Below are 139,470 nucleotides of genomic sequence, written 5' to 3' on the forward strand. Positions count from 1 at the left end.
TTGAGGTTAAATATTAAATTCTATCGATTTTGCATGTTTCAACCTCAGTTCCGCTTTAATCTTGAATGCACAATTAGCCAATCTCAGAGCGATATCTGATATTTGATATCCATTGAAAAATTATTGCTCTCACTTTCTTACCTTCAACTTGGAATGTGAGTTCGTGAAAATATTCTGAGATTCGCTAGAAAGATTCCTCCGCCAGTATTGCGCGTATTCAGCACGAAAATACGCAAATTGATGAAAGTGCTTATTAAATTACCTCCACATTTGTTGCATTCCACTTTTAGATTGAGATAATGCAGCTGAAAATCTCAGCTTCTTTAGTCTAACGATGGGAGTAATTTAGCAGACGAGAAGTGTGTTTTGGGCGTCATAAAAACACAAACGAGAGTGCATTGTAATGTTGGGGAATTATCCGGCAAAACTGTGCTGTTTGCATCTAGATTTGCCTCCTTGACTGCAAATAATTGTATTTAATTTCTCAGCCAAGTTTAGCACTGTTGTGCAAATATGTGGTCTTCGCCGGATCTTGCCGCCAAAAAATAATGAAATTACGTGATCTCGTGGCACTTATTCTTACACTCTATTTGCCTCATTATATCTCACAAGCGCGTAGGCTTATTCGGAGCACACTAAAATAACCAACGAGATAAGGTGATAAGGCAATGAATCTTTAAAAAGGCGATGGAGCATAAAAATTCCTTACTATTTTGCCTGTTGAGCATCTTCCGAGATCACATTTTCCGCACATTAGTGAGGTTGTTTTCATTGCAAAGTGAGGATGGAAGTAAAATGATCCACTATCATTAAACTGACAAAGTATATTGATGTTCAGCAAGCGCAGAGAGTGTGAGTAATTTTCCTTGGCTCTCCGATAATAGGATATTTAAATAAATTGTAACAAAGTCAAACATCAGTCTACGTCCGGCTGATTTGTCGCCTTCTGTTAATTAAATATTATCACTTGGAGATGCGTAAGAGAGCATCTTTTGCTGCAAATGATGAAATTGCTGGTGACGCTGAACCATTGAGATTAATTGGGAGGAATATAAGCTTCTCTCCAGTGCCACAGACTCAGTCTATCGTTCGATCGGATCGCGAAGAACACTCCCGCCAGACGCGCACGTGATTCAGAATAACATTACATTCCTTCCCATTCCCAACAATTCCGCGCCGAATGCTGGAGGGCAGCCAGTGAGGGAAAAATTCGTTAGAGTGCCAGTTTCGAGCGTGAGCGGCAGAAGGCAACTTTCTGGTGTGACTTTGTGCCAAAAGTGAACTTTTTTCCTCTCTGTGCATATTTATAACTTTTTAATTGAAATGCGTAGAATACCAGAATAACCCGGGAAATTAGACGTGAACAAATTAATTTGCACTAACTTCCTCAAGTACTTTTTAGCCCCTTCATCTTGCGCAAACTTTTGCCCTTTCGCACAATGTTTTTCCGGAGAAAAGGTAATTTCCCAGCATTTGATACTTTAGAGAGAAAAAAATTCTGTAAATATTTTATTTGTCAGCGCCTTAGTGAAATTCTGTTTCATCGTTATCGACTTTTTGAAAATACGCGCAGCGTGATGTTGTGAGCCTCTTCGCATGTGAATTCTGTCACAAAAGAGAGACAGCAATAAGAGATGAGCGCATTATTGACGATTTTACGCTTCAGTGGAAATGTTGACGAGAGTGTCAAAAAATAGAGAGTTATAAATTAATTGACTTTATTAAATTTGCAGTGAAATTCCAGTGGATTCATTAAATTTATACCACGAATATTTTTTTGCGTTAATACAACATAACGCTGAGGGATGTTTAATGTTATTTTTCTCTTTGACATTCACGACATTTAAAATTGTGTTTGCCGAACTTCATTGTATTTTTAATTAATTTCATAAATTCAATAAACATTACAATAACGTAATGTCGTTATAATGAGACATTTTTGCTTGAATTTTAACCAACACGCATTTTATAAAAATTATGAGTTGGTAATTGACATTAATATCGCGTATACATGATTGTAAACATAACTACATGATTACATAATTACTTCATTTGCAAATATTTATATCAAGTTATACTTTTATATTGCCAGCTCTTTTGTTATGCAAACAATTATTGCAGAAGAACTGATAATTAAATACTCGCTATCTGCAAAGTGAGTTATCGTTTGTCTTGTCTTATTGCTCTTTGTCTTTTCTATCTGGGAAGCACAAAATCTTTATTTATTCTTAAGTGTGAATCAACTGAGCTCTCAGTGCATTAGCAAAGAAAGTGCCAATTAAGAATTGAAATTAACGCTTCACTGCATCGTGCAATTGGAGATTTTTCCGCTATTGCGCGCACATTTGCAGCGCTGTTCAGAAGAAAGTCAGTGGCGTGTAATCAATGAACTCCGCCACTACGTAAACGCACTTCCCTGCGATTGTCTTGGGTTTTTGACAGATTCCGCCGTCCAGAAGTGACCCAGTGGCGTCAACCTCTAATTGTCGGGCGCGCGCTGAACAATTTACTGTGTTAATTGGTGCTCAGATTTAAAAATTGGAGTGTTATGCAACTTTATTAACTCTTAATGTCTCCGCCTTAGTCGCAATCTCACCACCAGAGGCAGGAAATCGCGTCGCGAATCCGTCTGGCCAGCAAATCCCATCCATTGACCTGAACATGAGCGGACAGCCCAGAGACGAGGAGGCGCAGAAGGTGAATCTCTTTCATCAGCGCGAACCAGAAAATGAAGAGTTTGATGACGACAAGCCAAAGATGTGAGTATCTTGCGCGCAATTGTGATCAGGGAATGCCACTGAAGGTGACTCTTCGCCAGATGGAACAAAACAGTGAAGCACTGGCCAGTAATCTCGCAGCCTCTGAGTCTGCTGGTGATCTTCCTGCTCATGTGGGGTGTGGGCTACTCCGTTGTGCCGCAGTACACATCTCCGGACAGTCCCTTCATGCGGATGGTCTTCCTGTTCATCGGCGGACAAACGTGCGGCATCCTGGTGAGCTTCGTCGGACTTCCGGACATGCTGGGCATGATTGGCTGGGGCGTCTTCTACAGAAACATCGGTCTCGGCACATTTGTCGGTCTCCAAGGCCTCGAGGCGATTCTGAGGTATTATAATGTGACTGTTTACAAAGTGTCACACTCGCCTTAACTTCCTTTTAATCCTTTTCAGAGAATTGGCTCTGGTTAACATAATGCTGCTGGCAGGATTAGGACTGGATCTGGATGCTCTGCGGAAGCTCTTTGGCATGGTGATGAAAATCACTCTCATCCCGACAGCCGCAGAGACGGTCATCGTGGCTGTCCTGGCTGTATTCCTCTTCCAAATGCCCTGGCTCTGGGGCTTCCTTCTCGGGTGAGAGTCATTTTGCTCATTAACTCTGAGTTCTAGAATGCATTTTGTTGTGACACTTGTTTTTAGACTTCAGAATTTTCCTCTTACTTTGATTGTACATCAAATGTGTAAGTGGAAGTAGATCTTTGTTTATGATTTAACTCATTCTTGAAGTTTTCCTTCAAAATCACATTGACAGAATTTTTCTGTCGAAGGTTTTTCTGTGAAATCATTGTATTTTGCAATGTGTACACAGAATTTTTGTAATATTGACACTTCACACCTCAAGTTCCACTCGATTTTCGCACCATATTTTCCTCTTAATTATCACCAAAAAGTGCCATAAATGTTTACTCATTAAAAGAGATAATATGGATGTCAGAAATTCGCACCAGAAAATATTGCTTTACCGTCGTGCAAGGGTTAACTTTACGATATCATTCAAAGTTCCCGACATATATATTACACAATATGATCCAGACAGGGAGATTTGGGGAGATTTCACACTTCGGGCAGCAAAATATCACTGACACGATAATTGTTTTAGGCTTGTGGTCACCGCGGTGTCCCCGAACGTCGTCATCAGCATCCTTCTGCAGCTAAAAGAGCAGCGGCTGGGACTCAATAAAGGCATTCACACCCTCATAATTGCTATGACCAGCTGCAACGATGTCATCGCCATCTTCTGCTTCGGTGTTGTGCTCGGTGTCATATTCTCCAGTGGCAATCTCACTGACCAACTCTTGCAGGGGCCAATTGGCATTGTCCTGGGCCTTGTGGCGGGCTTTGGAATGGGCGTTTTCCTCACCCTCATGCCATCCAATAAATCCGTAAGAGCACAACTTAATTAACTCCATCCAGCCTCATTTCCCATACATCTACCCCGGTGATTGTGCACTCAGAGAAAATGCTAACCGCAGCCCAATTTGATAGTGGAAGTTGAAATGGCCATTTAACTAATCCACTGGCGAATGGGTGCATGAATTTAAATTGCAAAACGCTTTTACCTCCGTCCTGGAGCCATTCCGCACGTCCGGGCAATTTCCTTGGCATTTTCTTTGAGTGCTAGAGAGCATCAGGGCGGACGTCCAAGTTCACAAATTGAATTGCGTTCTCTGCAATCAACATCTCACGTTCCAACCCTTGTAGACGTACTCCACCGGGCTCAGGGTGGCCACAATAGTGCTGGCCGGAGTGCTGGGCGTCGTGGGCAGTAAGGCCATCGGCTATCCGTCAGCCGGCGCCCTCTCGTGCATCGTGGTGTCTTTCGTGGCGGGCACGGGCTGGCGAAAGAAGCACGCAAGGGAGGCGGTAAGGAAATCACCATCACTCCATCCAATAATTAGCCCAATTCCCAAATGATGCTTCACATGAAACTCTCTAGGCCGACGTCACGACTTACTTGGATTTAATGTGGAAGTTCATGAAGCCAATCTCCTTCTCCATGATCGGCAAAGAGGTGGCATTCAATCTCCTTGAGGGCGAAACTGTGCTCTACGGCTTCGTTGTCCTCATCGTTGGCGTTCTTGTGAGTGACCTCAATTCTTCAAGCGTGAAAATTTATGCCCTCTCACTTTAACCACTTCTTTTGCTCTTCAGGTTCGTGTGGTCTTTGCCTATGCATCACTGTTGGGCGGTAAACTGAACTGGAAGGAAAAAGCCTATGTTACGATCTCGTCATGTCCCAAGGCGACTGTTCAGGTGAATATCTGCAATGTTGTCATATCCATCAGGAGAGCAATTAAGACGATTAGAGTAATTGATTCCGAATTGATTGCTGGTTTATCGATAGTCTCTCGAGACTGAAATTGCATACTCGCAGTTATCAGGCTGATTGCCATCAACACTGGATGAAAGTCAGTCGGTTTATTGCTCAGTTTAACGTTTCAGTTTGCACGTCAGCCACGAAGCAAGGGGTAAATAATGCGCAAAAATTGAGAAATAGTGCTTCAAAGTTGGTATGATGATTCTTTAGGCCATTGATGATGCTTAAACGTCTGCAGTTAAACTCATTCGTGCAGATTATTTGCGCCTTGCTTGAAATCCAATCTCTGGAAAATATGATTCTGGCCTATTGCCCACAGTTTACGATGAGAGTCCATAATAATGCTTGCAATGTTCCGATTTAGGCCGCTCTCGGACCTGTTGCACTCGATTTAGCACGCAAAATGGATTCTTCTGGCGAAACGCTGGCGTTCGCCAATCAAGTCCTCATCGTATCAGTGCTGGCCATCACGGCCACGGCGCCCTTAGGGGCGCTCCTCATGACCAAATTGGCACCGTCATGGCTGAAGAGAAGCCCGCCGGCCACAATGGACGCCAACGGAGCAACAGCGGACCGCTTCTAGCCCCAAATGGATTTCCCCATGTGGGTCAGTCTTTCACATGTGATTATTCATTGCTTCTCCCACTGTTTCTGCCCGTTGACTTCCTGCAAGTCACCCGGAGGGACGCCTTTTTGGGGCCAGAGGCGGAATCATCCATTTTATACCTCATTTCATCGATTATGGAGCTTATCTGGGCATCTTCCATGGCTAAATTGGAAGCGTACAGAAAAAATTTCATCCTCGCCATAAAGCAAATAGCTATAAGAGAGATGGTATAGAAGTGATAAGAGTTGGAAAACCCTATGAATCTTACTTAGTTTTGTACTTAAGAGAAATATATTGTTCAATTTGTGACTTAATTTAGGAAAATAAATGTTCTCACGGCAATTTTACACGAAGTTGTGCAAATTCTTCACCACTGTTTACACTTTATTGTCTGGAGTTGGTGTTTATGAGAGAATTATGGCACTACCCAATAAAACACAGGGAAGAAGGTGGCCTTAATTAAATTCCAAGAAGGAAATAAATGTGAATCGGTGGGGATATTCACCGCACACGATATTCCATCTGCCAAGAAGTTTGCTCCGCAAGAACACCAGCGCTTTGGTAAATATTTGACACACAAAAGAGCGGAAGACAAGCGTTGGTAGAACTTTAATTCTACTATGATAATGTTTGTTCAGCCTCTTTAAAACGCGTCTGGCGACATTGTCGCGATCGACGGAAAATTCGAATTAACACGCGAGTCATCAATCATTTGGCGTTGTGGACTTTTCTCTGTAATCAAGTTAAATGCTCTCCCATCTTTCTGCATGTCTGCACCAGAAGTAGTGCAATGTCGAAATATCGCTCGAAAGTTTCAAGCGATTAAGCATCGCCAGAGTTTTCTCTCATCGCAGCTTTACTCCAGAGAGGGATTTTACAATCACGATATAGAGGCGAATTTGTCACTCGCAATCCCACCGAAAAATCCATCAAGTGTCTAAAGCTGGTGCGAAAGCTCCGGCAAAGAGAAGTAATGATGAGATTCCACACGTAAAATCGTTTCGCTGAACTTTCTATCCTCACGAAATCACTCCAAATTTGTTTACACTCTCTGTTTCAGACGAGGCAAGACTCTAATCACGATGTATCTGGGATAAAAGTTGCGTGTTTGCATTTTTCGCTTCCTTCCCTGCCCGGAGAAAAGTGTGGGAAATGGAAGGCGGGTGCAAAATATTGAGTACGAGCAACTTTCAACTCACGAAGGTGAGGAAAATGAGGGCTTATGGATTCTTCTGTGCCATTATCGCTTCTCCCTCTTGACAGGAAATTCACACACCACACGATATCACTGCCAACCATAAATGCCCTTCTATTTTGCCACTGTATTAGCTGCGAGATTCTCAAGTTGCCCAACAAGAGACATTTGACAAGCATAATGCTCTCAATTGATTTTTTTTTGCTGTCCCGCTTTTCCCACAGGCGGAAAAAAGAGGGGCGTCAGAGCGGAGATTTGGGGGTGATTGAGAAAATTGGGGAAAATCCATGGAGATTTTCAGTAGAACGTCCTTTGATATCCATGGCTCATTTTATCATTTTAATTAAGGTCGTCGCACCATCGCCAGTCGCTTCGCATCCGCCAACAGGTGTCTACACGTCGTAATTCAATCTCACCCTCCGCCCAAGGAGTTCAGGTGAGTCTCCCTCGATACCATCGGAAACTTTCTCTTTTACATCATCCAATCACCCCCGAGAGACTCCGCCTCGTCGTGCTTCCGATGGGAAAGAATTCGATTGAAGAGAAAAGTTCATCTGCACACAAGAAATAGCTTCAAAATTTTCCATTGTTTTTCCTCCGCAACAAGAGGATAATAAGAGATGGTATTTAAATTACCCCTACTCGCTAATCAGTGGCGTATCATTGGAAAATCGTGTATGTTTGATAAATGTCGCAAAAACAATTTCAATAATAAGATTTTCAATTCAACAATAATTGCCATTTGTTGATTTTCTCAAGAGAATTTGAATCAAAGACTTTTCAAATTAAAATGCAGTTTTTTCCGTAGTCTCAAGCGTTCCTGTGCTAAAGCTCTTTTCCTCAATTCTCGCACTCAATTTGTAACTTTCTTTGTTACGCCACTGGCAAGAGCTCGTGTTTTACAAAAAGCTAGAAAAAGTTCTGAAATATTTCCAACTTCCGTTGTGTCAGCGCTGTCATGTTAATTTAAGAGAGCTCGAGACTTTCGAGAGCCTGAACTCAAAGCTTTGAGCACCATTGAAAGTTGATACTGTGCGACAGTTTCATGTGTTGATCTTTGTTTAAAGTTGAGCAGAAATTGTAATCAATATGCGTTCAAAACACTGTATAAACTTTCCACACTAAAAACAAATCATCAACACTACATAAATACACATAAATCCTATAATGGGAAGCACTTTGTGCAAAGTTTTCCTCATGTGAGAACAGTGGGAAAACTGAGTGAGAGGCGCAACTTAATGCGGAAGCCCCTGAGATATGTATTGCTGCAATCGTGAGTGACAAAGAAAACTTCTCAACCTCGAGGCTGTGCGTGGAAGGAGGAATTTTAAGTACAATTTATGAACATTCTTCTTCCATCCATTCTTCCCCTTCTGCCTCGTCTTCGGGAAAGCGGCCCATTTTTTTCTGCACTCTCACATCTGTTTACACAAAAGAAGTGTGCGCCAATGGTCGGGAGGGTGAAAAGGCGACTCGAGGACTTTTTTCCGTGGCGCAAGAAAAAAGCTAATTTCAAGCACTCTGGCGAGGAGCTTTTCACTGAAGCAGAACTGAATTCAATACCGAAAAATTCATCTATTGTGACTCTCTCTTGGCCTGAATTCCGAAGAGGCGCGCACTCGAGTGGGAAAAAGCAGACAGATGTTGTGAGAAAACTCGGAATTTTCCCAATGCGGACAAGACATTGCTCTTTGCCATACAAAACTTTCACAGCACCGCCACTTGAGATTTCCCACACAACTTTCACTGGCGAAAGACGCCTCCTTTATTTGACTTGAGTGAAAACTTTTCAGTTGCCAAATAACATAAAAATCTCCTCTAAATACCCCAAAACTATATTCTCAGTCTATTTCCTGTCGATGCTGATCAAGCAGCAAAAAGACGGGCTTTTTTGCTAACGAATGACATGGCAAGTGAAGAGGAAGCAAGTTCGCAAGGGCGTAAAAAGAGACGCATTGTGAGTTCAAAGGCTAAAAGTGGAAATATGCAAATTTAATTTGTGCCTGAATAATAACAGAAATAACACAGTGATTTGATTGTCGCAAGCTGTACAAGCAGAAAAGGACGACAAAGAAGTTGTTTTGCATCTGAATTCATATCAAAATCCTCCCATCGCGTGGGAAATTCAATTTGTTGACAGTGGAAATGTGGAGAAATGCTGCTAAAATGGGAAATAAGGAGTCAACTAAAGCTCTTGACACATATTTTTGGTGTTAACGTAACATCAAAGCCACATATCATAGTTTCATGCCAGAAAACTCCATATATATAATTTCAATATCTATCTAAAAGGTTTACTTGTAATATGACAAGCTTTATTCACCATGTTTCAGCCGATAAACCCCATTGAGGAGCTCTCAGAATCTTGCCACAATGGGGATTATTGGGAGAAAGTGTGTGACTTTGCGTGGTAATTCGGTAATCAGCAGCACAACACATGCTTTTTCACCCTGCGCGCCATTCACGTCCCCTTGAATATCAATCGCAAATGCCACCCTTTTCGGGTGGGCAAGATAAAGTCCTCCCTCGGGAGGGTCGCACCATGAATTACACTCTCTAGATGGTGTCGAATGAACAATTTCCAGGACAAATTCGATAACCGCACTCTGACCATTTTCCGTACGTGAGGATAAATTTGGTGTTTAGGCGAAAGTTTTAGAGAGAGAACTGATGGATTTCTTACTCGACTCACTTCTGTTATTGGTCAGAAAGCTCAGAACTGCGAAATTGAGAAATGAGAAGCGGTGAAACACAAATTCAGGTCTTATTAGAGCCTATCTTTTATTCGTTTTAATTAGAAACGAGTTCTAATGTACTCTAAATTTTATCTCACTTTAATTCGGTTTCGTATTTTGGTTTATTTTGGTTGTATTTATTCTTGGTTCTAATTCAACAGTCAATTTTAATGTAAATCTGTACCAATTGCCATCTAAACTTGCCAAGATTCATTCACTCCACATTCCGAGGTTTTTCCAGTAATCCCAACTTTGCTGAAAGTTGCCACAGCTTATCGATGTCCCTTTGTATCTTAATGTCCGGGGTTCGACCACCGGGGAAAGTTCAAGGCAAAGCTCCTTTGCAGTTCATGTTACACTGATCATCACAATGCTCCACGTCTCTTTGAACTGCTCCACAGGATTTCTGTAATTAATTCACCACTGGGAAATCATCCCAGGCACACAATCTCTCCCCGGAGGAGGGAAATAAATTAAAAGTTTCACTATGAAGACAAAATACACCAGCAATTTAAATCGTCGCTTGAAAATCTCCACAGAGAAGCTGTAAAAGCATAAAAGTTTATGCTCGTGTTTAGCATATAATATGATCGGTTGTGGGAATTTTTTTTCAATAACACACCTCTTTAAGCTCTGGCTCAAGTTCACGTGAGAGAATTGCACGAGAGTGTGCGTGAGAGGCAGATTCTCATTAGTGGCTGTTTTTCCCTGACTTGTCTTCCTTCCTGAGCGCCGTCGCGACGCAGGAGACGAAGATGAATGAAGCTCCATCGCCAGAGGCGCATTTAGGCTCACACACACACACAGTTCACCTCAGCCGAGATGGCAGGAAAGCCAGAAGAGCTTTGGATGGGGTTTTTGGGTAAATTGATGAGTGAAAATTCCACCAAAAGAGGCATAACTACCGATAATTACTGAGCCATCTTTCTCCATTCCCACCCACAAAATAATGAATAACACGAGCAATTTATGTCTCTTCTCATCGTCTCATAAATCACGAGCGAGAATTACCATTAATTAATCGACTAAAACTGCTCCTCAGCCCGAAAGCTGGGGCAGTTTTGGGGTGGCGAAAGAGAACACAAGATATGTAACAGACCAAGTGTCAAGAATATTGACTTCATTGGCCACTTTCCATATCGTTGCGGAACTTTTTGGGGGCGGAGAACTTTCCCATCGATTACAATTTCCTCCCTTTTGACCGCCCTTCCTGCCTTCCGCCGGAGCCAAAAGGTAAAGACACATTCGCTCGAGCCCCAATGCTTTAACACACCAGAGAAATTTATACACTGCTCTAGTTTTTCACCCCGATTTTCTGCCCATTTGCCAAAGTGTCTGCTGCTTAAAATTCAGCGGCGAATTTATTTTTAGACACATAAATGCTCACTTCAAAATCGTCAAAACTCTATTGAAACCATTGAAACTTGTGATGATCGTCAAACTTTATTTCAATTGAGAACATTTTCCAAATAGCATCGTGCAACTTTGCCTCGCATAATTCTCAGTGTGCGAAAGAAAGTGAAAAGAATCTCAATTTCCCACTCAGAGTGCTCGATAAACTTTCGGAAATCTCCTTTTGGAAGTTAAGTGAAACTGTCATTTTCCTTTCATCTCCACGTCAAAACTAAAGAAATTTATCGTCCTTCTGGAATTGAAGCTCCTTTTTTCTCTCTTTCTCTTCTGCCACACTTTGATCGAGTCGGAATTTAACCCGCAAATTGACTTTATCGAATGGAAAAACTCGCCCTTCATTTTTGGCCAATACTTGCGCGTCGAGCAGGAAAATATATGTGTGCGAACACATTGAAAACTTCGCCCTAATTACCAACCATTAGCGATAAAGCTTAACTCATTCTCGCAAGGGAGGCAATAAATTGGCCCCAAAGTGGGAAATAAATGTGTTTTTCACACAAAAGCTTTCGCCTCTTAGGAAAGTTTGCCGAGGAAAAAGTTCACATTTGTGGTCAAACAGAAAGTTTTCAATCTGCCATAAAGCCTCACGCAATGTTCGAACTGCAATTTCTCTCAATAATAACGCCATCATTCTGTCCACTCAATCAATCGCACTCAATCAATGCGAAATTTCTCAACGAGGTCTCAAATATGCATAGAAAAACACATAACACTTATTTGTTTTCTGTTTTTTTATCATCTCTTTACATATCTATAGTTATTTTTATATATAATTAAAGTACATTTATTAATTCAATATCTTTCAGCATCATGAAAAAATATATACGTTATATTATTTCAATCAATATAGAAAAAGTCCTTGTAATTTTTCTTCTTTTACTTCTTAAATCTTTTTATCGTTTTCAATCATTTACTTCTGTTTTTTTTTCTTTATTCAATCTTTATGCAACATATTTAATGCAATTTTCATTTACTCAATATTCTTCTCAATTTTTTTTATTATACTTCTCTTTATAATTTCTCCTCTCTTTCTCTCGATAAAATTATCCGAGCCCATAACAGTCTTGTATTTTATTTAATCAGTTTTGAATTTCAAGTTTTTTTTTCATCATAAATTCAAAGGGTTGTAAAGCATCTTTTCACTATGATTTAAAGATGTATAAAGGATTTCTCAAATACGGCAAATTTTTTATTCTCAATTTGCTTTGACACAACATTCCAGAAAGGTTAAACAGTTTGTTTTCCTCTTCACTAAAACCCAGTGGGAAATTTCAGATTGATAAAAGGGACTAAAAATCTAATTCATGGTTCTTAAATGTTATACAAAACTTGCTACGACTCAATATTTCACTGAACTGTATTAGAAAAGTGAAGAAATATCAATGAAAAACGTCCAAAATAAAACTTCTCTGACGCGAAATACGTTGCAAAACTTCCATTAAAAGTTCTTCAAGAGATATTTAATGCACAACAAGTGAAAAGTTCAGCGGGAGAAAACATAATTCACTCACTGAATCAAGTCAAGCAGTGAGGATGATTAAATGAAGAGCGAGAATGCATATAGAAAAATTTAAATAAATATTTAGTTGTACAATGATAGTTAAAAATAGAGGATAAAATCACTGCGCGATTCTTTTCTGCACGTTTCAATAATTCATGAGCTTAAATTCTTTTCACATCTTAGTTTTCTCCCGCTCTTTTTTTTTAGCGAAATCTCTACGATTTTCTCTTTTTTTTACTTGTCAATTTATTCCCAGCAGTAAACTCCATATAAAACTATGTTAACACAAGAAAATTATCAATTATTATTTAACATAAATATTTTATTGTGATTCATTTCTTTAGTTTATCCAATTGTAATCAAGACAAATGTTAAATAAATGTCGAATCGATATGAAAAAAAAAAATACAAAATCATCTGAGTGAAGTTGCTAAATAAGAAAAAAAAACATTGAAATATCTCTTCATTCTTTTCAATTATACGTATTATTACAATTAAAAGTTCTTATACGATAATTTTCTTTTTTTCATTATTGATCTCAATTTTTTGTTAATGGGTTAATATTATTAAATATTACTTCATTACGTTTCTCTCTCTCTTTTCTTCCATTAGCCATCAAAATCGTATTCTATCGTATTAACTTGTCAGAAATTTAAACAGGTGAATTCTCATCGCTTTACTTCAAAAGAATACTCAAATTATGGTTATATTTTATGGTACAAAAAAAAGGAAAAAAAAACAGAAAAATTCATTATTGGTATGAAAATCTTTGAATTGCAAACTCTTTTTTTTGTAGTTTTTTTTCTATTTTTATGATTTTCTTTTGCCATCATAAAAAAAACTCAGTTGAAAACAATCAAAATGTTCCTTGATTTTTCAATAATATGTAGCAAAAAACATAAATTTTTCATGAGGCTTCTTCAAAATCGCACTCTTTTCTTCTTTTTTTTGTCTAAAATTCTTCTCTAATCATTTGTTCAATTCATCTCATTTTTTTTCTCTATACTTCAATTTACCGCAAAAATTCAAATATACTCTCTCTTCGCTTGAGATGCTCATTATAATAAACCTCCCTTTTCTTAGTGCTTCTTTCCAAATTTCACTTAAATCATTGTCACATCTCTCGCGACTCCCTTCGTCAATAACTCACCTCTGCTTCTTTTTAGTTAGTTTCAATGAAAATTGATTTACACTGCGGTGACGTCAGTGGTTTCAATTCTATTTAAATCGTTTTTGTTATTGCGCTCCTGCGACTTCATAATCTCAACACGCAACTCCACCTCCTCCATCTGATCCTCGTTCTGCACGCGCACCTTCAGGTCGGCCAGCGAGTTCAGAAGATCGTTGGTGGCCTGCTCCAGATCAGTGGCCGGCTTGTGGAAATACAAGAAGCATCGTCCGCCTGAAAGTGCACGGAAAACAGCGTAAGAACCGCACAATTTCAGCAATCCTCAAGCAATTCTACTCACTCTTCCAGGAGATGAAGTGCGGATTGCAGCCACGTTGTCGGATCTCCGCCTTGATGTCCTTCACGCGAACGTTCTTGGAGATGTTTGTAACTTTGATACAAATGTTATTGCTATGATCTGTACCACGACGACGATCACCAGGCGGCTTCTCTGATGGATTCTCCTGGCCATTCTGATTGTCTCTCTCGCTCTGCCAGAAAGATAGATAATGAGAATCAGCGTCTAACCGAAAGGAGCCACAATTAAAATGGACAAACTATTCTTATTTTTAAACCAAATGTCTAGCAAAAGGTCGTATTTCAACTCTGCACAAAACATAGTTAAAATTTCTATTTGATTGTCACTTAACAAAGAAATGTTAAGATTTTGACTTGCATTTTGGCTCATAAATTATAATATATTATATTAAAATCACGATTTCAAAAAAAAAAAAACATTATCACAATGATCACTGGAATTGCTTTGCGAACTTACGCGACGTCGAGGGAATTTCCTGCGTGGGCGTCGGGTTCGTTGGTTTTCCTGCAAGTCAATGGATAACTTTTCAAAAATCCTTTGCATAAACTATGATAGTTTCTTCCGTTAGTTACTCACGTTATTTTCACCATTGTTCTCCGCGCGAGGCTTGCGCTGGCGCTTCATGAAGCGCTTATTTCGATTCTGACGCGGCTTGCGATTTGACTCCACATCCGTGTCCTCGGCCTTCAACTCGATCGCCTTGTTGGCTCTGCAGAGGGCGAAAAAAAGCGTGGATCAGTGCTTAGACAAGGATCAATAGCTGGCGACAGACTTACGCCTCTTCCTTCTCCTTGAGCACCTTGAGCACGGGCACGATGCCGAGGCGACGCTGCGAGAGCAGCGGCCACTCGATGCCCTGCGGACGCGGAAGGCGCTTCGCCACGCGGATCACCTCCGTGGGCGTCACGATCATATCCACAGGTACGTCGTAGCTTTTGAAGAGATCAGCCGGTAAGCTGTCGGAGACCTGCAAGTGGAATTCATAGGCGTTGCAAAAATCTCGCGAACGCGAGAGAGCAAAAAGGCAGATAGCGAACCTGAGCGTCGTGGACCGTTGTCACGATCAGGGTGTCATTGGTGATAACTCCGCAGTGCACGAGAAGAGCAAAGTCCAGATCCACGTAGCCATTTCCCTTGCCAATTCGGCGACCTTCTCTGTCCACCGCCACGGAGCCGATAACAATCATGTCCAGCTTCAGGTCCGTGTCGTGATCTTTGCGCAGAGTGAAATGCAACGGAGAAAAAATGGTGATAAGCAATGCTTATGCTATGTTTATGAGTCTGACTGGTATTTCTGCGGCCAATCAACTTGACTAGGAGTTAAAATTACACTTGATTTTATAGATTCACGGAAGATTCAATAATAAATAGTCAGTAATAAAAGCCCTTTGAAAAATGTAAATTTAGCATTTAGATTCCACTTCTTTTTGTTTGATTAACAAATCACTTTATCTAATACAAAAGAGTAAAAAGACAATACGCAAAGAAATCAGTGAATCGAGTGAATCATACATGAATCCTAGACGAATCCTTCAAATCTCCTCCGAATTGTTTTCCAATTATGCAATATTCAACTCCAATTCGACCATCAATGTGACTCTGTACAGTGATTAGCAGACAAAAGTCTGTGTGCTCTCGAGAATAAATTAAGAACGGGTCTATGAATCATATTCCTTTTTTAGACGCGCTTTTCTCATGCTTTTCATTGAACCTTCAAAGCCGCCTCGAAATCCTCCCATGCATTATTCTGTGCCCGTCTCAAGATACTCACTGATCTCCTCGCCCTTCTCGCGCAGCACCTGCGGACGAATGAGCTGCTTCTGCACGGCCAGATCGGCATCGGCCGGAGCCTCGAGCTTGGCCAGGAGGGCCGTGGAGTCGCGCACTGGGGAGACGAACAGGGGCTTCCCGGCGCCCAGAGCCAGCAGCTTGATGGGCTCCTGCGGCTTGTCCGTGTTGATCTTGATTCTTTCTGCACGCGCACAACCAAAAGAGAGAGTTTTTCAGTGAAATATGGCCCCAGAGCCACTCCCTGAAACCCCAGGGAGCTCCGTTGGCATCCACTTACGGGCATTCTTGAACTCCTGCGTGTCCGCAAGAAGGGCGGCGGCCTTCTCGGCCCCCACGAAGTTCGTGATGCGATTGTAGACGTAGTTGGTATGAGTTGCGGCTTTCTGCTCGAGGAGCTTCTTCCATACTTGGACACGGATTGACCTCTTCGTGATCTCCTCACCTGCAACAACACCCACACATCGTCATGAGCGCCTGCCGTACCGGCGCTCGGGCGCGCCCCGGGGCGCACATGGTGGCCCCACGCGGGTGAAAAGAGGCGAAATGTGGTGAAAACAAAAACACGCCTCGTGTTTCGAGTCGACACTCGACTGGAGGGCATTTTTTCACACCCACTTTTCGCCCCATCGCACCGCACAGCGCCCCCAAAATTCACCACCCGCGCACACCCCACACCCTCAGTCGTCACTTACTCTTCGGCACATCCCCATTTTCCTTGGAAGGCTCCATATTTTCCAGATTTTCTGCTCTGCTGCGAAAAATGACAGCCACTGATTTTGACCAAGCTGCAGGAAACTGCTGCAATGCAAGATGGCGCCAACCGAACACAAAAGTGGCCAGAGGGCGTGCACGGCGGCGAGGAGTCCGCGCGGAAATGTCACTGCGTCACGCAAAAGCTCGTCAACCGGAAGTGGTCAGGGCTGCCCAGAAGGATGCCCTCTTCCTGGAGGACATCACCGGGCGGATCGGGGAACTCCTGGAGACACTGCCCATCGGCCGACGACAAAGATTTCCCGAGAATTTGGCGAAATACATCGCTGCGGGTGTTTATTATGGACTGAGCACAATATCTCGCCTTCAGACGCTCGGCGAAGAGTACACAGGGATGATCCAGGTGGACAGCCAATGCCGAGACTTGCCGCGGAAGAATGTGCAGATGCTCACGTACTTGTTGGACGTGGGCGGAGAGGATTTGATGAGGTGCTTGCTGCAGAAGATTGAAACGCAAGTCATGCACGAAGAGAGTGTGCTTCCTGAAGCCCGAGAGAAGATTCAAGTGGTGCTGAAGCACTTGAGAGATTCCCTGCCACACTGGAAGACCGCCCACAGAGCATGGTTCTACATTTTCGCCGGGAAGTATCATATTTCAAAGAGACTGACTGGGATAAATTACCTTCTGGTCAGATACTGGATAAACTCGACTCTGTCCATGAATGCCTACAGATTCCTAGGAATCATTACACTCCTCCAGTTGGGAATAGTCTCACTGCGAGCGATGAAAAACATGAAAGAGGACTTGTCCCGAATTCGTCCGGAGGATTATCAAAAACCAAAAGTTTTCGACCAAAATCTCATGCAGACGCTGAAGATGTGCGTTCTTTGTCTGGAGCCGCGGAAGAACACATCTGCCACGCCTTGCGGTCATCTCTTCTGCTGGAACTGCATCATGGACTCGCTGGAGCAGAAGAGCGTGTGTCCAGTGTGTCGGGAAGCGCTGAAGAAGAGTTCAATTGTACCTCTGATGAACTATTCCTAATTTTATGATAAATACGGCAGACTTTAATTTCTATTCAGAAGTCAATAAAGCGTTAAATATCGGGAATACTGTGGGCGTTTCTCTGGAATTAGCGAATCGCTTGAGACATGTGAAGCGGCGTGAGCATCAATTCGAGTTGAGCATCTTTGAAATTAGCACCTGAAAATCATGTATTCAATCAGAAAAGGCCTTTAGGAACACTTGGAAGCGTGCTTACCTCGAAGATTAGCTTCTTGAAGGTCACTCCCAGAAAGATTGCACTTCTCCAGATCAGCGCCAGCGAGGATTGCTGCCCGGAGATTGCAATTTTTCATGTTAGCGTTCTTCAGATTCGCCACTCGGAGGTTGACTCCGGCCATGTTGCTGCCCTCTAGACAGGCGCCCTTGAGGTTCACGCCCTCCAGGTTGCTCCTGCTGCCCGTGGGGTCCTCAAAGTTGCACTCCTGCAGATTGGCGCCCTCCATGTTGGCGCAGAGCGCCTTCAGCGAGATCATCTGAGCGTAGGAGATGTCAGCGTGCGAGAGATCACATCTCTCCAGGCAGCAATTCGTCAGGTTGGCGTACGACAGGTTGCACCGCGACAGACATGCATACTTAAAGTTTACCTTCCTCAAGTCAAGACGCCGCAGATCAGCTCCTGACAAATTGATGCCCTGGAATCGCAACTCTGAGAGATTGCATGTCTGAATTATTGCCGTGACGACATCCCGTCGAGTCAGTGGAGCGTCTGTGGCTGTGTGATGCCGCCTCACAGTATCTTCGAGTTGGGGAATTAAACTCTCAACGCCGAAGAAGCGCGCCTCTTCCAGAATTCCCTGAGGATTTACGTTTGTGTCATAAATCAACTGTCCGCTCCGCAAGTAGTTCACGATGGGCTCAAAATACTGCGGACTCCTGTCAATAAGATAGGCGCCCTGGTCATCCGTGTCACTAGGGTCCATCGTGCCATCCGTAGAGAACATCCTAGCCAACATTCCTGGTTCTTTAGTCAGCGTCGAGAGGCTCGTCATGAAAATCTTTCCGCCCACATTCAATTTTATCCATTTCGGCAGTCTCTTCACCACCACCTCCACTTCCCGCATTTGCACACTATCATTAGAGACCTCTTCAATATCCTGGGACATTCTTATCACGGGGAATATCAAGGGAAACAGGGATTGTTTACGCTTCCGGGATGACAGTCGAATTTGTTCTTATTAGCATGCTAGCATGCTAGTGGAATGTCATCGCGCCGGAAAAATGAGGTTGGGTTGTGTGGCCAGGAGAGAATTCTGATCAAATGGTATTTCTGGTGATGAAACACAAGTGAATAAGCAGTCAATCAATTGCCCAAGATGAGCAGAAACCTCCTGTTGAGTGTTCATTCAACATACCGAAGAAACCTTGCGCTCAACAATCAATTAAGGCTCGTCTCGACAACAAGGATTCCCAATCCCGGCAGAAATGACCAGAAGAGCCGCAAGAACGACAGGAGTAGCTCAGCGACGAGCTGGACGATATGCGGCATTGCCATAGGAATTATCTCCAGTGTTATAGGTGTCAATGCCTACCTGAAGAAGAGAGATGACGCAAGCATTTTCCCGAGAGTCCTGGCTGCCACCATGACGACTCCTGCTCAGCGGCGGAAGGACTTCAACATAATCGCAGACGTGGTGGAAGTGGCTGCGCCGGCTGTGGTGTACATCGAGATTAACACTATAAAGAAGCACGACTTCTTCAATCATCCCCTAACAGTATCCAACGGATCAGGCTTCATTGTCGAGGAGGATGGCCTGATCCTTACAAATGCGCACGTGGTGGTGCGCCAGCCCAACACCAGAATCAATGTGAAGCTGGCGGACGGGCGGAATTTCACGGGAGTTGTCGAGGATGTGGATTCCATGACGGATTTGGCGACAGTGAGAATTTCGTGCAAAAATCTGCCCACAATAAAACTCGGAGAGTCATCAGTGCTCCGATCCGGAGAGTGGGTAGTCGCCCTGGGGAGTCCTCTAGCTCTTAGCAACACCGTGACAGCGGGAATTGTGAGTTCCACGCAGAGAACTTCCAAAGAACTGGGAATTCTCGGTAAGGATACGCAGTATAATCCAATGAATTTGTCTAATTTTGAGCATTTTTTTTTCCAGGGAAGGAGTTGAAGTACATCCAGACAGATGCTGCCATCACCTTCGGCAACTCTGGAGGTCCACTAGTGAACCTGGACGGTGAGGCGATAGGGATCAACTCGATGAAGATCGCCGAAGCTGCTGGAATCAGTTTCGCGATTCCCATTGATTATGCCAAGGAGTTCCTCAAGCGCAGCAAGGAGAGAATCAGTCGCGGCGGTCTGAAGCAACAGACGCCTCATCGACGGTTTTTGGGCATCACGCACATCACCATCACGCCGGATATCCTGCACGAGTTGAAACATCACAGACATCCAATGGCCAATCAGCTCGATGGCGGCGTTCTGGTGTGGAAAGTCATCCCAGGCTCGCCAGCGGACATCGCGGGCGTCAGCCACGGAGACATCGTGATCGGGATTAACGGGAAACCAGTGAAGAGCACTGCAGACATCCTGGAAGTCTGCCAATCGCTCACTGAGACCGGCAATATCAGGCTGTTGATCTACAGAGGCGCGCTTAAGCTTGAAGTCAGCATTCAGCCTGAGTATCTGGAGTAGCAACAGAGTTGTGAGTGAAACGAGTGATTTTATCAATACAATAAAGTCCGATTTTATTATGAATTCATCAATCAACATTAAGCATTCGTCACACGCACAGAATTTTCATCAAAATGCGACAATTCCGAAGAGGAGAAGATCAAACAGCTTTAAGTAGATGTCCTAAACAATTCCCTGTAGCATTCAGATCTCACTAAATTTCCACCTTACAATTTAGCATCACTTTATGGCTCTCTTGTTAAGTAATATCATTGAACATATTGCAGACTTTGGGAGTCACTTTGATGAGAATTCTTCCGTGTGACCACTCAAGACACTCTGCACGCACTCTCACTACAATTTCCCCGTCAGTCACTCGATCTTCCGCCCATTCACCGCCGCTGAGTTGTGGTGCGTGTGAAAGAGCTCATAGTTCTTCGCGTAGTCTCGCGGCAGACTGAACTGAATGGCGTCCGCCGCCATGTAAGAGGCTCCCAAAGCCATGGTCCGCGTTAAGCGCTTGAGCGCGAGTCCGTAGTTCACCGATGTGGTGTTCATCTCCTTGACGAAGCCCATCTTCAGCAGATCCCAGCTCTGCCACACGGATCCCACGCACACAATGCTCAGCTCGCCGCTGCGCACGAGATCCTCGCTCACGCGCGGCAGCAGGGCGATGATGTGCTTGGCCAGCAGGCGTCCGGCCTCCGTGAAGAGCTGCTGGCTCAGACGATCACCCTCGTTGGCCGCCTTGGCCAGTTTCGAGCACAGGCCGGCGATCAGAGGCTTGTCATAGTGTTTCGCGTAGAAGAAGTTCAGCAGATCATGCCGCGTCTCGACGCTGAAGTGCTCCTTTATCAGCCGCCACACGACATTCGTGGGATGTGGCGATCTGACGAAGTTATCCTCATCGTCGAAGACAGTCTTCATGGCTCTGTAGGAGATTCCCCAGGCTGCAAAAGGCAGAATATCAATTTAATAGGTTGCTTTTAATTTGGTCAGAATGAAATTAAAGCAAAGACTAAAGAAGCCTCACCGCTGCCCTCGTCGCCCATCATGTGTCCCCAGCCGCCGCAGTTGAACTCAGAGCCGTCGGGGTTCTTCAGCAGGGCGTTCGAGCCGGTGCCGGAGATGAGAACCACGCCGCCCAGCGGAGAAACCGTGGCGATGCTGCCCACCGTGTCATTGGTGATAACGAAGCTCTCAGCCAAATTGGGATCTGCGCTGCGCAGCTCGCTCTCCAGCGCCTCCTTGGAGTCCTCGCCACCGCCGCTCAGACTCAGGCCCAGACACTTGAGCCGCAGCGTCTGCGGCAGGCCGGCGGCCGCCTTGGCGCGCGTCGCCATGTCGATGATGCGCCGCACCACTTCCGGAATGCCCACTTGCCAGTGATTGGTGCCCAGGCCCGCGATCGTGGTGACGACGTCGCCCTGCTCATCGCAGATCACCAGCTTGGAGTGTGTCGCTCCCCTGGAAATTAACCAGAGTGGAAAATGACTTCCTGTCTTATCAGCTCAGCTTGTGAATTTACGAGCGTCGGGGGTGAGTTTGCCGAGCGATTTGCTCGTAATTGATGTCAAGGAAAGCCCAATGAGACGCAATTTCGCTCCGCGGAAATGCAGAATCGGCCAATAATTGCTCAAGAAATTTACTGCAGAAGTCTCTCGCGCTCAGCAAATATGATTGAGGTCAAGGAGAGCAGAAGAAAGGGCGCGAAAGAATAAGATTCTATTAATAAAACATGAAGAGATTCAATCGACTGAGAATCTCCAAGAAGTTTTACAAATTATCTTCCAATTGAGAATCTGAACTTTGGTCATTTATTGTACAACTTTTGCATCACGCTCTGAACCAAATAGAATTCAGCGATAGTGCGTTGCAAAGATCATTCGCAACGAAACTATGGCTCTAAAAATTGCGACATGATTCACAAGAGTGTGCGTGAAAATACGCCTTCTGATAAGGCGACGTTTAATCTTTATTGTGTTGTTAAATTTATTGGATGTCTTGTGGCATTTTCTATTGAGTATTCTTGTGCTTTTTGGATTCGATTGTAGAGAATATCTTTATAAATCCTCATGTACGATTCGAAGATTAAGGAAATCAGCAAGTTTTTGTCGTGGAATTCGCTGTTTTTGCATAAAAAACACGAAACAGGAAGTCTGTGAAAATTTGTAGTTAAAGCAGTTTAAATCATCACAGAACTCGTAAAATTTAGCAAAAACATTAATTTATGTTTATATAATCAATCATACTGAACTCTTCGTTTGATGCAACTAGTTGCATGGAAACTATTCTATCTCTCTTTTTATCACCATTCAATTTGCTGACCTTCAGTAAAAAGTAGTTTGCAAAGCCATATTGAACGGAATTCCTCCGATTGAATCTTACGTTCTGGGAGTTTAGGATAAGAAATCTCAAGACTAATCAATGATAACTCGAATTTTTCAATCGCGCTGGCAAATGCACTGAATGGCCCTATTGGAGGCGCACGAGGCTCAGCAATTAATTGGGTATATTGGAGAGTCTAGTGTGTCTCCGGAATATTTGGAGCGCGAAGAATTCACCGTGATCACAATCGGCGGTTCAATGACCAATCGACACATGTTCTCTTGGCCACCGCTGGCCAATTAATGAGCAAGAGCGATTGGTCCACAAACCCACTTTCGTCTGCGCGACCACTGGGCCGCTCTATCCCTGCCTTTCCGGAAGAAGCGTGCAGGACACTCACCCCTCGACTCCGCCAATGTACGTCGACGTCATGGTGTGAAAGTCTTCCCTGGACAGTTCCTCTTGCTGGCTTTCTCCTCACACGTCAGACCACTTTTCACTCTCTCTGCTCACAGATGTGCACCACGAATCACCCTCGCGAGACACGTTGGCACTCCCAGAATTCCACTGGCGACTCCTCGTCCTCAAGATCACAGGTGTTCCTCTCCAATTGCGCTGTATTTGCCGCACCGCGAGCGCACGTTCGACCGCTGAGGCGAGATCCAAGTGACTGGAGGAATGTGACGAGAAACCGCGCCACTCGGGCCACTTCCCGAGCACTGGCTTCGGCTCTCGCGGCACTTTCACTGCGTCTTCCGCGCGAAATTCACTCTCCAGACACTCCCACGAACCGCCCTCGCACTCCTGGGCCTCCCGGAAGGCTCGCCCAAAAGGTCATGACACTGGCTGTTGTGACGCTCGCTCTTTGGCTGTGGTCAAGTTCTCTGTCGCCCCGAAACTCACTGACCCTGATTTTGTAGCGAGAAATCAGCGAAAATCCATAAAAACAGGCAAAATCACGAGAGAGTTTTTGCCTTGCTTTTTGCAAACAATAACAAACCCACTTCGTAGAACTGCGCCGATAAATTTCAAGCTACTCAAGCAAACCTTTCTCTAAATACCGCTGTTAAACACTCTTATCACCACTTTAGAGTGTTATCAGCGGAAAATTTCAGGTAATCTTTCCCTATCTTATCGCAAAAAACATCTCAAATCACGTGTAAATAAAAAAATTTTGGCATGCTTTTAAGCCATCATGCCAGCAGTGATCTGTGATTTGCTTTCATGGCATTTGCTCGGTTTCCCGCGCTTTTGCATGCCAGTCCACTCACCAATTCATATTATCCGACGTTTATTTATCTCGAGTGTGTGTGACAAAAAATGGCAAAGAATTTAATTAAATGCTAAATTAGGCTCTAGGGATGATGAGGATGGGCTGGGTAGCCTCAGAAGGATGAGAAGGAGTTTCTGGGTGGAGACTGGGAATAGAGGGTGTCCGTCGGAAGCCGACCCACGTGACTGAGAGGCGCGGCGTACGAGTCAAATCCCCTGAAGATGCTGCTCTCCGTGTCCCTGGCCTCGAGGACTTTCAGCGGGCTGGCCTGTGAGCTGTAATCAGACGAGGTGTCCAGGTGATTAAACAACCCTGCATACATATTCCTACCGAAATTGTACCCAGAATGCTGCAGTTCGTGCTGCTGCGACACAGTCGGGAAGCGCTGGGCGCGCGGAGACACTTCCTGGAATTGTGAGAATTGCGGCCTGATGTAGACATAGCCGCTTCTATGATTGTCGTAGAGTCCTCGCGCTACAGCGTCGTAGTACTGCTTCCGCTCATTGGGATCGTTGAAGTAGTAGCCCTGGGCAGGGATGATCTGAATGTCCGTCACTCTCTGATTGGCCACTTTCGAGTCGAAGCGGTTGCTAAAGCTGGTGGCCTGAGGAGTTTGGTAGAAGGGCGCCGGAGTGGAGAATCCAGTGTGCAGAGGCAGCGCATTAGGATTCAGTCTGGACGTGAACTGAACTCGCTGAGGGAAGAAAGCACTTCCTTCCTTTGCGGAGTCCTGATCTCGGGCGCTTGGCAGAAGACCCAATTTCTTGAGCTCCCTCTCTTTGATCTCCACTGGATCCAGAGGCAGAGAGAAGTACATCGATGGAGGATTTGCGTTATTCAGAGGCTTCTGCGTCTTCTGAGTGGTCTCATCATCGCCGAAGCGGATATCCAGGAGAGGAGCTTCTGTGGTGCGAGCGGTAGTCGTGGGCGGAGTGGTGACAACCACTCTTGGGGGCGTTGTTACCTGGAGATCATAGGGAGTTTTAGAGGGTATTGTCGTCGTCTTCGTCTTAATATGCGCCTTGGTAAATCCGTTTGGCACCGTGGGCGTCGTAAAGGCTGGACTATGTTGTGAAACGTACAGAAATTGTCTCATGCGATTCCTCAAATATCTGGCATAGTCTTTGCTGTCTCGCGACGAGATCGTCGTGGTCTTTGGGGTGGTTGTAGTTTTGGTGGTCGTTGTAGTCTTGGTGGTCGTTGTAGTCTTTGGAGTCGTTATGGTCTTTGTGGTCATGGGAAAAGTCGACTTGGTCTGAATCTTGGGTATTTCCGGCGTTTGCGTGGTGTTGATGTTCCTGAAAAACCCACCCATTTGAGCCAGCATCACCTCAAAGTCCACCAGCTCGTCATTCACCTCTTTGGCCTGCACTTCGTCGTGAGATCGAGTTATGGGAGCAATTATTGTTGTGGTGTGAACTGGATATTCCTCTTTCGGCGGCAGCAATTCCAGAATGAGTTGCGGAATGTCATTCTTCGATGGCAATCCCACTTGGTCAATGGAATTTCCAGTGAATTCCGTGCTCGTCTCTTCGGGAATGAGTGTTGACTCTGTGAAATCTTCAGTGGGATCAGTCCTCGAGGCTTCAGGGGACACGGAAGTGATTGAGATTTCCTCGAGATCCTCAATTTTCTCAGTGGTTGTGAGGACTTTTTCAGAGTCCTCAAGCTTATTACTGTTATTGTCTTCAAAAGGAGGAAGTAAATCTGTGGCTGGAATCTCAACTTGAGGGATTTCTTGAGGAGTTGTTGATGGAATTGCTTCAGTTTGCTCAGTAGTTGTGGTCAGAACTTCCTCAAGATTCTTAATTATCTTCCCTGTTATGTTCTTTTCGAAAGGAGGAATCAAATCTCTGACTGGAGTCTGAACGTCTGGGATTTCTGGGGGAATTGTTGAAAGAATTTCTTCAATATTCTCAGTTGTGGTCAAGATTTCCTCGGATTTCTCATCTTCGAAGGGCGGAAGTAAATCTGTGACCGGAATTTCAACTTGAGGGATTTCCTTTGGAATTATTGATGAAGATTCCTGAATTTTCTCAGTAGTTATGCTCAAGACTTCCTCAAGATTTTTAGAATTCTTATCTTCAAAAGGCGGAAGTAAATCTCTAGCTAAAGATTGAAGTTCTGGAATTTTTGGAGAAATTGTAGTGAGGATTTCCTCAATATTCTCAGTAGTTGTGTTCGGAACTTTCCCAAAATCCTTAACTTTCTTCTCTTCGAATGGAGGAAGCAAATCATTGGCTGGAATTTCAAATTCAGGCAATTCCGGGGCAAAAGTTGAAGCTATTTCTTCCGCCAATTCAGTGGTTCCTTCCAGAAATTCATCAGACTCCTCAGATAATCTACTCTCGAGTGGCGGAATTGTAGATGCAGCATCTTCAGTCATCTCAGTAGTCACTTCCAGTACTTCATCCTCATGTGGAGGGAGTAAATCTGTGGCAGGTTCTGAAATATTAATCCTCTTTCTTTCCAAATCTTCCGTGGTCGTTTCATATTCGATTGTCGTTTCCTCGAACGGAGGCAGTGAATCCTTTGCTGACCCAATTTCAGTGGTCGTTTCGTCAGGTACAAAGATATTGAAGGAAGTAGTTTGGTCGGGAATCTGGGTTGTCACACCCAGGACAGAATCTTCAAAGGGTGGAAGCAAATCCCTGGCAAGTTCTGGAACCTGCTGGGAGCTTCCATTGGCTTCAGATTCGAGTCGAGGAGGGAGGAGATCAAGGAATGGAACTCTGAGGACAAATGTTCCGTTTAGTGGGGATAGATTGTCAGTCCTGGCGTATTTCTCTTGACTACTCACGTCCCTGTTTCTCACAGTGTGTCCCTCGAGAGATTCCTCGAGATTGTCTTCGGGCGACAGTCCAAAGTCGGTCAAGTCAAGTGTCTGCACAACACTTGGGACGATTAGTCAGATGGACAGTGCTTGAAAAAATCTCAAAACTTACCAAATTGCCGGGAAAAGAGGGGGACACTTTCGTACTTCCTGCGTTCGCGGGCGTGAAGACTTGAGGAGTGACCCGCTGAGGAGTGTAGGTGTGCTGAGCAGGCGGAATGTAGGTGTTCTGAGGGCGCGGAGGTAAGTAGATGGAGTTTGACTGAATGGCAGAACCGGAGAATTTGCCATTGGGAGTGTGACTTCCGAATCCAATGAGATTTCCAGTTCCCGAGAAGACAGCGTTCAACTTTCCTTGCAGATGAGAGCTCACTTTCGAGTGGCCTGGAAGATTACAAGAGGAACAAAGAAGTGAAGGACGCAATGTAAAATAGAAGAAAGGATTTCTTACCTGCACCGCTGAAGTCTGCTCCTTGGAATGTGTTTGAGGCGCCAGATTGCTGGAAATCGAGATTGTGGCTGATAATATTGGACTTGGAGAGATCAAATCCTGATCCTGGTTCCGTTGACAGCTCCCCGAGATTTGAGACGTAGATTTTCTGATGAGCTTTGGAGGAAGCGTCGAAGTTCGTGGCTGACGAGGAAGAGTCCCCGAAGGCTTGGCCGAAGGATGATCCTCCGGCGTGAGAGGAAAGACTGGCGCCAAAGTTGCTGGTTCCTGTTGATCCTCCGCCGGCATTGAAGACAGCGGATCCACTCTGGCTGACTGAGGGCTGCGCCTGACCGAAGCCCTGCGCCATCACGAAGTTCTGCATGTACTTGACCATGGTCATCATGTGATCGTGACTCTCAATCCGCTTGCCCAGCTGCTCGTTCTTGGCATAGAAGGCAGGACTCTCGGCGCAGTTGACGTTGTAGTGCCAGTCGCAGACGAAGTGCCGCTGGTTGAAAAGTGTGCCATTGGGACAGAGGAAGGCGAAGCCACGGCCAGTCAAGTCCGTGTTGGCGCACACTCGGAACACCTGACACCTCGTCTCCGTGTCTGCGTAGTAGCCTGCAAAGCGTCCGCGGTAGAGCAAAAAGGCGCGGGTGAGAGATGAAAGAATTACTTGCGGATGTTGCGACAAAAATAGATTCTGCATTAGCATAAAGAGCATAATTCGATGAATTATGTCCAAAGTCAGCAAACCAGTTTCTCTGGCGCAACGACTTTCAAACTGTCTCGCGCGAGAATCTTTTTTTTTCAGACTCTTCATTAGGCTTCTAAAGTTTCTGCGGTAACCTTTCCAATAGCACAACATTAATTGAAGGACTGAGGAATTTATTATATCGCCAAGTAATTTGTCATGAGGCATGAAAATTGCCGGCATCTTTCATTTATCTCAATCATGGTCATCATCTGTGATCCCAGGTAAGTTTGAAAAGCACAAAAAAAAAACATTTGAAATTTGGTGCTTTTATTACCTCGCCAGAAGTCATAACCTTCGAAAGCCCCTATAAAATCACCAATTAAAAAGAGTTAATTTGTGAATTCCTGGCCAGCAATGAAGTCCTCCTTGTGATAAGTTCACAAAAGTCTCTTCCTCTCTCTAGACTCGCGACATGTGAATTAATTTTATCTCAGAAAAGTAAAAGGCAGTTTGTTTCCCTGATCGTGGCAAAATATGCCAAATATTTCACACGCAAAAACAGGTCCATCATCTTCTGCCAATTTTCCGTCGCTCGCCAATTCCTCATCCAATCTCGCGTCCGACAAAGAAATGCCACACAGAAAATTCTTGTTGACAAAGCAAAGTCCAAATAAAGTGGAATTTAATTAAATTACGCGACACTTTTGAGAAACAATAACGCGCGATCCGTTAAGATTATGCGGGGCAGCGGGGAGGAGAGACGCCGTTTCTGGCAATCTTGTTCCGGGATGGGTGAATAAATCTTCTGGCACTCACCGTCGTGCCGGCCTGCGCATGTGAAACTCGTCTGTGGTGGAAAGCTGTAGATCGGATAGTCCACGTTCGGCTCGCCGCGGATGGCATTCCTGAGAAGGCTGCACGGATCCAAAAAGGTCAAAAGACTCCTCGGCACTCTCTTTGGCACAAGCAACTCACCTGATGTCGTCAGAGAAGTGATTGTTGACACCGTTGAAGGCGAGGTGGCTCACATCCCCCCATGATGCTGGTATCGTGGCCAGGAAGAGCAGGAGAAACCCTGGAAAGCGGATGCAAAAAGTCACAAGACGAAAACATTTGCGGAGGCAATTAGTGTGGAAATTATCAAGTCTAGCGTAGAAATTCTTAAACAAGTTTTTTGTCTCGGGATGGCATTACATTTAATTAAAAATGATTAATGGACTTGCTGATAAGGAAACACCATGAGTTTTGGAACTTCATTTGAGAAAGCTCATAATCACAGTGGAGGCGCTTGAAGATCCTTATATTGAATGAAATCGTGCATCTTGTGTACTTGAAGCCAAGGATGAGATGATTTTACTTAGAAAGAGCTTCAAAATTGCATTTTCTTTGCATTCAACATTTTCAAAACTAATTTTAAGAAAAACAGTCAGAAATAGTTTATTCTACTAATTTGTAATATTCTTCATAACAGAAATTAAAATATTGTGACAATTTGTCAACAGGAGTGGAATAAAAAAGCGAATATTGTAAATATTTAAACTCATACATAATATCTGACCATCAAATCTTCCTTTGTTTGCAGCTTAAATTGTTTATTTTTTATGCAGAATAATAAATAAGTAAAACAACTTTAGGCGACTCTCTGAATGATGAATCAGTTCTCTTCTAATTCTTCACGACTTCTTCAGGATCTGAATCTTAAAAAGTGGGTTAAAGCCAAGATTGGCAAACCGTTTGCATTTATTACTAGGAAAGTACAATCACGTCACGTGAAAACCATGGAAGACTAATCTGAAAATTTCCTCTTGCTAAATTTAACCACTCTTGGGGACCATAAAAGAATCAATCTTAATGATTCTAATATAATTTGCACTTTACAAATCTCCTGAGATACACTAAAGTCCACGCATCTACCGTTAGAACCATAGATATATTCCTGGCAATTAATTTTAACCCATTTAGAACCATCGTCTTGATTTAATTTCTCATCGCAAAAAACCCCGTGCCGTTTTATTACAACGCGAATTCCCGTCCGGCATTTATTGATGATGACGCCAAAATATCCGTTGAAGCTTTACCGCTCATTTGCTGGAGTTTGTCTCGTTAATTATCACCTCTTGGATTGACATTACAGAGAATAATGAATGTGTTATTTGTAAGACAAATGGGTAGAAAGAGTCTCTTTCTTGTCTCCTCATTGATGAAATCTCCGCGCGTTTGCAGAACGAATCTTCCTCCTCCGCATCATTGTGATGATCATTGTGGTGATGATGAAAAAAAGAGCCATTCGTCTTTAACCCTGACCTGACGCAATGTCGGAAGTGACTATCTCTCAATTGAGGAAAAGTGAGTCTTTACGATCGACTGTCACTCAAATACCTGTGTTGTGAGCCACGAGCAAAGCTGTTCACCTTTAATGTGTGACTTTTTTCAGCTTCTTCTCTCACGCATTTTTTGTCTGTGCACAGAAGTCAATAAAACAAATCTTTTGAAACCGTCGCGAACTTTTTTGCCTATGTGTGCACGATGTTGAGCAAAAGAGGTGATCTTCACTCTTTGTGCACTTAATGTGTGTCTCATCGCGATGGTGAAATACATTTTTATCCATTTCCACTCTTCAACAATCTAATGCATTCACACTGTATCATCAATCTCATCCATGACTTAATTTTCATCGATATTTTGCAAACGTGGCGCAAGAGCTTGTCTCAATTTGTCCATAAGTTTGGCCGAAGACGTGCCGCAAAAGACCACTTTTTGCATAAACAATTTGAGAGACGTAAGCAGTTTCCTCCGACTAAATTTATCGCCATTTATGCCCATTATGCCTTTCGGGAATCCATCCGGTTCTCTTTCTCCCCTTCTCGGCGGAGCGCGTGCAAGAATCTGCAGTCATCATTTCTCATCATCCCGAGGAAAGGTTAATGAATTTCGCCACGAAGTTACACGTGGGGAATACAAAATGATCGCGGGAGTTTCCCGCTTCCTCCTCCGAAGCGTCCTCTCAAATATTTGCCACAAGATCGTCTGTCTTTCGCATGAATCACACACCCTCAGAGATGAATGAAGAATGAACACATTCTGGAGTCAAGAACTTCTGTTCAGCACTTTGAGTCCTCCGCAAACAATTTATCAAGAAATTCTTAATAAATCACCGCTTTTTATGTCCACGAAAATCCCGTGTGGTTTTTTTTTGGGATGAGAAAGTGAGTAAATATTTTTTGGCTGAACATGAACTCGAGACTCTGATGCGACAATATTTGGAAACTGAGAAGAGCATTAGAAAGCACGTGGATTTTTGCAAAGACTTTCTTCACTGATTGCCTGAAATTTGTACACTTTGGTGGAAAATTATTAAATTGCTTCACCCATAAAACATGAATATTACTGATAATTGCCCAATAAAACTCCTCTTATTCCCATATCAAAATTCCAATGCTAGATCTTACATGCGAGATAGCGATCCAAATGTGGAAACAATGAATAAAATTATGGATGGAATGTTTCTTTTTTGTCTTATGAGAGTGAAGAAAACCCATGTTTTCCATATGCACAAAATATAGTGTCTTTATAAATTCAAATAATGTCCATTAACAGTCCGTGTTTATTCATGATCCTAAACATGAGTGTAGATTTATTTTTACCCGCCAAATTTTGAGAGGCCATAAAGCTGACATCCTACAAGAGAATTACACGCACTCTGCGAAAGCGATTAATGAATTAGTTAGACAATGAATTAATGCCTGTCAGAAGTGAGCCTTTTGATTTGAGCGATCATCCCAAAACGCCGAGTCAAAGGTGACCAACATGAGTGGCGTGGTACGTAATAAATTGAAAGGATGGATCGTGCCAAAAGTGGAATTTTAATCTTCATCTAACTGATGTTCTGATCTCACCGAACTGACCAATTGTCTTGCGTATTTATTGGTTATTTTATTGATTATGTCCGCGCGCAACAGTCAATTCATCAAATCGCCTCAATAGAATCCGCGCACCATTCGCGGTGGACAAATCTGTCTAATTTAGCCGGACAACGCACGCGGCATGTCTTGAAATGCCGCAAAATATGGGCACAAGATATAAAATTCAGAAACCCGGAATTCTCAGTGTAGATGTCCGTGTGAATTAATTATTGTGATTAGAACATTGATGTCATCTTCTCTTTCATCATATTCGGGACAAGAAAGAGAGAAAATTAATTGTGGACAGTTAATCTGCAGCACAAAAGGTGAATAAACTAACATAGGGAAGGCCGGGGCACATTAATCATTTAGTCATTGTAATTTTATTCAAATTGTTCAACATTGACTATTTCAATTTTACTCTTCTCTCGACATTTGAATCAAAACGTGTCCCATAATTTTCCAGAACTTTTATTTTAAGACAAATTTGATCTCATTTTCCGATTTTGTGGAGAATTTCTATGTTTCAGAACCCCACACTCTCCTAAGTAAATTGGCAACACGGAAAAGCAGAATTGAGCGAATGATCATTTTAGCACATCAATAATCATCTGTGATGCTCTCTGATGGCGCTATTTGACTTTGAAAACTGTTGAGACGAAGACAGCTTAAAAATTCATCTGTGCTGAGGTGTCGTGACTTCTTTTTGACACTCAAACTTTCTATTTCGATTCGATTTTCCATTTTATAACATCTTTTATGGTCATCCTCATGCCCATTTCAGACATCATCGTTTTATCGCGACTTGATATTTAATTTACACACGCAGCGGAGACACAACGAATTATAAATTCAGTTTTTGTGAAGGTCGTCGCTTGAGATGATCACAAAATTTCCTTTCGATTGCATCGCACAGAAAAAAGTGACAAATTCCTTTGCGCAATACCCACATTCTTCACGCGGTGGCACACATCCACAGCATCGCGATCTTTGCCGGATCATCTCAGCGGCCTGAGATCTTCATCAGCGATCACTCGGCGATTGTGGGTGTTTCCGTGTTGTGTGCACCTTTTGCGGGTGGGATTTATACTCAACAATGGCATTCAATATACCTTTCCACCCGCGATTTGGACCATCGCGATCGCCGCGCAGAGTTCGTGGATTTCTTCCTCCCCGCGAGAGAAATATGTTAAATTTATGCAAACTTGAAGAGCAATAAAATTCATGAAATCACCATCTTTCTCTCTCGAGCATGTGACAATTGGACGCATCTTCAAGTTCAATAGCGTTGGAGGGAAAACCTGCCCGTCTCTCTGGTCATTTGTCACAAATCAATTTCACTTTTCGTCTTTTTATCGCGTCCGCGTCTGCTTTTATCATCTTCACCTTCACTCTCAATCAGAGTTGGACTTTTATTGTGATTCCCTATTGTAGATAAGAGATTTTTCATTCTTCATGATTGATGCTCTGGAGCTTCAGCTCTGGCGATCTTCATAATATGTAAAATATCGCAGCAATAATTGGTCTCTTAAACAACAAATTAATCTCAGTCGTGAGGCGAGTGTGGAAATGTAATTAATTGCTAAGTGGATTAGGTATAAACACGTAAAACCTACACAACAAAGCGTGTGATGCAAGAAGAAGAAGTGGCGCTTCTTGAGTCAACATTCTTTCTCACATTTCACTTTCATTCTGATAAATAGAGGCATCAATGGATGCGAAGAAGACCCAGCAAGTGGTCTGCAAGTTCCGTATTTGATTGCTCTCTCTCCAACACTCAATTTTACCCATTTTACCTTGAAATGTTCGATTGTTTTTCTTGCCTCTCTCTTCAAAAAGTAATATTGATCACTCAACAAACAAACACTCATGACAATACTCACCGAATAAAGAGATTATCCACATTTTTGGATGATATACAATTCACTATGTGTTGTCCTTTAGGCACAAGACGATTGAAAAGCCTGAAGAGTCACGAGAAGATAGAAAATCAATTTGCAATATGTGAGATTATTATGTATGATTGCTGATCGCGTAAATTCATCGGAGAGATTCAAACATATGAATTACAACATATTTCATGAACGACACTCTTCTGTATTCGAGTGATCGCGAGTGCTTCAATGACGACAAATATTTGTTTATGAGTAAAATAACCACTGGCCAGTAGCTGAAGACAATATCCGATATAAAATATTTATAAAAGTGTCTTGAAGGCTAAGTAGAAAATTCCTCAAATGCGGCCTAATCAACAAGATGACCAGAAATTCGACAATTGATGAGCAAAGTGAGTGAAATTTGAGCTTTCACGCTATATTTCTGGGGCACACATTGCACGAGAAGATCGCTAATTCAACTCTCAATTATCACACTTTGGACAAAAAATGGACTTCGGAAAGAGATACAAACTTTGCGAGGAGCAACACAAGACGCTGATGGTATTCAGTGATCTTCACCCGATCAGGTGGCGTTTGAGACTGATCACTGTGCTGCGATCGCGCATGTTGTTTATTTTTCGGCCACCTCTCTTGACGCCAGAGTGGACAGGAGGCGATATCTCGGATCTTCTGCCCAGTCACACATTCACCTGGGCTGAGGTGCGCTCTTGAAAACCCGCTCGACTCCCTGGACAGTCCGCAGTGTGACTAATGGGCGATCAGTCGGCGAAAAACCCGACAATGTGGTAAATATTTCAAATTTCAAGTGCTATGACGACACTTCATTACCATTGCACTTTTTAGTGGCAAACACAGTGCGATATGTTTCACTCCGTGTGTTTCCCAATGACCTGCCAAGCGATCGTCACTCATCATCATGTAATTGCACGTGAGCAGAGTGATCTTGCACTGTGCGTGATTGAGGGTCAACGATTCCATCTCCAATTATGTCTCCGCATCCATTAAAGCAGCAAATTTTCGCTCGTGTGAAAACTATGAAGAAAAACGCGCTAATTCTCGCACATTCCGCAATCAGTCTTTTTGGCGAGGATTGAAAGTCACTGAGGCTCGGGAAATCATCTTCGATTCTAATTGAACAGATCCGTGATTTATTGTGACGAAGGCAGGAAGAAAAGGCTTTGACCTCCGCTCGCGTAGACAACGATTCTCTACATTCTGCGCTCCATGGAGAATTAATTCGAGGCGTAGAGAATGGAAGAAGTGTGTTGAAATTTGGCCAAAGAGGGGATCAAAAGTGGTCCAAAGTCAGAGACACTTTTGTCTATGCCAATTGCATAAGCATTGCAAACTCTTCTTTGCATTCGTGAGGAAATGTAAATTATAATTTTATTGCATGCTAAAGTTTTGGTGCTCTTGAATTTTCGCCGGGATGAATAAAAAATCTTTTAAGTTAGAAAACCGCATTCTTGAAATAGGTTTCCAAAGAAGAAGTCTTGAGGATTCTCAACTGATGGGTTAATGTTAATGTTCGTCATTTCGGCCGAATATTTCTTCTATCCCATCACCAAGAGAGAAAAGACAATATAATTAAGAAAAAAGAAATAACGAAAATTTTTATGAATAAATTTGAATATTTCGTCGCGTGAAGTGACATTAGATTCGAGTTGCTCGAATGGCAAAATTGAGATTTTATGCTGGACGCGCGGTTCTTACTCGACGACTCACGGAATTATCATCGGCAATTAAACAAAATAGGTGTGCTTATCATCATGTCTGCTTTATTGGGGACAATTTATGGGATTTTAATTGACTGTCATGGATCATCTCGACGCAAGACGACGCCTCGTAAAGTGTTCTTCAGACGAAATCCGCTGGGAAAGAAAATCACAAGCATTGGGTGGAAAATGGTTCATTGTGCGCCAGCAAAGATGATGATTGGTGAGCAATAAATTTGTAAAACAAAATAATTACGGACAATTTTCAACATCTTCGAATCGTGGAGGCGTTTTCATTTCTTGGGCAATTCCGATAAATGTGTTAAATGCACGAGATTAATGTAGGATGATCTGCAATGTATCGCAAGAAATTGATCTTCCGAGAAGTGACCCAGAAGTGAATAAAAAATTCTAGGTTTCCCCGACCAGATAGTTCCGATCGCGCACATTTGCGGGAAAAGTCAAGGAAAGTGAGTGAACGAGAACCTCCAAATCACTTCTCACCGCCAAATATCATCTTACAGTCGCTCTAATTGGCATATTACATCTATCATTTCCACCTCTCATGTGATATCACAGGTAATAACTGAGATTGATGCTAATTTCTCGGTGTTTTTCTGGTTTTCTCTCCTGAAAATATGACTAATGAGGCTGCGTTTGATTGAAGAATTTGTCTCATTGCGAGACTCTCACCTCGAAAAGTGGCAAATAATTGGACAGTAAATCTTATTGACCTGCATCGATGTTGCTTCCAATAAAAGATTCTTCATAAAATTTGTCAAATGAATTGCATTTCAGCGATTTCTGCACACTTTTGACGAATAAATTCTATCATTTTATTGGCAATTAACCGTAAAGATACTTTTCCCGCCAATTGCACTCATTGCGCCAAAATGTAGGCAAAATTGCTCTTGACATGTTTCCGAGCACACGGACTTTAGGGTGTTTCTAATAGATTTCTCATCGACACGCCATTTAATCGTAGAGTTTATTGGAAATTGTCAATGTGAACAGTTTTCCTAACATTTTGCAATATTATAGTGAAATAAACGGGTGAATAATGCTTCCGGTGAGTGGCCAAAGTGTCTGTGCACATTTCTGTGATTCGGGGATTGACGGGATTGTTGGTATTTTGCAGCGCACAAAGGTTTTCGTGGGCAGTGTGCCCCAGGGTACCAAGCCAGAGGATTTGCGTCGCTTGTTTGAGAAATTCGGGGTCGTCACTGAGTGTGACATCATGAACAGGTGCGGCTTCGTGCACATGCAATCTCAGGAGATGGCAGACAGTGCCATTCAGGCGCTGAACAACACCACATTCCGCGGCGCGACCATAACTGTTGAGCGTGGGCGGATGAAGGAGCGCGGCGCTGGGGGTGCGGGAGGAGCCAAGAAGGGGCCCGGCGGCGGAATGATGGGCCAGAGGAACAACATGGGCGGCATGCAGCGCGGTCCGCCGATGGGCGCCCGCGGTCCGATGGGCGGAATGGGCCCTGGAGGCCCTAGAGGGCCCATGGGAGGCCCTATGCGGGGTCCTCCTGGTCCGGGAATGAACAAGGGCGGCCCTGGTGGCGGTGGTGTCAGGAACAACATGAGAGGTGAGTTGTCTAGGAATAAGTCAGGGATGATAAATTGTCCAATTTGTTGTCAGAATATCTTCTGTAAGATCAAAAATCAGGCCAAGAAGGCTTCTGGATTTTCCGCTGGCTGCTCTTTTCGAATTTCCAACAAATATTCTCTAAAAATTACTGTCAAATTCCTGATTTCTGTGTACCTTGAGCAGTGCTAATGAGGGTTTGAAAAGGTAATCAGTAAACTCACGTGTCACTCCAGGGCCCATGGGCGGCGGCGGCGCCATGGGAGGCGGTCAGAACGGTCCAATGCGGCGGGACAACAACCGTGGCAACAACAGGCCGAATCCGTACCAGCGCGATCGGCCAGACTTTGGCATGCGCGGCAAGGGCGGCGGGATGCGCAATGGAATGGAGCCCTTTCCGCCGTTCGACGACATGCTGCCGCCTATGGAGATGGCGCGCGGCGGCATGATGGACAGAGGTAGTCTTGTGAGGAGTCTCCTGACCAAAATGCACTCACTTCATGAGCTTTCCACTCAAGGCATGATGGATCGCGGCTCCATGGGCGGCGCCGGTGGGCCGGATCGCTTCAATGACGACGGATTCGGGTTCAGCAACGAGGATCGCCGCGGATTCGCCCTGCCCGAGCGTCAGATGTACGATCAGGACGGCCCGATGTTCGACGACCGTCGCGATGGGCCGCCGTTCGACGACATGCGAAGAGGCCCGCCGCCGATGCGCGGCCGGGGCGGCGGTGAGTTCGCCGGAGCCGGCGATTTCCTGGGACGTCCATCCGGAATGGGCGGCGGCGAGATGTTCACCCGACGCGGCCCTCAAATGTGAGTTTTATTAATGTTTGAGAGCTATATTGGTTCTTAATTGGCAAATTTTGTCGCTACACCTGAAGAACTGTGCATTGAGGTGTGTTTTTCTGCACTTTCAGGCGCGGCGGCGGAGGTCCGCGTGGCGGAGGAGGCGGGTTTGACATGGGAGACGGCTACAACCAGGCTTTCCCGCCACTCGGAGGCGGAGGTGGCATGAATCGGTGAGTAGAGTGAGTTTTTGCAGCCCTTTTCCAGCCACATTATTCCCCATACGCACGTTCTGATCGCGCTGATTGGCGATTGTGAGTGCTTTCACGACTCACGGAAGCGTTTTTTGATCACCTTGATGATGAATAGTGAAAAAGGATAATTTGCGGATGTTTAAACACTTTGTCATGTGATGTCCCGAAGCGAGTTTAACCGATCATGATCTATATATTCTCCATAATGAATATTTCTATTGTAGCAATGGGCCGCCTCGTAGATGGTAAAGAACATTCGCCCTCACGTTTCCCCAGAAAAACAAACACGTTACGAGGGGAATTTTTGTGAAATTCTCCTCACGGCACGATGGAAAAGATATCAGGAATGATTTTTACAAAGAAATAGTTTTGCACAACCATCAAATATTGGCAATTGATCAAGAAGTTAGAGAGAGAGATTAGCTTTTCTTTAAATCTTCCAATTGTTCTTGCAGAAAAGAAGCTCTCAACTGTAGGACGAAACTTTTATTTTGACATTATTTTGTAATGCAGAACAGGAAGGAGGAGAAGATTAGATGAATATTTTAGGGACATTTTTCACAATTTTTTCTGTTAGTTTCAATGAACGAAGAAATATCACGGATAAGAAGCGGATTGCTTGAAAGTATCTCAGAGTTTTACTTAAGGATAGCTTAGAGAAGGAAAATGATGTATTATATGTCGTTCAAAGGAATTTATCAACTAAATTAAATGGATATAATAAAATAATGGCATTGTCGATGGAAAAGGATGCGATTTTCGGAAGGCAACACAAGCGGAAAATTGGTCATGCGTCTGAGAAGTTGATAAGAAGAGCGTTGGTTAGAGAGCGATGCTGCGTCAAGAATAAGATCTACTCTTCAGTTTGCAGTGCCGAGAGACCATTGAAGCATCTCCATCTGCATAAAAGACTGTTCAATTCACGGATAAACACATTTTATGTGCCACTAATCCATAATTTGATTTTTAGCGAGAGTGTTTGAGAATGAAAGACGTTCGTTCGCCATCGGAAAAGTGCACTCACGAAAGCGTTTTGTTAAGAGAATCGCAAATAATGCAAACGGAGAAGTGAAAGACAGGCGATCGTTTGACAGAATCAAGCTTGATTGATAAGGAGAGCGACTGGAGAGACTCAATTTTAAGTGCATTTAGTGATTTCACGGGATTTTACGTCGTTTAACCCTTTCACGATGATGCGTAAAGTGATTTCTAGTTTCTATTTCTTGAAGATTCTTCATGGTTAAGCCGGAGAAATTCTTCTTTCTTGTGTCTGTCTAAGCATTTCTAGTCTATAATTCAGTCGTTGTGGAAGGGTTAACGTTGATGCGGAACAGAAGCTTGAATTTGACGAAATTGTGTGAAAAAGGGTGAAAGCGGGATTATTGCGATGTCTTAAATGCGTCAGAGAGGAGAAAAGATGAAAGAGAAAATGCGGCCCAAATGCGACTATCATCGATATTTAGCAACGTTTTGCCCCAAACTGAAAACATTGAGTTTTCTCGATGCTTTTGTGGTACGTATGAAAAAAAAAATAAAATCACCAAACATGAACAAAAAACAATCATTTAAGAAAGAATTAATAGCGAATGGAAGCGAGAAGTGCAATGAAGCGAAAGGGAAAATCGTTCTTATCTTAAATCTTTATTCTAGACATTCTAGACTAGATGTTTCTTGAACTCTCGACGTCTTAAATTTTTATCTATCTTTAATTGCGGAATATTTTCTTGCGGCAATTTTCATAGACATTTTAGTAGATTCTTTTTAATATACGGTTTAACTGATGATTCTAGTTACTTTCTTCCGGAGGTTTGTTGTCACTTCGCTAATGGGGATTTTTGTGTTTTTGCAGGTTTCCCATCAAAGCCTTTGACTGATTTGACACCCAAAAGACATGATGCAAAAGACTGGAAAAGAAACTGTCTGTGATTTCTCAGTACAAATCGATAGAAATACATTTTTCTTTTGAATCTTACGTAAACACGAGTGTTTCAAATGCCGCGCCCAAAACTGTTCTACTGTTATACAAACACACGCAGTGCTGCCGGAAAATCCCCAGAGAGTCTCTGGCAGCGCACAGCTGATCTCAGTTGACGAATGGCCTTTGTTGTGTGAAGCTGCGCTACACGTGAGCGCGATGTTGTCCTAGAGAAATTGATTTTATCACTTAGATTCCATCTGTAGCGCTCTGCTTAGTTATCGTGCAGCACATTTGGCAACTCCCTCGCGTTCTGTGATCGCGCGCGATTTGATCTCCCGCAAGAGTGCAACGAAAGCGCGGTGAAATGTTCCTGGAGCAGCTGAAGGCAGTGTCCCTGCTGCTGTGGCTCCTGGTGCCCTGCCTTGGGGCCTCAGAGGGCGTAGACAAGACGGGGAAGCTGGTGTTTGCCCATGTGGTCAGTGACCTTCAATCCTCTGCTCTCGGACGTCCTCGAAATTGTCGTTTGCCCTTGACCTTTGCAGATGTACCGTCACGGCGACCGGACGCCCATCAATCCCTACCCCAACGATCCCTACAGGACGCCCTCGGCCTGGGACGGCGTGGACTGGGGCCAGCTGACCAATGTGAGTTCCATGATTTTTACACGTGGATTTGTGTTTTGTCGACGCTCGCACAAGATCGAATTTCCGGGGTTTTTGTGTGGAAATTTCATCGTAATTTTCTGTGCTAGCGGATCATTTGGATTTCATGGGGTTTCCAGATAAAAATAAGTGCTTTGTTTGGCTTTGTCCTGAATTGAATGACCGCTTGAACTGTATTTGTCTGTCGTTTTGAATCTCCAGTGATTTGCTGATAAGAGAAAGTCTGGCTTCTCACCCAATTTGGCTCGAGATATTTGCATTTTCACTATGTGTGAAGTAACCAAAAGAATGCTTTTCGACAAAACTCTTCGATGTCTTATCAGTGAAACGTGCAAAGAACGGACAGAGAGTGATAAAAGCTAATGCGGAGTGTCATTTAACATTTAAATGCTCGTTTAAATGCCTGGTTTTATCATGTTGTCTTGCAGGAGGGCAAAAGGCAGCACTTCGAGCTGGGAAAGTGGCTGAGGAATCGCTACAGCGAGCTCGTGGGGGAACTCTATGATCGCAATGAGATCTACGTGCGCTCCACAGACGTCGAGCGTACGCTGCAGAGCGCCCTGTCCAATCTGGCGGGCTTCTATCCGCCGGCCGGACGCGACGTGTGGCAGGAGGAACTCGGCTGGCAGCCCATTCCCGTGCACACGATGCCAGAGAGCATGGACGCGTTGCTGGCGAGCAAGAAGGCGTGCCCGGCGTACGAGTATGCGCTGAAGAAGAAGCGCCGGTCGGAGGAGTACAAGGAACTGAACAGGAAGTACAAGGAGCTGTACGATTACCTCTCGCTGAACAGCGGCAAGAAGGTCAACAGTCTGGAGGGTGTTCAGATGCTCTACAGCTGCATGTTCATCGAGGCGCTGCACAACAAGACGCTGCCCGATTGGGCGCAGAGCGTCTTCCCAGGCGACATGGAGTGGATCTCGGCCAAGTCCTTCTCCACGTACTGCAGCACGCCGCAGCTGGCGCGTCTCAAGTCGGGACCCATTCTCAAGGAGATGCTCGAGCGCTTCGTGAACAAGACGGAAGGAACGCTGAAGCCCGATCGCTCGCTGTGGATCTACTCTGCTCACGACGTCACCGTGGGGAATCTGCTCAACATCCTTGGACTCTTCGACGTGAGTAGACAATGGGAATTAAATTTGAATGCTCTGCGTATCTTTTACTGTGCAATATCGCACACATTTCACAACTGTTCAGAATAGAATGCACTGAATTCTCATGCATTTTTCATGAGTTTCAGAAAATTGAGTTGTAGAGGGCTTCTTTTTGGGTCAAACTTATGGAAAGTGTTGCTCAGAAATTCAGTGTCAGAAAATCGATGTCCTTAAGTGTGATGTGCGAACGTAAATTAGATTTATTCGACATATTTAATGTAATTTCTCATGCCCTAATTTGATAGTTCAGATTGTGACGTGCGCAAAATAGATTTTATGCCTCAAGTTTAGGTGCAAATTTAATATATGATGCACTTCGAATTGGCCACGTTGTCAAACGCGAAGCGTGTGCTTATCATGTTCTTGCACAGCTGAGAAGTTTTGCATGAGTCTTCCTGGAGATTAAATTGACTCTGTGCGCAACATGTGAAACATGCTGTAAATCTGGAAAAGGCTCAAATTCACTTGCCACTGACTAGTTTAAGCACAAAAGCTATGAACTGTTTTGCCGCGCTTATCAAGATGCATTGTGTTAATGAGGCTCGCGTGGAAATGTTGCTAACTGCCAAACGTCGCTCTTTCAGCCGCCTCACAATCCGCCGTTCGCCGCGTGCGTGATGCTGGAGCTGCGCCTGTTCGATGGCAAGCCCTTCGTGTCCGTGTTCTACAAGAACACCACGGCTGAGCCTGAGGCCATGGACATTCCGCGGTGCGGGAAATCGTGTCCGCTGGAGAAGATGTTCCTGCTGTACGCTGACTTGCTGCCCGACGACTGGGAGTCGGAGTGCAAACTGCCACTGATGACCATGAGCTACGAAGAGGTCGATCTATCATCGCCATCGTCTTCGAGTGAGTATTTTTTGAGCTCCTTCTCTAGTTAGCGGACAATTAACGTGTCTGTATTTTTGAATAATCCTACAAAAAGGCTCTGATGAAAGCAGTCAGAGTGTCTGGGATTTCTTTGATGCTGACCAATTCCACTCAAACGAAGAGCTTTAAGAGAGTGAACATGAACCAAAACCACCAATTTCAAATCACGTAGAGCTGTGCGAAATGTATACTTAACTACATTTTACGTAGAGATTTTTAATTAAAAGTGCCTGCTGGATATTCTAAGCTGTTTTCCTTATCACTCTGATATTTGCAGAACTATTCCTATTATTTCTCATTAATCTTGTGACTAATCACTTTCCATTCTGACTAACAAACGCACGCTTTTCTGTCTCATTGAAGTCGTCGCCGTGACCGTGCTCGTGACTTCGTGCCTCGCGCTGCTGCTCGTGCTGATGCTGGTCTACGCCGCCATCACGTACAACCGCCGGCGGCACTACCAGGAGCTGTACGCGTTCCGGGGACCATCGATGAGGACGCAGCTGATGTAGACAGGCGCTTCGCATGCTTTCTAATACTTTGCTTTTACTGTTTCTTGTGTGACTTCAAAGACGACTTTGTTATCCATTGAAAAAGACCAGAGAGACTGCGTTTAGCGATCAAATTTTGTTGCGTATCAGTAATTTGTTTTGTTACTCCTCGTTTAAAGGGTGTTTTAAAAGTGCGTGCGCGATTTGTGTGTATGAGTTCAGATAACTTTTGTTACTGCATTGCTATGTTAAATGAAATCTTCCATATCACGGCCAAGTGGACATGCGAAGACGCGTTTTCGTGGGAGTTTAGAGAGCGAGAGCAAATATTTTTCAGAATAGGAAATTGTTGAAGATTTGTAATATTCAGAGAAAGAGCGTGTCTCAAATATTTTTATTCCTAATCATTATACATGTCTTCAGAGTTTGATAAATAAATATTTGGAGATTACCACGAATGTGACTTATTTGCCGAGCGTGATTTGAGGCCAAACACACGGAATCTTACATCACACTCAGGCTCTGTTGACTTGTATGTGGAACTTGCAGGAGGGCATTGATTGCACTTCCGCCGTCACGGTGCTGTTGATGCCCAGGTTCAGCAGACTGCCCCTTATCAGGCCACACGTGAAGGCGACGTACTTGGGCGCGTGCTCCAGATACTGTGTGCCCTGCGAGATGCACGTGAGGAAGCGGAACGCGTTGTCCTGCAGCACATACACGCCCTGGTGATTCGTCCGGAGGTTGTCGATCTGCTTTTTGTATATCGACGACCAGAAGTCCGTGCAGATGAACTTCAGCGTCTCCAACTCGTCCTTGAATCGCGGCCACTCTCTGGTCAGTCGCTCGATCAATCGGTAGCCGGTGGTGAAGCCAATGTACTCCAGGTCAGACAGATCGTTCTCGTTTCCCTTCACCTGTGCCCGGAAGGAAAGTGTCTTAGCTAATATTGTCACATACAGGAGGATTTCTCCACATCTCTCATTACTTCCTTGTCCGACAAGACATAGTTCACAAGCTCAATGTGCAGATATTCCAGAATTGCCTCTTCTGACATGGTTCTAGTGGATTTTCCCAGGAAAACACTCCAAAACAAACACCCAACATAACCTCACACGTCAACAGATAACTGGCACAGGGCGACTCATTCGTGGTGCTCTAGCTATATTACTTTTATAACATGGTTCGCATCTGTGCTAAGCTCAAACATTTGACCTCTTAACATAAGACACTTCGCCTCTCTTAAATGAAACTCAACGCATTTTCTGTGAAACTATTCTTGTTTTACTCTTCCTAAATTTTACAACGAAAATTACAATTCTTACAGCATTGATTTCAGTGAAGATGCCCCGCGCGAGTGCAAAATCCCTCACGTACAAATGTATTGCATTCCAATGATGATTTGTCAGCTTAAAGCGTTTCGCACACAATAATAGAAGAGACTCTAATAATTTAGGGGAAAGAAGCTAAATGCATTGTATTCACTTTGGCGTGCGTCATCCCAGATTTTGCGCGGATTCCTTATCGCCAATCTCCAGATGTGTCAGCGTTCGCACCACTTCGACGCGATTGGCGGGCGAGAGAGCCTGACAGAGGCCAATGACGGCATCCAGAGCCACTTCCGGACACTCCTGCAGAGAGAGAAACATTGAGATTAGCCCGAAAACACTCGTGAGCAGAGGTGCGAAGAGACTCACCTCTAAAGCTTTCTGAATCTGCGAAATGATCGCGTCCTTCTTCACGGACTTGATATTCCTGGACACTGTGGAGTCCTCATCTCGCTGGCGCTCCAGCCACTTCACCACGTCGTCATTGTGATCCCAGAGATACGCCTCCGTGGCGCCCAAGTCCTCCACGAACCACCGCCTGAGCATGGACTGCGCCTGGCCCACGGTCAGGCTCTCCTGCGCGTCCAGGATCTTCTTCACGAACTCATCCTCCAGCAGCAGTCTCCGCAGGCGCCAGTACAGGTACTTCCGGGAACTCCTCCACTCCACCACCTCGCTGATGCAGCCCTTCTCCAGCATGCGCTCCGGCGTGTCGTGCAGATCGGCAAAGTGGACAGCCACAGTGTGATAGACATGCAGCAGAGAGCTCGTCCTGTCCTTGATCTTCACCTCCAACTCCTGCACCTTCTCCTTGTTGTCACCCAAGCTCGCGATTTCCTTCTTCAGCTGTGAAGAAAGTCAAGAAATTGGCATTAAAACCCTCTTCAGGACGCGGAAAAAAACCCACGGAAAACTCACATCCAGAGTGACAGGATCCACGCGATGGATTGTCTTGATGAGATCCTTCTCCCTGAACTTCACCTCCACGATACCTTCGGGCTCCAGGACGCCACCTCGAGACTCCGGATCGGCATAGCATTCGATGTAGCGCGGATTGATGGTGGGATCAAGCACTGCCCAGGCGCCGCCGCGCAGCTCCGCATTGGGCGGCAAGTAGACCAGCACAGGCTGCGTGTATTCCCTGAGTCCGTCCACGATGTAGGCGCCGAACTTCACGATCTGCTCGTACATGTCTGCAAAGCATCGCGCGATTAAAGACACCTCAAAGGCATTTCTTAGCGCGCTTAACACTCACCCTTCATTCCACCTGAGAATCCCCTCCAGTTGGCAAAGATGATCAGCGGCAATTCCTCCCGTCCGAAGTCCTTTATTGCTTGCGCCGTCTTGTAGGCTGAGTCCGGATACCACACCTGTCCAGCCTGCTGCAGAGTCTTCGACTCAGAGTCCATGTTGGCCGGATCGGCGGGCATTGTCACCTCCACCGTTCTCGTCTCCACTGCAATTACGCCCACTGGCACACCACCCAGTCTCGCCCTGCCCGTGACCACAGTCTGCGCCCACGGCTCCATGATCTCCGACCAGGACTCCCTGTCAAAGAAGCCCGACTCCCACTCACCGGGATTGCTGGGATTCGGCCGGCCTGCGAGCAGCCAGCGCGGATCGTAGGGCACTTTGGTGGGAATGAAGCCCACATCGCGGTCCACGGGATCGCTGGGCACCGTGATGGGCAGCTCGCAGCCTTTGTAGGCGGGAATGTAGGAGAGCCAGTGCAGCACGCGATACACACCATCCAGATCCACGGCCTCCGTCTTGTGCGACACGCCGTTGTTGTACATGATCTGCACGCCGCCCAGCTGATTATTGGACGCATACACCATGCGCCCGAGAAGCTTGTTGAGGGCAGCGTAGCCAGTGAGGATGATGTGGGAGTTGTCGATCTGGATCACTCGCTGGCCCAGTCGCAGTAAATACGATCCAATGCCAATGGCTCGGCAGGAGACGACAGAGATCGTGACGATCTCCTCGTAAGCTCTGCTCGTCTCGCCGGCAATCATTCCGGCGTATCTCAGATTCTCAACACCGATGGCGTCCTCCTTGCCAATAATATCAGTGATTTTGTACCTGGGCTCACCCTCGTCCTCAATCAGGATCGTTTTGACAGAGTTCTGATTCGCCAGCGTGCTGTAATCCTCAGTGGTGAGATAGAGATACTTGAAGCCCTTGTCAGGCTCATCCGGATCCTCCCAGGCGACCTTGAACAGCGCCTTGACCTCCTCAGCCAGTCCGATTCTCGCTCCACTGTTGCATGATATGTAAACCTGCAGAAGAGAGCATCTGTCAGTGTTAAGAAGTCAATAATCTTCCAAATTCCTCACCCTTGGTATCTTCTTCTTCCTCGCCAACACTGACGCCTCGTTGAACAAGTAATCCTCCTTCACGCCAAAGGATCCCACGAAGTAGGTCAGATCATTGGCTATCAGGATCATCTCTCGTCCTTTGGGATACTCAGGAGTGCAGATGACTACCCGCCAGGCCACCATTCCGCACTGCAATCCCAAAAAACACCGCATTTAGAGCCATTCATGCGCCCAAAACACACTCAAAGACTCACAGTATTCTCTCCCGGAAGTCTCTGCACCTCTTCCAGCACGTCACCGTTGAGCACCAGCTCAACGCACTCGAGAAGAATCTTCTCCGGAATGTGCAAGTCCACACTGGGTCGCACTTTAAGGTACTCCTTCCAGAGACGCTCAGTCATTTGTCTGAACATGTCGGGAATGTCATAAACGTAGGTCGTGCCGTTGGACTGTGCCTGGAAACGCTTCTGCTGCAGGAAGTCTTTGGTCATGTATGGCGTGGAGATGGCCAGGCCATGCAGAGGTCCCTGCTTCGTGCCATGGCTCTGGAATCTTATCTGTAATGCCAATTAAATGTCAGTTGATAATTTCAGCAAAGAGATACGATAAAGTTGAACTTACCACTCCAGTTTCCGGATCCTTGACTTCGATGTAGAGACTCAGGTCCAGGAAGTAGCCAGAGTCATTGGCAATGCACAGGCGAAGGGCAGTGGTTGGCGATTGAGGTGACTGGCGGATGACCATCTTGAGCTCAGCCTGCAGAACTCGCAGCTTCCACAATCTCGGTCCGTAGCGCATGACCATCTTCGTCACGGACTCCTCAATCTTGGTGGGATCCATGATCACCGTGGGCACGAAGTTTAAGAAGATGTGATTGCAGTCCGTCCTCTTGGCCTGCGGATGCGAGAAAGCCACCTCCAGTTCGTCCATCGCCTCCAGGAGCACGCGCTCGCCCTCATTCTGCAGATACTCGAATGACGCCTCCTTGGTGATCAGATCCGAGTGCCTGATGATGGAGCGGATGAAGAAGCGATAGTCCGTGACCTCCTGACCCTTCGCCACCTTCGCGCGCCCCAGATACAGATGCATCTTCTGATTGGCAGTGGGCAGCGCCTCCAGATCGTACGTGCGCATGCGATTGAGCTCGAGCTGGAAGGCACAGGCTGGCTCTAGATGGCGATAGATGCGATCCTCTTTGAAACAGTCCCTCGCGCGGTATGTGAAGAACTTGGGGAACTGACGCTTCTTCAGCGCCGCAAAGGTGATCCTCCGCACGCGACGCGTCAGCAATTCCTCGCGATGCAAGCTCATGAAGCCACCAAACATGTCCGACATCTGCAGATCATCCATGTCGCCCAATCCCTTGATAGCCACACTCAGGATGTGAATGGGCTCCATGGATTGCGCCGTGTCAATGTCTGTGCCGATCCTGGTCACTGGGTCTGAAATGGAGACGTTGATGGACGTGCTGTGACGGCCATCAGACACAGAATCTGCCGCTTCCACTGCGTCCAACACTTTCGTGCTGACGAAAGCCGGCGAGGCGAAGTCCTCCAGCAGGTCTAAGATCTCATCTGAGTAGTCATGGAAATGCTGGAAGCTGTCGAACGCCGCCATGCAGCCAGTCCGGATGGGCACCTCGAGTTCCCCATTGTCGCGATTGGGATGCGACGTGGGCAGAAGGAACTGGAAGTGCACCAGAGGCACTTCGCCGGACAATTCCAGGTGCTGCAGGCAAGTGAGTTCGTAGGATGTGTAGGCGCGCCGCACGTACACTTCCAGGGCGGCATTGCACACGGCACGGTTGGAGTGGTAGAAGAAGTCGTGAAGAATGTCGAAGATTGAGGTCTCCGAGAGAATCAAGCGCTGGAGATTCTCCGGATGGAAATCGTGGCCGTACATGTCGACGGCGGACAGGAAAATCGATTCCATCTGGTTGTGGCGCAGCTCATAGGCCGGCTGGTGGGCGGCAATGAGGACCTGGCGCGCCCTCAGCGCCACCCTGGAATGTTCAGCTCTGTTGAGCGATGTTAGTTCGCTGAGCGTGGCCGCCAGTTCGTCCGTCAAGCCCGGCTCATTGGCCCACAGGTGGTCTATCAGTAGTGTTACCAGGAGATTCTTCTTCGCCACCTGACTGTGCGAGAATATTGTGTTCACCACTTGTGTCATGTCGTCCTTGTGCTTCTCACGCACTCCCGCCACACACTTATCGTAGTGTCCGTGCTGGAACTGCGACTCCACGGCGTAGTACTGGCGCAGCAGCTCGTGCACGGCCGCCTTCATCCTCCCGCGGATGCCATTCCTGTACCTCTGCACCAGCTGCACAATGCCCTGCGTTGTGAGGAAGAACACATCTCTGTCGGCGCGCTTCTGCAGCGTGGCAGCGTGCGTGTCAATCACACTGGCGATCTGTTGCGACGGAAACTGCGCAAGGACACTCGTGATGTTCCTCTCGTATAGCATCATCAGTTTCTTGATTTTCTTCTCCACCACATTCGGAATCCTGCCCGCAATCGTCGCGATCACTTCCTGCAACTCTAGCAGCGGCAGTGAAGGATCTCTCAGACTCTGCATGAACTTCTCAATGATCTCCCTGAGGCGTGGCGCATTGTAGGGATCAGGAAGGCAGTAGCCGGCCAGACAGTTCTCCAAGATGGCCTTGTAACTATTGTGCACACGATTCAGCTTCTCGGGAATATTGGCGTTCTCCACGTGCGGGAAAGGACTCTTAAAGGGCTGCGCCTTGGTCACCAGCGACGGATCATCGAGCTCCAGATGCCCAATCAATGATCCAGCGTCCAGGACAGCGCCTGGGCGGCGCATAAAAGAAACCGTTCCCGCTTCCTGAGACGTCAGCGTCATCACCATCTTCATCACCTCAATCTCCGCATAAGGCTGGCCCTTGTTCACGTGCGCTCCATCTTCAATCAGAAGATTGATCAGCTTCCCGGCCGAGGGACTTCGCAAGAGTGACGGATCGTTCTCCTTCTCAAACACGCACGTCTGATTGCCGATGACTATGCGATATCTGTCCACTTCCTCCTTCATGTATGTCGTGTAACTGGCGCCCTCGAGCGACAGTAGCATTCCTCCGTCCGACAGCCGGTGGATCTCCACCTCCTTGAAGGAACCATTCATGACCAGGAAGTACGAGTTGGTGCCACTCTTTGCCGCTTGCACTTTGTATCGAATGCTCTCGGAAATCAGCTCGATTTCCATGACGTTCGTCAGAGTGTTTGCCGCCTGAATCTGACCCTTCTCCAGAGACGTCTGGAAGCTCGTGAAAGCCTCCGTGATCTGCCTGTCGGCAATGTGAAGCGCCCCGCAAACAACTCCCAGCAGAATATCAGGCTTCTCCGCTTGCACTCTCTCGGCAATCAGTGCATCCAGCCAAGCCGTGTCAATGGTGTTCTCCAGGAATCTATTCGTCTCCAGCAGAGTAATCAGGTACTCCACAGTCGTCCGGAAGTCACCTCTGATGGACAATTCCTTCAGGGCAATGACCAGATTCTCTCTGGCTTGCTGCCGATTCTCTCCCCATGAGAAACAATGTCCAAATTGCGAGTCTGCGAATTCGTGCAATCCTCCAGACGCTGCCACACTGAAGTATCCCCAGACATTCTTGCTAGAACGGAAGTTCAACTCCTGCACTGTTCCCGAGCTGGGCTTGAAGCCCTCATCGGGATTCTCCGATGTAATTCGAGCGGCAATGACATGTCCCCACGGACGAGGTTTCTTCGACGGGCTCTCGAAGTCAATGACAGATGTGCCCCATGGAGATTCTCCGTACAGCAACCGGATGTCCTTGATGCGATACAGCGGGATTCCCATGCCAATCTGCAGCTGACATGCGGGCAAGTTCACATCGGCCACCATTTCTGTGCACGGATGCTCGACCTGGAGTCGCGGATTCAGCTCCAGGAAGTAGTACTGACCCTCGGGATCATACAGATACTCCACAGTGCCCGCACTCACGTAGCCCACCATCTTGGCCAGACGAACAGCCGCCTTCTCCATGTCTTCAAACACTTCCGGCTGCGCGACAATCGCCGGCGCCTCTTCGATGATCTTTTGATGACGACGCTGGATGGAGCAATCCCTGCCGAACAAGCTGATGGCATTGCCATACTGATCCGCCAGCAGCTGCACCTCCAGATGGCGCGCTCCCCTGGCCAGCTTCATCACGAAGATCGGCGATCCCGGCACCTCGGCCTGCACTTGCCGGAAGAGCGTCGGAAACTCATCTGGCGAGTCAACGCGTCGAATACCCTTGCCGCCGCCACCCTCGGACGCCTTGATCATCACCGGAAAGCCAATCTTAGCTGCCGCCTGCAGTCCCTGATCCGGCGTCGTGACGCATCCGCGCGCAAACAGATCGCTCGATATCTTGATCTTCTTGCCCTGATACATGGCCTTCAGCTCCGAGCCAGACCACGGGAGTGTTGGAATGTCTGCGGTTTGGGCGACGATCGACGACGCCACCTTGTCTCCCAGCGCCCACATGGCGCGCTCCGGCGGTCCCAAGAACACCAGTCCCTTCTTGTGCAGCAACTCAGGCAACTTGGGATTCTCCGACGCGTGTCCCCAGCCAGCCCACACGGCCTGCACTTGCGTGCGCACCGCAATGTCCAAGATCAGCTCCACGTTGGCGTAGTTGTTGTTGTTGGATCCGCCCGGCACAGGCACGTACAGATCTGCCATCTTGATGTACTCGGCATTGGCTTTCAGGTCTTCAGGCGTCACCATCACCACGAACTTGATGGCGCGCTCGTTCTTGAACATCTCATAAGACCAGCGCCTGATTGAGCGCATGCACTTGACAGCGGCAATTCCGTTGTTGGCGATCAGCACCTGGAATCACGAGGAGAAGAAGACAGATTCAGTGAAAGGATTTGGGGTGCTATTTTTAGATTTTTCAGGCAGTCTTAAAGATTATATCAACAATTTGACTAGTATGAAATATGCTTAGCTCATTGTATATCTTGACTTTTATGTATTTCCAACTGATTTCTATTAGGAATCTTCAGCGGTGTACCTTCAAAACTAACAACTTTATTACATCAAACTTCTGCAAACAAATGATGACAATTGTTTTTGGTATTCTTCAGAAGTATGAAAAGATCAATGAATAAGCAAAAATCTCAAGAGATCTGTGCAAACTAAAGCTATATAAAGACGTCACATCATGTCTGTGACCTAGTGTCTCTCTAGCGTCAGTTCAACAAGTGCTGAAAACACAACAATTGAAAGTCATTCGAATTCCATCGCGGAATCAATTTGTAAAATGTTTGGCTAGTTTAATGAGCAGGTAAAACACCGCATTCCGTCAATTAGACTCTTTGCACTGATGTCATGTAGTGCTGGAACAAATATAATCTCTACCATTTTCAATAATCGCACGGTTTTTATCAAACAACACAATATGCCACAACGCAAATTCACACAGACATTTCGTCGCGATTCTCATGTATGGGTTTTTTTTACGGACAAATCAAGGCTAGTGAGACTCTCATTGCGTTATTGATTATATAAGAAGTTTCCAACATGCTGAAGAGAGTCAATATTTATCTTTTATTTCTGGTGACTTTTACGAGTTTCTTTTACCTTATTGATGACACGATTGCCACCGAATCTCTTCACAAACTCCTCAGGAGTCGCCAAGACAAAGTCCCTCTCCTGATATCGGTCCTGCCCAAGGCCAGTGCCATGACTCATGCTGGGTCTGCAAGGAAGACAAGGATTAGTCACTTCACTTCACAGCATTCGCTCCTCCATCCGTCATTACTTTATCCCAGTATTGAGATTGTTCACTTTCAACAGGCTCGAATTGATGGGCAATTCTGCCTCTTCAGCCTTCGGCGGCGCATCCTCACACTCCGAGCCGCCACCGATCTTGATATCAATCCCAGGCGGCAAGACGGCCTCGGGACTGTCGTTTGTCGTGTCCCAAACGCCCTGCTCACCACTTTCGGCCAGAACAAATCGTTTACTCGCCCGTCGCTTCAACATAATCGCTCTAACAATCAATGGCCAAATGCACCCAAACACCATATAACATAATTTCCTGAATGGAGCAATGTTATCTGCACTTTCTGGCACTTCAGAGGCCAGAAACTTTCACTCAGTCAAATTAGCAGCTTCGGAATTTAAATAAACCACACACAGTGTCGAAAAAGGGTTCGAAATTCAACCAAGAAAGACACCTTGACAGAAGATTTTCTCAACATTATTAATCAATTCAAGAGAGCGCACCTTGAAGAACTTTGCGAAATGCACTAAATTGAGTGTAATTATGATAAATTTTCTCTCTCCATCCAAATCCAAGGAAAACAGCTCAGATATATAATTGTTTTGTCTGTATTAACACAAATGTCAAGTAATCTCAACAACTTTTCTCTTATCACCGCAGCAGATCAACATCAATTGTATCAATCAATCATTCTGTATGATGCAAAATATGGCAATTCGAAGCCCCTGAGCAAGATCATTGTCGTCCAACAAGTGAAAACACTGCCCAAAAAGACCGAAGACGCGAAGTCAAAAGAGAGAAATTGATTGAATTCTTCACTCCGGCGGAGTTGATTACTTAATATTATTTTGATCAAGACGAGCGCGCGATAAAAAGCGCGTGGAGGGAGAGAAAATCAGGTTAAGCCAAGCACATTCTCTTGAATTAGTAATAACGAAGAAGAAAAATATATTTTGCGAATATTACACAAATATTTATCACTTCTTCACTCTCTCTCTCTCTCTCTCTCGCTCTCGCTCTCTTCTTTTCCACCACAATTCACAGAACTCCGCACATAAAGAATTAGGTAAGCAGACTAGCCGCCTCGAATGTGGGCCACAGCGGAAGAGTGAGAGGTCACCAAGAAAAATTGGTATTTTGCAATAATTAACAACTTTCTTCTTCAGCTGTGCGCGCGCCCATAAAAGTGTGGTGAATAAAAGCGTGCGAACTGCAAGTCGAACGACCACTGACTGATCAACTTCTTCGACTCTCGCGCCGGAGAGACATTGCCACTTGGCGGGGAATCTCACTGTTCTCCCGCCACGCAATTTCTCCTCCCACCTGCTGAACTCCCGTCGGAGCCGCTCAGGTGTGTTGGAGAGGTCTTATCAAGTGCATTCCCTCATCAGTCAAACACAGAAGGCTCGTCATCTGACAGAGTTGAGAAACGCCGGCTAAAGATCGAGCCGAAAGGGAAGAAGCAAGAGTAGTTGATTGAAAACGAAGAAGTTCCTTTGAAGCTCTCAATAACTTATGGTCAATCCTTAGAGCTGAAGAAATCGCAATTTTATCTTGATTTGAAGTGACTTCAAATAAGAAAAATTTTTGTATTTTTTAACAAATTATCTCTGCCCATGTCATTATGTCGTAATGACGCACATTAGATTACAAAAGATTCATAGAAATGCTGTTTGCATTTTTTTCCTTTTTGCACTTTCCTCAGCCAATAGTGCGTGACTGAGTGTTCTAATTATGCTGTGCAACAAAAAGCAATTTGTGGCTTGTCTCATTACTCATTTTTCTCATTTCCTTTAATTGTAATGATGAATGTAAGATTTAAAAATGTTCTTTGATTGTGCGGAACATGCAAATATTTGCCGAAATCTTCCTTTTCTGTCATTCTGCTTCAAATGCAACAATTGCATTTTATCATAGCGAAACTACTTGAAATTCCAACTGACTAGCAACAGAACTATTCGATATGAGTAGGGAAAACACTATTATTATTGCGAACATGTGATACTAAATGAAAAAAGCTCCACAACTTGAGACACAGCACATTCTTTGAGCACTTGACATGAACTGATTTGCGATATGAAGAACATATCTCTTCACTAAGCAATAATTATTCAATTCAATGTAAAGCATTCATATAAAAAGATGAATACTTAAATTTTGCGTTCGTACCAAAGAGACACTTAAACTATAAGTTAATTGATCATTCGCGTATTTCTTCCTCGCAAACAACTTGCAAAGCCTGGTTAATTGACAACTGGTGGAAACGGAAGAAGAATAAGTCAAAGGTTGTCATACAAATCAAGGCTATCTGCTAAATTTTATAAACAAATCAGTTTGTATTGACCAAATGGAGCATAATTAATCAAAATATTAAAACATTGAATAATCTAATTTATGTAAATGAAAACCACAAGTTTTAGAATAGTTTTAACGCATTTCATTCTTGAACATTCTATATAAACAATCGTTTGAATTTTATGAATATTCAAACATCTCTCATCTACGATATATTCAACTCTGTCGTCGCCAACATTCGCATACAATCGACGTCAATTGTCGATGAGGCGATGAAGATTATCATGTCTATTCAGCGGCCCGTATTTTGTGAACAATCCCAACGAGAATGGAGAAGTCGTGTAAAGTTTTGAGACTCACCTGAGTCGCTTCCGCTTCTCCGCCAAGTCGTGCGACATCCTGATGCCGTTCGTCACGAGATTCTGGTTGAAGTCATCGCGATCCTCCAGCGCCTCCTGGCCGTTCTCCGCCGCCTCCTCGCCCACCGTGAAGCTGGGTCTGTCGCTGTTCTCCGCCTCCATGTCTGTCTCACTTTCACCGTTCTTCACCGAATCGATATCACTCTTGTTCTCAATGATAAAGTTCTCATGTGAGAATTTGACTTTGCGTATCACTGGCTCCAGCACCTCTTTAGCCGCACCACTCGATGTGCCCTCCTCTTCGCCGTCTGCAATGAGAGAAAACACAGCGTGCGTGAGTAAAAGAATTTGTGGCAGAAACCCATCTCTGAGGTCGCAATTACACACTCGACTCAACGACTGCAACCGCTGTTCTAATAGCCCTGCATTCTGAGCCTCTCGAGAACAATTTCCGAAAGCATAGAGCTACAAGTGCGAACAGGCCTAACATGAAATAGCCTAGCATTTGCGTGCCAATCAATCATTCATCGCCTGTATTGTGTGCTGAGTTTGTGTGGCTGGAAGAAGGCAATATAGAAAATCAATAAGAGGTCGAATGCCATCAAATCTCGCTCTACGTTGATAACAATCCACGTGACGCATTAAAGATATTATTGCCAAATTAAAAATTCACTATAATTTGCTCTATAAAACCGTCACGTTTTTCATTTCATTCCACGAAGGCCAGTTTCAACAACAAAAACCAATAAAAAAAAGCACCCGAAAGGGAAGAAAGACAGGCGAAATTGATAAAAAAAAAGTTAAGGTCAAGAGCTCTATATCAATTTTGCGATTACGAGACGATGAGAGAAAAACTTTTAAACTCTTCTATAAACTCACTGATAAGCTTCGGTTATTTACTTTTTAATTTGTCCCATTTATCGCTTTCCTTATGTACGTGGAATTACGCAAGCAAAGCAGTGAGCAAAATGTCATAATTCACACGAGGAGCATTTATCCCAATCTTGAGCTTAAGCTTAAGAATAATTTGATTTTATGGGTGTTTTTTGGTGATTTTTCTTGATAGGTTTTCATGGGAAACTCCAAAAATAGACAATGTTTTTGCTATCACATCAACTGCCGCACCCTGTGACTCACTGATAAAGCCCTCAAATTTGGCACATTTTCCTCAGAGTGCTGCGCACATGTCATTTCAATCAACATCAATTAACACGGCGAAGATAAACCAGTTGAAACTGACCAGAAGAAACAATCGCGATAAAATTCAGCAACTTTGCATGAGAGGCAAATAAATCAATTCATCCTGGCTTAACTTGGAAAGCTCGAAGCTCTTAAAGGCACACTTTTTATCAATTGTCACACTTGGCAATCTGCAGGAAACGCGCACAACTTTGTTTACCATCAGAGGTAAAGACATGCGATAGGAATCACTGCAGAGATAAAAGACTGTCACCTTTGCTGCTGAAACACCCCACAGTGAAAGATCGCCCAGGTGATAAAGGCCGAAGCACCGCCAGAGAGCCAAAAGTAGTGCGATCACTGCGCGAGTGAAACTGTGACTGATCGCGACCTAAACGATTGAGTCTCCTGGAGTTGCGGCCTCTCAACTGATTACCCACCACTCAATGTCACACAGGGTCACAATCGTGGCAGAAATATTCGTATCACACCACGAATTTACATAACGGGATGCACAGAAATTTGGAAGAAAAGTACAGAGGAAAACTCCTTGAAGATGCGCATGAAAAAGCCGACAAATTAGCCACAAGATCAACAGGTGTGATCGTAAACGAAGATCATTAAACCAACATTACGAGAATCGTTAAATTGCGACCGGAAGTGCTACAAAATTGTAAAAGCTCACTAAAGGGCGACAGAATTGAACAAACTGATTTAAATATGCAATGAGAAAGTTAATTATTTTCCTAGACGATCGATAGTTTTTTTCCGTTTCCAATTCACAAGTCACTTTTCTACACCCATTTTCTGGCTAGAGACGAGATAAGAGACGGCAATGTTTGGCTACTATTGCATTAGATCATCGCTCTCCTTAAGTGTCGAACTTCCCACAACACTCAGACTTAAATCTCATCAGAATACTCGCAGTGTGTAGCAATTGAACTGTCTATCATAGTTGCAATCTATTTGTAGCTTGTTTGTCACGCTTTGTTTACTCTACTTATTTTTGATTCATCAGCAATTTAGAAGAAATCCTGTTGCCAATGAATGATTTTCTAACGTCTCTTGAGGAAATGAGCTTTTGAACTCATTCGCAATGACACAATTGACGAGTGTTTAGACTTTAGAAGGAGGAGCATAAAAGTGGGCGGAGCAAAAGAACACATAATAATCAAATTCATCAACAGCGTGTTCAGAAATTCCCTACTTTATTTGTGCACAGCGAGCAACTCGCTTTTCTTCTCTGTCCAAAGTTTCCAATGCTAATAAATAGCTAAATTACCGGAGTTCAAGCAAAGGTTAAGTATTTTTCTTATTTGCAGCGTCATTTCTCAACAAAAACCTCTTGTGGAAGGTAGATTTCGAACTGATAAGCCTTGTAGGATTATTGCGAATGTTAGCAAAAGCCTTTGAGTTTTCTTGCGGTTCACTTGATTTTTTTTTGTTTTGGCAAATTCACTTCTTTTTGCGGCACAATAACGAGCAATTTGACGCCAGCAATTCTTTGGCAGTGCAAAAGACCAACTCTGGGTCAGTGACACCTTCGAATTCCTCTTCTGCACTCACACTCACTCTCCTCTCCCGTTCGTAAATCAATTTACGCGCCAATTTCCCCCACGAATCCCCCAGCGAGCGCCACAAACGGCGCACAGGTGAGGATTAAATATTCATTGTTTTGCTCGCCGTTCCCATTGACAAATCATTGACCCGGGCACGATGAGCAGGAAGCTTTCTGCGACTGCCCTCGGCGGCCCCGGAATTTTTACACACATCGCAAATGCAGGATCCAGGCGTCGGCCCATTGATTAATATGCCACCTCCGCGCGCTCATCTCTGCCCTGACCAACACACTCTCGCGCCCGACCACGTTTTCCACACCGTGTCAATGGCGCGAGCGTTCTCCGCCAATCCGAGGACAAGGTCAGCGTCGAACCGGCACAAACTCAGGCGCAAATCTCTCTCTCGCTCTCGCCATGTGCGTGAATCTCCCGCAAGGCGCTGCACGGGTGGCGAAGGGTGGGGAAATTCCCCGGCTCAGAAGCCTCCTGGCCGCTCCAGAGACACCTTGGCGTGCCCAGCGTGGTCAAATCGACGGCGTGAACTCACCAGGAAGGCGATTCAGGACGTGTCAGAAGGCGAGTGTCCGGGAACAAGTGCACGCGCGTCACCTGCGCGACGGCCACGAATCGACTGATTTGGGCCGCTCCACGGCAAATTGCCCAACACGGAGTGGTCCCATTCCGGTATGCCGATTAAATTATCATAAATTGTGTGGATGAGGAAGAATCAAAGAGAATCAAAGCACAAAAGACGTGCGAATGTCTGCGTCCAGCGCGTCAATAGAGCACAGGAATTGTCCGAGAGATCATCAGACACACTTCTAGATCACCCAAAAGAGGGGCAGAGAGGCAGAAATCGCGTGATTTTCTGCTTCAAATTCGCGAGAAAGACGAGGAGAAAAAATCTCTGCTTCAGACGTAAACAAATGCAAAAGCCTTTCTTTTGCCCTCTCCGCGGGGGAATTCCTAATGGGATGTGGACAGATTCTTACTCATATCCATGACGAAGGCCTCGGTGGTCTGGTGAGGGGGTGTGCTTCCTTGGTGGCCCCGGAAAATGCGTCAGATGATGGAAAATGCTTAGGAGTTCTTTGCAGATGTGTCTCGTCGATGCTCTCACTGGCAGTGTCGTGAATTCACTGAAACCGAGCGCGGAGACACCAGATTCACATAATCACGCTATAACAGAGGCAGCTTTACTGGATTTTCCCGGAAAGACAGATAATTTTCTCAGAGAATCTTCGAGGACACAAGAGGTGGTATTTTGAGGTTACGTACTGCGTCAAATGACCGTTGGCAAGTACAGAGAATGGTCGTCGTGGCGCTGAAGATGGGGAGCTAAAATATTCATGAAATTTATGAAATCGCATGAAAATTTGCAATTTTGCAGCGAAGAAATATTTGAGTTTCTGAGAGAAAATAGGTCAAGGAGACAAGCATTACTTTTCACCATTTGAACGGTGATTATTCCTCTGTATGAAGTGTAATATTTGCATACAAACTTCAAAATTTCATCATTCCCTAAAGTCGCGATGTCGAGATCGCCACTTTTCCCCATTCGGCTCACACATCTTGTTTGACAACACGCGAATCGCGGAAAATTTTTCGTTCTGATGCGAAAACTGTGAAAAAAGATGCTGGAGCCCAATTCTATCAGGACAGAGCACAAGGATGTGATCCACGACGTTGTCTACGATTATTATGGGCAGCGGATGGCGACTTGCTCCAGCGATCAGACCGTGAAGGTGAGGAGTGAGGTTATGTCGCTTTGTTTACATGCTTTTCTCACGGGTTTTCTCTTTTTCCGGGTCTGTGGGGGCTTTAGGTGTGGGACCAGAATGAGCAGAATGTGTGGAGCGTGACGGCGAGTTGGAAGGCACACTCGGGCTCTGTGTGGCGCCTGTCTTGGGCGCATCCGGAGTTCGGCCAAGTTCTGGCCACTTGCTCCTTCGACAGAACGGCGTCCGTGTGGGAGGAGACAATCGGGGAGAAGTCATCACCCACCATGGCACCCGTGAAACGATGGGTGCGCCGCACGAACCTCGTGGACTCCCGCACGAGCGTGACAGATGTGAAGTTCGCGCCAAAGAGTCATGGCCTGTTGCTCGCCACCTGCTCGGCCGACGGCGTGATCCGCATCTACGAGGCGCCGGACATCATGAACCTCTCGCAGTGGACACTGCAGCATGAGATCGCGTGCAAACTGCCGTTGAGCTGCTTGTCGTGGAATCAGTCGATGTTCCGGCTGCACGCGCCCATGATCGCGGCCGGCAGCGACGACGCCACGCAGTCGACGGGCGGCAAGGTGTTCATCTACGAGTCCAGTGAGAACGCCAGGCGCTGGACGAAGGTGGAGACGTTAGCGCAGGTCACGGATCCCGTGCACGACATTGCCTTCGCGCCCAACGTGGGCAGAAGCTTCCACATCTTGGCCGTGGCCAGCAAAGACGTGTACATTTACAACCTGAAGCCCATTCTGGAGCCCACGGGCGCGTCGCGGTTGGAGATCCAGTGCGCCGGTCAGTTCAGCGATCACTACTGCACAGTGTGGCGCGTGGTGTGGAACGTGACGGGCACGATGCTGGCCACCACGGGCGACGACGGCTGCATCCGCATGTGGAAGATGAACTACATGAAGAATTGGCGCTGCGCCGGAAGCCTCAAGTCGGATAGCGAGCGCAATCAGGACTGCGACACTCCGCCAGTCGTGTCCGTGTCGAACGGCTCCGTGTCGCAGACAAAGTACTACAAGAAGGGCACCATCACGCATCCTAGCCAGGTGCCCTGGCACTGAGACGCTCAAGACTGCGCCACTGTTAGCCATGCTGATGAATAAATGGATTATCTTTTGGTAAGCGTCGCTCTTTCTATAGTTCGTAATGAGCAGTTGAGAAGCGGATTCCCGGGCTGTTGTTTCTGATTGACAAGGAACAGTTCGATTTACAGTCATAAGTTCCAATTAAACCTCTAACGCAGGCTACATTAGGTCCTCAAAGAAACTTAAAAGACTTCTCACCAAGCTTCTCACTCAAAAAAGCGAATCCTTTTATCTATTTTATTTATTCACATTTTGACGCTACATTTCGCGAGGCTCCATTTACGAGTTATTTTCTTTTTGTTGTTTTTGCCGGTTTTCACGTGATGCCTTAAACTTAAACAGCCAATTAATAGAGATCTGCTCAAGACGCACCGGGCAATTCGCCGCTTGAGCACAATTTTTGCAACAAATCATGTGGTGGAAATTTTTAAAGTATGCTTCGCTGGATCCCATCTTCTCCTGGATCATCTTGCAGATCTCCACGCAAAGAATTATTCTGTTGAATTCATACACATCCTCAGGAGATTCTTTGCACCCAAGTCTGTGTCTGCCATCCGTCGATGGAGCTTCGTGTTCGGGCATCCAGAAGCTGAAGAGACGCTTGGTGTCATCTAGAGTCTCCACGTAGCGAATGAAGTCCTCAGTCAGGATGTCCAAAAGCTCCTTTGGCAAATTGTTGATGTCAGCCTGGGTCTCGACCGCCAAAGATTCCCAATCTAAGAAAATGAATCTCCACATGTTTTATGCTTCACTTCACGAGCGAAAGTTTGAACTGACTAAGGAAGAAGTGTGCTAAACAGTTGGCTTCAACCCTGAGAGAAGCATTTTCTTACCTGCTGCTGAAGGGCGTTTATAACTGAAACGCAAGGATTTATGAGAAATACTCATTTAGATCTACTTAACCGATGAAGCATGAAGAGCCTCATTCAGAGTCGATCACTGGGCAGAATTCAAGAGTCAAACCACACATTCTATTCCGATCACATAATTTGGATCATTTATTTCAACTTCAGCGACGAACACGACGCCGGATCTCTACAAGACTCCTTGCAAATGATATGATGAAGCTTCTTGAAGTAGTGCTGCTTGCCTTCCTTAATCCCAGACTCGATCATGTAGAAGATTTGCACGCACATCTCTGCTCCGTCGTTGCTCAGCTGGTCCAAATTCATTCCGATCGTCATTGAGTAGTCGAAAAGCTCCGTTGTGTCTTCTGGAGGCTCTTGCAAGGTGTGAAAGCCCTGGCTAATGCCATAAGTGTCCCCAGCGTTCAAACCGTTCTCGTAGGAGTCTCGCCCAATCCAGTTCACGACTTCCTGCTCGAGAAATTCGAGATCTTCCGGGAGCAGGCGGGTGATGCACTGCCTCATATACTTATGAAGACTCCTTATGTGGGAAACTTTTGCCCTTGACGGTTCTGACATCTTTAAACTTCAGCAAATACTGCCAAATATTGCAAAAAGACCATTGCTTCTGGCTTCCCTGTATCGTAAAAGTGTGAATTTTGAAAGTGAAATTCCTTACCTTGGGAGAGAAAATCTACCTGAGCGACAACTGTCATAAAACTTGGGAAAAATCTGGAGAAAGAGGACAGGAGACCGAGTTGAAAACTGAATGACGCACAAGATGTTACTTGAATCACCGTTTCGGCAACTTCTACCGGGAATCTCAAACGTCACATAATGACGACAACTCGAGCGCCAACAGGCGAACACGAGAGTCAGCGAAGGAGAGTCAGTATTAGCCATATTCGCTTAGACGACAAAATGATTAAGATCGCGATGATGAGAAGGAATATTTGTGTAGAAATGAACGCCTTAGTAGGAATATAAACTGACTGTTTCATTCGCCAACACAAGACTACAAAGAGACATGATTTTGGTGAGGTTTTCGTATTTTATTTGTTTTTTTGTACTTTTTATCACATTGGTTTTTTTATTTACTTGGAAAATAATACTTAATTACTAATGTTAAATGGCCAGGATTGCTTTACATGTGAATCCTTGCAAATCGTAGAGATATTAAGCCAATCTAAATCTCTTGGGCGCGAAAAAAGCCGGAGGCGCCGGAGGATCGTCATCATCGGAGTCGTCATCATGGTTGTATTGATTGCCCAGGATTTGTTTAATTCGCTGCTTCGCGCGCAGCATCTCCAGTTCCTCCTCCAGCTCCAATCGCTCCACCACCAGTTCCCGAATCCTGTAGCACTCCTGGATTGCCAAGCACTTCCGAATACAGACGACTCGATGGTAGCGCCGGAAATAGCTCTCGTCGCCCTCGCGGAAGCGGCTGTAGATCATCTTCATGAGGAATTCGCTGATCTTGAAGCCAGAGTTCTGGAACCTCACGGCGTGCTCCTCTTCGCACGAACAGCCAATCGTAGAGTCTTCCAGCTCAAATATCGACGCCAAAGGAACGCCGAACTTCTCATCCGTTTCGCTCTGGAAGATTTCCGCCTGCTGCTCGATCCAGAGTTGGAAGTCCTGCGTCAGGGCGTTGAGATCCTCCTCGGACAACTCGCTCAGGCCCTCCTTGACGAACAAGTGCGGCAGTCTCACAGCCATGTTTTCGAAGCTCTCCACAATCTTCTTACAATGCGAATTAAACTCCTCCATCAGCGACATTTTCACAAGATTCCAAAGATTAATAAAAAAAAAGGCACACAAACTGAGGATCACAACTTGGATGCAAGACGCGTCAGATGTTAGCTGTCTGTGAGATCAGGCTCAACTGGCTTTTGCTGCTACATAAGACGTTCATTTATAGATTTGAGTTTTAGTGTTTCGTTCTCGTTTGCATACCTGCTTTTTGCACCATTTCGGGTTCACTTCTAATGATGGTAATTAACTTTGCAAGGCGACAACTCCTAAGGATTTAGAAGGGACAATTTGTGTCTGAATAGTCTTTCATTCGTAGTTATTTTTCGTTTTCAAATTGTAATTTTAAATTTTTATTGTTTCGCGTGAAAACTTTATTAAATTTCGATGATAAATATTTTTCTTTGAAAATATATCTCGGTAAAGTTTTTAGATTATAGTGCAAGTTACTCTTTTCTTAGAGAACAAACAAATTTTCTTTGAAAAGCAATTCGCCGAGAAGTTTGTGATTTTCCTTCTTGCGTAATTTCACCGCAAATTTTCTCCGTAAATTAAACATGGAAATGAGAAATTGCGAGAAATAATAATCAAGCGGGAGATGGACGGAAAATGGAGTGAAATGCATCTCACTTTGCGAGATTAAGTGAAAATGTTGATATTTTGAAAAGAAGCAGGAAAGTGGAAAAGTTTTCCATGCCACTAATTAGGGACTTTATTTCGCTTGATTGCACGAATGAGTGTGTTATTGGAATTTGCTCAGTTAAAAATTCAAAATATAAAATGACAGCTGCGCTCGCAGCGCCAATAGGGAGTAGTGGAAAAAAAAGTGAAGGAGGAGAGCGTCGGTGAGTTTCTTTGAGGATTAAAACAGAGAATACGATAAAATTCACGGTGTTGTTTTATTCCCAACAAAGTGGCGCCCAAACGTGGGACAAAATGGACAATAATACTGAGTTAACCGGGCGAGGAAAAGTGTTAAGTGCAGAGTTGTCTTCTACACTCGCTCAGATGGCGGAACTCAACCGCAAAGCTGAGGAGCTCAAGAGGCAGCTAGCCAAGGAATATGAAGACGGGGAGTGCTCCACAGATGAGGAGCCTGATATAGGATCTATTCCGACCCCTCGAGGGAAGGCGCAGAGTGACAGAGACTCAGAGTTCCGGGAGTTGAGTCTCACCATGGCCCAGCAAAGCCAAAGCATCGCAAAGTTAACTGCGCGTCAGTCTGGGCTGAAGGAATTGCCACGGTTCTCGGGAGAAGTCGAGGAGTGGCCGATATTTCTCAGCCAATATGAGCAATCCACGAATTCCGGTGGCTATTCGTCGGCAGAGAACGTCTCCCGCTTGGAGAAATGCCTGTCAGGAGAGGCACGCAATGCGGTTAAGACACTTCTATCCATCCCTACGAGTGCTGAGCTCATCATCAACACTCTACGCCAAAGGTATGGCAATCCACGCCAAATGTTGCAGCGCCTAACTGCACAAGCAATAGCCGCAGAGAAGCCGAAGGATGACAATCCGCACTCTATCATCAATTTCGCGACGTTAACGCGAAACATTACTTTTGCGCTCAAGAATCTGGACGAGGGGAGGTTCCTTTTTGGCTCGACTATCTTAGACGAACTGGAGAAAAAACTTTCGCCGCTGATGAAGATGATGTGGGCGGAAGTTATCCACGCGAAGCCAAACTATACACTGGAAGACCTTGCGGACTGGCTGGGAAAACGTGCTGAGTTTGCAATACATATTGCTCCATACTGCGAGACTTCACAGCGTGTGGAGAAGAAGGAAGAGCGGCACAAGCGACCGATGAAATCGACAAATACCAAGCCGGTATTCTTGGCTGATGGCAAAACAGTCCGATGTCCTAACTGTGAAGGAGAGCATTTCATCCCCGCCTGTCCCGCCTTCCAAGAGATGTCCCCGGATGAACGCTTCGATAAGATAAAGGAGTTGGAACTCTGTATAAGCTGCTTTCGACCAAATCATAGAGCGTTCAGATGTTTCCGACGCCGCGAATGTGGACGAGATGGCTGCAAAGATATTCATCATCGCCTTCTACATGGTCACAGCCGCCGCACCAAGAACACAGCCACAGCCATGAATTCCGTACCGCAAGAAGGTAAAGAGGAACCAAAGAGTAAGTGAAGAATATAATTTTGGATTGAATCCTGTAATTCAAAAAGCAAAGAGGAAATAAAATTAAAGGGTCCTGTGGGATGAATTAAAATACTGGTATTTGAGAAAGTGGGAGTTAGAGAAATAAAGGAAATGAACAAGATAAGCAGGTTTAAACAAGTTGTTGTATCACTTCTACTAAGAAGGGAATGATGATAAATTGTGAGGGGAAATGAAAAAATTTGCCCGCCGAGAAATCGGAGAGTGGCCTGGAGATCTTGCCCGCCGAGAAATCGGAGAGAGGCTCAGAAATTTGCCCGCCGAGAAATCGGAGAGTGGCCTGGAGATCTTGCCCGCCGAGAAATCGGAGAGTGGCTCAGAATTTTGCCCGCCGAGAAATCGGAGAGTGGCCTGGAGATTTTGCCCGCCGAGAAATCGGAGAGTGGCTCAGAATTTTGCCCGCCGAGAAATCGGAGAGTGGCTCGAAGTGTTTGTTTGCAAAAGGTTGAAAATAATCAAATTGAATTAGAGAGTTGTGGCCTATAACTATGAATAATGGATAAACTCAACTTTAGAGGGAAATTAAATGACAATGGTTGAGTCGGGATTTGTAAGTCAACTGAACTCAAATAAAATAAAATTAATGTATAATTTCAGGTGGAAAAAAGATGAGGGATGTGATTTCTGCATCGCTGAAAAGTTCCACAGCGAGCATGGAAACAAATGAAACGCTGATGGATCAAGCCGCGGTTGTAGAACGGGGCAATCAGTATCTCGATCTCGAAAACACGACATATATGCATCGCGTCTACGCAGCCGCAAACATCCATAGAAATGGAATCGTCATGTTACGTGTGGCACCGGTTACGTTAAGAAACCCGCGGACCGGAAACACACTGAGTACATTTGCACTGTTAGATTCGGGCGCTACAGTCACGCTGATTGATAAAGGTATAGCGGAACACTTGACTTTGCGTGGAAAACCAACCTCCATGCGGCTGCAGTGGTTAGATGGCGTTGCGCGAAGCCAAGATACGGTTACTTGCGTAAATTTGCAAGTTAAGGGACAATATGAAAAAGCGAAGTGGTTTAACCTCGACCATAGTTATGTGATCGAGAATCTTAAGCTCCCAGAGACGAATGTAGATCGAGAAAAGCTAACACGGAATTATCCCTATTTAAGCAACGTGAAGTTTGAATCCATAAGACACGAGAGGCCAACAATATTGATCGGAGAGGACAATGCTAAATTAATTGCCACTCAGCAAATGGTACATGATGCTAATTACAAACCGGTGGCGTCATTAACAGCGTTGGGGTGGGTTATAAGTGGAATGATCGAAAGCCGGCAAAGACAGAACGCGAGCAAACAGATGGTATGTCACGCATCGGATAATGCAGAACTTATTGAGCTACTGAAACATAGTTTCAGCCTAGAGAGTGTGGGGATAAGGCCTACAGCGGAACCTCGGTTGACCAAAGACGAACAGCTCGCATATGAAATTCTCAATAACACGACGAAACGCATGGGAAATAGATTTGAGGCGGGACTTCTATGGCGAGTACCTCGCACCTCAATGCCTGCGTCAAGAGCAGCTGCCTGGCGACGGCTTCAACAGACTGAGGCAAAAATGGATAGGGACCCCGAGTTTGGACGACTATATGTAGAAAAAATGCAACATTACCTCAATGAAGGCTACATGATACCTCTTGAGGAAAGTGACTCGGCAGTCCCGGCTGAAGAAACATGGTATCTACCACATTTCGGAGTGATGAATCCCAACAAACCGGGGAAACTTAGAATTGTTCTGGACGCAGCAGCTGAGGTTAACGGAGTGTCCCTAAATAAGCGACTTGTCAGTGGACCAGACCTCACGACATATCTACCTAAGCTTCTGATGCAATTTCGTGTAGGTCTGCATGGATTTGTTGGCGACATCAAGGAGATGTTCCACCAAGTACGTATTCGAGGGGAAGATCAAAACTATCAGAGAATTCTTTGGCGAGCTATGGATCGAGACAGAATACCACAGGAATACAAGATGACAGTGATGATATTTGGAGCAACTTGCAGCCCGACAATTGCGGCGTATGTAAAAAATAGAAACGCCACAGATTACCGAGATGAATATCCTGCAGCTGTTCAAGAAATTGTTGATAAACACTTCGTTGATGATTATTTGGGCAGCAGCGACAGTGTGGATGAAGCAGTGCAACTTATCCATGAGGTTGTGGATATACACAAAAAAGGAGGATTCGAAATAAGAAACTTCGTCAGTTCTTCTCAGGAGGTTCTAAAGAAAATACCATCAGAGATCCGGTTGCAAAAATCGATGGTTGACCTCGACTTAGAACCTAAATTTGAAAAGGTTCTTGGTGTATGGTGGGAGCCATTAACTGACGTCTTTTCCTTTAGAGGTCAAACGGACATTCCTCTGGACACAACACCGACAAAACGTCAAGCACTGTGTACATTAATGAAAGTATACGACCCAATGGGATTCGTGGCGCAATTCATTATCAGGGGCAGAATCATTCTACAAAAAATCTGGCGAACGGGGATTGAATGGGATGATCAGATGCCTTTTGAGATTTATCAAACGTGGCGAGGATGGGTGGAGCAGTTACAGTGCCTAGAAGAGGTGGAGATTCCGCGCTGCTACGCACCAATCCACATGAAAAGGGGACGAGTTGAGTTACACACATTCACTGATGCCAGTGAGGATGCGTACGCGACAGTGATTTACCTTCGCTTCATAGTCGACGATCAGATTCATGTGTCACTGGTGAAATCAAAGGCGAAAGTATCTCCGCTAAAAGCGGTGTCGATTCCCCGACTGGAACTGCAAGGAGCAGTTATAGGTTCCAGATTGGCCAGTTTTGTCGCAGCAAATATCGGGATAGCAATCCATAGGAGAATATTCTGGACGGATTCAACAGTGGCTCTTCACTGGATCAAGTCAGACTCACGCAACTTCAAGCCCTTCGTCGCCAATCGAGTGGGAGAAATTCAAGAAGTGTCTGATCCTGCTGAGTGGCGCTGGGTACCCACAGATCTGAACGTTGCTGACTTAGCAACAAGAGACAAAGGATCAACGGACTTCGCCCCGACATCTGTGTGGTACCGTGGACCAGAGTTTCTCCATCAATCAGAGAACACGTGGCCAAAGCAGCGAGAGGAAGAAACGCCTTTAGTGGCGATAGCGGAAATAGCAGAAGATACGCAATTCAAATCACCGATGAACAGCAAGAATTATGTTAAATGGCATCACATGCTCAAGGTCGCAGCATTCGTCTTCCGTTTTCAACGGGCTTGCAAGGAACGTTGGAGAACGAAATGTAACAAAGAGCACCGGAAGATTGGAACTTTAGACGCAGCCGACTGGAAAGGAGGTGAAGAATACCTGATAAAAATCGCTCAACGAGAAAGTTTCCAAATCGGCGGGGTGATGGAGGAAGCTACGGATACGACAAAATTACGTCCGTGTATTGTTGACAAGAGCAGTGTATTATACAAATTCAATCCTGCAATCGACCAGAAAGGATTCATCAGAGCGGATGGACGACTACAAAGGATGCCCCGTGTGTCACCAGAATTCAGGAACCCCGTCATCTTACACGCGGGCAATCGCATTGTACAGTTAATGTTAAATTCTTATCACGAGCGCTTGGGCCACTGGGGGGCAGACCATACCTTAGCTGAATTAAGGACCAGATTTGAGATAATCAAGGGAAGAGTCACCCTTAAAAAGCTGCAACGTGGATGCAAAATATGTCAGATTGCGAGGGCAAAACCAAGAATCCCCATTATGGGACAATTGCCACCAGAACGACTTGAATCGCATGTAATCCCGTTCACCTACACGGGATGCGATATGTTTGGACCGATAATGGCCAAGGCTGGAAGAAGTGAGGTAAAGCGCTATGGGATGATATTCACCTGCCTAGTCACTCGGGCAGTCCATCTTGAGTTGTGTACTTCTATGAGCACGGACTCTTTCCTAATGGCGCTTCGAAGGTTCTTCGCACATCATACAGTACCCAAGAAGATAATGTCCGACTGCGGAACCAACTTCCGTGGAGCCAAGAAGGAGTTGGCGGAGGAGAGGTCAAAGCTTAATTTTGAGGACGTCACCCAAAGAATGGCTCAACTAAATGTAGAGTGGGTTTTTAACCCACCATACGCACCCCATATGGGTGGATGTTGGGAAAGGCTAATTGCATCTGTGAAACACGCGCTGAAGATGTCTACAGAGTTATCAGCACACCCTCCGAGTGATGAAGTACTTGCAACCTTACTCGCAGAAGCTGCTAATATGGTGAATAGCAGACCTTTGTTGGAGTTATCAGATTCCGGAGAGTCTTTAACACCGAATCATTTCCTGCGTCACCATAAGTCGTCTCTCACATCCGGCGGATCCTTCGACGACAAAGATTTGGTGCTCCGCAAAGAGTGGCGGAAATCCCAGAGACTCGCCGATCATTTCTGGCAGATTTGGACAAAACATTACGCGCCGACACTGTCAAACCGACCAAAATGGAGAGAGTCTGAAGAAACAGTGAAAGTCAACGATCGTGTCGTAGTTATGGATCCGAATCGCCCCAGGAACTACTGGCCGACCGCAAGGGTGATCAAGATAAGGCCGGGCTACGACAAGAAGGTGCGTGTAGTGGTCATAAGGATGGAAGAGGATCAGAAGGAGTATACACGTCCGGTGACGAGATTAGGAGTACTGCAACCGCCAATGCTGACCCAAGATTGAGACGTGAGCTTGGAATTGGGGCTCTAAAGGCTCCCCAATTCGAGGTGGAGTGTTATTGGAATTTGCTCAGTTAAAAATTCAAAATATAAAATGACAGCTGCGCTCGCAGCGCCAATAGGGAGTAGTGGAAAAAAAAGTGAAGGAGGAGAGCGTCGGTGAGTTTCTTTGAGGATTAAAACAGAGAATACGATAAAATTCACGGTGTTGTTTTATTCCCAACAGAGTGCCTGCTCAAAAATGCATTGCATCTAGATGATAAATACTCTCTCTGCTTATGCTTTTATATCTGCGCATAGAATTTGGGGGGAAAGTTTGAAGTGCGGCGTGGAGAGATATCAGAGTGAGTTTTCCTATGAATATTCCACATTAATTCACCGGTGCATTCGATAAACATTTCGCAAAACTAAGTGGTGCAACAGAATGGATTCCGATATAGACATGCTCTCCACCTCAAAACGATGCCGAGATTCGCATTTTGTGGGGCATCGGGAACAATTCCCCAATGTTTGCGGGGTGAAATATGCGGAGCTCCCATCGACTGTAGAGTCATTAGTGTTTTGGGGAAGATAGTTGAGATTACTCCAACATGGCAAACACACATTTCCCGCTTAATCCTCGCCACTGGAAGAAATAATCAAGCTCTGCCTCACATTTACGAATATTTCAGGCATCCGAGAAATGATGCTTTGCAGTGGCAATCGAAATGGCGCAATAGGTGTGCTCTCGCTTGCCTTTTCGATGTAGTGCGCCATCCAAGAGATCAAGCGGAGAGCACATAAATAAGCCTCTTGGAATACCTCACTGCCACCCTATCTCTGGCCATAATTCCTCCCCACGCTCACACACATGTTTCGCAATTGAAACTTGCAGAATCTTCACCCGCCCTCCCGAAAAACTTGCGCTACAGCGCCCATAACTCACTCTTATCGCGGAGTGATTCTTGTCGTTACGTTTTTAATAGCCATCCCGCAAGCAATGGTCAATAAATTCCTCCTTCGCATGCCCATCGGAAAGCACCCTATGCACGCACAGTGGCGCAAGATTAAGTAGCGCTTCCTGGAAAAAACGGAATTGAGAAACTAATTACGTATAAATTGGCATTTTATGAACTACTTTTAACGACTTTTAAAAATTTAACAATGCTAAATGCATTCTGAATGATTCTAGAGAGACTCTTTAAAGCTTGTTTAATAATATTTGAAACTGAATCAGATTTCTGTTGGTTTTCTAGTCATCTGCCCTGTCAGTTCTTATTTGTCGAATCGCTTTTTAATCGTCGAAACGATCAAAAGCTGACACAATTCAGTGAATGAAGTAATTTTCCGTGATCTAGTCAGCTCACGCGACAAGATACTGTGCTCTTATTCAATTTTCACTAACTGTAATCCGACCCTCGGTGAACATCATTCAATAAATATAAAACATTTTAATTTGTAGGTTTTATTTCCATCTCACGCTTTTGTTGCTCGGCCATCGCTGAGCATCCCGAAATTCCGCACTTTGACCTCAGCGCTGATGGGATGGAAGAGGTGTTCCGGGGACGAAGAGCCCCATCAATAAATCAAGGTGCACGCAGTGGAGGAGCTCAGCTCTTTTTTCCGACCCTCTCTCGAGATGGGGATATATTGTAATATCCGACTTTCATTTTGCTAAATTCCTCTCTCACATTATTGAATTTGCTGAGGAAATACAATTTTATTTTCACTTGAGGGAGAACCAGGAAATCCGAAGGGGTTTCTGTGTGTCTTCGGTTTTATCGATTTGGCCCACAAATTAAATAAGTTTTCATGCGAGGGGGGAAAAGGCGCAGGAAATTGCTAATGGAGCGAATTTGTGAAGAGATTCTCACTTTCCGCAACAAAATTTAAAAGTTATCAAGTTGAGGAGTGAAGCGAGACATTTTTCCAAAGACATTCATTGTCTGTTGTTGCGGAGACTCACTTTAATTTCAGTGACTCCTTTGTTAATTACCAAATCCTCATTTTTACCTGCTCTGCATACAATTCTACTGTCGTTTCACATTTATTTGGAAGTCACAGCAAGACTGCAGAGAATTTTGTTAACATTCGTCAGGGAGCATTTGAAGTGATCATTTGAACAACGCTCACGATGGAAGATTCGGCGAAGGTGGAGGAGGAAAATCGCGTTCTTTATCGCGCTTGGAGTGCAGACACAATTGTGATGGAGAATGAGGATGACTTGTTCCTCGTGGAAGCAGACGATCCCTTCAATCTTCGGCGGGACTCCCAAGAGACACTCTCAGGGGACATTTACGATGACTTCAGCGACGTTGAGCTAGAAAATGGGGAGAATTCCAACGAGAATACTCTTCTTCAAGACAGTTCCGATGACGATGATCTGCTTGGCTTTCCTCCGGATGTGGATTTGGATGAACTTCGCGGCATTTCTTCGCGGACGAAAAGACGCCGCAGTTGTGAGACTGATGATGACAAAATTGAGCATCTCAGCGTGGAAATTTCTGCCAAAATGATGAAACTGGAGAAAATGGATTAATTCAGACTGTGGTTCAGTGCTGCCGAAAAACAGCTAGTTTAAAAATACACTCAGCTGGTGTTTGTGTGTGTATGTGTGTGTGTGTCGAAAATTATACTGTTAATAAAGCAACTTTTTGTGCACTTTTTTCCTCTCATTTCCCTTCACTGGGGAATTTTCGCGCGATGCGCTAAAATTACCAAAAGTCGCGCATTGCGAGATTTGCTAAGAATGTTATCATTTCGTCTCGGAATATCATTTATCTCCGGAAAATTCCCAGGAGGAGAGCGCGAGTGGAACATTAAGATCCGGGTACATTGCACCCTTGTCTGGGTGAAAAGACGAGCAGAAGAAGAGAGGAGAAGTTTTCAGCATTTACAAGTCTAATGTGCTAAATTTAATTTGGCAAACTTTTTCTCTCGACGACGATGAGACAAATTGAAAATTCCTCGAGTGAAAGAAAAACATATCAATGATTGAGACATCATGAAGTGGAAGAGATGCTGAAAAATTGATTAAGAACACATTTAATCTATAATTCAAACACTCTTCATCTATTGTTCTTCAAACTTTTTCCACTTTTCCATCCAAGAATGGTAATTGAAAGACCGCCTCGACCATCGTCCGCGAGGGGTTAATCACTAACAATCACAGATATTTGGGAGGTCGAGCGAGAATAGTGGATTTTGGACCACGGCGAAGAGGAAATGATTATCAGGGCGTGCGGCAAAGTTTGGGTGGAGTGAGAAGAAAGTAAATCGGAAGTGTTTGAAATCGAAAAGCAAAACTTTTCCCATGACTTAACTGAATTGTTGAGTGTTCCGAAAGACGAGGGCGAATTACACCGGAAACTTTTCATTCTACAAGACACATTCATGATCGTTTTTTTTTCTCTCTTTCGTCCTCGTCTCCTCGTATTGCAAAGGAGAATATCGGAGAAATTTGGAGGAGAGACGGAAAATTGGTCCAGTTTTGGTGGCGGTTTTTGTCCGCAATGGAAAATCTCTGGAATGTGTGTGGCTGAGAAAGTTTTCTCAGGGTTGTCGGCAAAACCGAGTCCGAAATTCCGCCTGTCTCGCTCACACTGACTCAAAAGGATGCGGAGAAACTTTTTTCTTGCTGATGCCAAAGTCCCAAGTTAAATTGATCCCGTAAATAATGCCTTTCGTCCCATAAAAACGAAGAGAAAAAAAATGCTCATCAGAAGATGGAAAAAAAATCTCCACTATATAGAAATCTCATCGACAAATTCAGATTGCAATTTTATTAAGTTCACTTGACCGTTAGACTCTCCATTAAACACCACTAATCTTGAGGCAGCTTTTATAAGTTTTCTCGACATGAATTTCCCCGTCGGAACCTCTTTATTTGACCATTTTTTCCCCAGCAGGAAAGAAAACCCTTTTGTCACGGTAATGTAATCTAAAGGGAATCTCATGCTAAATACTGAGGGAGACAATTTAAATATCGCTTTGAGGACGATAAAAGAGGCTGAGGGAGAATTTTATGGCTCTTATCTCGGTGAAAGTCTTTCTTTTCTCGCTTCTCACACCTTCGATGGACATCATGTGAGCTGTGTATATCCTGTCCCTCAAACCCAAGGCTGGGGACCTCGAAAAATTGCGACAATCGACCTCTGAAGGGTGGAGAACACTAAACTCCGATTAAGAGAGTCACTTCTTTGAGACGGACAAAGAGTTATTCACATTGAAGTTAGGTTAACCATCAGAAACACTCAAAGATCAAATATCAGGTTACAGAACTTCAAAATCTTCCCAAAGTCTCACTTACAACTTGTCAGACACAGGAGTCATTAATAGAATTTATAAATTTGACATCTTATTGTTGAAATTGCGTTGGAACGAGGATTGGAAATATTTTACGTGTATTGATTATAGGATCGAAATTCGTAAAGTTACATAGATAGGATCGTTAATTGTCAATAAATTGTTGGCTTAGCAATTACAGAGGGCAGATAAATTGGTAAGATGTGACAAATTAGCATGACCGAATCGACCGAATGATTTTTCCATCTTGAATTGAGGGTGGGACAGGGTGAAAAATGTGAAATTTCAATTATTCCCCTTCCACCTGGGCAGAATGAGCGCCCGGGCTTCCATCGTGTGTACGTTTTCCACCCATGGACCCCTTTTTGATTTAAATTGATAGATAGGACCGGGATGAGGGTGGGCCCTGAATAAATGTGCGTATAAATGGTAGGCACCATTATCTAGTCTCTGCACATTTATTTGCCAGCATCGACAAGCCCTGGCCGGTTTTTCGGGTGTGTTGAGTAGGTCTATCATCAGTTCGGCGCCCGCTGCGGCCGTGGGGGTGGTTCCACCCCGGAAGAGGGGCTTTTCACTGCTCACTCCCGCACCGGAAAATGTGCACCGTGTGTGCGGCGCGGTACAAATGAAAATGTGTTGATTGCCGCCCATCCTCCGGGAAACGCGCGGCGGAGCGCTGATGATCTGGGGCGCGCTGCTCCAATTGCAGGGCCCCCGCGACAACACGGAAAATTGCGTGTGAGAACACGGGTGGAATGTGTTGTGCTGCAGAGCCAGGGGTTGGAAGTGACACACCCTTGTGAAATCATCATCATTAATTATAATTAATTTCAAATTGATTGATTTGAGCTCGTGTTAATTAAAAGTGATTGTGTACTCAACAGTGTTTTTCGCATTTTCACATCCCCACAGATCAGCCCCTCTGCGTGTTGGCCAAATTCAATGTATCTACTTTGTGTTTTGTCATCCCTCCCGGACACTCAACAATGCGCGCCTCACTTTCCGGTCTCGTGCTCTCATATGTTATGCGGCCAAGTGTAATTAAAATAGCTCACCCACACATATGCGCTCGCAGAGGGCGGAATGCAGAAACCACCGAAAAGTAACCCTCGCACGCCTCGCGGCTCGAGTGACCCGGAAGGAGTGAGGCTGTGTCTCTTTTCAAATTGCCATCTCCAGTCTCGATATCATGTCTTGATTGATGTTTAATTATCTTTCACCCCTCGAAAGGGATTCATATGCTAAAGGGATTCTAATCGATTCACCCCTATGCTGTGTGCATAAGTCTCGGCACGGGGGCTTTCCTTACCTGGCTCCAGATTGGCACCATATCTTTGGGTTCCTCTCCTCTAATTAGCATTTAAATAGAGCACTTGCCAGCACTCTTCAGTGGTTTGCAGCCTCAAATGATGCGAAAATTACATCGCTATGCCTCGTTGACAATGCATAAAAGTGCATTAGGATTGTGCTATTAATCTATGGCTGGAGCTGAGGCTAATCATGCGTAAAGTCCCGAATTTTGATATTGTTTGGACTCATGTGCATACATATCTGGACATCCGCGATGCAAAATCACATCAATTGATTCGTACAAACTCATGTGAGTCCTCGTGAGATCAAAAAGGGAGCGATGTCCGTCCAGTGTATGTTAAGCCGAGAGAATGACTTTATGGTATTTTGGTTTATTTGCGCCACTGAGCAATTTCGGCCATTGCGAGCGGAAGTGCGGCTTGCGGGGGGGCCAGGCAAAGGGTTGATTTGTCAAATGGGCCCCGTGTGGTGCTGAGGATATGGATATTTTTCTGCCGCACCGTGCAAAAAGATTTTCCACCCTCGCCACAATCACTTGGGGCTGTTTTTCCATTGCGCGCCCCATCGGAAAAATACAAGCAAACAGTGAGTGAGGGTGAAAAGATGTGGCGTACACAATAAAAATGAGTTTTATATAAAAATTTCGGATTACTTACAGTCCATTTGTTGGGATTTACCGCGTTTTATACTTCCACTTGGGCTCCCTTGGGAGGCGCTCTTTTTTCTTCTCTTCTGCCTTGATTTTTTTTGTTCATCCTCTGGCAGAGCTTTTTTCGGCACTGCCGCAGAAGACAGCACAGAAATGAAGGAGCGGAGAAATTGTGTGCTGCTTTTAATGAATTCCCGCCAGCAGTCAACGGCCGGGGGAGGCCGCCGCCCCCGAGGGTGACAAAAAGTACTGGGAGAGCGTGCATGTGAAATGAGGAGTCAAGAGCGAGGAATCCAGGTCGATGGGACGCAGAAAGAGGTTCCGTGGAAGCGTGCAGTTGCGCGGATTTTCAATGAACTTCTCACTGCATCACCCGCTGCGCGGTGGCGGGGGGGCGAAACATGAAAAGGGGAAAAATTAATTGGTGAACAACCCTTGGTTGGATATGTGAATGCAATATGAGTACATGGTGATTCCATAGCCACCGATATATTCCTTTCCTAATTGAACACTCGTATTTTATACCGCCTTCCATCCGACCCTTTTTCCGCTTTCAGGATTTTTCCACTTCACCCCCTTCGTGTTCCACATGCGGGAAACTTTCCCCCTTCGTGCATGTTGACTACACTTTTCTCCTTTTTCATTTGGCTACGCATGTGTGCGATTGCTCTAGTGAAGCTCTACGCACAATTGCAGAGCTGCCACAGCTGCAGATTAGGGATTAACTATTGATTTAATCCGCTTTAAGCGCCCTAGAAACTATTTTCGGTGGCTAAGGAAAAAATTATAACTGATATGGTTTGATTAACAACCTTAATCAGGGCCAGAAAAGGTAGTTTTGATTAATTCTTTCGAAATAATGGACGAGAAAATTTCGTACGCTTCCATATATCTACGCAACATTTGAAAACTACATAGGAAATTGATTGAATAAAAGAAAATGTATGATTTCCAATTATGCCAAAATCATAACATCGCTGAACTACTTATGATAAATAGGTTATTTTGAGAGCTATGTTTGCTGTGACAATAATTACAAAGTCTAACTCACAATACAACTTAAACATTGCACATAACAAATGTTTCACAACACCTTTTAAATTCATATTAATATCTCATCTCCAATTTTCTTATCGCAATTTCATCTACACGCGCTTTGGTCACTCTGGGGTCAATTTCACCATTAAATATGCCGTGTGTGTTGAGATGCTTTTCACCCTCCATCCTCTTGTGTCTCTCTAATCCGTACCTTTCTGGACAAAAGGGGGGCAAAGGAGGAATAAAACATCCCTTATACGGCAATTAACTTTCGTATTTATACATCTTAGCAGCGTCGTATTCAGCAGTATTCTCATTTAGTGCGTCTTTGCTAAATTGACCGATAAACACGATTCGTTTTCCTCTCATTTCTCTCCCCGCGTATTTTTTCCACCCCAATTTTCGGGGTGGGGCTCTTTGATAAACTCCCCGTGTGGACGGGGAGGTGAGAGGGTGCTACATTGCGCGGAATTTGTGGGTGGCATTGAGTGGTTTTTCCCCGCGCCAGAAGAAGTGTTCAATGACGCACTAAGAGCGCCAAAGTGGCTTAGTTGGTGTTTTCGCCCAAACGACCGTTAAAACTTGGCCTTTTTCCACGCCACAGAAGTAATGCCGCCCCCTAAAGCTCCTGGTAATTGTTTTGTTTTCCGCCTCTTGAGCAAAAGAGTGTATCCCATGAGCGCCGAGAGAGAGAGAGTCAATTGGCGATGATTGTCGTGAGGAATGGCAGAATTATCATTTACCAACTATTGGCACTTGAGGTTGTTTATGCCTTCTGCATATTCGCTGCGTGTGGAAAAGAAGTGTGGGGCGCTGTGGAGACCTTTCTCAACACCCCCAGCCAATGCCTAATCTCAATTTGTCATGTCTTTTAGTTTACGCACTGTGAGAAATTGTGTGTGTGTGTGTTTTGGCGGAAATCATCCCATCTTATTCAGCCCATGGAACGCAACAACAGGAGGAGAGATAATGAAATTTTAGGAAATTGTGTTCATCTGTATCAGCATTTATAAAACTTTCACTTGCCTTTTATATCCTCTACTTTGTCGCTGTCGTGTTCCTCCTGCTCTCCGCTCCAGGATTTCCTTCCTTCACCCACTCAAAGTCGGGCGGGGGAGAAGAGAGGAAGAAGATAAAAATACAAGGTAGGATTTTTGCCAATATATTGTTGACTCCACTTTCAGGAAATTGCCTTCAAGATATTGAGGCATATCTGTTGGCTGGAGCGAATTAATTTAAATTTTAAATGAATTGAGGAAATACGATGCTTTTATATTAAACCTGTGATAAGATTCATACATCTTTGCTCCGTGTTTCGTGTGTTTTTTTTTTTCTTCTGCAAACCCCAATAAAGCAGGACGACATTGTTAGAGCTTAAAGACTTTTTGTCCTTCACTCTTCACGGCATGACAAACACCCATTTCTAGCTGTGCAGCGAATTGACAACACTCCGTGCCTTGATTTACAGGAGACCATTTCGGTAATTAAGAAGCTGAAGTGGTATTCTTTAAGCAAGAAGCAGCAGTGGCACAGCTGAGAGATCTCTGACTAAATTATTAACATCTCACCGACTCATTAATCGTCTTTAGCATCTCAAAACCAGAAAATTTATAGCCCTTCCCTCAGTGCGATGGCGAAATTAAATTCTGCCGAGCGTCTCGCAAAGCATCCCGTCGGCAGTGGATTTTTCCCTTTATGGCACATGGGTGTATTGAAGGAGGTTCAATTTATATTAGACATTGCCAAAATAATAATTACAAATTACCCCCCATGAAATATGATTTTCACCTCAAAGGGGTTTCATGTGTGTGACTCAAAGGTGGAGATTATGGCATACAAATGATGTAAAGCGATTATGTCTTGTATCTTGTTACGATAAATGGGTATTAAAGGTAGATTTCAGATACACTCTATTCCAATTAATTTTCCTCTAATTTATCACCTCAAACCCTTCCAGGCTTTATCATCTCCATTTCACCGGCTTTTTTTCCCGCACCGCCACTTTAAAAATCAATACACTCGTTGTTTTTTCCCGTGCGCGGCAAAGGGTTACAGAAATAAATACATCGCGGCTAATGGGCGGCGTTTTGCGCGAGGACAGGAGGAGAATTATCCAAAAAATTATGGTAGATTTAAATGAATTAAGCGATATAAATATTTTCCCATGGAGAAATTTATGCAAATTACGCAGAAAATGTCATCAATTGTGTGTGGCAATAAAAAGAGTGGTCAGATAATTCGCGCACAAAACAGCGAAAAGAATTATTTATATGACGATGGGTGGAAAAATCCATTGATGTAAAATTGTTCCCAGTCGTAAATTTGAATTATGTACCATTTTCTGGTAAATTACGTTGAAAATACCACGTTTGCTGGCTCACATGTCACGCGCCCTCTCGCGACGAGTGGCGGCGAGTTGCTGCTTGATCAATGCCAATTCAACCATCAGTTATTGGATGACTGAGAGATCCATCTTTCAGCCCTTGATGAATTCACTCGGAAATGGAGTGTGATACTCATAGGGAGGGTTGTGACTCCGCTTCCCTGGCGCAGATGGAAGACAATAGATCCGATTTACCGCCTTTGTTTGGGATCATTGGTAATTATTTCCACTAATTTCCTCCCCACTGTCTTGGACTTAGCAATTTTTCCACCTCCATCACTTCAGTCCATTTATTGCAATATCAATGTCCAATTGTCAAGACCTAATCTCAGCCATAATCTCTCCGAGAGGCCGTAAAATATGTTGTGGCCGAGGGATTGCGTAACGTGCGTTGATGGTCTTGGGCTTGAGGGTGAGATTTATTTATTGGGGTCATCAATTAAAATTTTATATTAATGCGTTGGGCAGCGTAATGCAGTGAAATGTGCACTTTTACTGCGCTCGTCTCCGGCCGAACGTATGTCGGTGTGCTTTATTGCACCCGGGAGGTGTTTACAACCCCTACGAGGGGATGACGAATGTCTCTGGCCCCCCAGAGTCCATGATACATGGCCAGAGTGCAATTGTGGATGCGTGACTCGGAAGGGTTGTGGCGCGGAGTGCACACGTAGAGGGTGACATTCAGAGGTACTTTCACACTCAATTTCCATACTCGGGCGCTTTTTCCATATCCTCTAATTGTATGCCATTTTGGTTTGGGTTTATTCTAAAATTAAATTAACCTTTTTGATGAATAAATAACCAACATGCACACATGGAATTAATGTCATTCGAGAGTATGTTCTTAATTTTCTTTTATTTCACTCTCTTTGACGCCCTTTTTCTTCTCGCCATTTTCGTGAAATGTTCAATTTAATTGCACTTGGGCAGCACACGAAAGCAAAGTGTATATAGTCAAGGGGTGGATATTGCAAATTTATGACTTTGTTGCTAATTTCTAAGGATTTGAATTCTGTGAGGAATAGCCAAGGAAAAACAACCTCAATTGTTGACTTCACTAAATGGTGGAAATTTGCTGAAATTGCGAAAGTTGTTGACCCCTTGCACTGCTTTATATTCCAGAATAAATGCATAATTCTTTTTACTCATTCAGCAAGTCTGCACAAAAGAGAAAATATCTCTGGGAATAATTGTTAATCACTGTGAGTTGTGAGTCACTTCACCTCCTGCTCGCACGAGGAATTTAACTTGACATTGAGCGAAAATTGTGGTCTTTTTTGCCCTCATCAGCCAGATGTAAGCCATTATTCTGTGTCGCCGCGGGAAAGCCCGATTGATTCGTGGCGTTTTTTGCTCTTCGCATTTCCTGTGCGCGCCAAAGGAAAACACAGAAACTCGTGGATTTGTCATCTTCGCGATGGCGGGAGAGTGAAATTGATGTGGATTATTTTGAGAAATTCTCCACAAATAGTGTGAGGAGAGCTTCATGCAGAAATGTAAATATGGAATTGGTGAATAATGTTGTTCGTGTGCGAAATAAAAATTCAATTTACCATTTGAGATATTCCATGGGCCAGCGAAGAGAGATGGAAAAATGTCTGCAATGCATTGGAAAAATGTATGAAGCACATTTTGCTGAGTGAGTTTGAGAGAAATACAATTCTTTGAGGATTTTCTCCTTGGAATTTCCGCACCACCCACAAAACTCTCCTGCATGGACAGACAGGGAAAAGGGTTCTCGTTCTCTCACTCTCTCGCTCTCTCGATCTCCCTCTCACTTCAACAATTTAATTCTGAGGAAAATATTTATTCTAACCAAGAGGGAGACTGTAGGAAAAATTCCATTTTGATCTTTAATCCGGAAAAGGAAAATTTCATGCGCTTTTCCCCTCCAATGCTCACCAAAGCCGCACACCCAATTTTCCGCTCAAGACTGTCTCTTCCGTGTGGACTATGAATAAATTTTTCAGCATCTCTCTTATGTATCAATTCCATTTGAAGAGTAAATACAACAATTTTTACTTATGACCCCATCGGTCACAAGTCTCTGCGTATGCTCTATTATCATCAGAAGATGCCACAAGGTACACTGTATGTACTTGAAGAGCAGATCCAAAGATTCGCAAGCTTGAAGTGCGGGGAAATATGAGGGTGTTTTCGCCTCAACGATTTCTGAGGCATGTAACCAACCATAAATACCCTCTGAAGAGTATAACTTTCTACTTAACAATATCAAAAGATGGTGTATCTTGTGGCATTATGCAAAGTAAATTAAAGAAATGACATCCACATTTTATGTTTCCTTCTTGATATTTTGTCCACAAAGGAATATTCAAATTGAATTTTGCCACAAGATGCAACATTTCAGAGAAAGAACGAGAGACTATTCTCGGGAAGAAGAGAACAAGTTTGCCGGCAACAATGCTACACAGTTGAAAAACGTCCACACTTCCCACAACATTGAACGCAGAGGAAAAAATCTCCCAAATTAATCATCTCCGAAAAAGCCCTCTTTTGATGGTGTGCTTCAGTGAATTTTCCTCATTTTCCTAGTAAAATAATTTGTCGCTAAATTGTATGGCGGAGAATTAAATCCCTCGCGAGAATCGCGTCAAATGGCGAACCGTTTTGGGGAAACAAATTGCGTCTAATTGTTCCATCAATTTCCAAAATAATTTCTCCTGCCAATTCGGCCCTCTTTGTCACTTCTGGGCATTAAATCATGCGGACAATAAGCGATCTGGCGATGGTTCTTGTAATCAAAATAGACGAGTTTCGCATTTAATTAAATCCCATCGTAACTCGGCTTTTCTCTTCGTTCTTTGAAAAATCAAGCTCGTCATTTATTATTCATTACACTAATAAAATTATCTCTCATTTATCGAGACGTTTGAGTGATAAATCAAAATGCACCCTCTGCACTTACTTGAGCCCAATCGGCTTATAATACGTCTTTAGTGTCCTGAATGTGCAAATTTTTCCCCTTTCGTAGGACGTTCAATAGAGAAGGCAGAGTGTGTTATTGCGCATTTCACATTGAATGCATGAAACTCAATCCCAGATCACATTTCTGAGTTAAATGATGAGGGCCTTGAATGGATCATTTGTCTACATAGAGAGATTCACCACAAAACACGACCGTCATTCCCCAAATCCAAAATGCAAATTCATAAATGTATGAGATTGTGCAATTTAGTAGTTTTAAATTACCACAGGCAGTCATCTATTTCATGTTGATGCTCGCACGCTGCGCGGTCGGGAAAGCATGTTTTAACTACTGACCAGAGAGAGGCAAATTGAGAGCATTCATCCTTTATGTCTCGAGGCTGAATCGCCCCCAATAATCCCTGGCATGGATGAATTTTCATAAATACATTCGGGGAATTTGATTAGGTGGTCACCCTTCCCTTTAATCTCTCCGCTCAGCCCAGGATAAATGAAAAGGGGTTCAGTTGCAGCAGAAATGTGGCTGAAAATTGTATTGGCGATGAGCACACAGGATGCAATGCATCGCAACTTGTGCTCTCTGTGATGCACAATGCAAATTTGAAGGGATTACAAAAGAGATGTAGACAGATATCGAAAATTGAAAGGGGTTTTTCTGCTTTTTCCATCAAAATTGAGTATTATTTTATTACTGGTTCTACAGAGTTTGCCGTTCTTAATTACTCAACAAGAATCGCGCATTTAAATAAAGAACAAAAAATCTCAACTGAATCACGGTTTTTTGTCGCGAATTGTATCATCACCATGCATACATACTTATAGGAATACAGTCAACATAAGTTGTGCATTGATTTGCGAATTCTAAGTCAGCAGCAAGAAGTCAATATCCGCATATTTTGCGTGCGTGCTAGAAAAATGGAAATGTGTCTAAATGTCTCGGTTCTCGGCGGCGCGAAGAGGCGCATGAAGAGCTTGAAAGGTGGCAAAATAGAAGAGGTACAAAACACCGGATACACACTTTGCTGGACCCACGGCCGGTGAATATCTCTATCGCACATTACCATCACGAGGCACCGGGTGTGCATTTGTAGGTAACATCATTTTGGTTTTAACAAAAATAGACCGACGCGGCGTTGGGAAAAAATATAATAGATTTCAAATTAATTTGCATATAAAAAGCGAGACAAATTACAATGGCCTTTTCAACTGTTCATCTTACAATTTGAAAGTGCTTTGACACACATCGCAATACCTTTTAATTGTAGGGCCCCATCTTCGAAAAATCGCGCACTGTGGAGAATTGTAAATGGTGAAGTCATGTTCACGACAAGAGCGTCATAATGGATATTTTAATATTAATTTATTCTCCACTTTTTCGAGTCAATGCGCGGTGAAATTTATCATATAAGTAACTGTTTTTACATACAAGATTATTTTAACATGGTAAGACAAATAGCTTTTAATTGGAATATGACGAGGTGGTCGTCATGTCAAAATGTCATAATGTAATCCATATAAAAGAAGGGGGTGAATAAATTTGTGCACTTCCCGAAAATTACCCCCACCGCCAGTCTTTATGCTTGTGAAATTCAATAAATTCTTGAAAATTAAACCATTTTCTGTTTAACTTGCGCCCAAATCCTGTGCAAATCTCTTCACAATTTGCACATTGACGAGGGGTTGTTTGGCAAAATCGATAAATATTAGGGTTATTATCCTTTCCCAATGCTACACAGTAATCCAGGATATATTAATACCCTTTCAAAGTCTCTGAGGGAGGAAAACATAATACAATAATCATCCTCGCAACATGCCTGCGACTTTAATGACTCTCGCATTGGAGTTGTATATTCAAAAAATCAGTGGAATATTTATGAGAACGGCATTTGAGTGGGGGAGAGAAGAAGTACATATAATGAAGTTGCTGGTGAGAATTAAAAATTTACATTCATCTAATTGTTGATGGGTGAAATTCTCGGGAATTGTGCATGGAAGCAGAGCCACGCGAGGGTGTGAATTTATGGAAAATATCTCCAATCTCGACATCACTGCGAGAACAGTCAACAGGAATTTATTGGGAGAAGAATTCCCTTCGCACTGGGTGGAAAGTGAATTTAAATACTGCCTGCTTAATGTTTCATAAAACAATGCATGAATTGATGGTGGAGTGATATGCAAAATGAGCACACCAAACAGAAGACAGGCCCAAATCTATAACCCAATTCGCGTCACATTTGACTCTCTGTGTCTCGCTCGAGACACCCTCGAGTTTCTCGCCCTGATATGAATCAGAAGTGAAGTGAATGGACTCGGAGATCCCTTCTCAGGGTGAGTGCAAAAAAGGGGCGAGGAGCCACCCTTCTTCACCCTTCCTCGGGCGCCCTTTGAATTCATCTCCAGTGACATGACAGGCATTCAGTGCCCAGAAATCGTGTGTGTGTGCGGTGTTTTGTTCCTAATGAGAAGGAAAATGAGAGGGTCTTCGGCTGCTGCGCAACGCATCTCAATGGCACGGATGTTTAATCAAGGAGGAATTGAACGGCAAAACACTGGCCTTTTCATTAGATTTATTCAACAGAAGAATTATGCGCTGAAGCACTCTCCCATTCACCCAGAATAATGTCCCAAATACAAGACGCGTAGTTTTGATTTATTCTCTTGGGGAATTTGAGGTTTGCTGACTCTTTTCAAATCCGATTACTTCTTTATGCATTCGTGCAGTAAATCAATCAGCATATTTGCGCCGAATCTCTTTCACAAATGACATTAACGGGAAAACTCTCTGGGGAGAAAAATACGTCAAATGGAATGCTCAAATATGTGTGACGATGTGTAATGAAAGCACTCTTGGTGCATTTCCCTTAAAAGTATTAGCGAAAAGCAGGTATCTATTTGAAAATAATTAAAACAGTCGAGCTGGCAAATGAATATTTCATTGGAGTTGTGGTGGGATTTTAATATCTCATCGCACCACCCGGCAGAGCTCCACATTGTCGTGTGGAAAGAAAAAGCGACGTTTAATTATTCAGCAAAAGGAGAGGAGAGGAGAGAGACTGTGACTCGACAAGCCACGATGTTGTGTGATGATTGCGCTGTGGGCTTAATGTCTTTCCTTTTACCCACCCATCATCCTTGGAGGAAGACTCCAAATAATTATGCAGGGAATGGTCGATTGTGTGGGTGGTTTATGGTGTGGATTTCCCCTGGTCTCGCTGCATGGCATTTCGGGAGGGCCGCGCGCTCTGGAAGTTGTGTGTATGTTGAACATCATCATTTAATCGGGTGCTCAAGATCTCTTGAATGGGTGAATTTTCTAATTTACTCTGTACACATCCTCGCTGTCTCTCCGCGCCTTTTGTTCCCATGGACTTTCGGCAGAAGGGGCGCCCTAAGAGCCATCCTGCGCGCCATACTTCAGCCCCCCATCGAAAGGGAGTGTGAAAGATGACGTGGGACGGTTAATTCTTCATTTTCCTACACGCGCTCCATCCACCCAAAATTATCTGCATCTTCGCAGTTTTTCCCACTCTGGAGTGAGAGACTTTTCCCGGTGAAGATGTTGAAAATTTCACTTGGGATTTAACAAGAATTTCCCACACCCAGCAAAATGCTCAAAAAGAAGATGCAAACTTTCAAATATTCCACATGCTTTTCAAACCCTCACCAAAGGCGTTCGCCTTGACCGGGCGTGGGTTCGAAATTTTGGTGTGATGTTACGAAGAAGAGGAGGACGCCTGAGTAATGTTTCCTCCAGTCCTGAATGATGATAGGCCCGTTGAGGGTGCGGCAGAAGGGGTTTCTGTCGGTTTTCACCCTTAACACGGCCAAAAAGACGACAAACAAGTGCTGAATTTGCTGGGACCGCAATCTTGAAAATCCTCTTAATGAACCGGAATGAATTTACGCAATTCCGTGAAAGCCTCCCACTCGCTTTCCACCGCCATTTCACCCCGCACAGCTCATCATGCCATATTTTATACCATCCGCACGACGCTATTTTTCAGGGGCCGCACATTGACTTGTCCAGGCACTGTAAATCATTGAGCATTTTGCTTAATCGAAATGACGAAGTGAAAAACTTACTTATTCTCTGGATGGGGCGAAATTCGGGGCTCCCCGCGGCGCCCCCTGGCGTAGGCCATAAATTTCACCAGAGGGATGAACTCCTTTCAGTGATAGGTATGTAAACAGCGGGCGAATGTGTGCAAACTATTGCAAAAGTTTCGCCTTTTTTGGCCCTCCTCCGCGCACCCCAAATCTCAGAATGGGGGCTGGGCGGTGGCGGAAAAAGTATATCGAGGTCACCGATGGGGGGTGAAAATATATGGGTGAAAACTGTATAGACAATACATCACTGAGGGTGGGAATGGGAAGAGAAATTATTATGTAGAAAACCTTTACCACATCATCCCTCTTTTCATAATGGGCTTCTAGCTCTTCTCCGTTGCCAGCGGAGTTGGATGGCCACTGAAGGGATAGTTTGAAGATTGCTATATACACTTCACAGAGCCTCTCCCTGGAGTATAGCAGCGCTCTCCTCCCATCTGTCTTGAGGCACCCGTAGATAAATTTATATTTGGGAGGCGAACTATTCGCATGAGGAATAAAAGTGTGACTCTGGAACTTATTTCTTCAAACTCTATATAGCTCTCAAAGCTATTCAATTATTGCAGAATAAAGTACTGAAGCTGAAGAAAATATGTGATTAGAAAATGTCTTAATTATAAGGCTTAAAGCTTTCATAGTTGAAAATTGTTAAAATCAAAATTATAGTACCTATTCAAAGTTAGTATTCTCTTTAAATTCTTCGGTTGCTCGACGGAAACTGTGAAAAATTCATGTGCTTCATTTCATTAGCAGCAATTGTATATTCGTTCGAAATGGCTTCACTTTCTTCAACATTTGTCTTGTTCTCTGAACTTTTACTTCACGGATGCGCTTCGTGCAATTCATTATTCTAATAAAAGTGCAATTTTTCTTGTTCGTCTTTAATTTGACCATTGCTTTGCAGTATATTTAATCAAGTTTTGAAGAGCTGAAGAGGCACTCTTTGTGTGTTTTCTTCAGTGGCTGTGGCAGAAGAATAAGCTACTCCTGGTGGATGAGGAGTTTATTAAAGTCAGTGTTAATGTGAAGGAAGCCATTGTGGAAAAATATATATACGATGGACTGAAGCAAGAGAAAAACATTTTGTTATTCTTGAGAACTTCCGGATTTATAGGCAGACTTTCCGCTGAGAGAATTCGGGCCGCACATCGAGGTAGGCTCGTATCACTCAACATGTTTGTTTTCATCCGGGAAGCGACACTGAGTCGATCAGCGGGTGGCTTCGGAAGGGACGGGCCAGGATGCGGAAATCCATTGGCACTAAAAACAAGTTGAGAAATAGGCATTTCACTTAATGTTTTTCTGCATGAAATCACAAAATCTCGGCAGATTACACACACACACACACACACACACACACACACACACTCGGGCTCGGAAGTTTTCACCCCCGCGCAAACACACCCTCTAATCACCCCTGAGAGTTCTTGCCACGTCTCCCTTAAGGGTTGCGTAAATCATTTGAAAAGTTCTCCAAAATCCACCGGAATGTCTTTTGAATTTTTCCTTGCCACCGAAAATTTCCTCGGCCTCGAAAGTGGCGCACAGGGAAATCCACCCCTTCTGCCAGGGGTGTCTCTCAAGGCGAAATCGGACGCTCTGGCACGCGGAATAGCATGTAAGAAGCCATTAGTTGTGCCCCGGAGGATGGTGTCTTATTTTATTATGTGCAATTTGTATTAGGACGAAAGGTGTGCCTAAAGAGGTGTTCTCATGTTGGCGAACACCCCCTCAAGAGTCTAAATTGCCACATTCACATTTCAGCCTCGTCCGTAATTATTGATGGAATATTGTAGTTTTGCTTTCTTAATTGCTCCACTCGCGCTTTAATTATATTTTCATGGTTCTTCTAATTGCAACCTCTGTGGAATTCCAAAGGACGACACATGCTAATGGTGTGGAATTTTCCGGAAGGACTTCCTCCAGTTTCAACCCTCTGAGCATTGTGTAAATTTCTCTATTTTCTCGCGCTGAACTTCACGAGAGGGCGGGTTTTTTGGAGCACACAGACGAAACTCCAGTAAAATCCATACGTCAATTTCTTTCGCCTTTTCTTCCTTGAGCTTTTCACTTGAATTGATTTTCATCTCAAACCACATTACTCCCACGCCGAAGAGCGACATAATCTTGTCTGATTGCTGTGTCAATAAATCACGAAACACATAATAAATTGCGCGAATCCATTATTTCCGAAACGACGTCATACTCACCATTTAGACGGTAACCTTTCACCCACCCACTCGTCAACCCTTCGTGTCACTCGACAAAAATATTATTCCTCTCTAAATAGTGGATTTTTTCTTCTCTATAGCGATGGACAACTTTTCGATCTCTCAACCCTCAATTTCTTCCGCGCTGAATGGCATTTTCACCCCGATTTGTGTCGCAGATACAAGGCGGAAGTCCCACAAAGTTGGAGTCAGTGAGTTACATGTGATTTATGCTTATTATGATTGATTTGATTCGGGTGACAACATTCTATCTACACAGCCATGTCGAACACACCGCCAGGGATATGTCACGATGAAAGAAAACTTGTGCCCTCATATATTATTTATAAATATCTTCTTCCCAGTGTAATGTCATTACACTGGGGCGATATAAAATTGATAGAGCTCTGAACCCATTGAAACTCAATATTCCGTTGATGACTTTATTACAAAGTATTACGGCGCGGCCGATGGATTTTTCCCTGATGACACTGATCGCCCTCGTGTCGGATGATTTTTCATTTGGACGTGTGTCCTCCCACCGCCGAAAAAACAACAATTATTCACGGAAAATGAATGGGAGGTCGTGCCATGGTAAAAAAGAACTTCAATGATGCGCCTCATAAACACGGCGTTTTGCATATGAGACGTCTCTTGCTTAATTCCTCGCCCAAAAGCAAGATTGATGAGTGGCCAGTTCAGCAGAGCAGAGTGAATTGCTCCTCATCTGAGGGCCACTTGGCCCGAGAAATTAGGCAGTCTTGCAGAGAATTGAATGTTATGCTAATTCACATTGAACAATTCTTGTCTCACGCGCGGATTTCTCAGAGCATTGACTTTGCTTTATGGCGATAATCATGCAGGAACGTCTTTCACTACGAGAACTCATCAAGCTGAACTTAAAACGTTTAATTGCGGTGAAACAGTAGCATTCAAATCAGCCAGAATACACATATCTTGCAATTAGTTTAGTGATCCATTAATTAAGAAATTTTCTTTAATGGACTATACAATTCAACACGGAAACCAACATGTGAAAAAGAGCAGAATAGTGCTTTATATGCCAAACAAATCACCAAATAATTGAAATATTTACAACGTGGTGCAAGAATTTGCATTTAAAAAAACATGTTGAGACCTTGATATTTCAAATTTTCTATTTTATCTCAAACATTTGAAATGCAATTCATTCATACAAATTGTTTGCATTTCAATTGATCTCAATTTCCTAGACTTAAAAAAACATTCTGATCTCACTAAATAATTAAAGCAATTCTCGTTTCGATGTTTTCGACGTGAATTGTCGATAGAGGATAAAAATTTTGTTACTAAATTGCTTAGAATTGTTCAATGCGCGGCGATTTTAAATGCTAAATGTCAACTGCAATTTATGGATATAATAGAAGTTGGCAATGGCAGAAAAACTGAGCTCACACGCTTGTTTCTGTCCCCTTGACTGTGTGATATTGAGGGAGAAAATTTGTGTCATTGTATCACATCTTCTGTTGTCGCATCTCCCGTTCGCCCCTCATGTGAAAAGTCCATCGATGTGGATTTCATTTTGGTCGGGGACGTCGAGGGAATATTAACGATATGTTGCACAGGGCGACGAGAGATAGAGAGAGAGTGGAAGGACAGCAAAATAATGCGAAAAACGAGGAAATTGTTTTGGTCTTCACCCACCATCAACTTCCTCTCCATTTCCATCCGCATCTTCATATTCGATTCGCTTTCTGGGAGCGGGATGTGTGTCGAGGGGAGTGTATTTTGTGTTTTTGATTGTGACACAGTGGAATTGATCATTTGGGGGATAAGTATTTGCCACGAGGAAATATTGCCGAGAGACACCGACAATTGGTGACGATGGGTCGGTCGGGGGGATTTCATTAGGCACTATAAATTACTCCCAGCTCGGCACTTAAGTGAAAGGACGTGAAAAACGGTGTGCCATAGAGTGGGTCCCAATATAGCTCTCTCTCTCTCCCCCCGAGAAAATCTCCCATATATTCAGCATCAATTCCGAAGAAGGACGCACACACATCTCGCAATATAATGTTGCAAATCTACCACTGCTTCCCAATGAAAATGTGCGGTGACTTTTCAGAGGAATAAATTTGGGACTTTGGGATGAAATATCCTGAATTAATAACTGGACTCCGCAAGCTCACCACCCGAGGGGTTCAGCTGAAAGCGAAGAGTGGCCACGGGAGTGCTGCTGGGCCTCGTGATGAACCCCTGATTGTCACCACGCTCCCATTCGGGATATGTCGAATGTGGGTGAAATTTGGGGTGTATTTGTCAAAGGGCTCATATATAAAATTTGGTGGTTGTGCCTTCTAGCAGCCATAAACTTCAAAGTTCTCACATAACGCCCGCAAATTTAGTAGATTAAACCACAGCCTTGTAATCAAACCCATAGATTAATACAAATGTGACGCGTCCTGTGGTAAGTTTTAGAGCCTCTCAGACGACACAGCAGAAGAACTTGTGTCCAAGATTTTGGGGTGAAAGAGGTCACCAGCAATAATTCCTGCCCATGGACTTTCCACCCTCTCTCGCCACCCCTGAAAAAGGGTGCCCGCATTCGGCAGTAAATTGCAGATTGCAAAATTTACTATTCTCTATTACTACTGTCTGGGCGGCTGTTAATACCCATGGACAACTATGATACATATTCATACCACATGCTCCACCTCCCATTTGTGGAAATTTCCTCCTGAGCTGAGTGCAATAGCCGGAGAATTTCCCTGCGACACACACACACACACACTGATGAATAAATTTAGGGGCTGTGCGGCATCCCACCCCCGAAACATATCCAATATGTACAAATGTATTACTTTACTCCTGGTGCTCACTATTTACTCGCTTCATGTACAACATGTTAGCTCGGGGAATTTTCAAGATTTCCCACTCAGCTCGCATGGGAATATTCCGGCAATTTTGCCCGGAAACACCAAATCAGCTGTGTGGGACAAGCATTCACCCTTGGCACCTCGAATTATTCCCAGAACTTTGATTCAAGCCACCCAGAGGCGGTCTTGTGTCTTCAGCAACTCCGCAGAGACCCGCAGAGCCTATATAGCTTTATCTGGCTGTGCCATCATGAAATTTTGCACAAAATGTTTTTCTTGGCACAGTAAAAACAAGTGGAATCCTAATTGGTGCGAAGTTTCCCCAGATAGTTTAAGAGCGTAAAACAACCTGAACGATAATGGAAACCTCCTCGAACGCCTGGATTAGAATCAATCAATTTAATCAGTTGGTGCAAAAATTCCTAAAGTTCCCGAGAGCTGACATAAGCTCGGGAATCCTAAACTACACACCTCTCTTCATGGGTGGTTTCCCCATTCGATGGGCGAAAGTGCGGAGTTCACTTAGGAAAATACACACTGAGAGTGAGGGGAGGACAATTTTTGCGATATACGATGGGAGGGATGAATGAGGAGACGAAGAGGGATTATTGCATGGGAGTCTCAAGTGTACCTTCTCGATATACCTTAAAGTGAATGTTACACACAACACTCGAGTTCAATATTCAGACCATTTACTCCCCATGTTGTGAACCTCCGAGATCTTCCTAACTCACACACAATATCATATGCAATATCGCCAGCTAAATTCATCCCTCTTCTCCCTGTGTGTACACCCGAGCCTGGGCGACATGCACAGTGTCACACGGCATCCGGAGAGAGACGCCATGTCTATGAATGTGCAGCAGCGCTCTAGATTTCAAGGATTCAACTTTTATATGTAAATTGATCGCAATTTATTCTGGAATCAAATTGAATGCCACCCCCATAGTCGCCAAATCCCCAACATCACCCGATGAATATGTGAGTGTGTCGCCCCGAAAGTGGGCCTCCTCGACGCCAAGTCACAAGGGATTTTCCATCGAGACGACATGAATTACAAATTTACCCATAATTAAATCATTTCAACTCCGGAATTTCAGCTGGAAAACCCACAGTGGTGGCTTTTTTTTCGTTCTGGCGCGCGCTGCATTTGCAATCCTTGATGGCATCAGCAGTGATTGATTGAGGTGGAAAAAGTGTAATGACCATAAATGGTGCATTTTGGAATTTCTGGCGCAATTGCAAACCCCTCGGATTTTCACTCTTCATTAGACACACAACTAGAGACAATTATCAGCTAGACAGATGGCAATTCAATTGCTCTTTCTGGGGAAACTCATTTCTTACTCCTGTGCGATGAACGTTCTCAACATTGCAGTTAATTACAATCCAGAAGGGTGACAAATAGTCGCTCCCATTAAAAGTGTTCCATCAAAAAGTCTCCGGGTTTTCTTCAATCCCCGAGTGAAATCAATTAAAAATCCTCGTCCATCTCTTCTGCACGTCACGATCTGCAGTGCACTTGAGTGAGGTCAGTCTGTTTGGATTGTTTTGGGAGCGGAGGAAAGAATTTCCCGATGCTTGTCGCGCTGGTGGCGTGCATTTAAATTGATATGCAAATATTGGTGCGCTCTTTCATATTTTATTCAACTGCTCGAAAAAGTAAACAAAGTGGTTTAAATTGTTTCATCAAACAAACGTCTGACTCACTCCTTCGGCCGCGCAGACGAAAAACGGAAGCGAACCACGGGTTTTTCCTCTTCAGTGCCGGAACAATTGACTTTGCGTGTTTCAGTAAATTGGATGGCAATTCCAAGGTTCTTCCATCAAAATTCATACATGATAATTTTCCAACGAATATGCTAAACTTTCGCTCACACTCGTGTGTGTGTGTATGTGGTTTTCATCTGCAAATTATCCACATTATTGGCCCAATAGTGGATGAAGAACATCAAATAAATGGGGAGGTCGCTCTGTGCGCCATGTCAAATTATGTTGAGGGTGGAAAGTGTGCTATTTCAATATTCATCAAAGTTGGATTTCACAATATTGGGTGCGCGACTGAGAGGCATTTGAAAATGTGAATTATTCAATAAGTCTGATACAATTGGTTTCATTTTCCGCCACAATTTTCCCCCACTTTGACGAAATTGGATAAAGTTGTACCCCAAATTATACAGTTTGTGACATTTATTGGCGGGCAAATATAGTTTTGCCTCTCAATTCGACTGATTAATTTTGTAGAAAAGAAATGTGTGTGTGTGGATTATAAAAGTTTTTGGGAAGTTAGACGATTATTGTTAGGTATGATTAGAAAAGTTATATTCAAAGAATTGAGTTTGAAAATTTGAAGGAAACGGTTATTTATTTTTCCATGCTTATTCACATGATTCACGTGAATTTATGGAATAACATATATCAAAGAATTGACGGAGAAGTTTAAAAACTTTGATAAATGGCATTAAATTAGATAAAAATATGGGGTGATTTTCTCAGAAAGCAACTCAATGCAGACTTCCGATTTGATATAAGTCAGATCGTGTCAGATCAGAACACACAATCAAATATCACAAAAGTGTCACTAGATTTTATTCTCTTTCATGATTTTCATGAATTGATTTTAATATGTCTTATTACTATGCTGAAATTCAACGGTTGACTGGCAATGTTGTGATATTTGATCCCTTTGATGCCTCATGAATGTTGGAAAACCTAATTTGTGCAACTATGCTTTGTATGGTATGTTTGAAATTTTGAAAAGCCAATTCCATGCCAGAGTCAAGAGACACACTTTTCTCTCCCTTGAAATCCTTCTGAGCGACTGTTCTTGTAAGTCATCCAACCAGCGCTGAATTAGCTACTAAATATTTGATGACGCTTCTAGGGACAAAAAGATCCGCAACAGCTTCCTCAAATTAGCATTTCCTTTGTGCGTCTCGCTGTCTTGTGCACTTTCTCAAGACAGTTGCCAGATTTATTCACTCTCGCTGAATGTTCACATCCTTGCGCAGCGGTTTCACCTTGAGCGGAGCAATAAAGTGAATTAATTCCAGTCATAAACAATTTAGGAATTGTTATTGCTGCCCCAACTCCGAATGGCGTTTTGGATATTGAAATGCAAAATGTTTGATTTGCACAGTCCAATGAATTCATAGTGCGATGTTTGATTCATTCGCGTGCTCGGCAGATGCTCTGCGGGGAAGTGCGAGCGAGAGTCTGTGTTTATGTCGATCGATGGCGGTTCAGAGATTTCGAGCAGATGAAAATTGCTGTACCCGCTTATATGAGCAAATACAGCAAATAATAATCGCAATAGTCATCACCCATCATCAAATAATGGAAAATACATAGAGAGAGAGAGAGATAGCATCCCGATGTGATTCCGCAGAGGATCCATAAAAGCAATGCCAAAGTCGTTCCATGGTCTGCGTGTGACGCTGCCGGGGTGAGACAGGCATTGATGATCGGTTTTATTAGAGGATTCAGGAGCGCATAAAATTGCCAACATAAAATTGCGTACACACAAACTCTTTCCACCGTGCGCGCGTCCGGGAAATGCGTGCTGTGTGTCAATATGAGTAGATTTTTGGATAAACGTGCAGGTTATGACGTTTCAATTACCCGGTGCCAACCCACTCCGTTCGCCTAAGTTCACGCTTCGTCGAGAAGGTGATGTTCCCGTGGGGAAGAAATTGCGCATCAGGACGGATTCAATTGGGAATCAAGACAATGAGGGATGATGCGTAATTTGGGGGTTGTGGAGGTCTGACATTTCTCAATTTGACACACAAATTCAGCGTGTTACGCTTCGCAAAATCCAATCCCGGAGTCTTCCTGCCTCAGTCACTGGGAGAGGCACTTTAAATGTGTTGCGTAATAATTTAGGGATTGTTTGGTAATGACGTTCTCTGTGTACTGGTTATTCTGAAACGTGACAAATCTGGAAGGGAAACTTATACATACACGATTTCGCTTCTACCAATCCAAATTTATGGCTTTGCAATTTTAATCAAAAGCGACTGTCTGTAAAAATATCTCTCTCTCTCTCTCTCTCAAAATCACAGGTAAATATTACGTATTCGGGGGAAAATAATATCCCGCTGTCAGTAGATATTTATAAAATCATCCACAGAGGAAATGAATAATAAATACTCTGGCAGGAGAGTGAGTTTTTCGGTAATCTTCAATTACCGATATCGGAAAAAATTCCACCCCGCGCGCATTGTCCAAATCAATTTTCTCAATTGAGGCGAAAAAGTCTGTGAGCTTTAACCCCGCAAGTCTTCGGCGGAACATTAAATATTGAAATATGGGGCCTCGAGTGAACAAAATCAAATTGTTGGGCGCTTTTGTCGTACATTCCACCCCAAATAATGGGTGTAAGAAATGTATAGAATCATTTATAGCCTGAATTTCAATTACACCCCCATGGAATACACCGCATATAGAGACAAGGAATTTCCACTGTGGATTTTGCACACCAATCGATCTTCATTTGTTTGAGTTGAGGCCCAAATGGGCGGGCGGGCGGGGAATCCATACAAATTTATAAAATCGAAACGTTAATCTCTCAAATGGAAATTCAATATTCGTCAATTCTTATTACAAATTCTCATTCATTTGGAAATGCTTTCTCCCGCTCGCGCGCATTTCCCAACCATTTCCCGGATTCTCAGCGACAGAGCTCTTGTTCTTCTATTTACACAATTACATAATGTAACATCGCGCTGCGGAAAGTGGGTATGAATTCGAGATTACACAGTGCGGGCGGTTGTTTTTTCACCCCCCAACCAACTGCCGTCTGCATTGATTGCAACAGTTCCTCAATGCAACTTCAACACTGTTGCTGTGGAACAATTAAATCAGCGAATTGGTATTCGCTCCAAATACAGCACCCGAATTAATTGCCACATTACAATAATTCAGGCGAAATTATCACGGGGAGTAAATTGCAAATTAGTTGAAAATGAGCACGAATTGCGATTTTCATTTGCATCATATTGACTTCCGCATGCGAAGTCCTCGCATTGACAGTCACTGGAGTTATGTGGAAACTTATGAAAATTACAATGGATATGCTAATTTCCACTTTTCACTCATGACAACTGATTTGGAAATTCATATCTATCATGATGGCATATCCATTAGACATAGGCTTAATTACGGCCTCGAAGAGTCTATATAGTAAATATTTTCTTTACTTTTGATAGTATTTTACAGCTGTGTCAATCATCATTTTTATCAAATATAGTTTATGATAGAAAAGCGTTGAGGAAGAGAATGCTTCGTGAGTAAATAATGAATATTGCTATCATTGCTGTAATATGCCTCAGAATTTTCCATGAAATTTTCTCCCTTTCATTCTAAAATGTCGCCTAATTAGGAAAAACAATTGAGATTTACTGCCAATTGAATTGCGGCTAATTGAATCGCCTCCAGTTATGCCTCTGGTCACCGCCAAACATGTTCCGATTTAATCAAAAACTCGGGAGAGAAACCTCCTCTTTTGTGGCCGAGGAGACGATAAATACAGAATGGTGTCCACTTTGTATTAATCGTGTCACCATTGCGAACCACCCACAAATCTAAATATCCATGCCTCAGTTCGCCAGGCGCACAGGGGCGAAAAAAGGAAGACGCCAGTGAAAGGAACCTCATTTAATTTATTAACTCAATTACGCTCGACGAATAGGCCGGCTCTTGGCATTCATTGAAAGTTCCCCAATTTTCACTTGATTAAATCTCCGAGCTCCTGATGCTGACTGTGTACTCTCGCCCACTGTGGGTGGATTTTGCGGAGGGGTGGGGGGAAACCTGCGAACACGATCAAACTTAAAAATAGGAATATAAGTATAGGCATTTGTGCTGGAGAGTGTGGGCAATTTCTAATGTAGACCTTCGCATCCCCTATTTCGTATTCTTCCAACTGCTTTTTTCCACCCTCTTCCAAATTCAAACTGTCTTTCATTATGCGGAGAATGGGGCGAGTTCTGCAGAGGGTGGGACGAAAAAAACCGTGTCGATGACAGTAAAACATAAAACCTTGACAGTTTTTCGCCCAATTTGGATTGGAATTTCTGTGAATAGGAAACCATTCTAATGGTTTGAAATGTGTGCGCCCGTGAGCCTAACAATTTACAGCGGCTCACTTGGCAATGCTGCCAATGGTGGTGGAGAATTCCTTCCGGTGGCCGCTCTATTTCTTGGCTCACTGGCGCCCAACATGTAGGTTTTTCCTCTCGTGCGGGGGATGATTTGAAAGTTCCTCCGTGGGATTCATCTTGGCTCTTCTTCGCCCCAACAATGGGGAGATACGAGAAGCAGATGAATGTTTTCGTCGTTGTCATCATTGAGGGATTCACAGCCCTCAGAAAATTTACATGATCCCCCTTCTCACTGTCTTGATGTCGACGTTCCACTCAAATGAAACTTTTTGCCCACTCCCTGCGCCTGGGAATGAAGAATGCTGCATTGAGCATTCTCCAGCAGTGCACAAGGTGAAAAGTCCACAATTTCAATTCGTCAATTTTTCAATTCACCTCCTACAAGATTAAATTTCATCGGACGAGCGCGCACAAAGGGGGCACTGCGTGGGTGGCGCGCACTCCAAACCCACCCGTGAATCGAGAGAGCCTGGCGAAAGGTGTGAGCGAGAAAATGTCGATGAAAGAAAAAATCCCATCAGCATCCCTTCATGTACTTGGATTTTAATTAAAAAGTATAAAATTCGTCGTCATAATTTTATGATTCCATTACTGCAGACGTGCATAAGGTTTTCCCTCCCGGCGCGCAAACTTTTCTACCAAATTAGACTTGTACGTGACACTGAAATTATTTTATACATGTGACATTGAGAAGGAAATCCAGCATACATATTGCAAGGACTCTCGAAACTTGGCCATTATGTGCAGTGTTGGAATACAAGCGCCACCCACACTCTCTGGTGGCAAGGGTTTGCCCTCGACCTTCCCTCTAATCCCCTCCGAGTGTGACTGCTGCGTCTCCTCTGCAAATCACTCTTTCAAGGACCATTTAGAATCAATAGAATCCTCTTCACAGTCGCAATATTTGGATGAAAAAGTTTCCACTCTGACAGACAATCGCTTTTAGGGTGGTTGGTATTTAAAAGAGGGTGTCTCTGGAACGAACCCTCAACGCCCTCAACTAATGTGTTTTTTATTCCCACTCAGCCTGACGTCGGGAGTCCAAAAATACCTCTTGTCAAGACAATTGTGCGACTGCAAAGATCATATCTGTATTTTCGCGATGACATTTGCCTTGTTTAATACGAAAATTTTAAAGTAATCTGTAGTAATCAGAAGAAATCAGTTCACAAAGCTAAAATATACTAACTAATCTTTGTTTTTACAGCCATCGAATAATTATTAAGACTTACAACTCAATGATTTCAGAACAATTTCGACTAATGCAAAATTTTAATTATTGATTGCTGAGAACAGCTTCTGCAGGAGGACATTCACTCCTTAAAGCTTCTGCAGAGCCATTTGTTACTCACACAACTGAGAATGGGAAGACGAGCTGAAATCTATAAAGCCCTCCATCCAGAGCGTCTTGTCTTCACGTGGAAGTTGCAGGTCTCATTAAGCCTGGGTAAAAATTGCGCGCAAATGATGGTGGAGTGTTTAGAAGCTGAAGAACCAATATTTGAAATCCTCGCGCTCTCCCTTGTCAGGAATTTTCCATTGAGCTCAATTGGGGGAGTTGAAAGCCTACGGAGGGGTTTTGTTTCAGCCCAGTGAATTGTTTCGCCCGGAGCAACAACCCTCATTTGTCTTCGCACACACTTTCACCCCTCGCACACGCACTTTCCATTCGCAAGATGGGTGGCTCCGACGCCACCCACTCGCCGTGGCATCTCTGAGAGATGGCAACATACCTCAAGAGCAGAGCCTCCGCGCGCCGCATTTTGGGGAAATATCTTATTCAGGCTCACACTCTCGGCATCAGCGTAATCATCATTGCCATCATCATTGACATGTGCTGGATTTCGCTCGGGCGCCGCCCGGTATTCAACAATCCGAGGGGTGTAATGCAATTTCGGCCCAATCGTCTCTACAGCCGCGCTCTTCCGGAGTCTCTTATCAGGGGATAGACAGTTGGAGGGTGCGTAATGTATAGAGTGCCAACCGCCCTCACTTGAAACTTTTGTGGGGATTTCACGATAAATTGGGTGCGCCAGGCGTCATACCTTCCTCGCCCGGGATGATTGTTTTCGCCTGGTGTGGGAGCTGTATTGAAAATTCTTGAGCAATATCGCACGAAATTTAACTAATTGAATTCCCCCCACCGCCCAAAGCCGATGGAATTTTTGTGCGTGCGAATGAGCTCCGTTCTGCTGAAATATGTAGTCACACAGGGTGTCCTGCCAGCGGTCATTTCACTGACCAAGCGGAGAACGCTTCGGTTGGACTGGAAGTGGTGTACTGTGTCCATTGCAGTGCATAAAAGTGTTCTAATCCATCATTCATGGCAGAACCGAAGCACTTCAGTCCAGAAACTTAAAGACAAAATTGTTTAATCTATCCTGAAAGCGCATTTAAGAGAAAATTAAGCTACAATTTGAACCATTTTAGGTAACATTAAGAATTCTCTTGCGTTTATTAGAGATGAAAACATACATCAAAGAAGAAGACTTATGAGCAGAGCATATAAGATAATAAATAAGATTTGAGCTATTATCTCCTCCTTGGTCCTGCCACTGACCTTCACTGTAAAAACTGCACCCCTGCAGCATTCGGGATGAGGGTGAGTGATTGCAATGCTGGAGTTCAGAGCAGATTCCAGTGGGCAAAGGAGCAGCCAAACAATCCTGATGGAATGCCAGAGAACTCGGCAACTGGTTGCTCCATCGTGTAATTGAAATCCCATTCAGCTCAAACATGAATATGTGTATTTGAGGCCCTCTCGCTTCGCCGCTCCGCCGCAAGTTCCATGCTCATGCACTGGCAAATTGAGGGGGTGGGCAAATCAAGCATTCCCGAATCTACCCTTCCGCATCACTTTCGTCACACGTCCAAGAAGTGGCCTCTTGAGCATTAAATCTGTCCGTGACAATCCTATTTGGGCATAGGCGCTTTCAGGATCACTAGCTGTGTGCTTTGGCAGGTTTGGCACTGCATCACTATCGAGTGGGTGCCATTTAGTGGCTGGAAAATGGGATATTTAATTGACTTTAGGACAGATGCAACACCGGGGCTCTGCCATATGTGCTATGCACATGGGAGAACAGAGAATAACTTCGCTCATGACATTTTAAGTAGCTTTTTAATGATTCTGGTTAAGTTTGAATTTGCTCGCCGAAGAACATGATATAAATGATTAAATTTGAGGGGTGAAAGTAAACACTATCTTTTATGCATTGCAACACTCTCGCAAAGTGCAACAACACTTCTGCAACACTGAAAGTTCGACAACCGCAAGTGGAGTGATGTTGGAAATTAGATTTTTGGAATGCAGCGATTGAATGTGAGCTGGAAAACAGAATATAATGTGTGTGTATTTTGATTAAATTGGAAGATTATGATGGCATAGTTTTGGCCACAAAGTTGCACTGTGCGCTCAAGTCAAACTGGTCAAAGAAGCCCCGATCTCTCCTAATGTATATTAAAAATTTAACTCAATTTCTCGTCTTTCATCTCTTCTCCCTTTAAGCGAATTGATATTGCATTTCTTGGCAATGGCGGAATTTTTGCCGTGAAGCATGAATGATGAGATGGTATTTAGTGTGTGGCTTCTGAGATGGATGGTAAACTTTCAGAGAGCTCAACTTTTCAGCTTTTCACAGTGAGCACAAAACATTGAAAATAGAAACTCACCCAAGCCGACATTTCTGTGATGGCAAAGTTACTTTCAGTGGTGTGGGTGGAAAATGGATGAAGAGGAAATGAGATGCAATGAATTGCTTCTGACTGTTCCAAACACTGATGGATTTCATTGCAAAAAGGCCAAAGTTGCCGTCCACTTTGTGTGCATACAATTAATTATGAATTTATGATGAAACCTAAAGCGTCAGACTCTATAAGGAGTGGGAGCTTTAAAAGTTATTCAATTCCACACTCTGGCGCAAAAGCTCTCCGGGAAATTATGATTTAACCGGCATAACACAATGGGGGGATTTTTGCATCATGTCTCTGGCAACATTTGCGAATCCATTTCTCTAGCTGGGGTGTGTTTTCTGCGGTTGAGCACAGCCAAGAGCTAACTTTATCAACGACACCGCCACTCCTCCAGTTTATCAGTGTTTGATGGTGTTTTTGTCCATGACTTCCTGACACTGTGTGCGGTGTGTGGATTTCGCCTAAATAAATTATCATTCCACCCAGAAGCACGTTGTTTTCACGCATTTGCATCCATATTGCATGAAATTGGCGTGGGTGGGAAATGCTGCCGAAAAATCCTCAGCTTCACCGTCATCATTCACTCGCCGCCGCAACTTTTTCCCTCAGCCTCCTTGCCAATAGCGCATGTTTGATGAAAAATTAACTTCACCTTCGCTCAAGTTGTATATTTTTTATGCGGAAATGCTTTTTCCTTGTGGTCTCTGTAGACATTCATTTTTTCCCCGAGAGAGATTCCCTTTGGCACAGCGCGCGACTTTCAGTCTCATATTTTCACCTCATTTCACTGTGACGAATGGACTTTAATTTGCTTGAGCGCTGCTTTAAGTGTTTCAAGTGCGAGGAGTTGAAATTCAAAGGAGAAAAAGTTGCTGCATTCATCAATCAACCATGCATGAAACACCACGGGAAAAATCATTACTTCAGCGGTCCTTCGCAAGACCCTAAAATAAATTACAGGTGAACTCCACGTGATAAGAATTTCCACTGATAACTTCCCGTGATATTCACCCTCACCCTCTCACGTCGTCATTTCCAATATAAATGTTGATGTTGCTATTTTGCCGGGGAAATCATTAGAATTTTTGCGAAGAGGGTTCTCGTCATAAACGTGTATGATTAGCATAGTGATTGTCTTCCACCTCTGTGTATTGTCTTATCTGAGCGTCCTTTGGAATCGAGAGCACTGGCAAAAGATGAAATTTATGCGGGTTGGACAATTTTATTTTGCAATTTTCCTCTAAGTTACATTAAAATGGAGATTTTTTTTGCCTCTCTCCAAATAACCATTCACTCCCACGCGCATTCCAGGAAGCCGCCCAGCTGAAGGAGTGCCCGAGAAAGACAAGCATCAACATTTACTTCCTCCCGTGACTTGCCTTCACAACAAGTTTGAGGGAATGGGAGCACAGAAGTTCCATCATCATCTTCTGCAAAGCATGAGGCGAAGTGTACTTGCGACAAGTCCAAAATCTTCAAGAGTAGTACTTTGATTGAAATTTGTACACCACTTCTTACACTTATTGGTCTCTTATTGACAACTGAACAATTACAATATTGCTCTTTTAGGTAACATTGCCTGATTTTACAAATTGGAAGACGACATTGTCAAAACGCAGGCCTGAAATCTGATTAGCATTGATTTTTCTGAGTGACAAATACAGCGAACTTGAAGGCGGAGAAACAAAATCCTGATGCAAATGTCTTCCCCTTGGCGAAACGATGTCAAGGAAAAAAAAATATTTGCATGCAATATGAGATGATAGTGTTGCTTGGGAGCCGCAGAAGCCGCAATTCCATAAGCTGGCATGAATGGGAAAAATCAAAAGGATGATAACATACTCGAAACACGAACAAGACATTCCCAATTTTTGGCGCAGAGACATCACAGCGTGAAAAGAGTGTGCGGCTGCAAGGAGTTGGCAAATTACTATGCAAATTTGCCATCTCCCCATTTCGTATTATAACGCTTTTTGTAACGCTAATTTAGCCTTCACAAAATGACGTTTTCAGCTTCAATTAGAGCAGACAGCATATTTTACTTATCCAATCGCAAATTCCAATCACGTACATTGTAGTACCGTCGACTGGAACGGAATGGCGCACGGGGTTGAGCAGATATGCTGGCGAACTGGCTGAAATACCTCGGCTGGCATTTCATTTGATTCATGCACCACCCACAGGATTGAGTTCTGGCCTGATGGATTTGCAGGGGGTGAAATTTCATGAAACCCAGACGCAGTTCGCATCTTTAGGTCAAGGGCTGTTGTTGTTCTGCGTTCGGTTTTGGCTCACGTTGGGTAATTTCAGCCGAATAGTTAGTGAATAACCTCAAGTGTAGTTTCAAGTCCTCTAAAACAGGGCTGATTGCGAATATTTGTAGGATTTCATGACTAAAACATCGCTGAATCCTATTGAATTCAGTGAGCTGATAGAATTTCTCAGGAAAATTTCCATACTATACTTTCGTGGTGAATGGAAAGGGCGCTTCGCACTCCACACCAAGTATATTGTACTGCTGGGCGTTGTAGATTGAAAATGATGAAGCCGGGAGAGAAAATACCCACCATCTAATCCTCATTCACTCAAATCTCACCGCAACAGAATGGTGAGAGAGAGAGGATGTGTACAAAAGTCTCCATCTTCTGAAAACACACACATAACTTGTTGAAAGTCGGATGTGCTACACTGTGAATAAGCGAAAACCCCCGTGATTATTGATTTTCAAGCCCTCCGCCCGCCCCTTGGGGTGCAAATACCCGTCCATGTACCGAAAATCAACTGGCAAATACATTGTGTGCCCATGGCTTTTGGGGGCGCGCGCGCGGGAGTTTGGGAACGCAGTAAATTCCCAATCTAATCTCGAATGCCGGAAAACCAAACCACTCGATTGTACTATTTTAGTAAATAAATTTTCCCCGAAAACATCCATCCGCCCCCTTTTCCAACTATACACAATGTCTCGCTGTGGGCGAGAAGACACAGCCGAGGGTTGGGAGCGTATAATATCCATAACTAAATGTACATTTTCCACACATCACTAAGCTATCAACACATTCCTTCAGCGATATATTTTCCATTTTTGCTGCTGAAGGTAAGTCTATAAATAATTTTTTTTCTTCACGCTTCGCCACCCACCATCCTGAGAAGGTTCATCCCGCCCGAAGACCCTCAGGAGGAGCTCCCCCGATTCGCATGCCGGTGGATAGATCCGAGGGGCGCGCCACTAGTGCTCTGGCAGCCGAAAAAGCTCCAAAAGATCCAGGCATTGGACCACGCATTAATCGGAAAGTCACCAGAAATTAGGGACATGAATTTTGAATGATTTGCTATTCCCCGTCAATAGGTACACAATCAAAATCGGTAAATATTGAAATTGAACAGCATTGTTTACAAAGATGAATTATTTTCGGGATCATGAATTTTTACTTGCACACAATTTTGCACAGGCATTGATTATTTTCCGGAAAATTGAGATTTCGTTGCTTGGAAACTTAGTAGAAAGATAATTTCTTTCTCGCACAGTGCAATATCAATTAAAGAAGTGGTGAATAAAAAGCAAAGTCACAATATTTCTCCGCCTTCGCGTGTCTCAGTTGTTTTTCTTATTTCAAACAGTCTGATATCTAAGAGCAATTTAGAAGAGTTGATCGTCTCAAAACACAGAGTCTTCGTGCAAATCTTGAGCTGCTAACCCCTCGACTGAATACATCGATGCGATGGAACTCCTTTTGGGCGTGTGATTTTTCTCGGTAGTTCGCTCTTCACTTTCACTCTCGGGGGCAAACAAGCTAAGGAGTGAAAATTTAAAGTCATGAACCGAATAGGCACACATGAGAAAGTTTTAGCTGCGAAATTGAGCAGCAGATTTTCACGCAATCCTGTCGCCAGCAAATTCACTGTCAGGTGCAGCCTCTGGCCTGAGTCGAGCCGAGGGGGTGAGTCGCCATCATCTGGGGGATAGAATGGAGCATGGACGGTGTTTCCACCCATAATGTGGCAAAAATGTGCGGATACGGAGCCCCAAATAAGGCTGGGTAGCATTTCGAGAAAGTTATGAGCTATGAGGTAATTTTCCTCACCATTTTTTCTTCCTCTTCTCGCAGGGCGGAAGGGCATGATGTGTATATGTTGCGAGCTTTGGGTGGGAAAGTGGATGATATTGAGGGCCAAAAATATGCTGTATTTCGCTGCTTCTGTCTCTCCATGTCATTTTCATAAGTCATTGCTCGTGTTCCTGCGGTCGGATGGATGAGTGGATTATGTAGATTACGGAATTTCTCCCAAAGCCTTCCTCTCGAAGCTTGCGGGACAGTATTTTTGATTCATTCTCACGCAGCAGCTCGTATTTGAGAAACCGATGTCCTCTTTTAATTATGTCTCTTTTATTTTCCCGAGCAATTCTTCCGGGTGAATTTTCATTCCCTCAAGAGAGGAAAGAGAGAGAGAGAGGATTATCGAGGGATTTTCTCACACTTCCGGCAGCGAAAAGTGGTGAGACCAGAGAGGATTTTCGAGGGTTGAAATGTGTCTCTCCATCTTGCTGTGCGCCATTCAATTATGTGGTATTAATTGAGACAATCTCGAGGACTTGAAAATTTGTACATGGCATTCGGCGAAAGAGTGTCTGCAATGTATTGCATCACGACCAAGTATGATTGCGAAATAGATTAAGGCGAGAGAGAGAGAGACCTTCTGGATCGTCGGACAACTCTTGGGCAATTTAACTCATCTGCGTTGTCAGGGTTGAAGAGTCAGATGGCCTTCAATTCCGACGCTTCATTACAATATTTCCCCAGTGGAGCGATATATTTCGCCTGAATGGCTCAAAAGAGGGAATATATTTATCCAAGTTTGTGGGATTTAATGTGGAAGGCGAGTAATGGTTATATTGCAAAATAGTTGGAGTTGGGAGATGAGAGAAAGGGTCCTGCGTCCTTTGCATGTCATCAATTGTAGCAAACAGTTTGAGGATATTTGCCATTTGAATTCAGGAATGTCAATATTATTGTTCCTCAAGTGGAGGAGACATTTTCGGCATACTTGGACAAATTTAGACACGTTCCAGCCTGTGGACAAATGACAATGATGTCCTTCTCTCGGGAGGGAGACTCCATGACCAGCCCCAGAGATTCTGAGCAGCTTCGCATTCTGGAAGGGGGAGATATGCTGGCTCAACAGCACATCGCAAATTACTGCATTTTAATGAACACTTAAATTTTTCACTTTCATGTTCGACAAAAACAGAATGAATAATGAATTTTGCAAAGCATATTTCGTTTTCTATATAAATCAAATTAGTTATGCTGTCGTTTGAGCAGCACAAACAAGTTAAAAAGCTCCGAAAACAGACATTTTCTCTAATTTAAGTCATATTTGAATCATTACAGCCAAATTTGCAGTGTTTTTGAATTCTCACCATCAAGAATTGCACATTGAACATGATTTATTGCATGCAAATGCTTCATCTGTTAATTAATTAAAAATTTTCAGCTCTTCAATTAAGTTTTTCCTACAAATTGCGTTAATTAAATTAATTGGTTGATTAAGGAGCACTTAAAGCAGCTAAAACTGAGCTGTGCAACACTTCCGAGCATAAATATCTCCTCCTTGAATTGTAGCGTGTGTAATTCTAAATCCAAAGGACAGAGCTGAAATTAAAACAGCATTCCTCTCCTCACAGGACGTCTCATCTGCCATCTGAAGCACTCTCAACTCTGACTGTCAGTTTGTGTAAAATGCAATTATTATTGTGATTATCCGTCGTTATGTGTACATATAGTCACGACCAAAGGCGAATCCCTGGAACATCATTTGGCACAATTCCATCCTCTGGGTGTCTATTATGTCGCACAACAGTGGAAAAGTGGTAGAATTACAACTATTATTTGAAAGTTTCTCTCCCAGCGCAAAATGATGATGAGACAGATGAAAGCCAAGTGGTTACAAGAGAAGAGTAATTAAATCATTAAATCTGACACTGTACATGGAGAACTGACGGCTGGCGGGGCCGAAAAGGCGGTCATTTGCGGAGGGACGGTTAAAAATTCAAGCACACGCACATGATACTCATCCTCGAAAGCTGAGCCACTGAATTTGCCATTAGGCGCCATTTGGAAAAGCTCCGCGCAGTTGAAAGAAAATGCCATTATCATTCAGTGTGTTTATGAGAAAGTTTGCAGCATTGGGCAGAAACTTCACTTGCACAGAGCAATTATGCTTGTGCATCCTTAAAGTCCTGAGACACGTCTCTATCATCATTTTATATTCGCAAAACTCACAGCTTAAATTTGACACTTTTGAGCATGAACTCTTTCCAACCCCGCAAGTTGTATCCAAGTTGAAATTTCATCAGAGTTCCTCCACTTTCGCATTACGAAGGCAATTTTCCAACCAGAGCGTCTTATCTTGGGTAAATCTCTCCAGAGCGGAAATCCACTTGAGATATTTTTAGAAAATCGCATAAAAGGGATGCCGGCGCAAAACTCCTAAGCACTTTGGCTTCTACATTAATTCAGCGTGTGATGATCTTGTGGATTTTTGAGAATATTGACATGTGCTCGAATTCTCGCTATTTATTTATATCCTCATGCCCTCGCACGTGGCCCAAGGATTACGTCATTTGGCAGAGGTCTTGTGGAAATTTTTTTCCCTCAGAGGAAAGGTGCTCAAGTCGAATTCCTGCAGGCATTGGGTGAAATTCCACCCCTTGGCAGCATCACATATCCTCCACGTACAAGTTTGGGGACTCTTTGAGGGGCGGATGGATGTGTTATTATAACTTGTACGTTTGGGTGGATGAGCGTTGCCATGGTGGGATAGAGCGCACCCTAATTTGCCTTTTGAGTGACACTCGCACATTATATTTTCGAGCTGGGACTCTGGTGACATTCATACCACCGCAATTTATTTGATATGCAGTCTTATTATATTTATGGGACTCTCTTTGCTCATGTAAGACAGCGTGAGCGCTCGCCTTTCGTTACTACACCATCGCAACGCAGGCATTGCTGGGGCGAATTTAACGCTACACCGACCTATTAAGAGCAATGAGGAGTGTTTAGTGTTTAAATGAAGTTTTCCGGACAAATTATATCCATCCTGTCAGTACGTAAACTTTTCTTCTCCGCGCCATCCTTTTGCCATCACTTTGGGTTGTATATTTTACTGTTTGCCAGACACTTTAAATGTCTCATTTGTACATCCATCCCTTTCCCGCCGAGAGCTTGGGAATCCGTCCCAAAAAGTTTCCTTCTCGCCGTGTTTTTCCTCCTCTTCCCCCTCCCACGGGAATGGGATACTAAATTCTCCCGAGAGCTTCTTCCCAAAAAGCGCATCACTGTGAGAAAATTCCTGCGCGCTAATGATTTTTCCTGGTCTTACGACAGAGAGAAGAGGAAAATTTTTAATAGAAAAGTTTTTAAGGATTATGTGGGTGAATTATCGTAATTTTTTCCCCATTCCCTGCACACCATCACGTGCCTTTTGCGGGCGAATGCACGCGCGCGGGGGAGAAAGTTTGAGCATGAAATACACTTGAAAGTTTCAACTTTATAGTATCAGTAAGTGGTTGATTGAGGTAACTTACGCTTAAATGTGGATGGAAAGTTTATATTGTTCCCATACTCAGACTGACTTGAGGGAAAATTTGTCATCGGGCGGAGATTTATGCAACTGACTTGAGCTCCTGACGAAGGTGATGGTCTTTTGAGAGTTTCCCAGGCAGTTTCACAGGGCTCTTCGCATTTGCCATCCACCCTGGATGCCTCCCACCCCCAAAGCGACCACATTCACTGAGGAATTTCAATTTCCTGTCCACAGACGGGAAGAGAGAGAGATGCTGAGTAGATTTTTGACGACGAAAAAATACAATTTCCCAGCATTTCCATCGCGCGTATGTGGAGAGATTGACGATACATTGTATGAAGTGTGCGCTCTTCTCCTCTCTTGCCAATCTTTTATTTCATGCACAATAAAACGCCACAGAGAGGAGATCCTCTGATAGCGCAATATTTCCGCCGGGTGCAAATGAAAAGACTGCGCCCATGATCCTCCGTGTGGCTTCGCATTCACACAATCTATCGGCGCATTCCTTGCCAGGGTGGCGAAATCGTAAATAATAATTGCACTGCGAGGGGTATTTTTGCGGGTGGGGAAATATGATTTTGATTGCAATAATCAGGATGAGCGACAGGGATGCTGTCCAATGCCACGTGTCGCTTTTATTGTTGGCGAGATATCCTGGGCGGCCCAACCCTTCGGCTCCCGAGAGTGTTTCCTGCCACGCACTCACAATAAAAGGAGAAGCCAAGACGAAGAAGGGCTGCCAGCAATATTCCATGTACCGCACATTGATTTATACGCACCGCCGCCGTTGCTAGCGAAATTGGGAGTGTGCACCACCCACAGAGAGGAAAAGTCTCTGTGTGTGACTTTATGCGAAGACCCTTGTTGTTCCTGAGTCGCTCGCAGGCGAGCTCAGTGTCAACGCCGGACGTTTTCCTGCACAGATTCTACAAATTCTTACAGAAAAATGTTATTGAAAAAGGTGGAAATCAATTATTTTCACTTGATGTGCATGAAAGGAATTTAAAAATCTCTGATTACTCCCATTTTGATCAGTTATTGGTATAAAAACAGAATTATCGATGTGATTCTTTATACAATTCACAAATATTTTCAGCTGTCTTTCGAAACAAACAATCTTGTGAAACAATCATGGTTCGCAAAGTGATTTTTCAGTGCTGATCTTCATTGGAATTCTTCATTTGGCAATTGGGAAAATTAAAAAATGCGGTTCATTCGACGAAAAACAGTTGCTTTCAAACGTGACAAGCAGTAAAATTTATTGCAAGTATTGCATATTTTCCTATTACTAACTTCTTGTCGTTAATAGTGAGTGACGAGACCCAGAAATGTACGGATCAGAAAAGCTTGACACAACATATCCCAATTGCGGTGAATCGTGCAAAAGATACTTGAAACTCATAAAAACAAACACGCCGTGCAGAAAATTTTGCGGCATGGACGGAAAGCTGAAATGCTACTGTGACTATCCTTTCATTCGAAGCAATGGCAAATATGTGACAGCTGACGAATGTAAGATATCTGGGAAATAAAGGAAACTTGCAATGAAGGAAGATTGACTTATTTATTATCTCAAAAAATTTAAAGAATAGCCTTATTTGATCGATAGCAGATCGAATTACAGCACAATCTTTGTAGTTTTTCATGGTGAATATGATTTTAAGCAGTGTTGCAAATCAAATGGATTTGATGTAGTGTTTTAATTGATAAGGAAACATAACAAGAAAGCTAGAGGGAATTTTCTTCAGTTGCTTTTACAACTTTGCTGGGTAAAGACATGGTTTCTGCGCTGGTTTTGCTCTCTTTTGGCGTTCTTCGAATGATCTTCGCGAGTGATCAAAGTGTTCGTTGGTGTGGTTCTTTTGCTGCAGATGTTATATTGAACTTTACAGGCAATATTGACAAACCAGGTAAGTGGATTTGTGTGAACTTTGTTAGGTGATTAATACACTTTCCAATTGCTAGATGATGGAAAATGCGGGAATGCCTACGAAAACAGGAATAGAGTGTATTCGGATTGCGGTGAATCGTGCAAATTCTATCTGAAGCAATTATACCAAGAGGACGAGGAGGAGAGAGTGTGCATAAGATTTTGCCGCCCTCTGGATAAGAAGCAGTGCTACTGCCGCCACCCTTTCGTTCGCAGCTGCAAAGGCGCTTGTGTGACGGCGAAGGAATGCGATGACAGCAAGGAAGAGGAGAAGGAATGTCCGAATGGTGATGAATAAAGGCGGCAAGGAGCGTGGGTTAACTCTGTCCCTGCTAACGATCACCCAAAGTGTGTGACGCGCGAACCCTCGAAAGGGGGCTGCAGGAAGAAAAGAAAGGCGAACATGTATGTCAACTATGAAATCGTGTCTTGGGAATAATAGCGAAAAGGTGTGTATGTGTAGGTATGTGTGTTGGGAGGAAATTGTCGGTGTTTCTGCGTTCCATAGAATTGTGTGTGCGCGCCAACCTCAGGAGCAAAGATTTCTCTCGCAACCATTTGCCATCTATTGTGGGCGCTATATATGTGCATAACTTATTAACATTCCACGCTGAAAGTGTAATTTTGTGTGATTTGAACAGATTGTGTCACCATTTTCACACTCATAAATCCACCTCGCGTGTGGGTGGCTGTTTATAATTTACCCCTATGTGTCGAGTACACTTCCTCCGCCACAATGGGATGGAAATATATTTCGGAGAGGCGCACGGGGGTGCCGAAACTTGCAATAAAGTATTCTTTTCATCGCTGCCGAAGCTCCTGCCCCACACGCAGCCGGGGAGCTCTGGGGTGCGCCTTCATTAACACCCCCTTTCGGGTGGATCGTGCGAGAGAGAGTCAATCTGTAATTAAGACATTGAATGGGTCGTGTGTGAGCCGGGGGTGGAATGACTGTGATTTGGGTTTGCCGAGTCAACCCCAGGAGAGCCTGGCTCAAAAGGGCTCTTCCCCACCCTCGAATTCCACTCATTAAGGAGTCACCCGTGAGGCGCAAAAAGCTCCACGAGATTAGATTGAGATTATTTGATATGTGGCTTCACAATTATCACTGTATCTCCTCCTCAGCCCGTGGAGCATTGTTGCCAGCCATTACATCACCCATGATGGCACCCACTGAGAGCCAATCTCGAGTTGAACTTCCCTTATCGCAGCGCCCATTGTTGCTTAGCCTCACATGGGCTGTGTGAAAGGGAACTTTTTCACCTGAGAAAACTTTAATCCTTCATTAGTTCCCATCTTGTTACAATAATATCTCAGCTGGGCGGTGGGATGGATAAATGATGAGGGATGTTTAGCAACAACATAGTGACTTTTCGCAAACTTCATCCTTCCGAGAAATTGAGCAGAATATCCGGAAGATTGTCCATGAAGGAGTTGCGCTGGGGCGGGATTTACTATACAAATTATCAGTTACTGTCAAGATAGCGCCAGAACATGCCTAACTTCCTCTCCGTGGCAGAAATTGCCGGTGAAGTGTGAGAGACGTAAGTGGATGAGACGAAAATTGTATTACTGGCGGCGGACGGATAAAAAGAATGCTAATCTAAAATGAAAGTGATCCACACTAATAATTGTGAGTGGTGAAAATTCCATCCTCCGCACTCTGTCATGCTCGTCTCTTGCCATTCTCATCATCAGCCCAGAAACCACCCCAGCCTGCGATGGGGTATGAGTCGGTGTCTCATGGCATCATCATGCTGATGCTATTCCACTTGATGTGTATCAAATTATGTGAAAATGCATATGGGAACTATTACCCGAAAAAAGGAGAAACATGTCCATCATACTGTGAGGAGGAAATCAACGAGTTTTTCCTCCTCCGGTGCTCACACGAGCCAACTTATGGGGAAAAGTTGATGAGAACACATTTTCTCTATGAAATATTTATGTATCACCGAAAACTTTTCCTGTACCACCGAAAAATATACACTGTAGCAGAAATTCTTCATCGTCGGTGAAATGATCCCTTCCTTCCTTCAACACTTCAATATCGCATTCAAACATGTAAGAACATTAGAGGAAAGGAACACCATTGACGATGGAGCGGAATATTACAGTGACATCTTCTGTATCACATTATACTCAGAGAAATTTGACGGCTTGCCGCCGGAATTTCAAGTGACACTCGTTGCTTATAAAGAAATCATGAAATCACCATGTAACTTGGGCACTAATAGATTCTGGTTAGTTCTATTAAATTGTCAACTTTCAGAGCGAAGCAATCACTCATTGTTAATGAATTGGCGAATGCAATTTCTCTGGGTGCACGAGAAATTTACATCCCTCCTCGCACAGCGAGAGGGTGAGTCTTGGGGGTGGTGAAACTTGAGAGTGTACAGTTTAAATATAAAGTGAAATTTCATGCTACCGGAGAAAACTATACAAAATATCATCAGTTAAAATTACTAATTTCTATTATGCAGAGCAGACTTTTGCACATGAATTAGCCAAGAAGTGCCATCAAACTTTCATTGCGCCACATAGAATAATACTCTCGTGACAAAATGCCATATGAATCAATGATGGCAGAAGAGGTGGATTAAATATTCTCGTGTGGTATTAATTATTCAGTTCATTAGGATTTGGCACAGCGTATGCATTTCAAGGTGCACCATATTATCCTTTATTCATGCAAATGACATGGTTTTAATTGAGAAAATCCCCATTGAAGATGCGGGGCGGGATGTGACTCTAAATTATTCACTCTTTACCTGGACGCGCGCGTGAGTCAAGTCGCACTGGACCTCTTTTTTCCAGGGGGCGAGAGTGGAAATCCCATTTTGATTAAGAGCCATGTCAGTTGCGAGCCATTCTGGATATAAGGGGTGGATAAAAGAGTGCACAAAATCACGGAAACATCTCTTTGCGCTTTAAATTCAGCGATGTGTGTAAAATGCGATGTGTTGGAAAAAAGCATAGACAAAATTCGTGCTATAATTACATTAATCATATCGTCAAATCACGTTCTATTTGCATGTTTTGAGCACGTTTTCTGACATTAATATATTACACTTGTTTGAAAAAGGCCCACACCCCCCACGGTGTGTGTTCATTGGGACGTTTCCACCCTCCGTTTGGAGCCTAAGCGGGGAGGTCGCGCGTGTGATATTTGTTAAAAGTGGGGAGACGCGATGCACTGCATTATATTTCGAGGAGTTTCTCACCATCGAGCGCCACAAAGGAAAACATGCATGGCAAAATGGTCACAGAGAACTGAAAATTTCCACTAAAATGCCATGAAACACGATGGAAAAATTTCTACAGATTTTTTTTCGGTTTATTTACTCGCTGCGGAATTAATGAAGTTTGCCTCAGAGCTTTCGTCCTTTTTACTGAGCACTGTCAGTGTATCGCAAAGAGAGGGATTTTTATTATGCACATGAGATAACATTTGTGGGTTAATTTTGTTGAATAGAGGACATGAAAGAGAGTAAAAAGTTGCAAAATATGAAGAGTTGCATGTAGAATTTCTGGCATTTTTGCATTTAATTTACAAAAGCTAAAGCTGATGCACAGATTTTATCAGAGAGAGGGAGAGAGGAATAAAATAATCATTTTTCTTCGTGGTGTGGAGAAGGTATTGTTATCTGTGAGGAGAGCATTGAAAAAATTCTCCATTATCTTTATTGCTTTTCGCAGAGGAGCGCGTGGATTTTGTGTGAGGATGAATGTTGCTCACTATCGAGATTTTTCTCCTGTGAAACTGACCTCGAATCTAATGAAATTCCATACAGGAGTCACTTCACCCTCATCAGACATGCTGTATTAGCCAAGGGCTTTCAAGTTGTCAATTCCAAGGAGCGCATTTTGCAATTCCAAGCCACGGAGGTCAAGTGAATATTTCATTCTACACAGCCTTGGCCATGTGGAGTTCCTTCGAGCATCGCGCAGTGTTTGCAGCATTGATCCACCCCTTGGGCGATGCTTGCCCTCTGTTTCAATTTATGCGCTCCTCCGAATGCCAGATGAGGTTCTCGGCGAGAAGGGCTGCACGGGAGCTTGGTTTTTCGATGGTCATCCGATACTCGGCACATCATAAATCAATTTTCTGACTAAATTAATTATACTTTGCTCATTAATCGTGTTTCTCCGTGATTGAATTTTCAAAATCATCCACACATAAATAAACACGAGATGCCATCGAGTGGTTTTCCACGATGGAGGTTATTTTTGGTCTGATGGGGAAAGAGATGGACTTTTTTTTCATGCCTGGGCGCCAAGGAAAATCACAGAGTTATAAAATACAAAGAGTGAGGGTGGAAGCATGAAAAACTCTATTAAATTGTCGTGTCTAAATGAAATCCACCCATAAATCATTTGCACAAGAGAGAAAGATGACACAATATATATTGAGAATATGTGCGCGCGGGGAAAAGACGGAGATGGAATTTTTCTATTTTGTCCACAACATATAGCCATAAGAGACTTCCTGCTTCCACGAAGAGTGGACGAAAAAAAAGGGAGAATAAAATATTTAATATTGATGTGGTTCGGATTTCACTGTGTCACCATGAATTAAGACGAAAATTGAAACAATTGACACAAATTGGATACTCGAGATGGCGAGAATGCGACATGATACAGTGAAGAGGATGGTAAGAATAACACATAAATTACATTAACCCTCCGGGAGGAAAAATAATGATTTATATCTCTTTATTTATAGATAAATCTTCTCAATGTCAAAATATGTCATACATTCGCCAGTGATTTTTCTTCACTACAAAGCACTCACTCTTTCTGCTAAAGTGCTCTATGATGAATAATTTGGGATGCTGTGGGTGAAAAAGAGTTCTTGGCTACATCAACAAACTGCATTCTCTCTGGGGAGAAATGAGTGTGACTGAAGTGTGACAAATTCCTCCGCAAGTCGCCCCATCATTTTCTTACAAGGCACCAAACTTCTCACCGAAAAGACACTGAAATGCTGCTGCTCGGTCATCAGTGAGAGCTCCATTATTGATTTAATATATCATCATATCTTCACTCGTGAGTTTTCCACATTTTTTACCCCACGATTGTAGAATGTGTTTCATTTGGGAGACGTGCAGTGTGGAAAATGAGAAATATGAGTCATTTTAATTAAAATCCATTTAAAGTTTTCTTCATTTCCACTATTGTGGATTTTTCCTTTGTGCGCCGCACGTGAAAAGGGAAACATGAAAAAAAAATGAGTCACTTTTTCATTTCCACTCATACAATATACCAAATTATTAAAATCCTCTTTTGTACTATGTTTTCTTTCACGCATTAATGAGTATTTCAATTTCATATTTGCATTTTATGCTGAGTATTTTACTGTCAAAGAGAAAATTCCCTGCAATTGTCAACAGATCCGAAAGCACACAGGCAAAAAATGAAAAGTGTGAGCAGTAAAATTCTCAATTTTCTTTTTCTTCACACCCACACGTGATCTATTTCATGGCTCTGCTTTTCCTCAACGAGCACCGAAAGTGTTGAGCATTTTTCTCATGACGCGGAGTGAAAAATCCCTCGCCGGAGAAATGGTTATCGCCGAGGGAGAAATTGATAAGAAAATTATCAGATAAATCAGGAGACGTCATAATTGAAAAATTCCACTACATCAAAGTCAATTTCGCGCTGGTGAAGAGAATTCACCGCAGCTCCATCTTTCCACGCCATCCATCAACTTCTTGCTCGTGCTATGCATATAAATGGATGCTGTTCGATTTGATATCACACATTCTCCTTCCTTTTATTTATTTTGCCATATGATTTTTATTATTTTTGCCTCCTGTTCAACCCCGATTTTATGCATTGTCAACGAAATTGCCACGAGAATCGTTCGTACCGCAGATTTTTACACTCTTTTATGCTCTCACGCGAAATGCATATCGAAATACATACACTCTGGAGGACTGCGATGTGCCACGCTCACATCGATGGGTGGGCTTTTATCACGCATTTTTCCACCGTGAATCATTCCGCTGCGAAGGGCGGGGGCGTTTGGCAGGAATTTGTGGGACAAAAGTGACTCTGTGTCGCATGGAAATATCGGGGGAAATCTGTGCTGGCAGGGAAAAAAAAGACGATGAGGAATGGTGAGTATTTGGCATGATATGATGTTACGCATGCACAGAAGTGAATGATGGAATTTATGGAGCGAGCAAAACCATTTCTTCGTCATTCTGTCTCTCGCATTTTCCACACCATGCTCAAGAATACACACAGAACGAAAATATTGGATACGTGAACAATATCCTGAGGTCGGGGGAGGGTTTTGATTGAAAATTTTAACATGCGCCCATAAATTCAACCCCTCTGCATCGCGCCCTGTCAAACTGTATCTCACCAATAATATTTAAAACAAACTTTTAAAATTTTATTCACTCACACCAGATGCAGCATCGCGGGAAATCGTAAAATTGTCCCTCTCGTATTGTTTAAGTGGCGATTTTCATGCAGAAATAAGTTTATTGGCAGCTTAAAAGTGAAAGTATGGCAGATTGGCAGAAATATTTTGAATATTTTGGAATGAAATGTTGCTTCTGCAAAAGTGCATGACGAGCAGGTTTTGTGGAAGATGCGAAGAACTCCTTAATTCATGTCTTTAATGCCTCGACGATAGCTGTATTGAGTCATTCACTCATTAGTTCTGTGTAGTTGGATAAATCAAGCATGTTGCTTCAACTTCCAAGCAAGGATAAAGTCAATATTCCGAAAAGGTCTTTGGCACAATATTTGATGAAATTTGTAGTGTCTTCTGTGATTGGTTTCGCTAAACCCTTGAATAAACAGAGCATCTCTTTAAAGTGAAATTGGCCTTGTTGGTGGCGGATGCGCTGCATCCCGAGGCCGCTGCCTTGGGACTGTTGAGCGAGTGCAGATGTTGCACATGGCACTGAATGATGATGAGGTGGAGCTCTTGGCGATGGCGCGATAAGTTGACTGATGATGATATGGCATATTCCCGCAGCGGAGACGATGGCATAGACGAAAATCATCGGTTCGTCACGGTATGCAAGTCATTCTAATTTAATGCTCGCTACCGCAAAACCCTCGCGAGGGCCATTAAAAGCGAGACCACCTTATCAGTCTGACTCCCCGAGTTAAATTCCATTTTATAGGGCTTTTTATGTCACTGCCCGAGTCACCCGTTACCCCACGTCGTTTAATGTGTGTAAGCATTATTTTATTATTTTGTTGGGCAATATTATATAAACACATTTATCCCAGGGAATCCGCATCATGTGAGGAGATACATCGTAAAATTGCGCCCCCGACATTTCCACGGGGCAATTTTTTTTCACCCCCGCACCGCCTCGCAGGGGTGGCGACTGCAAATTCTCCTCGGCATGCGATGGTCTGGTGATTGGAGATTTTGGTTGGGCGCAGAGTGACAATTTTCGGTGGATAAAACACTCTCGTGGCAATAAACGCTCAACTTTGCCATAAACATTTCGGATGAGAGTCCTCATGCAGATGAGAGATCTCTCCTTGTCATCATTTTAATCACCATAAAATTTATAATTCACGCCCAATGAAATTCCCCATTGTCTGGCCTCATTAATACGCCCGGGAGATTCATCTCCTCACCAGCATTTCGGGTGGTCGCTGGATCGCAATCTTGAGTTATTAATAAGAAAGGCATTATATTTGACATTGTGAGGAAGTTTTCGGCACGTCGAGCGCGAGCATCAAAGTTTCCATTCTAAAGCGATTATAGCAAATTTTATGCGGCATTTAAGATTGTTGCATTTCCAGCGAAACATCCTCGGTGAAGATTAAAATTTGTAAATATCATAAAACTTCTCCTTTTGTGTCCGCCACACTTTTCCCCTCGCGCCAGTGGATTGTATGTATGAGGGATTTTATTGCCATAACATTGCGCCCAGAAAAAAAGGCATGGGAACAAATTTTATGACAATAAAGTCGCTGGTGTTGGCAAAATTTGCCCCTGTCTTCGCTCACGCCCTCGCGCGTCTTTTATTGAGCGATGAAATTAAAGATTATACGACTGGAGACATTGCGCCTCAAAGGAGATAAATTATGCGTGAGATTTAGCATTTTGAACAGATTCTGTTGTCAATAAAAATATTTATAAAATGCAAATTCAATCGATCGATTTGTCGTAATTAGAATTTCAATCTACTGGCGCCCAGAGGCTCATGTTTTGCTTCTCAGAGAGGACAATTGCCCAGAAATTATTCATAATCATCTCTTCGCTTCGCATATTTCGGTTGACTGAACAATATAACAGTATAGTGTACTATGGCTAAAGTCATCAATAAATGATTCGTCTGTCGAGAATTTTCAATCGAAAATCAAATACAAATTCATGCACCAATTCCATATTATTATTATAACCCAAAATTGGAATGTGAATGTGAAAAACCGCACTGTTTAAAATAGGCGAAATTCAATTATTGGTAATTGATGTTAAAATATACAAAGTGGTATTTTGATGCCATCAACCGAATGCAAATTAGACCAATAATCAATTAACTTTTCCGCCCCAACTCATCATACGACCATTGAATTTGTATTTTTTACGCATTTCTACCCTCGAAATTGCTTCTCACCCAAAAAAAAACACAATGGGCGCGGCCATTTTTAATGCAACTGCAAAGCGCGAATATAATTCCACCTGAGCAAATTAATAAGCCACATTTTGGAATATGTATCAAATGCTGGACCAAATGGAATTGGTGTAGTGGAAAAAGAGTAAATTTCACAATAATGCCATTTTCATTATGAGCTTTTCAATTATGAAATGGATTTTATGTACTCTCGTGCAGCAAAACCGCACACAGAACTTTTTCCTACTGTCATATGCAGATTCTCATCCATGGAAGTTTCGTCTGTTGAACGAAGTGGGATTCGTACAAACTTCAGTTCAGTGACGAGGAAAAACTGGGGAGAAAAGTTACTGTATTGCAAAATATTCTGAGACAATTAAATCAAAAGCGAAACCATATGAATTGACTTTAGTTTATGACTGTAGCTTTAAAAGGAAATCTGCGGAAACCTGTATTTATTACCGCTGAAAGGGTTGGAATTGGAAGTGTAAAAGAGGAGTGGTTTTGTGAGTTTATTATGCGTATTATGTACATGAAGAGCATTCGTGATTAATTTACTATACTCAACAACGCAAAAAATACTACCCTTGTAAAGCTTTTTCCAGCTCTATCACATACACACACACACACACACACACAGTTTTATTTTCCACCCTTCACATGAGAAGGGACGCAAAAAAGAGGAATGAAGAGTAGATGGAAAATATTGCGGAAGAGCCAAATAATGGGAAATTTAGTGAATATTGATAAAATTGAGAAATGTGCCTCCTTTTGTGCCTCCCTTCAGCAGCAATTTCTTTCACAACTCGGGAATCTCAGCTATTTGCCATTTGTTGTCCCAGGAAAATGTCTTTGTGCCGTGTGGAAAGGGAATGCCTTTTCCTCTCGCTCTCGCTCGTTCGGCATTGCTAAAGACTGATAGAAAAGTTGTGAGAGCTTCACTGAAGCTCTTTTTCATAAAGCTTCCGGTTGCCCTCTCACTTTTCACCACCCTCAAAAATTCACGTGAAGGGAATTTAGTCAAAATTGGAAAATGTCGTGCCCAAACAGAGAGCAAACAGCAATCTCTTGTCTTCCGAACCACTTCATAGGCAGTTTAATAAAAAAAAAACCGTCAGGAGATGAAATTGTTGAATTCCTAGGCAGGTTGTCGAGACTTTGGAGCGAGTCGCATGATCAGAAGGGTGGATTTTCCCAGGAAATGTCTTTTTGTTTGACTTTCATCTTCTCTGGGCTTTTTCAAATTAAATTCGTAACGGACACTAACGCTTTTCTTCTTCTGCTCTCTCGCCAAGTCAATTTATTACGTATTTCACTCCCTTACCTACCCCACAGATTTCCCAATGTGGAAAATTACACGACCACCACTTGTGGAAAGTGTCCGTTGTGGCGCAGGACGAAGAAGGGAATATCAGAGAGCGCAAAGTGTAATCACTTAAATGGAATTAAATGTGAATTGTATATGTTTTTGCAAGGGTGCTGTGTTTTGCTACGCTCACATTTCCAGGGATTTTCTTGTGAGAAAAGTCCGGGGGCGCATCATTGGCAGCGTCTTAGGTTTTTTTTCCAGTCTCTTGCTCAATGTACATTCTCTTCGCAGAAATGCCCCAAAATTCATCCAGCACTGACCGCCAATTTCCTGGGCAGAAATTCTTCATTTGAGAGCGAATTGAGGAGTGAAATACTTGGCGCAATCGGGGGAAAATGGGAAACCCCATCAATTTTTTCTCGCCACCCCGGCATCTTGAGTTTGTCCTCTTGTCTCTCGAATGACTAACACACGGATCAGGGTGAAATGGAGGCAAATTCCGTGAAGACCCTCGTACAATTTCAGATAAATGCTTTTTTCTGAAGGGGAGAAATCAATACAATTCCGGAAAAGCCAGAAACTTAGAGGGTGATTCTTGTCTATTTTCTCTCTTTGCGACTCTGGCCAAAAATGAGTGTTGGATTGGTGATTGGATAACTTGTATCATCGAAGCGGAGGCTCCCTTAAATGGAAATTATGTGGATCTTCTCCTGCCATCTGACATCGCAAAGGGTATAAAAGTACGGAAATCGTGTAATGTTTGAGCAAAAGAGGCAGCAAAAAAAGTATTGGGAAACTTCTCAATATGTCCTTCCAAATATTGACCTCATTTCGGCAACTCTTGGCGATAAGAAAACACGCAAATTCGATGAAGTACGCCCTGAAAAGGGGTGGACAGGATGGATTTCCTCCCTCCCTCCCTCCCCCTACCATTCGCTGCGTCCTCGGGAAAGTCTCAAGGGATTGTAACATTTTTCACTGGGCGCACAAAGGAGAACAAGAAACAAATGAGGGATGAGTGGCTCCAGATTCTCATTAAAGAACAACCCCGACTGCTTCCAGAAAACTTTGAAACTTCCACAAGAGTCACAGAAAAGAATTCTTCATGTGAATATTTGGCGTTTTTATTAGTTTTTCCTACCCTATTCTTTGAGTAATTTCCATTCAGCGTAAAATTTGGGTGGATTTATTTCCATCTCGAGGGCGACTTTCGTTTCTCGAGCAAACAATTCGTCTTTAAGTTTAAATGGAAAATATCTCAGGAATACATTATTAAAGACGTTGAGTTGCAGAGCATGATTAAAGGGCGATTTTCCTCCTCCTCCTCCGCTCTATGTATATAAAATCCAATTAATATTCATCTGAAACAAATATACGATAATATTTTTATTTTAAAGCAATACAGCAGCCATGCGAAAATAAACATCCCGCGCTAGAGCTGGGAAAAATGTCGAGTGGATTAAAATATTAATTATTGAGTTGAGGGCAGGGGAGGAAATTGATGGTGGAATTTTTTCTCATGGCAAATATGCGGATAGGTACTATTAGCTCTGCACTCGTGATTCCTCCGCGCGCACCCTTGCGCGATGTAATTTTAATAATTGACGAAGCAATTAATTTCTGTTTGTTCAATAATTTATGTGCACAAGTGATTTATGCAAATACGGAAAAAAAATTTCCCAGCTTCCGCAGAATAACATCGTCTGCATTTCTCGGCGCGTATTAAAATTGAAATCGTTTGCCTGTGATTTGCTGGCTTGACATCGCGCCATTCTGCTCGTGAGCTTGTGTGCTTTCGCCGCACAAATAATGAGGGGTGAGAGAGACTCCGTCCGGCGGCCGTGCAAAATGTAATTTTCATTTTATTTTAAATTTCACAATGTGTTTTGCATGTGCGTGTGTTGGATATCGATTGGGTGGCGGGGGGTCAAAGAGAGTCGCGCAATTTGTGGGATGAGGAGAGATATATTGGAGCACGCATGCAGAGAGTGAATTTTAATTATTCGACATTTTTACAACAATGATTTTGCAATTTTAACTAGGAAAAATATTTCAAAATCTGCATCAATATTTTATCTCGTGTTCTCATCACCGATATTGCTGTTCGATGCCGCGGAATGGAATTGAAGAGGACACGGAAAAATCGCACATTTCGCGAAAATGCGAGGGGTTTTGCAAATTATGCAGAGCGGGGAAATCATGAACAAACGTTTGTGCAAAAAGTAAAAAAAATTGAAAATACTCATGTTTTTACCTCGATTTTTAATTATATGATCTGATTTACTTTGCCTCATCAAATCCACTGGAAATGTAATTAAAAACTCTTATTATTAATATATCACACCCCTTTGAAGTGCCTTTAATGACATTTTTACCGATTGTTTTTATTCCAATCCAATGCAAACGCATTTTCGAACTCACACCAATGGACAAAATGTAACCTCGCAACCAGTGCAATTTACATCCGAATTTCCACATATATTTGTGGAAATATTGCAGATGTTGTCACATTATATGACATTGTGTATGCTTCTCTGTTGTTATGGAGATATTCATCATACATTGGGTGCAGAAAAGCAGTGTTTCTCCCACCGCACAACAAATATTTCATGATATCCCATTTCATCGCATGATAACTTCATGAAGCGCATAGATTCTGCGGGGATAAAGTGAAAATTATCGGGGTGGGCGTGAAAAAAAATGGGGAGAGACGGAAGGGAGAGAGATGGCAAAAATTAATTAGAATATAAAACTGGGACATTAATTTTCATTTGGAGTTGAAAAGACGCAAAGTAAAGAATGGTGCGTCGCGGCACGTCATAAAGAATTTCGCCGTGCGCGGAAGAAAAGCGCCACCGCGGGTGCCACGCATTTCGCCCCTTGGTGGCATCTTAAATAAAAATATTACTATTTGAGGGTGACTCTTGCCCTGTGCAATGAGGTCACAATATTTATGGTGGCGCTTTTTGTTCCAGGCTCTGCCGCGTCAACACTTTGCTGATCTCTCACTCTTGCGGCTGAAGGATGAGGAGCGGCAGGACAAGTCTTCCCGCAGTAATTCCTCCTCTTTTGCGTGCGAAGCTCTTCCGCTTTTCACACAGTCATCGTCGAGGGGACAACAGCTGCAAATTTATCTGATTTCTTTGGAAAAAAAGGATTACAGAATATCTGAATTGGATTCTCGGATCGATTCAGTTTTTAATTTACCTTCAGGGCAATAATTCCACTGATTTTCCATGAAAACATGGAGTTTCCCGCCCCTCGACTCGCTGCGGTCATTGCGAGGCGCCTTGGCGAATCGCAGAACGCAACATTTAGGGAAATTGTGGACTCGCGAGGCGTCGAAGCACGAGGGAACTTTAACCCTGGCGGCTTTAATAAATAATTGCTGAAATTGCGGACGAGGAATTTGTGCATGGCAGATTGAGGAGCAACAGCTCCTCTCGGCAAAAACTGACGAGGACGAGTGGGTGTTGATGGGGATTCTCTGGGCCCACCCACCGCGCGTCCTTGTTAAAGTACGATTTTTCTTTCGTGGATGTTGCTTGCCATGCGACGCCCCTTGACAATTCCTCATTCACTTTCGCTCCTCTTGGTCCAATTGTGTGTGTATGCGCGCTGAAAAGCCACCCGGGAAGTGGGTGAACTTAGCGGAAATTTATATATCTTCCCACCCAACCTGGGCCTTGGCTCAAGAAAAATGCGATATGGGCGAGATGGAGTGAAATTTGTACATATATTAAAGACGCGCGCGCTCTGGCTTGGCTTTTGAATGAACTGTGATTTATGCCAGAGCGCCCTAAATGTGAATTTATTCAAAGGGAAAAATGTCGTTAATGTGTTTTGGCAAACATCACTCGCGCGCTCTTTCTCAACACCACAACAATATAAGAAAATGGGTGTTGTGTTGCCTGGGAATTGTGTGGAGCGTGTGCGCCCCATAGATTCACTTTTGTGAGTGAAGAAATATATTTTACTGTTTAATATCTTAGAAAATTGCTTTCAACCTCACACCCGCGGCCCGAGGACAGATGGTTTGGATGGCGTGGCGGCGCTGAAGGCTCCTCTGTGACACGATAGGGTGAATTTTTCGCCCTTCCAGAGGGCGAGATGGCACATATTCAATGGTAGAAGTTAAGTGGGCAACCATTTTTAATGAAGATTGATGAAATTTTCTTCTTCAATATCGAATTCGGAAGAGTGTTTTTTCCACCCCGCTCAACAATTCCAGATTGTGGCATCTCTCCGCCCTCCGCCACTTCGCCATTAGAGCAATTGATTGATTTCATTTTCAAATGGACACAAAAGAACTCACCTTTCGCCACCTATCGCAATAGTTCGCCTTTCTATTTACTCTTTCATGACTCTCAATCATACTTCAATCTACTCTGGCGCGCACATTAAGTAAATCATCTTTAATTGATTGCCCAATCGATCGGGAAGAGTTAATGATGAATTTCAAGTTCTAAAATGTCTGCAAATCGATCTTGTCCATCGCGTTGTTTTAATAAAAGCGAGAAAATTAGCCAGGAAAACCATTAATTCCTCGACTCAATTAATTCCTGCATGAGTGGCCTTTATTGCTATAAATTAATTTAGTTGGCAGCTGTTGCCAATTGAAGTTTATACTTGAGCCAGTGATGCCTTTTCGTCAAAAGTCCCTCTCTCTCTCTCCGCCGGGTGGGATTTTCACTTTGGTCGAGGGTTTTCTCAGAATGTCCTCTTTAGGTTTTCCACCCACGTTCCCGAGGCACAGCCTGTGATTTCAATGGGCTTTAAATCAACTCTCCTCCATCTCCTGGAGTGGTCAATTTTTCACCGTTGGCGAAGAAACAGGTATATTTTCGGCGTCCATTTTGCATTGGGTGTGCGGAAAAAGGGGAGAAGAGCAAATCCCACTTTCATCCTTTTGTGCCACTCACGGGACTCACAAGTGATTTTTATCTAATGGAGATTTCTCCCTTCACCACCTGCAAATCTGACGCACTTCCGGCGAGTGCTGGCGAGGGTCCATCTCGCCAGGAGGTGAACAGATTCCAAATGAGGCGCCCACACGGGATTGATGGCGTGTGTGTGTGTGCGGATTCGGGGTCAGAGACTCACTCCGATAAAATTGAATTGACACATGAGATAGCCAGAGAGAGAGAGAGAGAGAGAGAGAGTCTTGTGGAAAAGCTGCCGGCAACACCTTTCTCCTGACTTTTTCTCCAATGGTGTTATTTGTGAATTTCTCTGGCACCCAGTTTCGTCATATCATCAGTTGCCCTCTGGCATTTTATGTAAACACTTTTCACCCCTTTTGCGCTCCCTTCGTTCATCCTCCAACACCCAATTTTGCCAAACGTTGCCCGATGGAATAAATAGGCCTCACACCCAGGCCTCCATGTCACTATTTATACAAGATAGAGAGATGAGTAGATAAACGAGTTTCTCATCGGCGAGGATGAAGGAAGTTTTTGGTGGGAGAAACTCCTTGCCTAGGAAGCTTGATATTTGGCCCTTTTGACTCATTTCACTCAGAGAAAAAAATTTATTTAGGCACAGTGAAATCTTAAACCCAGAATGTTTAGTTAACATTTCTATACTTTAATGTCTCTAGAGACGAATTACGAAACGATGTGCACAATGCAAAAAGCACAAAAGGAAAAGGAAACGCAGCAGACTTGAGAGAGTCTTTGAATGCCATTTTCATTGCTTAGTAAGAGGATTTTGGCTCCAGAAATGAATTGTTTCACAATGTATTCACGTTGTTTCATTCAAAAGATCCAATTAATAAATGAAACATTCGTTTTTGAATTTGAATATGTCATGAAACATTTCACGCACTTCTGTCTTTCTTCAATCTTGGAAATTGTGTGGAAAATGCCGTAATATGATAATAAGAAGCTGGAGTATTGAATATTTGTACATATTTCGCCTCAGTGTCGTGGTGAAGAGATTTTCCCTGTAGCGCCTGCCAAGGCGACGTAATGGAAGGTCGATGTATACAAACAGACGCTCAAAGAGTTTCCAGCAGTAAATGCTGGGAGACGCAATTGCATTTTCGGTTGAAGGGGTGATATTGAACAAATACTGAGACGTTTGGATACTGGGGAAGGATTATCCACGAGGAATTCACAATTGTATCGCAATGGGTGGGCAAGAAAAATACCCGAGGAGAAGGAATTGCTGAGGAGAGTATCAGGTGGACTGACAAATAAATCCGCAAATAAAGTGACAAAACCAGAAGAATCCTTCCAACTCTTGTGCTCTGGGCAGTTGAAAGTGTGAGACTCTTTCGAGGACAATAAGAAGAGAGGAGAGGAAGAGCAAAAGAAATGGGAATGAAGTAAGGATTGTCCAAATCAGCAAAATTATCGGAGCAAGAAATCCAATAAACGAAAGTAATAATTTATGCTTTCTTCCATTTGGACTCCTCTGACCATCCTTTCGACATTTCTCCAAGTCATACGCCTTTCGTGTCTTCTTTCTCAATCGCCCGCTCCCTTTGGGGCGCTTCAATTCATTTCATCTTGGGTGAATGTGTCATCAAATTGGTAATAAAATCGATTGAAGCCAATCATTGATAACCTCTCAAATAATCATTCAATACAATTCTGAAATAGAGACACCATCTGACATTTTTGCGCCCGTCTTCCGGGCATAAAGGCATGACAAGATATATTGACGGCCGCTTAAATGGCTTTTGAGCTTGTTTCATTTAACTATTCCCCCGCTGCTCGCCTCTCCTTTTTATTGTCAACCCCATTGTGTGTGCATTAAGTGAAAGCAAATAAGTTATTGGCGAGGAAAGTGACGGACAAGCGAAGATATAAACGCTGTTGAAGACGTCGAACGGGAGCTCCTTTTCTTTTCAAACCGTAGTAGATTTATATGCAATTTCGGAGATGCTCAATGGGCTGCCAAGGGAATGGGTCAATGGTATCGTAAAATCTCTGTTACGATTATCATAAAATTTAAAGCGCCATTATTGAAGGGTGATGCTCGCCAAATTTCACTCCCATCTCGTTCAGCGGACTCTCGAGCAGCCAGGCAATCGCCCATTGTCGAACCAATTTCTTTGAGTGATTCCCAGAGAGATGAATCGTCTTAGCACCCTTTTTTCTGCAAATCCGACCAGAATTTTTGCCCATCATCAACTCTCGAGCACTATTAGCGTCCAACGCAGATTTGACATGGATTTCAAAACTGGCTAACGGTGTTGTGAAATACCTGAAATTGCGAGCAAAATCTGAGATAAATGATAAACACATCAATTAGCTGTTGTGCCGAGTCAGTTTGTGGATTTTCAGATGGTTTATCACGCTTCGTTGCACATAAATTGTGCATCTAATTGTATTTCATCAAATGTATTTTGATATTAAATTAATTGCACATCTCGCATCCTCATAAACTACTCTCCAAACCAAAGTCAGTACAGCTTTTGCGATTGAAATGCGCCTCAGAGACTTCGGACTCAATTATACAATTTGAATATACCGGGGAATTATGAGTTCCGACGCAAATGGTGATGATGCATCAGAGGCAAAAGTGGGGCCAATTATACGCCATTAGGATGAAATCTCTGAAAAAAATCTCCCTGGCATATTGTTTTGGCATGAAAAAGACCGAAGAGGGAGATTCAGAAATTACACCCGCGCAAGTCAGCATTTTCAATATGTATAATTTTCTCTCGCTCTCTTGGAAAATTTACATCTGCACACGAGGAGGAAAAGAGGGCATATAGACATAAATTCAATTCAGCAATTTTATAGACTCTTCACTTCAGTACTACACATTTTCATATCTGCCTGCCATGCTTTTGCATCTTTTTCACTCGCAAATCTTTCTCACTGGCTCAGTCAAGCGTCCATGGCAAGCATTTGCGGTTCTTCATCTTTGCCTCGCTCTTTCACTCGAAAGGTTCCTCAGTCCAGAAGCGCAGTGTCTTTGAGAGTTTTGGATAAGAAAACAATTTGTCGGAGCTGTTATGAAATGAGTATTCACAGCAAAGAGAAAACGAATGCGAAATAACATAATTCAGTAATTTATAAATGTTTAGACAAGGATTAAGATATTTAAATGGGGTTTAATAGTTTTTTTTAGATTGTAATTAAAAATATTTTTTGACGAGTTTTTAATGAGTTTTGACAGGTAAAAGTAGCCAATATTGTGAAAATCCAACATTTACAGCCATTTAAAGCATATGCTTTTAATTTTAGCAGAAATTGAGGAAAGTAAGGAAATTTTTTTTAAAAACCGCTATGCGTACGAAGAACAGGATCACGCGACACTGCTTGGCAATTTGATGAACCTCCGATCGGATTTACGTGCGCACAATTTACGGGCAAAATCACAATGAGTGAGATATGTGGCAAAATAGATGCATAAGAAATGCAATCAGCGTTTAGCGTTGTTCCTACAATTAACCACGTAATTTACCAAGTTAACTCATGTAACACAATCGAAAATCAGTTCCCATGTCCCTTTCTTGTGGCAGCGTCTTGTGAAGTGTCTTTGTCGATTCACTTGTGAATAAGGCGGAAAAAATTGCAACATGCACGGTACTGACGATGATCTGGCGACGGGGTCTCGTTGTTCTTAACAATCTGCGCCCATCAATTGATTCGACGACGAGATTAGAGCACGAAGAAAGATTTTCTGATGGTTCCCAGGAAATCCATCAATGGGACATTTGAACATGAAAAGCCGTCTAATTGCTAAAGTTGAGCTCTGACGAGATGCTCTGTATTTGAATTTTCCGTGAATCGAATACGAAAATGGGTTGCAAAGGAAGTTCCTTTTCTGGGTGCGAGAAACTCCGCATTGAGTAGTGTTTCTCATTAAGCGCACAATTCATCAAAGCTCGCCCTCAGCTTTCCATACCTTTTTCCACCCGAAAGGCTGCAACTATTGACGCCCTGGTTTTTATTCAGTTCCCGCTTCACGATCTCACCATCGAAAGTCAACAGTGTCTTCCCTCCCCCACAACCCCAATTGAAGCACCCCGAAAAGTGAATTGAAGACGTTCTTTCGAAGTCTCGGGATTGGATTTTGTGCGAGGGTGGCAAAAGTGTGGCGTAGATCAAAGATTTTAACTTACACAATGTGTATTTAATGAAGTGTACGCTTCGATAAGGTGAACTAAATCACTCCTAATATATCAAATATATATTGTGGTTTAATATGAATGGCGCTCCGGGGAGGCCAAAACTGTGCAAATGTCTTGGCAAATGTTGAGGAAATTCAGCGAATTTCAACGCACGAAGCCGTCATGGAAATGGATATGGCGTGATAGAAGCCTCATAGCTATTTTCCGGAAGATTTGGAGACATCATCAATATGGCGAAATGTTTTCTTTTGGGCTTTAAAGACACCCTTAGCAGAGTGTGAGGCTTTGTTTATGCCATATTTGCTCCGTGTATTTTCCAGAATGCAAATTTCTCTCTTCTTCTTGCTCTTCCGGTATTATGACCTGTTTGGTAAACAAGTCTAAAATTTTTTAAGGTGCGCGAAGACAAACAGGAAGGTGTAGACATCTTTGATGGCAAAAAATATCCATCTCGTCTTGATTCTTTATTCATTAAGCATTTCCTGGGTGCGAGACACATTCGCATCAACAGAGACTTGTGGGCGGGAGAGAAAACACCCTGTGAGACATTCTATTTAGTCCCCAAAGGACCCCAATTTGGGAATTCATCATTTTTCTCCCACACCAACTGAAACACTGCGTGTGTTTGTACTTTGGGCGGGGGCAGAATCGCTTCTCTCTCGTCTTCATGCTGTATTTTTTGCGTGTGTGATCCCTAATATATATTACATGGAGTGAAATTTACTTTCTGATAAACAAAAACGCCTTTCATCATATGCCGCTCACCCCAGAGTGAGGGCTGGGGTGAGCCATTGAAGACTCGGGGAGAGAAGAGCGACCTTCGCTTGGGACTTTGGGAATTGGTTTAATCGTGTTTAGAATCTACCCTGTCTAACTGATATGCCGGTGTGCGTTGGCAGTAAGGTATTGCTGGGGAAGAGGCATAGATTGGGGTCTCATCGTTGGCGTCATCGTCATCATCAAGAATGGGGATGGCGTGAGGACTGAGATGAAGACTTTCCTCCGAACACCGAGCGAGGATGGGCTTTTTTCCAGCAGGGGCGGATTGTTTGGGTGGCGGAATATTTCTCATCTATTATACCCAACCAATATACACTCTCCGCATCACTACGCTAGGGGAGAGAGGCGGTTGGCAACAAGGGGTATCTATCTGTTGGGTTCTTGCCGCAATAAGGGACGAATTACTCACGATATCCTCTGGGTTCCTCAAATCATGCCATTATTTTTTCCAACATAGTTTCGACACCAATAACGGTCAAGTTTTTGAGACCTCCTAACGACTTTCTAAGTTCTCCCGAGCTGTGGCTGAAATTCATCCCGTGTGGAGTCTTTTCTAGTGGTTTGGCGATGATGTAAAGTTTGAGAGATCTATCCAAAGGTAGCATGTTTCAGGCACACCACTTATAGCTCTACCCCCAGATAAATGCCCCTCGATTGAGGAAAGCATCCTAACGAAAAGTTTCCTTCAAGGAAACTCCTGTACATTGAATAACACACAACACACCCATATAACATACTTATCAAAAATGAAGCGCACGATGAAAATCCACCCACTCCTGCCCCACTTCACACTGCGCCACCCTTGAATAATTCAAACAGACACGAGAGTTATCTCAGTGTAACAAGAAAACTTCCAGACCGGTAGAAGAAAATTTACTCCTCATAGAAATGCCACTGGGTTTGAGAAGGGCGCGTAATACGCTTTATAGGAAAATGGAAAAATGTTTTACTTAATTTTGATGAAATATGAAATTCTATTGTGCCAAGGAATAAACTCAATATCACTCAGCACGATGATGATACATCACATTCCTTCAACTTTTGCCATCGCACAGGGAAATTCTCATCTCTGTGTGCCGCCGGTGATTCCCAGGTTTTATAAGGGTGCGGAATCCCGAATTGGAGTGTTTCCCGCACTCGCGAAAAGTCACGGGAAAGTGCCAGACTATTTAAGACCCTAATTCAATAAATATTCCCTCCTTGAGCCACTCTTGAGTGTGTGCGGTTTCTCATCACTTCAATACACTTGATTTATGGCAATTGATCGAAGGGATTGAATTAAATGGAATTTTTTCCCCAGAAATGGAGGATTTTTGCCAATTTCACTTTCTCGTTTTATTTGATTTCTGCATTTTCAAATATTTTTTGGCTCTTAACCAAGTATTTTCTGTAATCTGTGTGGCTTCATAGAAAGTCTTCTGCAGAAACAAATATTTAATTAGAAACTGCATAATTATGACTTGACCACTTTATGAGCATTCATAAAGTAATTAAAACACCATCTGAAATCTACCTGGAAATTAGTTTGGTTTTTAATGATAACATTTTCAAATATTTAGGAAGGCCGTAATAGGCAAAACTGATAAGAAAGGATTAAATTCAGGGTATAAATACCAGTGCCAAGGCTCTGTTTAGTAACATTTCGCTTTCAGTCGTGACCGTATCAAGACGTGCAGAACATTTTCAAACTCGGACAGTGTCAAGATGAAAGCATTCGTAGCTCAAACATCGGAGACTTGGGAAGTCTCTGTTCGGGAAGAAAATGGTCGTTTCATTTTCCGTGCGCGAAGATGCCGTACCGTCGAGGAGCAACGCGTAAAATCGAGGCAGTTCACTCGGAGTGAGGAATGGCGTAATTTGAGTTCATCCTCAGACGAGTCAGATTGCGAAGAACACGCAAAAAGTGTCGCTCGGAGTTATCCTTTGTCGCGAAAGGCTCTGAGCAAGCTGAACTGTAGTGAACCATCATCAGCAAACGAATCAGGCTACGAAGAACCGCCGTCAAGTATCGATCGGAGCTGCTCTTTGTCGTTAGAGGCTCTGAGCAAGCTGAATTTGAGTGAATCGACATCAGAAGATGAGCTAAAGTGTGAGAAAGCCAAAAGTGTCCCGGATTTGAGTTCATCCTCATCCTCAGACGAGTCAGAATGCGAAGAACCGTCATCAAGTGTCGCTTGGAGCTGCCCCTTGCCGCAAGAGGCACAGGGCGAGCTGAACTTAAGCGAATCATCATCAGAAGACGAGTCAGATTGCACAAAATCCAGCAGTGTCCCGGAACAGAAGGCAACAGCGTTTGACCAGCGATTGCAGGAGACTCAGGTTGGGCGATGGCGTAATTTGAGTTCATCCTCATCCTCAGACGAGTCAGAATGCGAAGAACCGTCATCAAGTGTCGCTTGGAGCTGCCCCTTGCCGCAAGAGGCACAGGGCGAGCTGAACTTAAGCGAATCATCATCAGAAGACGAGTCAGATTGCACAAAATCCAGCAGTGTCCCGGAACAGAAGGCAACAGCGTTTGACCAGCGATTGCAGGAGACTCAGGTTGGGCGATGGCGTAATTTGAGTTCATCCTCATCCTCAGACGAGTCAGAATGCGAAGAACCGTCATCAAGTTTCGCTTGGAGCTGCTCTTTGCCGCCAGAGGCACTGGGCGAGCTGAACTTAAGCGAATCGTCATCAGAAGACGAGCCAGATTGCACGAAATCCAGCAGTGTCCCGGAACAGAAGGCAACAGCGTTTGACCAGCGATTGCAGGAGACTCAGGTTGGGCGATGGCGTAATTTGAGTTCATCCTCATCCTCAGACGAGTCAGAATGCGAAGAACCGTCATCAAGTTTCGCTTGGAGCTGCTCTTTGCCGCCAGAGGCACTGGGCGAGCTGAACTTAAGCGAATCGTCATCAGAAGACGAAATTGATTGCACGAAACCAACTGTTAATCAGGGAGTAGCAGAACGAGAGTCAACAGATACAAAGTCAGAGGAAGACTGTTGTGAAAGAATCAACGACATTCAGCAGGACATGCAGCAAGAGACTGTCCGCTGTCTATCACCGCCTGCAGTCCCGAAGCCACAAAAGTACCCAACTATGAAGCCTCGCTATCCTAAACCCAGACCTGTGCCAACCGATGTCGTTACCAAGAAACCAGGAAAGGTTTCCGATAGACTTTCAAAAGGTCTTTCAGAGTCCAAAGCCAAGGTGATGAAGAAGGTGTTCGAGGCACGAGCTATTCGAGATGCAGCGGCAAGAAAGCGTGCAAGAAGTCCCGAAATTCACCGACTGGATGCCAAGATTAGAAGGATTGCAAAGGAGAGTCCGAAGAAAGTTCCTACAATCAACCGTTTGAATGACAATCTCATTCAGAAGAAGCAGCAGCAACCTGAGACATCTTCAACGCCATCGCAGAAAGTGCCTATAATCGGTCATTTGAACGGCTATCGCATTCCGAAGAAGCAGCACACCGAGAAGTCTTCAACTCCGTCGCAGAAATTGCCTCCAATCGATCGTGTGAATGGATATCGCATTCCGAAGAAGCAGCAGCAAGCCGAGAGATCTTCAACCTCATCTTCCATCAAGGACGCTCTTTTCCAAGATTGGGCTCGTAGCATCCCCAAGACAGGGAAACCGCTAAGCAAGAAGATGCTGCTGAAATATAGAGCATAAATTGTAAGATGATCTTAGTTGTAAGAAAGCATGATTTGTATTCTCATTCATATAAGGAAATATTGACTATTGCAAGATTGTAACGCGATATTGTAAGGAATTGTAATTTTTTGTTCTCAATAACAATTTGGAAATGTATATTATTGCTTTTTATTTAATTCTTTGGGTTTCTTCTACTGGCAATTCTCATAATTTCTTCACTATTTGTACATTTTGAACTCATTTTAGTTGTTTCTCTCCTGCCTTGAATTCGAATTGAGTCCTAAATTGCTTAATACTCTCCAATTTCACAACAAATTCACATTCTCACGATCGATCATCAAAATCACTTGCGAGAAACTTTTAAACTTTGGCTGTACTTTCTTGATTTTGACTTGAGGCTCGAGGAAATACTGTTTTCCGACACGAAAAGGAAATGTTCGCGATGGCACCATTTCTTCATCATGTCATAAATTGAATTCATAAGTTTTCTCTGGTGTTGTGTGCCCTCTAACAAACTTCTCCCTTTTTGGGAAGTCCTATATATGTAATTTCCCTTAATTACAGCACATCAAAAGCCTGAGTCAGTGGTGCTGAAACCGCCCCAGAAAGAAGAGTCGCACGTGAATTATGCTATTGAGCAGTGCGTCAGCAATTAGCTGTACTTTCCCGGCACTTTCTCTTCCGCTGGGGAGGAAAAAATCCACACACACACACCCTTTTTTCCACCCTGGCCGAGAGTGCAAACACCCTCTAGGAATCACACCCTCGCAGCTGGAGTGGATATTTTTCAACTCTGGTGAGTCTGTCTCCGAGGATCGTATGAATATTTAATTCAATCAAGATAATTGAAGTTCCCAAAGAGCGGAAACTCCATCAAATTTGAATAAAAGCTTAAACTATTGCCTTCACCCATTTTCTTGCTGCTGCTCCGCACGTTTGGCCACGAACGGCGGAGACAAAGTGTGATATGAAAAGTCTTATCACAGTGACATACCCTTTTATATGTATAGTTGGGACCTTTTCCGTGCATCAAATTAACAAGTTTCGCGTAGTTTTACGGTGTCTCGAAGTCTGGCAATTGAATTGAGATTTTCAGGGATTCCACCTTTACGACTGTCGCTTTTATTGAATTTTGTCAAAGTGTCTCGCAGTGCGGAGTTTTATTTGCAGCAAGGCTGCAGGGGGTGGAAAATTGGGGTGTACATCCGTGCCAGTCCTCGGCAAACAATGCTGTACACCACTCGCTGAGGACATCCACCCCTTGGCGAGTCAGTCGCATGCAAAATAGATCAATCATGCAAGGGAGAAACACAATAAGACCCGAGTCATCAAATTTGCAAGACATTGACGAAGAAAAATCTGCTGTTTTGCGTGGGTGGCGCGCGAATGCTTGCGAAATTGAAAGAGTTTCACAATATGAAGGCGAAACTTTCCAATCGGCGAAATGCAAACAAAGCGCAGGGGTGGAAAAAAAAGCAGTGTCCAAGTGCCGAAGCGGGTGCTAATTAGTGCGCACGCTGTGTGAAGAAAAGGCGAAAGGTAAACAAGAGAATGCAATCACGGCGCCTGTATTGGAAATGTGTCCAAATTTAATTGGATGTCCTAAATAAACTAATCACAAAATATTTATTGACGAAACTATGCCGGGGCGCAACTTTAGTTCGTGTTTGTCCAGCCCAGGTGGATTATGAGTCAAAGAGTGGGTGGCGCTATTTTGAAATATTCAAATACCCGGCGAGGGTGTGAAAATCCATCAGCGCGATTCTTCGCTGGGGTGACACTAACACCTAACGGAGTCCGAGGAAGTGGACGGATAGAAGCAGATAAATTACAGTTGAAAGTTTCACACCCAGAGAGACATGAACCCCATGCTGTCCGACGTAAACAAACTTTCACCCCGTTGAACACCTTCCCTTCTTCGGGGAGCCACTTTTTCCGCAGCCCCTCCAGAACACTTGCGTGCCGAATAATTATAATGCCCGAAAAACCATCAGCAAGTTAAGGCCATCGCGTTCTCTATTTTTCACCTTCTTTCAACCAACCCACGTCTCCGTGCCTCCTGGTTAGTTATTATACGTTTTGGTGATGTTTTAATGATAATATGGTGATTCAAAGTGTACAATATACGTCGTCATATTTCTCGCCAGCGCACGCATTTTCAGCCCACCCCAAAAGCACTTCTGCTTTGTACCTTTTCTTCGCATCCAATGGGCGCGAAGAATGGGGCGGCAATTATATCAGGAAGTTGGTGAAAATGTGTGCGTTTTGTTGAATTTCCACCTCCCCCAAGAACACTGGCCCCCGAGGCAATCGCGTGGTTTGGGGTGGGAAATCACCCGCAGCACTGCAAGATATCATTTTCCAATAATGAACCATTTGTGAACTTGTTAACAACAACAGTGAATATCAATTACAAATTGGATGTGCGACGCGCGCGCGACAAAATTTTCTCGCCTCGTCGGAGTAGAAAAGTTTTCCATCCACTTGTCTGTTATCACTAATTAAAAGAAAATCCATGAATGTCGATACAGAGCAACTTTTTGCTCACGAAAACTTTAGCAATCATTCCGAGGGTGAAATTGCAGGGTGAATTCGCCAAGACGTTCTTTCTCTATTGAGTCAATTATTGACTTTCAAACACTCGACAATTGAGAGGGTTTGTGCGGGGGTGTCGACAAGGGATGTTTGTCGGAAGAGAAAATTCACGACATTTATGGCCGAATCGCTTTCCACGGAATATTTATACCCAGGATTTCTCGCAACATGGAAGAATGCCAAAGAATTCAACATATAAAATCCGTTATTAATTGATTCACTCTGAAGTATAAATTGCTATTGATTGTCATTAATCTCTCAGATATTTTCTCATCATTAAATTTTCAATCGGAAAACTTTCTGTGCAAATATTCGTCCAGTGAAAATTGATCCTCAAAATTGTCCAATTAGTGGGGTTTTCTCTATAAAGAAGTGTTTCCACGTGTCGTGCAAAATACATTTTCCAAGTTAATTTTTAATGAACACCTGTATTTTTCCGCCACCAACTTTTCCCGCTCTCTCGCAATTTATGTTGCACAATTCATTCCGCCTCGTGGAAAACAACACGAATTAGGACTTGGCGAGGAAATGTAAAAATGCGCGACTTCAAAAGATTTTTCCTCGAGTTTTTTCCTGTTTGTTCATTAAGAACGCGAAATGTCTACAAATGAAGAATATATAGTTTATCGTATTTACTGCTACGGAAATTCACTTTTCCGCTAAGTTGGAGCTGTGCGAGCATACAAAATCTCACCTCAAGCAGCTAATATGGAATCTTAATGATTCTTTTGCATCCTTAATCTTTTGTGCTTTGCTGGGGATCCTTTATATTCAAAAGAGAGACACCAAGAATGGCTCTCAAGTACTTTTGCCACCACGCGCGCAACTCTCTGCACAATTTTGAGGTAAATTTCAGTTTGTGTATAAATAAAATTTCCTTAAATTAGATTGCTCGTTAAAATAATTCGCTTGGTTGGCGTTTAACTCCCATGGAATATATAGCCTTCAACAATTTATGTCCTTTGAAAAGTAACGCCCTTTGAGTGGAAGGATACTTCCACCCGCTTTTTGGGGTTTTCCCTCAACTTTACACCATGAATTCTCGTCTGTTTATACATATACAACCGTCCAGAGCAGGTCGCCAAGAGTTGCGGATTTTTTTTCCGTCCGCAAAGCGTGTAATTTTTGCGGTTTCTTCCAGCATTTTCGTCACTGAACCGAGATTAAAAGCGCTCTCTTAATTGGAACTAGATTCTTTTTTAGCAGTTCTATTTTTGGTGACAGAAATTAAAGGCTCTTCTTGTGCAATTTTCCTGCTTATTCTCGTGACTTCAAGTGACGTGAGAGTGTCTGAAAAGTATGAAAATCGCGAGGAAAATGAGTTTTCCTTCTCCACGAGTGGATTCATTATTCAGCATATTGAATTACATGAGACACAGTGTGGTGGAAATGATAAGGCGAAATCTCTCGGATTACAATCTCGGGTAAAGGAATGGAAATGGAATCAATTGATGAGTGTGTGTATCTCACATTTCTCTGATCGAATAAAAGTGTAATTGAGTGTATGAAATGGCATGGAAAAATAATGAGTGAGATATTCATGTCACATCAATTTCTCCGCACGACAGATGGAAAGTCTTGGGGAATTATCGTCTCCATGCAAATGCGTTGCGGGATTGCTTTTTGGGGTGGTGAATTCTTTTGCCCATTCTCGCGCGACGAGTGAGCGCGATTTCTTGGCCTCCGCGAAAATGTGGAGGGAAATAATTTATCCCGTTGATTGAAAATGTTTTGTGCGCAAAAAGAAGTCTATTTAGTCATGTGGAAAAATATGTTATTGTTGTACGCAACGCGGAAAAACTCCACTTCTTCGGGTGGCCCAACCCCACCGTCATCCATTGAAATTTATGAGAGTGGAATTGAGAGAGTGGAAAAGCGCATGAAATCGGGCTTTTATTTTTCACTCGCTTTTCTTTCTTTTTTTGCTCTTCATATTTTTCCAATAATGTAGCCCATCTCGCATGGAAGGACGAGGAGCGTCTCTTTTTCCGCCTCAGTGTCGTTCGAATTTCTTATGCGCCGCTTTTTGGGGCGGTCGGGCAAGGGGGAGATAAAATTTGCACAACTCTTCTAACGCATTTATAATTTGGGTGTGCAGAATATGCAATACTTTCAGCACTTTGCAAGTGTTTGGAAAAATGTCAGCAATTTCTTCACTTCTTGGGCTATTTGCCAGTTTATAG

The 139,470-nt window shown here is 43.7% G+C and overlaps 15 protein-coding genes across 21 annotated transcripts; 8 read left to right on the plus strand and 7 right to left on the minus strand.

Moving 5' to 3' along the window:
• The first annotated feature begins 716 nt into the window (after positions 1-716).
• LOC132257508 (sodium/hydrogen exchanger 9B2) lies at positions 717-6,040 on the plus strand. 3 transcript variants are annotated; one of them, XM_059754445.1, is made up of 9 exons: positions 717-852; positions 2,585-2,759; positions 2,819-3,106; positions 3,171-3,353; positions 3,880-4,162; positions 4,482-4,643; positions 4,717-4,860; positions 4,932-5,033; positions 5,462-6,040. In XM_059754445.1, exons 1-9 carry the CDS (start codon positions 831-833, stop codon positions 5,678-5,680), a joined length of 1,578 nt encoding a protein of 525 aa, XP_059610428.1. In that variant the 5' UTR covers positions 717-830; the 3' UTR covers positions 5,681-6,040. The 3 variants fall into 3 exon arrangements, with proteins under 3 accessions (XP_059610428.1, XP_059610429.1, XP_059610430.1); XM_059754446.1 differs by lacking the exon at positions 717-852 and adding an exon at positions 998-1,458; XM_059754447.1 differs by lacking the exon at positions 717-852 and adding an exon at positions 2,414-2,521.
• A 5,720-nt stretch (positions 6,041-11,760) lies between these two features.
• On the minus strand, positions 11,761-16,648 carry LOC132258691 (methenyltetrahydrofolate synthase domain-containing protein). Of its 2 annotated transcripts, none has more exons than XM_059756117.1 (9): positions 16,519-16,648; positions 16,104-16,268; positions 15,807-16,007; positions 15,073-15,248; positions 14,812-15,002; positions 14,612-14,744; positions 14,492-14,539; positions 14,018-14,207; positions 11,761-13,950 (listed from the first exon to the last, which is right to left on the minus strand). In XM_059756117.1, the coding sequence occupies exons 1-9, from the start codon at positions 16,553-16,555 to the stop codon at positions 13,736-13,738; spliced, it is 1,356 nt and encodes a 451-aa protein (XP_059612100.1). In that variant the 5' UTR covers positions 16,556-16,648; the 3' UTR covers positions 11,761-13,735. The 2 variants fall into 2 exon arrangements, with proteins under 2 accessions (XP_059612100.1, XP_059612099.1); XM_059756116.1 differs by having other exon boundaries at positions 14,492-14,557.
• Positions 16,649-16,682: 34 nt separating this feature from the next.
• LOC132258694 (peroxisome biogenesis factor 10) lies at positions 16,683-17,598 on the plus strand. Its single transcript, XM_059756120.1, has one exon. The coding sequence runs from the start codon at positions 16,701-16,703 to the stop codon at positions 17,580-17,582; it is 882 nt and encodes a 293-aa protein (XP_059612103.1). The 5' UTR covers positions 16,683-16,700; the 3' UTR covers positions 17,583-17,598.
• A 31-nt stretch (positions 17,599-17,629) lies between these two features.
• Positions 17,630-18,782, minus strand: LOC132258695 (BTB/POZ domain-containing protein KCTD9). Its single transcript, XM_059756121.1, has 2 exons — positions 17,800-18,782; positions 17,630-17,741 (listed from the first exon to the last, which is right to left on the minus strand). Exons 1-2 carry the CDS (start codon positions 18,704-18,706, stop codon positions 17,671-17,673), a joined length of 978 nt encoding a protein of 325 aa, XP_059612104.1. The 5' UTR covers positions 18,707-18,782; the 3' UTR covers positions 17,630-17,670.
• A 30-nt stretch (positions 18,783-18,812) lies between these two features.
• LOC132258692 (serine protease HTRA2, mitochondrial) lies at positions 18,813-20,278 on the plus strand. The gene is made up of 2 exons (XM_059756118.1): positions 18,813-19,649; positions 19,709-20,278. Exons 1-2 carry the CDS (start codon positions 18,917-18,919, stop codon positions 20,242-20,244), a joined length of 1,269 nt encoding a protein of 422 aa, XP_059612101.1. The 5' UTR covers positions 18,813-18,916; the 3' UTR covers positions 20,245-20,278.
• On the minus strand, positions 20,272-23,710 carry LOC132258693 (N-acetyl-D-glucosamine kinase). The gene is made up of 3 exons (XM_059756119.1): positions 22,952-23,710; positions 21,257-21,690; positions 20,272-21,173 (listed from the first exon to the last, which is right to left on the minus strand). The coding sequence occupies exons 1-3, from the start codon at positions 22,981-22,983 to the stop codon at positions 20,596-20,598; spliced, it is 1,044 nt and encodes a 347-aa protein (XP_059612102.1). The 5' UTR covers positions 22,984-23,710; the 3' UTR covers positions 20,272-20,595.
• Positions 23,711-23,841: 131 nt separating this feature from the next.
• Positions 23,842-34,565, minus strand: LOC132258524 (uncharacterized). The gene is made up of 7 exons (XM_059755854.1): positions 34,478-34,565; positions 28,763-28,862; positions 28,604-28,701; positions 27,109-27,711; positions 26,770-27,041; positions 24,166-24,788; positions 23,842-24,099 (listed from the first exon to the last, which is right to left on the minus strand). Exons 1-7 carry the CDS (start codon positions 34,563-34,565, stop codon positions 23,937-23,939), a joined length of 1,947 nt encoding a protein of 648 aa, XP_059611837.1. The 3' UTR covers positions 23,842-23,936.
• A 1,698-nt stretch (positions 34,566-36,263) lies between these two features.
• LOC132258186 (serine/threonine-protein phosphatase 1 regulatory subunit 10-like) lies at positions 36,264-39,917 on the plus strand. 3 transcript variants are annotated; one of them, XR_009468266.1, is made up of 7 exons: positions 36,264-36,371; positions 36,441-36,897; positions 37,133-37,354; positions 37,415-37,712; positions 37,817-37,918; positions 38,164-39,452; positions 39,789-39,917. XR_009468266.1 is itself a non-coding variant. In XM_059755339.1 (6 exons), exons 1-6 carry the CDS (start codon positions 36,363-36,365, stop codon positions 38,186-38,188), a joined length of 1,113 nt encoding a protein of 370 aa, XP_059611322.1. In that variant the 5' UTR covers positions 36,264-36,362; the 3' UTR covers positions 38,189-39,917. The 3 variants fall into 3 exon arrangements, 2 of the variants coding, with proteins under 2 accessions (XP_059611322.1, XP_059611323.1); XM_059755339.1 differs by having other exon boundaries at positions 38,164-39,917; XM_059755340.1 differs by lacking the exon at positions 38,164-39,452.
• A 112-nt stretch (positions 39,918-40,029) lies between these two features.
• LOC132258138 (prostatic acid phosphatase) lies at positions 40,030-43,058 on the plus strand. 2 transcript variants are annotated; one of them, XM_059755268.1, is made up of 5 exons: positions 40,030-40,332; positions 40,400-40,501; positions 40,948-41,634; positions 42,258-42,522; positions 42,907-43,058. In XM_059755268.1, the coding sequence occupies exons 1-5, from the start codon at positions 40,222-40,224 to the stop codon at positions 43,053-43,055; spliced, it is 1,314 nt and encodes a 437-aa protein (XP_059611251.1). In that variant the 5' UTR covers positions 40,030-40,221; the 3' UTR covers positions 43,056-43,058. The 2 variants fall into 2 exon arrangements, with proteins under 2 accessions (XP_059611251.1, XP_059611252.1); XM_059755269.1 differs by lacking the exon at positions 42,907-43,058 and adding an exon at positions 42,599-42,889.
• A 491-nt stretch (positions 43,059-43,549) lies between these two features.
• LOC132258139 (trafficking protein particle complex subunit 6b) lies at positions 43,550-44,169 on the minus strand. Its single transcript, XM_059755270.1, has 2 exons — positions 44,023-44,169; positions 43,550-43,951 (listed from the first exon to the last, which is right to left on the minus strand). The coding sequence occupies exons 1-2, from the start codon at positions 44,089-44,091 to the stop codon at positions 43,550-43,552; spliced, it is 471 nt and encodes a 156-aa protein (XP_059611253.1). The 5' UTR covers positions 44,092-44,169.
• A 126-nt stretch (positions 44,170-44,295) lies between these two features.
• On the minus strand, positions 44,296-56,833 carry LOC132258331 (acetyl-CoA carboxylase). Its single transcript, XM_059755603.1, has 11 exons — positions 56,537-56,833; positions 55,471-55,640; positions 55,085-55,391; positions 52,285-52,402; positions 47,302-51,531; positions 46,935-47,237; positions 46,699-46,869; positions 45,618-46,641; positions 45,281-45,555; positions 44,732-45,208; positions 44,296-44,665 (listed from the first exon to the last, which is right to left on the minus strand). Exons 2-11 carry the CDS (start codon positions 55,586-55,588, stop codon positions 44,531-44,533), a joined length of 7,158 nt encoding a protein of 2,385 aa, XP_059611586.1. The 5' UTR covers positions 55,589-55,640; positions 56,537-56,833; the 3' UTR covers positions 44,296-44,530.
• Positions 56,834-59,379: 2,546 nt separating this feature from the next.
• On the plus strand, positions 59,380-60,689 carry LOC132257673 (nucleoporin seh1). The gene is made up of 2 exons (XM_059754676.1): positions 59,380-59,566; positions 59,647-60,689. The coding sequence occupies exons 1-2, from the start codon at positions 59,456-59,458 to the stop codon at positions 60,613-60,615; spliced, it is 1,080 nt and encodes a 359-aa protein (XP_059610659.1). The 5' UTR covers positions 59,380-59,455; the 3' UTR covers positions 60,616-60,689.
• Positions 60,690-61,593: 904 nt separating this feature from the next.
• Positions 61,594-62,478, minus strand: LOC132257717 (uncharacterized). Its single transcript, XM_059754737.1, has 2 exons — positions 62,164-62,478; positions 61,594-62,082 (listed from the first exon to the last, which is right to left on the minus strand). The coding sequence occupies exon 2, from the start codon at positions 62,061-62,063 to the stop codon at positions 61,638-61,640; it is 426 nt and encodes a 141-aa protein (XP_059610720.1). The 5' UTR covers positions 62,064-62,082; positions 62,164-62,478; the 3' UTR covers positions 61,594-61,637.
• Positions 62,479-64,016: 1,538 nt separating this feature from the next.
• On the plus strand, positions 64,017-70,114 carry LOC132258525 (uncharacterized). The gene is made up of 3 exons (XM_059755855.1): positions 64,017-64,081; positions 64,151-65,373; positions 66,009-70,114. The coding sequence occupies exons 1-3, from the start codon at positions 64,017-64,019 to the stop codon at positions 70,112-70,114; spliced, it is 5,394 nt and encodes a 1,797-aa protein (XP_059611838.1).
• A 40,920-nt stretch (positions 70,115-111,034) lies between these two features.
• Positions 111,035-111,569, plus strand: LOC132257767 (uncharacterized). Its single transcript, XM_059754797.1, has 2 exons — positions 111,035-111,250; positions 111,306-111,569. Exons 1-2 carry the CDS (start codon positions 111,118-111,120, stop codon positions 111,566-111,568), a joined length of 396 nt encoding a protein of 131 aa, XP_059610780.1. The 5' UTR covers positions 111,035-111,117; the 3' UTR covers position 111,569.
• Positions 111,570-139,470: the final 27,901 nt, after the last annotated feature.

Source organism: Phlebotomus argentipes, unplaced genomic scaffold (genome assembly GCF_947086385.1).
Source record: "Phlebotomus argentipes unplaced genomic scaffold, Phlebotomus argentipes genome assembly scaffold_4, whole genome shotgun sequence".
Classification (NCBI taxonomy): domain Eukaryota; kingdom Metazoa; phylum Arthropoda; class Insecta; order Diptera; family Psychodidae; genus Phlebotomus; species Phlebotomus argentipes.

Excerpts from the sequence above, each read along its gene's own strand:
- LOC132258691 (XM_059756116.1), bottom strand. The coding sequence starts at position 16,555 with ATGGAGCCTTCCAAGGAAAATGGGGATGTGCCGAAGA. Across the intron at positions 15,249-15,806 it reads CGAGAAGGGCGAGGAGATCA|ATCACGACACGGACCTGAAG; the intron begins GTGAGTATCTTG and ends CTCTGCGCAAAG. Across the intron at positions 14,745-14,811 it reads CTCAAGGAGAAGGAAGAGGC|AGCCAACAAGGCGATCGAGT; the intron begins GTAAGTCTGTCG and ends CGCCCTCTGCAG.
- LOC132258331 (XM_059755603.1), bottom strand. The coding sequence starts at position 55,588 with ATGCTAGGCTATTTCATGTTAGGCCTGTTCGCACTTGTAGCTCTATGC. Across the intron at positions 55,392-55,470 it reads GGTTGCAGTCGTTGAGTCGA|ACGGCGAAGAGGAGGGCACA; the intron begins GTGTGTAATTGC and ends CTCTCATTGCAG. Across the intron at positions 46,642-46,698 it reads GGAAGAAGAAGATACCAAGG|GTTTACATATCATGCAACAG; the intron begins GTGAGGAATTTG and ends TCTCTTCTGCAG.
- LOC132257508 (XM_059754445.1), top strand. The coding sequence starts at position 831 with ATGTTCAGCAAGCGCAGAGAGT. Across the intron at positions 3,107-3,170 it reads GGCCTCGAGGCGATTCTGAG|AGAATTGGCTCTGGTTAACA; the intron begins GTATTATAATGT and ends AATCCTTTTCAG. Across the intron at positions 5,034-5,461 it reads GTCCCAAGGCGACTGTTCAG|GCCGCTCTCGGACCTGTTGC; the intron begins GTGAATATCTGC and ends GTTCCGATTTAG.
- LOC132258138 (XM_059755268.1), top strand. The coding sequence starts at position 40,222 with ATGTTCCTGGAGCAGCTGAAGGCAGTGTCCCTGCTGCTGTGGCTCCTG. Across the intron at positions 40,502-40,947 it reads ACTGGGGCCAGCTGACCAAT|GAGGGCAAAAGGCAGCACTT; the intron begins GTGAGTTCCATG and ends GTTGTCTTGCAG. Across the intron at positions 42,523-42,906 it reads ATCATCGCCATCGTCTTCGA|TCGTCGCCGTGACCGTGCTC; the intron begins GTGAGTATTTTT and ends GTCTCATTGAAG.
- LOC132258525 (XM_059755855.1), top strand. The coding sequence starts at position 64,017 with ATGACAGCTGCGCTCGCAGCGCCAATAGGGAGTAGTGGAAAAAAAAGT. Across the intron at positions 64,082-64,150 it reads AGTGAAGGAGGAGAGCGTCG|TGGCGCCCAAACGTGGGACA; the intron begins GTGAGTTTCTTT and ends TTCCCAACAAAG. Across the intron at positions 65,374-66,008 it reads AGGTAAAGAGGAACCAAAGA|GTGGAAAAAAGATGAGGGAT; the intron begins GTAAGTGAAGAA and ends GTATAATTTCAG.
- LOC132258692 (XM_059756118.1), top strand. The coding sequence starts at position 18,917 with ATGAGCAGAAACCTCCTGTTGAGTGTTCATTCAACATACCGAAGAAAC. Across the intron at positions 19,650-19,708 it reads CAAAGAACTGGGAATTCTCG|GGAAGGAGTTGAAGTACATC; the intron begins GTAAGGATACGC and ends TTTTTTTTCCAG.
- LOC132257717 (XM_059754737.1), bottom strand. The coding sequence starts at position 62,063 with ATGTCAGAACCGTCAAGGGCAAAAGTTTCCCACATAAGGAGTCTTCAT.
- LOC132258139 (XM_059755270.1), bottom strand. The coding sequence starts at position 44,091 with ATGTCAGAAGAGGCAATTCTGGAATATCTGCACATTGAGCTTGTGAAC. Across the intron at positions 43,952-44,022 it reads ATGTCTTGTCGGACAAGGAA|GTGAAGGGAAACGAGAACGA; the intron begins GTAATGAGAGAT and ends TTCCGGGCACAG.
- LOC132258694 (XM_059756120.1), top strand. The coding sequence starts at position 16,701 with ATGTCACTGCGTCACGCAAAAGCTCGTCAACCGGAAGTGGTCAGGGCT.
- LOC132258186 (XM_059755339.1), top strand. Across the intron at positions 37,713-37,816 it reads ACCCGACGCGGCCCTCAAAT|GCGCGGCGGCGGAGGTCCGC; the intron begins GTGAGTTTTATT and ends CTGCACTTTCAG. Across the intron at positions 37,919-38,163 it reads GGCGGAGGTGGCATGAATCG|CAATGGGCCGCCTCGTAGAT; the intron begins GTGAGTAGAGTG and ends TTTCTATTGTAG.
- LOC132258695 (XM_059756121.1), bottom strand. The coding sequence starts at position 18,706 with ATGTCCCAGGATATTGAAGAGGTCTCTAATGATAGTGTGCAAATGCGG. Across the intron at positions 17,742-17,799 it reads TCAAGAAGCTAATCTTCGAG|GTGCTAATTTCAAAGATGCT; the intron begins GTAAGCACGCTT and ends CATGATTTTCAG.
- LOC132257767 (XM_059754797.1), top strand. The coding sequence starts at position 111,118 with ATGGTTTCTGCGCTGGTTTTGCTCTCTTTTGGCGTTCTTCGAATGATC. Across the intron at positions 111,251-111,305 it reads AGGCAATATTGACAAACCAG|ATGATGGAAAATGCGGGAAT; the intron begins GTAAGTGGATTT and ends TCCAATTGCTAG.
- LOC132258693 (XM_059756119.1), bottom strand. The coding sequence starts at position 22,983 with ATGACGTCGACGTACATTGGCGGAGTCGAGGG. Across the intron at positions 21,691-22,951 it reads TACATTGGCGGAGTCGAGGG|GGGAGCGACACACTCCAAGC; the intron begins GTGAGTGTCCTG and ends GTTAATTTCCAG. Across the intron at positions 21,174-21,256 it reads GATGGGCGACGAGGGCAGCG|CCTGGGGAATCTCCTACAGA; the intron begins GTGAGGCTTCTT and ends TGCCTTTTGCAG.
- LOC132257673 (XM_059754676.1), top strand. The coding sequence starts at position 59,456 with ATGCTGGAGCCCAATTCTATCAGGACAGAGCACAAGGATGTGATCCAC. Across the intron at positions 59,567-59,646 it reads CCAGCGATCAGACCGTGAAG|GTGTGGGACCAGAATGAGCA; the intron begins GTGAGGAGTGAG and ends TGGGGGCTTTAG.
- LOC132258524 (XM_059755854.1), bottom strand. The coding sequence starts at position 34,565 with ATGGAATCGTTGACCCTCAATCACGCACAGTGCAAGATCACTCTGCTC. Across the intron at positions 28,863-34,477 it reads GAGTGACGATCGCTTGGCAG|GGTTTCTCCTGCTCTTCCTG; the intron begins GTCATTGGGAAA and ends TCCGCTTTCCAG. Across the intron at positions 27,042-27,108 it reads AGCAGACTTCAGCGGTGCAG|GCCACTCGAAAGTGAGCTCT; the intron begins GTAAGAAATCCT and ends GTAATCTTCCAG.